This window comes from Agelaius phoeniceus, chromosome 3, assembly GCF_051311805.1.
Source record: "Agelaius phoeniceus isolate bAgePho1 chromosome 3, bAgePho1.hap1, whole genome shotgun sequence".
In the NCBI taxonomy this organism is placed as follows: Eukaryota; Metazoa; Chordata; class Aves; order Passeriformes; family Icteridae; genus Agelaius; species Agelaius phoeniceus.
Genome location: NC_135267.1, coordinates 10,655,273 through 10,799,451, shown reverse-complemented (window position 1 = coordinate 10,799,451; position 144,179 = coordinate 10,655,273). Strand labels below are relative to the sequence as shown.

General features: G+C 41.8%; 2 protein-coding genes across 3 annotated transcripts; one reads left to right on the top strand and one right to left on the bottom strand.

Annotated features, from left to right (window-relative positions):
• Positions 1 to 10,628: 10,628 nt before the first annotated feature.
• POU3F2 (POU class 3 homeobox 2) lies at positions 10,629 to 15,464 on the top strand. The gene has a single exon (XM_077174725.1). It carries the CDS (start codon positions 10,845 to 10,847, stop codon positions 12,150 to 12,152), a length of 1,308 nt encoding a protein of 435 aa, XP_077030840.1. The 5' UTR covers positions 10,629 to 10,844; the 3' UTR covers positions 12,153 to 15,464.
• Positions 15,465 to 33,613: 18,149 nt separating this feature from the next.
• FBXL4 (F-box and leucine rich repeat protein 4) lies at positions 33,614 to 90,090 on the bottom strand. Of its 2 annotated transcripts, none has more exons than XM_054629040.2 (9): positions 89,963 to 90,090; positions 83,891 to 84,062; positions 82,705 to 83,299; positions 73,745 to 74,090; positions 67,018 to 67,262; positions 58,607 to 58,820; positions 46,200 to 46,271; positions 45,196 to 45,508; positions 33,614 to 37,301 (listed from the first exon to the last, which is right to left on the bottom strand). In XM_054629040.2, the coding sequence occupies exons 3-9, from the start codon at positions 83,211 to 83,213 to the stop codon at positions 37,138 to 37,140; spliced, it is 1,863 nt and encodes a 620-aa protein (XP_054485015.1). In that variant the 5' UTR covers positions 83,214 to 83,299; positions 83,891 to 84,062; positions 89,963 to 90,090; the 3' UTR covers positions 33,614 to 37,137. The 2 variants fall into 2 exon arrangements, with proteins under 2 accessions (XP_054485015.1, XP_054485016.1); XM_054629041.2 differs by lacking the exon at positions 89,963 to 90,090 and adding an exon at positions 89,437 to 89,764.
• Between the last annotated feature and the right edge of the window lie 54,089 nt (positions 90,091 to 144,179).

The following is a 144,179-nucleotide window of genomic DNA, read 5'->3' as shown; positions in this document are numbered from 1 at the left end:
CTCACCTCTCTCGGTGTGCATAAGCAGGTTAACTCTTTACTCCTGTTTACTGCTGACTCTACCACAGGTGCACTCTCAGCTGGGGGCTCCCCACTGAGGAAACACCAACCATATGTCTGCACAGCAGAAAGTAGAGGGGGGAGATGTACAACCCAGCCTTCATGGTATGAAGGGTCTAGCAGGCAAAGGGAAGGGATCCAGGCTCATTTCTGCCCCCCAGCTCTCGTGCAGAGAGACTCCCATTTCAGCCACGGAGCTCTAGGCTCAGTTATCACCACTAATTTTTATGTGCTTGCATATCATCATGGGGGTTTAGGGATTTTTTTTTTAGAAATGTAACACTTCAGCAATCATCTGGGGTGATGGGCAAATCTTTTTTGTTGAAGGATCGACTGTTCAGTGTCACTTTAGTGGGAATATACAATTATTATGGTACATGAATTATTTGAGCTGTTCCCTGCGAAGACTGATAGCCTTTCATGGGCTGTGTGTGGGAGAGCAGAGAAATCCCTGCTGCTCCAAGGGGTGTCAGCACCCCCAGACAGCCAAGCAGAGCTGTGGAAGTGCAGCTGTCACGTCACCTGTAGCAGCGCCTGAGTCACGGTCCCTGCCCACCCTGCACTCAGAGCAAGGGAGTGATTTAGCTTGTTTCTAACCACTGGATTTACACAAATGTGAGAAAATAAGTTGGACTGAAAGATGCTTAAAATAAACTTTGAGCTGTCACTCACAGCAGAGAGAAAGGGGCATCCCAGCACATCCACATCTGCATTTTCAGGGAAGAAACAGTAATGTCAGCTGTAGTGTCCTCTCAATATGAAACTTGCAGACCAATTATTAGATTTTTATAACAAATAGGCTATTGCACTCCCACTGTGATAACTTGGTAACCAGAGGAGTGCCAGTGTGTTTTAGTTGAAGTCCACTACCACCCAGTCACTTCTGCCCTCTTCAACACTTTTTTCAGCTCTGTCACTGAAGCTGACAGGAGGATATGGAGGAACACACATCAGCTCGACCAGAGGCAGAAAAGTTCCTACAGAGTTAGTGGTTCTAAAGCTGGAAAGAGTGGCAAACAGTAGGAGCTCTGCAGGTTGCTACTTTTTTAGCTGATTGCCACAATATTCTTTTGTGTGGTTTCTGGATCTGCTTCTGTTAAATGTGTTTTTCAGCTGTTTCTGGTGGAGCTTCTCTTTCCTGGAGTGTGGATGTGTTGCTGAAGATGCTGTTCAAGTTTGCAGACTGCTTGTGTGCCACAAGCTAACTTTTACTGCCCTCAGTGCCTCTGGTCCCCTGTCTATCCAACTTTATTTGCCATCAAATTTAAGATAAAAGGTATTTGTTATTTATTGGAAAGATTAACTCCCTGGGGAATAATTACTTGTTTTTAGCATTGGTCTGACTGTATGGCCTAGGCTTCAGACATGAAGGAGAGGTGCTTCTGGAGAGCAGGACCAAAGAACAAGACAATTTACCCTTATCTCTTCCACAGCCTCCTCACCTACTCCATTTCTTGAAGCTGTTACTTAATAGCATTAAACATAAATGGTTATCAATCCAGTCCAGAAAGTGGGCAAGAGACATTAATAGACAAGAAATGGATGTTTTTGACAAATGCTGAAGCTCATGGAGGAGCAGTAACACTGCAATAACAGAAACTGAGTTTCAATTGAGTTGAAAAAGCAATTATCTGGTACTATAGAATGAAGTGAGAACAAGGAAACATTTTATAATGTTATGATTCCTGTTCTTAACAGTTTTTCGAGGTGGGTAGGGGGTTGCTATGACTTTTGCATTTAACCATGAATCTACCGAAGGCCACCTCAGCTCTGCTGCACAGTTGCTCTCCCAAAACAGCCTCTGGGTAGTAACGTTTGTCTCAGTCTGGCTTCCTCGGACTTTTCTTCGGGAGCTTTCCGGGAGGCTCAGCACAAAGGCAGACACAAGGAAGGACAGCCAGTATCCCACCACCAGGCCGGGGATGCTGCCAGGAGCACGGAGCCGACAGGGTCGCCTGCCCCCGGCATCCTCCGCCCCACGGGTGAGCACCCTGCCATACGCTCCCGCCTCTCCTTTTCCTCTTTCTTTTTTTTTCTTTTTTTTCCAATTTGTTTTTCCCCTGCAGAAGTCGAGGTTAAAGCCCTGAAACCCGAAGCCCTGAAACCGAGCTGCTTGGCCCCGCCGGTGGCACGGCCCCGCCACGCCCGCCCGTGTCCGCTCCGTGCCCGGGCGCCGTCGGGAGGGGCAGGGAGGAGGCAGCGGGGAGGGGACGGGGCGAGCACAGGCGGCTGCTGCTGCTGCTGCTGCTGCTGCTGCTGCTGCTGCTGCTGCTGCTGCTGCTGCTGCTGCCGCCTGGGGTGACCGTGACCCGTGGGCTGTGCGTGGGTGACCGCGGGGCTGGAGGGGTGAGGGAGCAGGGGAGAGAGAGGGGGTTTCTCACGGGCAGGAAAAGGCAGGATCCCGTGTGCCTGCGTGGAGAAGGAAGGGAGGGGGGGAGAACCGCTGAGGTTTTATCCTTGAGAGAAGCAATTAAACTGAAATTAGTTGCACTCATGAGCTGGGAAGATAGCCCCGTCCGTCTGTCCTTACTCCTCGGGCGGCCGGCGGGGGCAGCCCCTGGGGCCGCTCCCCAGAGCATCCCCGGGCGGCGGGCGAGGCGCTCCCGCACCCCCTCCCACACCCCCTCCGCACCCCCTCCGCACCCCCTTCCGCACCCCCTTCCGCATCCCCTCCCGCATCCCCTCCCGATCCCCTCCGCACCCGGCGCTCCCCGCCCCGCCCGGCCTCGCCTCGCCACCACATCCGGGGCGGTGGGTGAGGGAAATTCAAGTTGCAGAAGGGCTGACCCAGAGCTGCTCCCCGGCCCCGATCCCAGCCCGCGGCGAGCCCCCGGGATTCGGGAGGAGCGGGACGGGGCCCGGAGCTCTCGGTGAGGCCGCCGGCTGCCGGCCACCGAACAAGTCCGGTCTCCCCAGCCTGCATTTTAATCCTGAAATCTGGAAATGGAAATTGTTTGATGTATGAGGAGACGTTATCTAATTAGGGCGTAAGAAATTTAATCTTTCCAGCAGGCAGGTCATATAATTAATGTTAATTTAACGCTCAAATTCTCAGTCATTAATTTTTATTCTCTTAAATGTAGTTTGGCAGGGCCCCCTGATCCATGGCAATGGATTTTACTGAATGTAAGAGCACACTTGGTCTTCGGAGTGAATTACTGCAGCCCTTCCTATCCCAATAACAAGATCACATCATGTATGCATTATTAAGCCATGTAATTGAATGGTCCATAGTTTGCATATCAGACTATTAAAGTAATGTGTTTTGCTTTTCTTCCAACACGTAATGTTAAAGCCTTTGCGAATATTTGGTGATTCTGATAATTATCACCAAATTACTACAAATGTTCTCTTCATTAACGTGATTTCTCTCAAGCATTTTTTTAAAAAATGTCAATAATGCATTAAGTGGTAGCTTGTAAAGTGTTTTTTAAGTAAAACTTGTCAACTACAATTCGAAAATTAGAAAAGAAGAAAAGAAAAGAAAAGAAAAGAAAAGAAAAGAAAAGAAAAGAAAAGAAAAGAAAAGAAAAGAAAAGAAAAGAAAAGAAAAGAAAAGAAAAGAAAAGAAAAGAAAAGAAAAGAAAAGAAAAGAAAAGAAAAGAAAAGAGAAAGAAAGAAAGAAAGAAAGAAAGAAAGAAAGAAAGAAAGAAAGAAAGAGAAAGAAAGAAAGAAAGAAAGAAAGAAAGAAAGAAAGAAAGAAAGAAAGAAAGAAAGAAAGAAAGAAAGAAAGAAAGAAAGAAAGAAAGAAAGAAAGAAAGAAAGAAAGAAAGAAAGAAAGAAAGAAAGAAAGAAAGAAAGAAAGAAAGAAAGAAAGAAAGAAAGAAAGAAAGAAAGAAAGGGAGAGAATAAACAGTTGCACGGAAAGAAAACGATTCTCCTCTGAGATTGAAAAAGACGACTTCCCTTTTTTCCCTATTTCAGATAAGTGACTATACACCTAAGAAGTTTCACTTCATCGGGAGCAAAAGTGCATGCAATCTAAAGAACTGTCGATTGCAGATGATACAGAACAGATGGAGGAACAAAGTTGGAGCTTTTCCCTTTACAGGGAGTAGACGGGGACATAGGCAGACCGACAGAGAGCTTGATTTGAAAAGATACTGACCTCTCTCCTTCAGCTGCAATTTAACTTGTTCTGGAAAAAAAAAAAAAAAAAAAAAAAAAAAGAGAGAGAGAGCAAAAAACTCCCAAGTGAGACCTGCCTCCTCCCCTGTCGGCCTCCTGCCATCCCCGCCCCAAGTTCGCACTGTCATCTGAACAAACTGCTGCGCCGATCTCAGAAGGTGAATAATTCTCAATTAACTAAGTAACTAACTTTCTTTGTGCAATCTTGAGTCACTCACTTAACTAAATCTTAAGCCTTCGAGACCCTTCATTATTGCCTTCCCCCGCCACACTATTTTCAAAGTTCAATAGCAAGGCAACAAAAAACACTGCTGCAAAATAAGAGTCTCTTTTAAAATTAAAGAGCTGCTCATTTGCATCGGAAGAAGTTATTTTTTCCCCCTGCTTTGAATTATTTAGGCACAAAAGAAAAATAAAATAAAATAAAATAAAGGACACCCTACAAAGCCTCCCGCAGTCCGTGTCAGGATCAGTGTCACGGATGCTCTGCGGGATGCGAAGCCTCTGTGAGCAAGCGGGTAGGCGCTGGCTCAGGTGTGCTGTTGTGCTGTGCCACCCGGGGCATCCCGCCGCGGCGCCGGCAGCTTTCTGAGCCCGCCGGGCCGGGCCGGGCCGGGCCGGGCAGCGGAGGGTGCGCGGCGGCGGGCGCGGGGCGGGGCGGCTGCACCCGGGGCCGGGGCCGGGGCTGCGGAGGCTGCGGAGGCTGCGGGGGCTGCTCGCCCCGCCGGGAGCCCGGCTCGGCCCGCGGCCCGCTCTTATTTTGGTTGGGAGCGGGGAGCGCTACCGGCTGGAGCCGGGTGAGCGAAGGGAGGCGAACTGTGCTCCTCTGTTTGGTTTAGGGTCGGGTATTTTTTTTTCTTTCCCTCTCCCTCCTCTCTCTCTCCCCTTCCCTCCTCACTATAGCAACCAACGCCAGCCTGACAAAAATGCACCCTCTGTGGACAATGGGCCAGCCTTCCTGCTCGCCTCGCTCCTCTTCTTCCTCGCCAAGCGAAAGAAAGTTTCCAGCCCCCCCGGCCCGTTCTTGCCTCTCCTCCAGAGGCAGGCTCCCGTGCAAACCCCGCTCAGCCCCGCCGGGACTGTGCCGACCCCCACGTGGGAGGCTGAGAGCGGGGGGGACGCAGAAGTCGCCCCCCAGCCGGGGCCCCGATTCCCGCACCCGCCTTGACAAGGGGCTGGCAGAACGCCCCTGGGCCACCGCCAGCCCCGCGTCCGTGTGCGGGGCCGCAGCCGCGCTGCCCGCGGCCCCAGCGGGCTCAGCTCCCGCTCCCGGGCTCGCTTCTTCCCTGGCGAAAATCCCCATGCCCAGCCTGGAGCGCTCCGCACCGCTGCCGAGTGGGGCAGGGGCGGCCGAGAGCCCTCCAGGAAGGCGCTTCTCAGAGTGAGGAGCGGGAGTCGCGCCCAAAAGTGCCCCGAAAGCTGCAAGAGGGCAGGGAGGATCACGTCGCCCGGTGAAGCAGGCGCACCATTGATCTGGGCTCTTCCCGAGGATGTCTGCTTGTCTCCATCAGGCGTGAGCATTGACAAAACAAACAGAAAAGCGGCCGTTAGATTTGTCAGGGAAAGCTGGGCACTTTTTTTCTTTTTTTTTTTTCTTTTTTTTTTTTTCTCCTAAAATCTGTTGCTCTGTTTCGTCCTGCACAGCTCTCCGGACAGAGCAGGCTTTGCAAAGACCTTTGTGAAACCGCTTTCCCGAGCCAGAGAGGCTGAATCGCCTCTCCTCTCCTTCCAATTCACCTGCTTTTCACGCCAAAAGAAACGCCCTTCCAGCTCCAGCACGAGGCGGTCATTTCCCAGCCAGGCTTCTGAACACTAAATTGCAAACTCCGTTGCACCAATCGCATCTGGGTCTGTCTCCAAGAATTCAATAAACAAGCTGTATTAACTCCAACCAGAATTTATTTCGTAGACTGATGGAATTCGTCTTTTTTTTTCTTTTGCTTCTTCTGCTTCTTTTTCCCCCAAGGCCTCATATTCACCACTCAAAATTTAGCAGCCTGCCTTTGATAAATTACTCAAAGTAATCCCTGCAACAGCTAAGTCTGACTGGTTGACGTTGCGTTAGAAGTCTTCATAGCGGTATCTGTCTATAAAATATTCACTTGCGGACTACAAAGGGTGGATCATTTTTAATGACAAGATTCAGAACTGGAGGATGAAGGGAAAAGATTAATATCCGTGAATTCAAATAATTTAATTTCAAATACTGAACTTAGAACATTATATCCCACTAGTTTAAACACTGATGCAGATAAAATAGCAGATTCTCAGATGAATGAAGCGGCCAGAAGAATAGAGTTGTGGGGAATGTTGGAAATGAACGTTAATACAAACTTTACAGGAACTTTTTTTTTTTTTTTTTAATTCTACACCTTTCTACGTTCTGTCTTCTGGGATAATAAGTATTCTAGCAGGGCAAAAACGTACATGGTATTACACGTACACGTGTGTATATCTATATACGCAGGGAGGGAGTTTTTTTTCTCTAGAGATAGGTGGAGAAATCTATTTAGATAGAGGATTTTAATTTCAATGGATAATGTGAGCTTGTGCAATCAAAGTTATCAATTTCTGTCCTTTTTGTTTAGATTTCTTAGTTAAATGTGTTTGTTATATCTACCCCGAGGAGAAGCAACTTGAAAGTGTAGCTTTTGAGTCATCTTATAAATACATCCCTGAGGCTGCGGTTCTTGCCGCTTTAAGCAGTTTTCATTAAAGCAGCCAGCTGCCTCTTTGTGTAGATTGGATTTTTTTAAAGCAATCACTTGTGAAGCCCCGGCCTCAGTTTTGTCTCTCCGCAGGCCCTTAAAGTTGAAGTTTCATTCATGTCTTGGGTCTCTCTGCCGAATCAGACTCCTCGGAGCAACACTGGAAAGAGCCACACGAAAGCACAGGCTTGAATACCTCATAGAGAAAGGTTAAAAAGGAAGCAGAGATCAAAACAATCCCATCTCACAAAAGGTGCATTAAATGCGCCCCAGCAATAAGCACAAATCTTCCAAGTTGGCCTTTAAAGCGAGCACCAGGAGTCTCACGTTTATTGCACCCAGCAATTCTCTGAGCGACTCTCCACGTCTTTGCACTCCTGGAGCATTTCCTCCTAAAACAACATCTAATGGGTAGATAATAGAGACGCGGAAAGGAGGCGCGGGGATTTCTCCCCCTCCTCCTTTCCTTTCAGCTGCGTGAGTCTATCTCAAGGTTTGGAGAGCAGAGTTTAAAAAAAAAAAAAAAAAGCTTTTCACCTCTAAACACAACAGGCATATGCAAATACATATTCCCCACCCTACAGCCGCACGCACGCATCCAAAGGCGCAGAGGAGCGCGCGTTTGGGGAGCGTTCCCCCAGCCCCCCGAGCCGGGCAGGCTGACGAGCGGCGGCTGGAAGCCGAGGCTCGCTAGGAACGAGCCGTGCTCTTGTTTTGCTGCTGGAAATTCAGCTTTCTCTCCGGCACGCACGGAGTTGAAACACCAGGGAGTCCAACATCTCGTCAGCCGGAGCCCGCCGCGGCAGCTGGGGGCAGGTGGCGGGCAGGGGACCCCCAGGTGGGGAGATGGGGGGGCCGGCGGGGGGCGGCCAGAGGACTCCCGCAAGCCTCCCGCGTCCTTCTGGATGCACCTGATGTGTATGCAGCACCTCGCCTCCCAGCCAGGACTCAGCTCCAGTTAAGTGGCGCTCTATGTATTTTATAGCGAATATTCTCGAGTAGCTGCACTGCAATGAAGGAGATATCAAGGAGGCCTGTCAGTTCAAAGCTTTTGGGGTTGTTTGAAAATCTTCTTCACGTCAAAGTAAGCAGCCCTAGTATTTGAACAGCTGCTTTGAACAGTGAAAAGGGCTGAGCTGAATCAAAACACTGCAGTGTCTGCCCAAGACACCGCATCACCTTCAACCTGCTTTTATGCGAGCAGAGAAAAGGAAAGAAAGGCTGGTGAGACCTCTAATCCCGAGGGGTCAGCTCCGCCAGAAAGGGGCCACATGACTGTCTCTTTTACATCCCTAGCGGCCCGGACCCGAGCGGCGACCAGAGCCGGAGCCCGCGGCGGGCAGCGGCGAGGCGACAAGACCGGCGGTCGGGCGCTCGCTCCCCGCTCCCCGGCGCTCCTCTCCACGGGGGGAGATGGGAGCGGAGGATGCTTAAGGAGCGGTATTAATGACAGGGCTAACAATGATGGGGAGGACGAGGAGGTGGAGTCTGCGGCGGCTCTGAATGCACCGGCCGCGCTCCTCGCTGCTCCCAGCTGCGCCTCCGTGGGCGTGCGCTCCGCCGGGGAGGGGGCAGGAGGGACGGCGGGGGGCTCTGCCGGGGACAGCGGGTTTTGTCCGCCTCCTCAGGCCGCGGTGCTACTTCGGTAGCTGTGATTACCGCTAGCCCTGAGATGCGCCGCTGGGGCGGCGGGGGGAGCGGCACGCAGGACGGTGCCCGTCGTAGGCAGCACCTGCCCGAGGGCCGGGCGGGACAGAGAGGGCCGGGGAGGGAGGACAGGAAATGCACGACTGGGGCAGGCCCGGAGGGGTTTTCCCCCCTGCCAGAAAAGTGTTGGCTGGATCCCGCTGACCCCGTGTCCCATCTGCTGGTGGCGGCGAGGCGCGGGGAGCGCGGTGCCGTCGGCACCCCATGGGGACCAGCTGTCCGTGGGGCGGGCACACGCCGTGGGGCCGGGGCACAAGGGACCTGCCTCGGGCCACCACCGGGGTGGGTCCGTGCTCGGCGAGCACCGCACGCTGGAGGCGCCCGCGTGAAAACCTCGCTCTGAAAATGACGCGTGGCGTGGCCCCTCGTGTCTCGTCCACGCAAGAACTTTTTGCAGCGCAGCTGGAGGCGGGCTGGCGGGAAAGCCGCCCCCGGCGGAGCTTCGGCGGCCCCAGGAGCGGGGCGGGAGGGCTGGCCCGGGCGCGGAGAGTGGGGCGGCTCTCCCAGGACGGTCCCCGCGATGCCTTGGCAGAAGCCTGCTGCGGACTTGCCCTGTTGTTTTGTTTCAACTCACTGGTCTACACCTAATTGGGAGGAGAGAGACGAGAAAATGAGCATCAAATTATAAAATTCCTGGGTGCCCAGTTGTTTACACACGGGAAACAAAAGGCACAGCTTCACTTCAGAGACACTGACTTCCCTCTCCGCAACCCTCGCAGAAAAGGCAGTATTGTTCTTTCCTTCGCCTGCACCTCGAAGAAAGGGGGAAAAAAAAACCCCAAACCTTAGGAAGAATCTCCACTTTTTCATGGACAAAGTTTGCGCCCCCCTCCTCCTCTCCTCCTCCTCCTCGTCCCTCCCTCCCTTCCCCACCCCCCGGCAGAAGGAGCTCTTGATACGCCGCTAAACTAACGAAAGGAGGTAACTCTTGCTGCGCCCCTTGTCTCAGGGCACTGGATATCCTGTTTATGCTGCTGCTGTGTATATGTTTATGTGCAGGAGCCCATCCCCCCTCTCCTCCACACCCCCACGCAGAGGAATATTTCCAGGCAAGGAGCCTTTCCAGCGCTCACGTTAAACACGATGATTTATAAACAACTCGCAGAAGAAAGCTGTTTCTTGTTAGTAGTAATAAATTCCCCGGTCCGCCCTATTGTGTTATTTCGATGAAGATAGTGGGAGCCTGCGACGCGCACCTATCCCCGTGAGCAGTTTATTTTCGAGACAAAGCTATGGCTTTCAGCTCAAAAACGGGCAGCGAACTCTTTTCGCGTCGGCCAGCCCGGCGCTGCTCATTCCTAAGAAATCCGAATCCAGTTCCAGGGTCTCCTTCCTTCCTGTCCGGGCCGCAACTTCTTTTCTTTTCCCTATCCCCCTCTTTTTTCCCTATTTGTTTTCTCCTTTTCCCACCACCCTCTCATGCCCATCTTCCGCATCCATGCAGAGTCGCCAGCGCCGCTGAGGCGGTCCCGCAGGCACCCCGTCCCCACGGCACGGGATGAGAGGAACGAAACCACCTCCGCAGCGCCGAGGTGCGAAGCCCCGACATCCCCTGAGGAGCGGTGCGCCCCGGCGACCACCGGGTGCCGGGAGCGGCTCAGGGCCGGCGGACAGGCAGGGGGCCGCCCGCTCCCCGCCCCCGGGGGCGCGGCGCTCCCGGGCCGCTCCGGCGGGGCCGGCTGCGAGGCGGCGCTGAGAAAGTTGGGGGCGGTCAGGCGAGCACCCCTCGGCCCGCAGCGCCCACTCCGGGGCGCAGAGACGCGCGTCGAGGCGCGAGCAACAGGAGCCGGCGGGCGCCCGGGCAGCGGCAGCATCCTCCCGCCGGCCGTGCGGTGCGGGCCGGGCCGGGCCGGGCCGGGGCGGGGCGGGGCCGGCGGCGGCGCGCCCCTGCCCTCCGCTGCGCTCCCCCCGCCCCGCGGCCGCCGCTCCCCCGCGCCCCGTTCCCCCTCGGAGTTGGGTCGGAGCGGGGGCGGGCCGGGGGCGGGGCCGGGGCGGGGCGCGGCCGGCGGGGCGCGCCAATGGCGGGCGGCGGCGGCGGCGGTCGCCGGGAGCGGCGGTGTCCGTCAGGGCGCGGGGAGCCAATGGCGTGCGGCGGCGGGGCGGGGCGGCCGCGCGTGCCTTCGCAGTGGGCCCCGCCGCGCGGGCCGGGGGGGCGCGGGCGCCGCGCGGCGCCCGAGGCGAAAAAGTAGCTGTCAAATGCGCGGCGCCTTTAACCGGCGCGATCAGTGCGGCTCGGCGAGTCATGGCGACCGCAGCCTCCAACCACTACAGCCTGCTCGCCTCCGGCTCCCCCATGGTGCACGCCGAGCCGCCCGGCGGCATGCAGCCCGGCGGCGGCTACCGCGACGCCGGCGCCCTGGTGCAGGCGGACTACGCGCTGCAGAGCAACGGGCACCCGCTGAGCCACGCTCACCAGTGGATCGCGGCGCTGTCCCACGGCGGCCCCGGCGGTGGCGGCGGCGGCGGCGGCGGCGGGGGCGGCGGCGGCGGCGGCGGCGGCGAGGCGCCCTGGTCGGCGGGCGCGCTGGGCCAGCCCGACATCAAGCCGGCGGTGGTGCAGGCGGGCGGGCGCGGCGACGAGCTGCCGCCGCCGCCGCAGCACCCGCCGCCGGGGCGGGCGCCGCACCTGGTGCACCACGGCGGCGGCGGCGGAGGGCACCACGCGGCGGCGGCGGCGGCGGCGGCGGCAGCGGCGTGGCGGGCGGGCGGCGCGGCGCACCTGCCGCCCGGCATGGCCGCGGCCAACGGCGCGCAGGCGGGGCTGCTCTACTCGCAGCCGCCCGGCTTCACCGTCAACGGGATGCTGGGCGCCGGGCAGCCGGGGCTGCACCACCACGGCCTGCGCGACGCCCACGAAGAGCCGCCGCCGGGACCGCCGCACCACGGCCCCGAGCACCCGCCGCCGCCCCACGGCCCCCACCCCGGGGCGGCCGGGCCGGCACCGTCCGCCGCCGCCGCCGCGCCCCCCGGGCCGCCGCCGCACCACGACCCACACTCCGACGAGGACACGCCGACCTCGGACGACCTGGAGCAGTTCGCCAAGCAGTTCAAGCAGCGGCGCATCAAACTGGGATTTACCCAAGCGGACGTGGGGCTGGCGCTGGGCACCCTCTACGGCAACGTCTTCTCGCAGACCACCATCTGCCGCTTCGAGGCCCTGCAGCTCAGCTTCAAGAACATGTGCAAGCTGAAGCCTTTGTTGAACAAGTGGTTGGAGGAGGCGGACTCCTCCTCGGGCAGCCCCACCAGCATAGACAAGATCGCGGCGCAGGGCCGCAAGCGGAAAAAGCGCACCTCCATCGAGGTGAGCGTCAAGGGCGCGCTGGAGAGCCACTTCCTCAAGTGCCCCAAGCCCTCCGCCCAGGAGATCACCTCGCTCGCGGACAGCCTACAGCTGGAGAAGGAGGTGGTGAGAGTGTGGTTTTGTAACAGGAGACAGAAAGAGAAGCGCATGACTCCCCCGGGAGGGACGCTGCCGGGCGCCGAGGACGTGTACGGGGCCAGCAGGGACACGCCGCCGCACCACGGGGTGCAGACCCCCGTGCAGTGAACTCGCGGCGGGGGCGCCCGGCCCCTCCTCCTCCTCCTCCTCTCCTCCTCCTCCTCCTCTCCTTCCCCCAACTTTTGATTGTCCTTTTTTTTTCTTTTTTTTCTTTTTTTTTTTTTAATTTTATTTTCTCCTATCTTTAAAAAAAAGACAAAAAATCAAAAAAAGAAACAAACGCGAAAAAAAAGAGAAAAGAAAACAAAAAGCGAGCGAGCGAGAGGGCGAGCGCGAATCACAGCGGACAGACAGATAGACAGACAAAGCACCTGCACCACACCGTCCCTTAGACTGTAGGAGGTGTGATGCTGTATTTTGACCTTTCCAGGCGAGTGCCCGTGCACGGGAGTGGAGTGGGTACCGCGCACCGGCAGGCAGGCAGGCACCGGCAGGGCAGCGGCGGGCACCGGCAGGGCAGCGGCGGGCACCGGCAGGGCAGGCGCAGGGCGAAGCGGTTCGCACAAAACTCCCTCACTCGCTGGCCAAAACCGACGGCGCTGCCCTGCCGGGGAGGGGGCGGAGGAGAAAGGGGGGCACGGCCACCTCGGGTCCCCTCCGCAGCCCCCTCCCGCCACACAAAGGCAGATCGCATTGTGGAATGTCGCTCGGTGTTGGCACATGCTGCTGTGTTTATTTTCTGTGGATCCCCTGTATGAATATATGTAAAAAAAAAAAAAAAGAAAAAAAAAGGAAGAGAACTGAAAAGCTATCCCTTTTGATGTAGACAGTATTTAACCGTACCAATTTGCACTGCAAGAAAATCGAAGTTTACATAAACAAAATGTTTATTTTTTCTTTTTTCCCCCTTCCTTTCCGACCTTAATTTTGCAAATGACTTGCATTTTCCACAGTGAGCGTTAGTCAACCAGTGACCAGTCTACAATATGTTACTGTGTTTTAGCCTTTGCTTTATGTGTATATGTGAACTTTTGTTATAAACAAGTATTCTTAAATACGTGTAACGCTTATTTTCTCCTTTTACCATAGCAAAAAGAATTAGTATATGTGTGTGTATGTATACATGTGCACGCGTGCATAGGCATACATATATGCACATATAGATAATCTCTCTATATACACATATATATGCACCTCCAGCTTCCATTCTCCAGAGATGTGACTCTCGTAATTGTTTAATACATGCCTTCAATGGCAGGAGTCGAGTTTGGAGAAGGGAGAATAATGCAAATCAACAAAGTAAACTTCATTTTCAGGCAGTGTGTCCGGGGGTCGAGGCGCAACCAAAGGGGGAGGAAAAAAATATGTGCAACCCTTCCAGACCGTGTCAGTGCGGGCAAGCAAGGCCTGGTGTGGGGAAGGCGGAGAGGGAACAACATGTTTCCAGAGTTTTCTCGGAGAAAGTGGCATTTCCTTGAGGGGGAAAGGGAATTATTTAGCTCCCCCACCACCGCCCCCTCAGCGCCCTTTCCTTCCCCTCCTCCCCCCCGCGGCTCCCCTGCGTGCCTTTGGCAGCCCCGGTCTCGCCTCCCGGGCCGATATCAGCCTCTAAACTTTCTTTTATTGAGCAGTTTTATGTCAAGGCAGAGCCAGGGAGAGCCCGAGGAGCTGCTGGGCCCTGAGCTGAGGTGGGGGTCGGGTGCTTACACCTGCCTGTAAACACACGCTGCCCCCTCCTCTCCACAGAGACTGTGTGCATTTCTTTTTCGCTTTACTTTCCGTATTTATTTTCTTTTCTATTTGTATCCAGCCCCTCTCCCTTCCCATCCTCCCCTTGTCCTTTGGTCAGATTGTGGTATAATTTATTGAAGGAAAGGACCAGTTTTAACTTGGGCAGCCTTGTGTCTTTCACTGGGGAATGAAATGAAGTGGGAAAAAATGCCATTTTTCAATCCGTGTTTCTCACCCCCCCCTCCCTTCGCTAATAGTTTTAAAGTGCATTTCGTGACATTATCTTGATGAGAAATGGTTAACTTTCCAAAATAAAAAAAGAGAAAAACCCACGGGGACAAAAAGGAAAAAAAATGGAAAAAAAAAAGGAAAACAAAAAGCTCTGAAGGGAAGCAGAGGAGCGGGACCTCGGAGCAGCGCATGTATGTGCGTGTGTCTGCGTGCGTGTTTGTGTACTTATGCACACACACAGCTATGCATATACATTAGAGGGACTTTATGATAGTTATAAATTCATAAAGGGATCATTTAGTCAGCACAAACGGGTGCTATAGAGACAAAGCATTTTTATAATCTAAAAGTTTACTTAGTTGAGTGTTGGACAATTATGGAGAAAAAACAGTGAAGCATTCTCTCGCAGAACTCTCCTATAAATATTGCATTCAGTAGCTAAGGCTTTAGAATATGTTTCTCATTGTCTTTTAAAATGCCTGTGACACTGGGTTTTCTTTCCTTCTTTCTTTCTCCCTTTCTTGCTTGCTTTCTTTCTTCTTGGTAAGACAGATGATCATTTCTAAGAGGCACATGCATTAGCCTTTTTCCTGGTTTTCCAACAATTGTTAAAAAGATACGGGCACCAAGCTTTTCTCTTTCTTTTTTTTTTTTTTGTTTGGTTTTTTATTTTTTGTTTGTTTGTTTATGTGTTGAGCTGCTTGTTATTTAAAGTGTTGAGGACTAGCGCCTAGTGAAGTGAATCAGATCAGGGCAGATCCAGTGGTAAAGGGAGGAAATGAACTTTCAGACACTTATTAAAATGTGCGTAAGGTCAGACAACGGAGTTGAGAGGATGTTTGAGAAAGCCTCAAACTCCAAATAGGTTTACTAAAAAAAAAGCTACCAAGCAAACCTTACCACTATGTATATATGTTTAATATTTGTCCTTTGAAATGCAGAAATAGTTTCAATGTTTTCTTTGTCTATTTTTCTTTTTTTTTTTTTAATGCTACCCAGGGAAATATTTTCATATCATTTTTAAGTGGCCTGCCTCAATGTATATTTATTTCTTTTAAAGCAAACAGGTTCTGGAAACTGTTTTTCTGTAGCTTTAAATGAGTAGGTGAACAAAATCTATATGGGATGTAATTTTTTTTTGTTCAGTCTCTTTAAAAATACTTTGTTTTGGTACATTTGGATGTGCTTGTGGGGAAAAATAAAAACGCAGAGATCCTTATATATTTATGTTAAAGTAATATTTTATTATCTACATAAAACAGAAATGCACAATACCTTCATAGTTTCTTCTAATTATTGAAATATCGTTATTTTATTTTTAAAGATAGCACAGATTTGCATAGTTCTTAAGATCTGGAGGGAGAAGACCCCAGTACTTATACTGAGCTGAGTTCTGTGTAAAAGCACCGCCGTTCCTTTCTATTTCATGGAATTTTTGGAATAAATTTGATGCCTATACCGAGAGGTTCCATGCTTATAACTTTGAGGGTCTTGAAGGAGAGCCTCGGGAGCTGTGTTCATTGTGTCTCTCCGCAGATGAACCACAGCCGTGTGTGTTTTGGAGCATTGATTTCTGTGCGGGTAGGGCTGTCCTGCCTTTGATGCTGGTGGGGAGATCTCAAGTTTTTTGCATGCTCTGGCGGAAGGCAGGGGGGAGAAGAGGTTCGACTCTTCTCGGTCCCTTTTTATAATTTAACATCTGACTCCTTAAAAAAAAAAAAAAGAGAGAGAGAGAGAAAGAAAAAAAGCAAAACAAAAAGGCGGGGCTTAATGATGTGAGTACCGTTTGAAGGAGGAAGGAAGAGCGCGGCTGCCCAGCGGGGCTGCGCACCCTCGGGCCGGGCCGGGCCCGCGGCGATGGCCCCGGTGTCGCGTTCGGTGTCGGCGGCTCCGTGCGGTGACGGGCGGGTCGGTTTTCCCGGGGGGTCCCGGCTGGGGACCCGCGCGGCTGGCGCGCTGACAAGCGACATCCGAGTGCGCGGTGTTCCCACGCGGGCGGCGTGTTCAGGCCCTTCTGGGCTGGCTCGGGTTCCTAAGTGCGATATCCTGCCCCGCTCCCCCCCTCCCCTCCTTCGCGATAGTTTCTAGGCTTATTAGATTTAATCATCTTTTCTAACTTCTAGTCAATATTACACTCATGCCGAACAGATTCAGCTAAATGATCTTATCAATAGTTTCGAAGAGAAGTGACAGAAAGAAGAAGTGTTTTGTGACCGCAGACGTGCTGACGGGTAAAATGTTGAAGCTGGGTATGGATTTAAAAGTCCTTGGTCAATAGCCCGCGGAACGGGCTGCGGAAAGCGAGCAGCCTCTGCCCTCTGCAGGACACTCGGGTGGGCACCCGGGGAATATTTCGCCTTTGACGGCAGGGCCCCGCTCTCGGGGAGCGCTCCCGTCTCGGGTGGGCAGGAGGTGGCCTGCACGGACGGTGCCGGTCCCGGCGGGGCAGGCCGGAGCCGCGGGCATGGCCGGCTCCGCCGGTGGCGCGGCCGCTGCTCGGGGCAGGCCCGGCCGAGGCCCCGGGGCCGCTCCTCCGGGGCTCTTTGCCCGGAGACAGGCTGACCTTACGGGAGCGACTTCGCTCGTGCTTCCGGACTGGTTGTGGGGAGGCCGGCTGGTTCGGGGGTCATCCTTTTTCTCGCTTTCGATCTCTCTTTTAAGAGAAAGGAGAGGGGGAATGGAGCAGCCATAGGGTGCTCCTTCTTCAGATGGATGTCAGGGTGTGCGGTGGCTCCTCGGGCTCCCTCGCTCTCATTTCCAGGCAGGGACACTCTGTTGTAGGTCAGATGTCAACAACAAAAGCCCTGTTTCCTCGGTTCGCTCTCTCTCTGGGGGAGGCCGAAACTGGGAGGCGAGAGGAGAGTGTATACCTTCAAGTCTGTCAGTCCTGATTGTCATCCCCGGTGTCCCCAGCCCCGCAGGGGCCAGAGGCAGCAGTCGGTGCTGCCCAGCCCGGGGAGCTCCCGCCGCCGCCCAGCTGCGCCGCCTTTCTTGAGAGAGGGCAGTGGGGGGCCGGGGTTTGGAAAGAGAGAAGCGGAGGAAGGCGAAATCATCCTACAAATTCCCCCGGCTGCGGGGCAGGCCGGGAGGGTGTCCGGCCAGGCGTCGCTCTGGGGCTGGGCAGCCTGTGAGAGCCCCGCTGGGGGCAGAGGCCGCGCTGTCTCTCCGTCGGGCTTTGTTGGCGGCAGTTCGGGGCTCCCCCGTGTCCCTTCTCCAGGGCCCCGTCTCCCGAGCGCGCCTCGGGCCGTGGCCGGGCCGCGGGGGCAGCGGGGCGGGACGGTCCCGGCTGCCTGCGCCCTCCCGGCCTCTGCCCGCGGCCTCGGACCCGGCCCCGGCCTGGGGCTGCTCCCGCCCTCCGCTGATCCGATGGGGGAAAACCCTATAAACCCTGTTCCCAGGCTGCCTACCCCTGCCTGCCGGGTGCCCCGGGCCTCGGCGTTGTCCCAGGCCGCGTTGTTGGAGGTTTGGTGGCTCTTTGTTGCTGCGCCGTCGGTGAGCGGGACAGAGAGGTGACCCGGCCGGGGAAGGCTGGCGATGGCCTCCGGTGGGCGATGAGGCCCGGGGGAGAGCGATCACCGGCGGGCGGGAGAGCTGGGCTTAGTCCGGCCGTAGATACAGCATTGGGGAGGGCGGTGGGCATGGGGGGACCCCCAGGCCGAGCCTGAGCGGCGCCTTGCAGAGCAGGGAGTGGGGGCTGAGGAAAGAAGGAAACTGCCCGCGGCTTTTTGGCGGTGGACGGGGCAGTGACGGCCTTCTGCTGCGTCCAGAGCGGAGCCTGGGCGCTGGGCTCTGTCTTGGGAATCGTGGCTCTCCCGCCTCTCCTGCTCCTGCGGACGGGTGTCTGTTTATTGCGCGTTTCGGAAGGGACGCGACCTGGGCTGCCTCTCTGGCTTTAAATCTCGATGTGGAAAATATAAAAATCCAAATTTTCAGAGTTGCAGACGCTAAGTTGCTCTGTGCTCGGAGCATGACCGGGTTGCCGTCGGGGATGTAGGAGGGTGTTCCGCAGAAGCGAGTTTGCCTCTGGCTCGGACGGGCGGTGCTGGGGGAACGGGCACTTCTCCGGGGAAAATTAGTTAGAGCAAAGCCAAAGCGTGCTTTAGCAGAAAAGCAAAGACTTGTCTCCAGACCCGACTTCTCATCAAACTATAGACCAAACAAGTGGGCTCTCCGGCAGGCGAGTCCCAGCTGCAGTGCGTGGATTCTCACGCCGCAGTCGGCCTCGGCCCGTGGCCTGGTCCCAGCTCTGGGTCTCTTCCTTCGAAGCGTTTATCTCTCCCTACAAACTCCCTATGAATACCTCCGAAACTCGGCCAAGTGCCCCGAGTATGCCGGGATTTCACGCAGGGCCCTCGGGGCCGGGAAGGCCGCCCGTGCCGGCGCGGAGCCCCTTCCTTCCCCCGCAACCCCGGCCCGGAGCCAGCGCCGCCAGACCCGAGCACCCCCGCGGGACGCAGGCGTCGGACCCTGCCCGGCCGTCGGCGGGCAAAGAGAGAGAGGGATGGGGCAAGGACAGCGGCAGCAGAGCGGCCGAGGCTGTGCCCCGTTGCCGGGAGGAGCGGCGGGCCGGCGGCTCGGGCGGCTGGGGAGGGGGCGCCGGGACCCCTTCGCCCCAGGGAGGCCGCGGTTCTGGCCCGTGTCCGCCCGGCCCCGTCCGTGCCCCTGCCGGCCCGGAGCAGGAGCTCTGCCTCCCTGGGCCAGCGGGGATGCGGGGCCGGGGCCGCCCGGGGAGCCCCATCGCTGCTCCGGCAGGGCCGGGGCCGTGCGGGCCGTCCCAGCGCCGGGTCCGGCTCCCGCCCGGCTGCAGCTCGCCCGGCCGGCTCGCAAGGTCCCGCCCGGCCGGGCTGGGCTGAACCGCGCCGCGTGTCCCCGGGCCTGTCCGCACAGATATCGTTTTTAAGGATTAAAAAGAGAGCAGGCCGGTAGGAAGTTGGCGGCCGGTGTTTCTCCCCCTCCTCCTCGCACGGCGGTAAATCCTGGCAGGCAGAGGCAGCCTTGTAAAAGTGATGACGAGACCGCTCTCCCCCTCCTCTTCCCCGTCCCGTCTCCTCCCGTCCCGGGAGTTGTGAGAGGCGCTCGTCTAAAAGTTAGGACTTGTTTTTAGCCAGCCTGACTCATTCATTAATTCTCCTTCCCTCCTTGATTCATTCATGTCTACAGTCATTCATTGCCAAGTCCATGGAGGCATCAGCTCCTTGGTCAGTAGGGGAGACGTACAAACAAGGATGGTGCTATTTATTTCCCTCTGCCTGTGGATTTCTAAGACGTTCAAGCAGGCACAATCATTAAACTAATTTGTATTTGATTGTTTGGGCGGACGGGGGTGAATTTTATTGCACTAAGCATTCAAGCACGCACGCATCGCTGATTACCAGTATACATTAAATAAAGTTGTTTGTACACATTGTCTTACCACATATAGGCAGTCTTATTATTCTAATTACTCTAATTAGTGCATTGAAATGTTTTCTACTTGATTTGAGGAGACAGTGATTAGTTCTATTACTTCTTTTAACTCTTATTTCATGGAAAACTGTTGATGCATATTCCAATTACCTTGTTTTTCTCTTTAATATAGCGTGGGCCAAAATTATTATGAAATTATATTGTTAGCGGGTAGAAACATCCATCTATTTTCCCTTTCTAAAAGAACTTCAATTTTTTTGTATCCACCACCAAGAGACAGAACACCCCCAAAGCGTTCACAAGTAATTACCTCTAGCCAAAGCAGCAAGTTTCTTCTTTATGATTTCTTCTGCGAGTGCTTTAGTACTTTGTGGCTGTAGCATTAACCTTTATATTTTTTTTCCTAAAAAGAAAAAAATAAGAGTCTGACATATACTTCAAGCAAAGCTATTTCATAAGTTTTAAATTAAGGTTACTATTAATTGATAGGATCAGTTCATCAAACATGTTACTTCGATAGGGAATTGTAATTAAAACCTTAATCCCGTTTGAGACTTAGTTTTATCTTGAACACTTTCTTGAGGGATTTTTCCCCCCTTTTCCTTGGCGGTTGCCTCTTGAAGCACGGTGGGGGTGCAGAGTGGAACCCAGACCCCACCAGGGCAGGGAGGTTATTTCGTTATCGAAATACCATCTTCACTATTGAACCAATTGAGGTTTTGTGTCGAGTTTTGGGATGTGTGTGTGTTGGCCTTTTGTGTTGATGTGGCGGCCACTTAAACCCAGACGGTGACAAAGCGGGCGGCGGGGATGGAATCTCGCCTCCCTTTCACGTTACAGACAGGGAGACTGGCTATTTCTCGGTCATAAAAATACTGCCTTTTTTGTTAGCTTTTCCCCCCTCCTCTTCAGGTTAGTTTGTTAAATAAATACGAAGGGATGGGGGAAAAATAAAGAAGGGGTGGGGGAAGGAAAAAAAGGAAGAAACGCAAACCATCCCTTAAATTCTTGGAAGTCCAGGTCTGGAGGGAAATCTATGGAGTTACATAGGTAAATATTGGGCCTAGGCTGCTTATACTTTTAATATTTAAACTGGGATTATAGGGGATCTAAAGACGCCTTCCTAACCTTTGCCAATTGCCTGCGCGAGGAGAAATCCCGCAAGATGCACAAAGGGGCGAGACGGCTTCCCACCGCCTCTGGTAAACGACTGCGCCGCTGGTGTGGCTGGGGACCGACTTTCCCCCAGGGTCGGGGCTGACGGGGCACAGGCAGCGCTGGGGTTTGGAGGATGTTTGAAGCCGGGGTCCCGTTCCTGCTTCCCATGGGGCATCATCTCGCCCCGCTCCATGGGCCGGGCTCAGCGCCGGCAGCGCTCCGGTCCGGGGGAAGGCGCCACGGGCCGGGGCCGGGACTGGGGCCGGGATTGGGGCTGGGAACGGGGCCGGGATTGGGACCGGGATTGGGGCCGGGAGCGGGGCCGGGAGCGGGGCCAGGAGCGGGATTGGGGCCGCGCGTGGAGCGCGGGCGCCCCCCAGCGGCCGCCGCCGCCGCCGCGGGGGCTCCCCCGGGAAGGGCCGGGGCGCATCCCGCATCCCCCATCCCGCATCCCGCATCCCCCATCCCGCATCCCCCATCCCGCATCCCCCATCCCGCATCCCCCATCCCGCATCCCGCATCCCGCATCCCGCATCCCCCATCCCGCATCCCCCATCCCGCATCCTGCATCCCGCATCCCGCATCCCCCATCCCGCATCCCCCATCCCGCAACCCCCATCCCGCATCCCGCATCCCCCATCCCGCATCCTGCATCCCGCATCCCGCATCCCGCATCCCCCATCCCGCATCCCCCATCCCCCATCCCGCATCCCGCATCCCCCATCCCGCATCCCGCATCCCCCATCCCGCATCCCCCATCCCCCATCCCGCATCCCGCATCCCCCATCCCGCATCCCCCATCCCGCATCCCCCATCCCGCATCCTGCATCCCGCATCCCGCATCCCCCATCCCGCATCCCCCATCCCCCATCCCTCACCCCGCATCCCCCATCCCCCATCCCTCACCCCGCATCCCGCATTCCCCATCCCGCATCCCCCTTCCCGCATCCCCCTCCTCGCTCCCAGGGCCCGTGCTCTCCCTGAGCGCAGGGACGGTGGGGCCGGCCTCAGGGACACCGGTCGGAGAGGTCGCTGGAGCCCCTTGTGCCTCTGGGAGGGGGATGACAAACTCGTGAGTACGCTTGCTGTCTTTCCTTCCTTTCAAAAAAAAATTTTTGGTGGTTTGGTTTTGGTTGTTTGGGTTTTGTTTGTTTTTTTATTTGTTTTTATGTTTTGGGGCTCTTTCGTGTGTTGTTTTTTGTTGTTGTTTTTAAAATATACACACAGAAACATCTAAATCCCATGTTAAAAGTGTTGCTGGTCCTGTGGTCTGGATGGGACTTTAGAAAAACCCAGCAAAAACCACCACCCAGGAAATCCATGGTTTATTTGCAAGCCCCCGAAAACTGGAGAGATGCCATTTGCCACCCCTCCTCCTCCTGCTGGGGAGATGTGCAGAAAAATAGAGAAGGTGCAGTCCCTCAGACTGGCAATCCCTATTCCAGCTCAGGCATGCTGGATAACAGGACCAAGCTCTGTCATTTCCCCGTGGCACAGGAGCAGACCCATGCCTGGTCCCGTGGAGGGGGACACCCGTGGGGCCCGGCTGCTCTGACCACGCTGTGTGAGCGCGGTGTCGCTCCTGCTGCTGCTGCCCTCAGGCTCGCAGGAGGGTGCAACCCCAGTGCCAGGCATCCCACAGCCTCCAGGAGCTGTTCCCTGCCCTGCACATCCAGGCATCCCACAGGAGCTGTTCCCTGCCCTGCACATCCAGGCATCCCACAGGAGCTGTTCCCTGTCCCGCACATCCAGGCATCCCACAGGAGCTGTTCCCTGTCCTGCACATCCAGGCATCCCACAGGAGCTGTTCCCTGTCCTGCACATCCAGGCATCCCACAGAAGCTGTTCCCTGTCCCGCACATTCAGGCATTCCACAGGAGCTGTTCCCTGTCCCGCACATCCCTGGCAAGCGAGGGCACAGCTGGGGCAGCAGGACTGGGACGGGTCCCAGGGCCCTGAGCACACTCTGCCAGTGCCTTCCCTTCTTCTGGGAAGGCAGGGGGCTCAAACCCCACCATCTCACCAAATGGCTTCTGTTCTTGCAAACCACCCCACATGCCAGACCAGTGTCATCAAATGCCTCCAAAAAAACCACAAAAACCCCAAAACTCTCTTCCATTGGATGAACCCCTGAGGAACTGAGATCTGGGGACAGCCCTGGTCTCCTGCAGGGCCTTTCTCATGCTGGCTGGGTGCTCTCTTTTTTACGAGAGCCTCCCCAGGCCATCTGAGATCTGCCAGGAGCTGGGCTCTGGATTGGCCCACACCCCTGCCCGGCAGCACGGGCTGGTACGACCACACAGGTTTACATCTTGTGTTTATTTCAGTGCTGCTGGTTTGTAACTACCACTTGCCATGCTGTGTATGTAGGTGCTGAAAATGTTAAAATATTGTGAATATCAAGAACCCAAGACGTTCAGACATTCTGCTGCAGCAGACTTCATTGCACTGAAAACTGATAAGTGACATATCACGATCTCAGAGTCTCTTGTTAACTCAACAAGCAAATTGAGCTGAAACAAAACAAAACAAAACACCCAAGACAGATTAAGTTTTAGAAAGAAACAAGCATTCTGCACAGAGCTAATCACACTACAGGCAGCCAATACTGTAGCACTGAGCAGACATAGGAGAAAATAACCTGTTTTCCAGCTGAACATCAATGCTGGACTTGTTCAGATAACAGAAAGGAGATGCTGTGGGTACAGCAGGAATTGGAAAGGTAAGCTGTGGCTACATCTTCAACTACAGACCAAGTTTGTGTCTGTCCTACCTGTGGAGATAGCTCTGTTCACAGTAGGCAAAAAGCCATAAGGTCCAGCCTCCAAAAGGAACAGCTGCTTTTGTCCCAGGGACTCTTCCTAAACCAGCTGATAAGTAAGGATTGATTTATTTGCTCATAGGTCTGAGGAGCTGGAGAACATGGGCCTTTTGCATACTAATTTTGCAGACATGCTCAGTATATATATCATATCCCAAACCAGCAGTTTTAAATTTTGGGTGGAATCAAGGCCTTTAGCTTAAAGCAGTCTCTCATTTAATCATGCATATCTGCCTCTTTGGATTGGGCAAGAGAGAGGACAGACAACCCAGGCTGCCCACATGCCTTGTGTAGCCAGCCAAGAGAGGTGAGTGTTTCAGAGGACCTGCAGAGAGGCTCTCAGTCCATTTGGCTTTGGTCCTGCCTCCCCTCCAGCTGACCATTCAGAAATACAGGCCCAGCCACAGCAGGGGCCAGGCCACTTGAGGTTTTATATCCACAGATTCAATTTCACTCCCCTTCACTTCCCACAGGCTCTGCCCACAAGGCTGAAATCAATCTCCCTCTCCCCTGCCTGGCCCAGCACTGTGACTCTTGCCCTCCTGCCTCTACATCTCCAGTGAAAGGGCAGAAGGGGGCTCACCCCAAGAACACAGACATAACCCAGAAGCTAAGCCTCAGCTGCACCTTCAGTTAATTCCCCTTGGCCTGAATCCAAGGCTTCCCACATTCCAGCACTGCTCTACTGCCAGACTGGGACCTAGCTCTCACCAGAGGAAACAAGGCTAGCTGCTAGTCCCAAACACACAGCCTACATGGCCACAGGCAGGGGAAACCCCATCATTTACATGTGCTGAATGATTTCTAGTTAAGGTAAGATTCAGCAGCAAGCAGAGAGTCTGGGGTAAGGACACGCTGTGGAGTTTGCAGGAGACCTCAGAGGCAGTGGCTGCAGCAGCTGTGAGTGCTGTAAAACACAAATAACAGCCTCATTGAAATGTTACAATTCCAACCTGTTACCCGAAACAGAAGAGCATCCCAAGGGAATATGGACCATTTTCTCATATCTGTTTTGAGACAAGATACAGCATTGCTATTTCTCGGCCAGAGGGAACAGCCTCTGCCTTCCCTGGATAGATCCTGCTGTTGTGTGTGAACAGAGCCACAACAGATATGAATCATTCAGCAGCGGACAGAAAGATGCAAAAAGCTGGAATTCCCTCACTCTTCCAAATTTAAGCTCATTATTTTAGGAGACTTCTGGGGAAAAGTGTTTTTTGTAAGGGGACAGTGCTGTTCTGAGGAAAAAAGATATGCTAGGGAGCAAGGCAGTACATGAACTTCTTTGCAAAGAGACAGGAGACTGTATTGTTCACTTAGTCTCCTACAATATTTAAGGGAACTGAAAGATGTAAAAACTGCCTAAGGACTGTATATTTAGGAAAAGGCAAAAAGAGGGGTTGTAACCCCACCACCTCACAAAGGACTCTTTCCTATCAGGGCACAGACAGAACTGAATCATTAGCTGGACATCCTGAATCCGTGCCTCCTTTACAAAGATCTGCCACTTTGAGCAGAGGAGACACAGATGTGAAAGCCTCTGCACATTTTGGAGAGAAGCAGAACACCCATCGATCAATACTTTAACTTGAAAGCTGCCATAATTCTCTGAAAATACTGAATTATTTAAAAGTATAGATATATAAAAAAAAAAAAAAACAGAGCAGCATTGTAGATCTCTCAGTTTGATCAGTGCCCACAATAATTTGATCTTAAAAATTCTTTCTCTTAGCCAATTCAAAGATAGTGTTTTACTCTTGCATTACCTTTTTCTCCATGAGTGTCATTAGTAACAGACACAGTAAATACTACCTGGTGACACACAAATGGAAAATGAATCAGAACTGTTTTAAAACTCCTCCCCAGGTCCAGCAGCAGCCACAGCACGGATAAAAACAGTCCAGGGTGCCTGAAGGCTATGTCCCACCATTTTTCTTCCCTTCCACAATCATTTTAAAAAGAGAAGCATCTTATCCTCAGTACTAGGTAGGGGTTCTAGAAAAGATATCTGCTGGGGGAATGAAAGTTCCCCATACTTGATACAAGGCACTGTATCAAGTCTAACAATGAATGTTATGGGGGGAAAAAAATAGATATATGTTGAAAATAGCATGTCATCACCTTCAATGAACCCTCCCTGTGACAGATAATTTTGCAGACAAACCCTTTGCAATTACTAAGCAGAAGCAATGGCAAAAACACAATGAAGGTTTCTCTGAACAGAGATACCACACAGTAAGTTCTCTGAAGTTTATCCCAAACACAGTAATTTTCTAGATTCTTCTATGATAGGCCTTCTGTGCTGCAGTAATGTTAACATTTATTATTAGACACAGGTACTAGAAAAGATAACCTAAGTAGATTGCCAGTCACATCTTTCACATTCAGTGTAGTTTTTAAATACAGACAATTTAATGCTTATTATAAATATTTTTTAAAATATTTTGCCTGTGGTGCACTTTGAGCCCTGAGCTTGTAGCCAGTTAACAAGGCTAAATCTAAGGATGATTCATCCTTTTCACAAAGAAATTATGGAGACTGCATCACTGGCCTCCAGCTGCATTTAGAGACATACTGGCCTGAAGTTTGAACTGAAATTGTTTGTGCATTTGCATCCAGAGAGGTGGACATGACCTTGCTACAAAAATGCTGCTGCATTTATTTTACCTTCTGAAGATACTTGTCAGCTCAAAACTGCCTGGTGACAGCATCAGGGCATTTTTATTTCTAGCTCTAAAAAACTGTGAGGCAAAGCATTATGTTAAAATCTGTTTGTGATAATAAATGCCTACATTGTATATAATAACATTTGATTTTACCAGTGAATAAACAATTGCGGCATGCATGGTATCAGATCTGCAGTGTTCTGTTTAAATTTCAGTCAAGATTGCCAATTGCATTGCAAAGTAACAGACATAAGTTTGCATTTTTAATGTTTTCACAGAACACTAAACTTTCCTCCCTCTGTCTAGACATAAAGCAGGTAAAAGTGTGTGTGTGGAGAACCCATCACTCCTTAAGCTGCCCAAGTAATAATGCACATCTGCCAAACAATAATGTAAAGAAGTGTATTACAGGCTCTCAGGCATTAAAGTCTGCAAATCCTGACATATTTTGAAATCTGGCTTTATCTGTGTAGGTTTTCAAACTGTTTCCACTACCAGAAGTGCCCCATAGAGGAAAGATGGACTCCTGACACATTTCAGATATTTGTGTGAATTTTCAATACTGTGAAACAGGTACAATGAGAAACAGGGCCACCAGAAACAATGCCTGAAACTGTACTTTAGCAGGCATCAAAAGCTTTATTTTGTCCAAATGCACAGAAGCCAGGTCCAGTCTTGTTCATACACTTCTGGATAACTGTAAGCACCAGCAGCTCTAAGTTGATGCTAGAAGACAGTTTTAGCACATTTGAAATTACACTGGCCTGAGGCAAAGCTGTGATACAAAAGCAGAACCCTTCAGGAGGTGCTGGAGATTAAAAGTCTTATTACGAGTTTCTTTAGAGATGTTAGAAAACTCAAAGCTCTGTATCTGGTTAAGTTAATTGCCTTGAACAATTAGCACTATCAGGAGAACCTAACACTCAAAAAATTTGTCTAGAAGAAAATGGGCACTGATTAAATCAACATCAACTTTGGAACCTATAAAACCACTTTAGATAACTCATCAAAAGGAGGACAAACTCCTAGCAAAGCAGTTGCTCATTTTCAATTCAACATTTGGGTTGATCTTGACAAGTAGAGTCCAGCTGATCACCTGCCCCCTTCTGGTGCCCATATTCAAAGCTGCCTTAAGGCAGAGACCTTAACATTTTTGCTAAATTCAGAATTTACTTAAGCTCCACATTTAAAAGCAACTGTACCAGAGCGAACATAATTAAAGGGATTAAGAAATACCTTATGGTAACATAATTTGCACTAGACTAGGAAATTATTCTTGAAAGAAAGTCAACAATTATATTTTTCTTGGAGGTCTCTCTTGGTACATTGTAATCTCCATATTCTGCTTTATATCCCATCTGTCTACATACATCTGTTGTCTCTTGCTCTGTACCACAAACTGTTTCAGGCACTGAAGCATCTATTTTGTGTAATACACCTAGTTCCACGTGCTTTCATAGGACTAGGAGCTAACCATTAAACAATAATACACTTTTCTAATAATATTTTTTTTAAAAAGCTAGGTTACAAATTAATATCCAAAAAACAACCTGTTTCAAAATGAACAGTGATAAAAATATAACCAAACTGTTCCTTGGAATGCATCATATTGTGTTGTATTTTATTGGTTTTTAAAAGGAATGCATGAAAGGTCAATGAATGTAGACAAATAATTTATTTTTTATTTATTCATTATTTTATGTACATTTGGCATTTTGCAACACAGTCAAAGGGAAACAAGTGCAAAGCAAGATAAATATTATAGGCTGAATATATTTTAAACACATTTCTGTCATCTCTGAATTAGCAGACACTGACAACTCAGGGAGATCATTATTTTCAACTTCTTTATACTGGCAGTAATGGAGTAAACTGCAGAACATAGTATTATGATATTTTAAATGATCCAACACAGCAGAAGAAAAAAGGTTTAATTTCCTACATAGAAATCATTGGTTAACTTCTAAAGATAAGAAGATTTTATCTTTGAATTAGCAATATAAGGCATTAGATTTCTCCATAATAAATGAAATCCTTCATGAATACAGGGCTGACATCTCTGTTTTGTGTGTATGTGTGTATTCAAGTCAACCCATACTTCATACCCCAAAAGCATCAGTCAAATGAGGAGGAGCCAGGGATCCATGCCAGAGCTGTGTCTACAAATGCAGACACACGTAAAACCTTTGGGTTTACACACAGAAAGAAAGAAGACACAGTAGCCAAATCTGAAAAGAAGGAATACACCAATAACATTATCTTCCACTTACTCTCAGTCAAGCAGAACAAGATCAGAAGAAAAACCTTGTTTTGAAATGTAATCAAGTACTTGCCTAAGTACAAAAGAAAAGCATGAGTCTCAGAGAGGAATATTAAAAATAAATCTAGATGTTAAGGTAAACACCTTAACAAAACTAAAAGTGGATCAGCTAATTACTGAATAGGAACACAGAAAACAGGTTTGGGATCTAAGACTGCACATCCAGAAAGAGCTCTTGGAATACTGACCATATTTAGGACTGCAAAGGGGTGGATGTTAGCTTCATGGGCTAATGCAGCTTAAGATCAGGAAAACAGTCCTGAAAAACACATCAGAGAACTGCTGCCCCTCCCTCCAGCTCAGATTTGCTAACCACTGCCTTCACCATACTTAAACATGCTCTTATGAGCCCTTCTAATCTAAAACTTCCAATGTCTGTTTGGAAGGAAGGATCTTTTTTGGGGAATTTATTGAAGCCGTTTAGGACCTGAATGTTCTCATATGTTCACAGTAGCATTTTATACTTTAGGACTTGAGTCACCAGCATGAGGTGCAAATAAACAACCTCACGTTGGACATTTTTGTGGCACAGCACTGAGATGAACTATGTAAAAATTTAGAAGCTTTGGATCACAATCAAAAGTGGCTATCCTCATTTATGCTAATTTGAATTAAAGCATTTGCACAACCAAAATGCTCCCACCTGCTGCTTGTTATTCTTTTAATTGAAGCTAAATGCCCCCTTCCTTCTGCTTGCTTTAATAGCCAAATTGGGAGGGTAAAAAAAACCCCAAACAACCAAAAGGACAACTACTAGAAAACAAGCAGTTTTCTAGTTTTAACCAAGATATTTTGTAGGGAGCAATCAAATCCAGTTCAACTAACAGGGCAACGCAAGTGGTGGCCTTTGGTGGAAGCAAGTCAAGCTAGGGGACTAATAGAGAGCACCAAGGGTTAAGCAACCTCTTACTCTGAATCCACTCATGCTAGCTTCCAACAGAAGTTTTATTGGGTCTACACAGACCTCTGCTTCTCCAAAGGTCAATTGAAGACCTCAATTGAAGACTAATCTGATCCAAATTACCCTATAGAAGAACCTATCTACTCAGTGACAGGACCCTAGGAGAATAGTGTCCTAACTTTAGTATCTACTCAAGATATTTAAAATTCAATGATATAAATATCCTCCAGCTACAGAAAATGTGCTTAGAGGCAATTATCCCTTTTGTCCTTCTCAACTTGTTATTACAAAAAGGCATAACTTGCTTCTGGTGCTTACAGGCATAGCATGCACAGCACAGGTATTTACAGATAGTGTCTGGAACTATTCCCTCTATTGCTGCACTTCCACCTTTACAGAAATTAGTTTCTTTAAAAGGTAATGCAATAGGAGTTTCTCGTTACATTACTCAAACTCCTATTGCAGCAGAAAATGGAGTGTACTATTAAATCATAAATACAATGCAAGAATTTTGTTGCTGGTTATGTGACGGGGGGCAGGGAGAGAGACCTATTATGTTTAAATGAATCCAGGTGCTGGATTTAGGTATTTAAATGTGAAAGTCTGGAGATGTCCTTCCTTCTCATCTGCACATATGAATAAATGAGAGCAGGAAATTTCCCCAGGCAATTCACACACCTCACTTCCAGAGCTAGGCCAATCTCCACAACCCTCAACTCCACCATCTGCCTGGCAAGGACATGAATGCAAAATGCCACAAGATGCTGAAGAGCTGCAGTGGCTTTATGTTCATTAACAAAATCCAGAAAGATCACCATCACACAGATTTCACCATGACAGCTGAAGGGCACCTGTAATTGCCAGTATGCCAAAGTTAAATCAGAAAGTGCAAGGTCTCCCTGTGAACACATCAATTCTTGGTTATTCTAATTTACTTTTAGTAACAATTCCAAAATAACTTCAAGCATAGAGTAGCCATTAGTTTCCAAATCCTAACCAAGCCAGCTATTTTCTCTGTTAGTTTCAGAACAGTGGGTTTGTGCAAAAATCTGTGGCACTGCCTTAAAAGAAAAATCTAGAGAGACCAAGATCTGATAAAAGGGAATCCATCTCTGATGGTGAGCAGAGACAACAACTCCTTACGATGGTAAAATAGTAAACATTCAAAAGATGGGAACTCACCACAATTATACACAGTACCTCCCTAAAACACTCAGACATCTCACTCTTTTGTAAATTTGGTCCTCTTTTTCACCTGAATTCAAGTATTTGTGTTTGACACTATGAACAGGCAACTGCTATGCTCAGTTTCCAACAGAGTAAGCAGGAATAACTGTCACCTAAACCATGGCAATCCAAATTCAGTGTACGGTCTACATAAACAAATACTAAAGATTTGCAAACTAAACCATTCCTAGTGTATTATAGATGACTCAGTTTCTACCTAGAAACTACTGCCAGTGCCCAAGAATAGGGTTATTTTTCTTAGTCCTTGGTGTAACTTTCAGGCTTTGGAGTGACAATCACACTCACATAAAACAGTTGTGTGCTTTGTATGTTACAGAGCTGCATGTTGAAAACGTTACCAAAATTTTATTCCAGTTAAGAGGCATCTAGATTTTCCTGCTAACTTAAATGGAGAGATATGTTACTTCTCCTAAAATAACAAAAAAGGGAAATGTAAAAAATTCTTGGGTTTGTTCTCAACATGCCAAGTTCCTTATGACAGGTATTCTTTCTTTTCCCCTCTCCCCACCTTCTTCAGCAATCAGTACAATGAAGCAAAGAAACCAACCACAGGCATATCTCAGATGATAGAACAAAGAACAGATGAGGCTGGAAATGAACCTCTGGAGGTCATCTAGTCCAGCCTCCATCAGCTTAAGGAGGGCCACCCAGTCAGTGCCCAGGATGCTGAGTGTCCCCAATGGTGGAGACTCCCCAAGCTCTCTAGGCAGCCTGTGCCATAGAATGTGTCATCTTGTGTGCTTCAATTTGTGCACATGGCCTCTTGTCCTGTTCATGGGCATCACTGAGAAGAATCCGGCTCCCTCTTCTTCATTCTTTCCCTCCATCAGGTATTCCAATACATTGATCAGATTTCCCTTGAACCTTCTCCAGAGACTTCACCATTTTTACCCCCAAACTGCAGTTTGTCTCAGAAAAGGACCTGTTGCAGAAAATCTGAGCAATTACGTCTTACATGCATCTGTGTGTACATGCATGAAGTAGTTTCAATAAATAACAAAAAACATGAATTCACAGTGGTAGGCAAAGAAAAAATATTTTTATGTAGTTGATAAAAATGAAACAGACATTCTAACTTACTGCACAAACATGTACACGAAAGGTCAATATTAAGAGCATCTAAATGGTAAATTTTGATTTAGAAGTATGAGCATGTGATACTATGTGGACAGCTATGTTTCTGGGAAAGGTAGAGCTGAAGAGCTCATCTAGAGCAAGGCACTTACTTTCCTCACATCTATAAATAGCTCTGGCTACCCTTCCAGGAGTTTCCCTATAAATCTGAGTAAGTCTCCTTTTCTCTTTCCTCAACCTTCTTGACATTTACATTTCTTCAGAATCTAAGGAAAATGAGTTTTCAAATAGTTGAGGGTATTTTTATTCTTTTATTTTTATAAAAGGTGAACAAAACATGCAACAGAAAAACTTCATTCCTCACAATGGCTGCCCTTCAGTTTAGGACATCTGTCCTAACTCTGTGCCATTTACCATTCTTAGGTGAAAACAAGACAAGGAGAAACCAGAGCTATGTAACTCAAACAAAAGTATTTAGTCCATTAGCTGAAAAGGAAAATCCCACCACTACCTCCTATTACAGAGGCTCAATCTTCTTAATGAGACTCTTCCTGCTGATGCATTTCTCTGAAGCTCCTGAGGATCTGTAACATGCAGCACCCATTTCTCAGCCCTTCCAAACATCAGTTATCACAACTTGTCCTGTGCTGGTGACTTTTATTAAAGAACACCTTCTTGCACTTCATTATCAAGTCAGATATCTAGAAATCACAGAAATCATCATCTCAGTGAAGGACTAATGCCTTCATTTGGAAAAAAATGTTGACTGCATCTGACACAGCAAGTGCAGATGCATTAAACCAGGGATTTCTAGTCGAGTAATTTCCAAAGCTACAACTTACAGAATCACTGTAAAAGAGCAACAACGAACATGTAGATCTTCTACATAAAGTCGCTCCCATAGTCCTCATAATAAAATGCTCCATTTTATTTAGTTTTTGTAAATTTAGCAGTCCTGCTGATGTGACATGGGAAATATATCCCAAAAGATGCAATAAGTACACACAGTAAGAACCAGGACTCAGCACACAATTTTTGCAAATGCACAGTGGGTGACATTTCTGATGACAGTAGAGCAGTTAAACTACTCAGTCTTAATTATAGCAATATGAAAGATTATCAAAATAGTGGCAATACATTAATTATGTTTGCCTGTTCAAGCATTTACAGAACTATACATACAGCCAGTTAGGTACATGAGATTTTGGGAAAGGAAAAGAGGATGCATTTCCAAAAACCCAAACTGAAAAGCCAAATAAACTGATAACATAAAACAAATTATATACCACAGGTATTAGCAAGGGGCAGAAGCAGATCCTGGCATTAAGAAAACCCCGCAAGGTTTCCTCCTCAGAATTTCTTTTTTTTGTTTTTGCTTCTCTCTGGATGGAATTCGGAGGGTTTGAAAGTTTAAGGATGGATGTTGTTTCAGTCTTGTTTTTCAAGACAGGTAGTCCAGCACTGGATGGAATTAATCTCAGTTTAGTATCTAACCTGAGCTAAATCACAGCTTCCACAATCTCCAGAGAGGCTCTCTAGAACATGATTCATTCTACTTTCCTGAAATGTCTGCCTTAGGAGATTAATAACTCTCCAGAGGTGCCCAGATTCCTCCCTTGAAGTAGATGTCTAACTTTCAGAGAGCTAACATTCAGGGAGATGAATTCTACTCACTGTGTACCATGATTACTGGACATCTTATATCTGGGAAACTCAGCATAAGAGTTCTAAGGAAATACAAAGGTTTTGGTAGGTTTTGTTGTTTGTTCACTTGTGGTTTTTTGTCTGAAACTTGGGCCTCCAAGTACATGGGCGATTGTAAGGTCCAAATTCCCATGCAAAATTATGCAAGTCATGCTCACGAATGGACTTAATTAGGTGTGTAATTTAAAGAACAGAAACCCTTTCCATTTCATAGAGCTATGTAGCCAGACAGCTCAAAATTGTGAATGCAAGTAAGTATACTACTTATTGAATTAAAGCCTTGAAGAGTTAAGAAGACGCTTTAAATGGTAAAGTTATCATACTAGTTTTTGTGTTTTATTATTATATTTTATTGTCAAATTACCCAAGGAATTACATGTTTACCTACAGGCCATCCCACATCAATTTCATACAGAGGGTATGGAAGACCCCCTTTAGCTTAAAAACAGGAGCAGTTCAGAGTAAACCCCTTCTTTTGGACATGTTAGCCATGGTTTTTTTAACATTTGTTGCCAAAGCATATCTTTTACAAAGCTTCAGAAAGACAGATAACCAAACAACAGGATTAAAAAAAGGAATATCCTTAACAGCAGAATTTAGATAACATGACTGAGGGACAGTCTAGTGATGGAGATGAGACCCAACTCAAGAGTAATTAAATTCCTCCAGTGAAGGAATTGACATCATTCATTTTGGATTAAATGAAACTAGAACGTAAGTTTCCCTCTATGTGACTGCTTTGCAAGGAGACAGTCCACAGTAGTTATCAGACTTTGCATTCAGTCTTCATACCCTGTAACCCCTTTCATGAGCAGACAAACCAAAAGGCACTTTGGCAAAGCAACACTGGAAATTCAGCACATCTGTCCAGGCTTTTCCTGCTGCATGGTAGAGATGAACTCAGTCTCCAGGTAGAGTAGAGTAGTTGAAAGCAGAACTGCAATGAAACACCTTTTTTCTATTACACTCACTTTACAAAAGTAATTCCTACATGAAAAACTTTGAGATTTATACATATATGTTTATGTATGTACACATATCCAAAAGAATTCATATAGACACACAAAATGTGTGTGTATATATATAATTTATGCATACATATATATAAATAAATAGACACACTTAAGTATAAGATAGCAGAACTAAAGAGACAGTGGCCTATTCTTGCTTCTCTGTGACATACAGGGAAGGTCTAAGAGCAAGTTGTTTTCTTTATCCTACAAGTATTACAAATGTCAAGTCTGGTCTAACTTTGTTTTGCTGGAAGACTTCTTGGACTTATAAGGCCATAGCTAAAAGAGCTTCTTACTCTCTGATTGAAGGTTGAAGTCTACAACTATGGATGGAAGCCATTCCCAATCGCTTCTCTGCTCTTTGATTTAATTATATGTCAGTAATAGCCAAATTTTAAACAATCCAAATAAAAAGTCAACTTCAATTTTTCTTCCAAGTGACAATAGAGAAAAAAAAAATTTTCAAACAGAAGATGCAACACAAGAAAGAAAAAATCTTCCAGTGTGAACAAAATTTCAATTTAAACCTCCTTTACGCTACCTAAAAAGCAACAGAGAATGAAATTCTTTACACATATGTGATTACAAAAACACTTATTTGATTCACTGATGAGAAAAACTCTATTATCTACCAAGTTCACCAGTTTGAAGGCACAATGGCTATCACTTCACCCACATCCCACTCTGTTTACAGTGAAAAACAAACAAAATGAATCTCTGTAGGAAAAAAAGGAGATAAACACAGAACAACCCCTGAGAAGTGAAATTTTACAACAAATACATTTGTTTTGAACTCTGTTCTTTGTAAACTCCCATTATCTGTACCTGTGTTCTCATGTAACTAGAATAATAATGTTTAATAATTACAATGAAAAATATAGACTAAAAAAAGTTACAAGTTCACAGAAAAACAAATGAACCCAAACAAGATTGAGAGAAATGAGGTCTCACAGAGAATCATACGAAAGCTTCATCTTTCAATATGGAAAAAAAAAAAGTAAATCAATTTAAAGTTCTCTGACAATGCTCAGATTTCTAAAGAAGAAAAAAATGAAATGGCATAAACTAGGTGGAAATCCCATAGTGCCATCTGTGTGGAGGGAAAAAATCAAAAAGCCAACTGTGCATGCCCTTCTTTGGATCTGGAATTCCCCAGAGATTCAGCAAAATTTAAAAATCTGAAGAACTAGGTCTTTCAATAAAATCAGATAAATGTTCTGTAGCTGTTTCATGACATGGTTTCTAAAGTATTGGCACCAGCACAAAGAGTTCAAAGCAGTCATTCAGGAGTCACAGAGATTGTCAGATTTTTAATGATTTGCAGCAGTCCTCTAGTAGCAGTTGGTTATTTACTGCATGAACTGAAGTGTTCTTTGTCACTGATCTTCAGTACAATACTGTACTTCTCTCAGACAAAGTATTTTTCTTCTTATTCCTGTAGGTAATAAGTGCCATCAATACAAGAATAGCAGAATCAGTATCAAAAGACAGCCTATATTTTATGGTCCATATGCATCAACAATGGCTAAAAAGGTAAAATTCTAAACCAAAGCTGTACAGAGCAACATACTCTAGCAGTGGTATTCAAGGGAAAAAAAAGAGAAAAGCTTCATCCAAGAAAGTGCAAAAGGAAGAAACTTCCAGAAATTGTTCATCAACACAGTTTTCCTTCTCCAGAGGTTAAGCAGTCTTAAAGAGAGAGTGCAATAGTACTTTGAGCTACTCTCCTCTTGGAAAAACAAAACAAAACAAAAACCCAAACAAAAAAAAAATGCAGTAATAAGGTTTGGTAATTATAAAATCATGAAATTGTATTGCCCTTGTTTCAAACCCATTATATTTTCATTGCTGTTTTACTGAACAAAGATGCTTGTTTTTACACCTGACAGTAGATTTGATGCCAGTGAAAGGACAGTTGCTAACACATTACCCTAAGTTCTACTTTTCATGGTACTCTGCACAATAACCAGACGTATCACAAATAAAGTCTTGACCATGACAGAAATTTATAAAAGAAAACTACCCTGGAGTTTTCTACACATTACCAGTTACAACATTAAGTACTTGGCTTAAACTTTCTATCTCAATACCAAGAAGCAGCTGTCAATTTTATCTTTCATTTCTGCTCCAAGTTCAGGTGGTCCAGGTTCTTTCTTGCATTTATCTGTTGTGCTGCTTAGGCTGGACTGTAAAACATCACCACATCTATTTCAGGTGAAGGAAGGGAGAAAGCTGTATCAGATACAATTCACTGCCAAAACTCAAAGAAGACAAAGTGCCTTTTCTATCTGTTCTTATACACACTTAAACTGGTTTTCAAATAACTAATTATAGGCCAGATGATAAAATCTTATGCTGCAGGTCAAACTAGAATGCTACAATATCTGTGTATGTATATACAAATACATATGTATACATTTATATATACATACACAAATACATGAAAAGGAAGCACCCATATTTTCCTTACTGATAAATATTGAACTTCTGCTTTCACCTGGATATTAACATAGTGTATTGTGTATAACACCCTGTGAAGGGACATTTAAGAAGACATTCATTTGCTTCTCATTAAAGCCAGACATATGGCTAGTATTTAAAAACATGCACTGCCACCAACTAACAGAGCAAAATAATTCTTAGGTACAATATCAACTTAAAGAAACATAATACATTTAAATGTATTTTACCCATCTGTGTAGATAATTAATAGTTTCCACTATTTTATAGCAGATTTATATTCTCCTTAAAAAAAAATCAGCACAAATTTACAGGAAAACAACTCTGTCAAACAAGTTCCACAGCAGCATATGTAGGAAGTCACTGGGTGAAACTCTTTTTTATGAACACATTAGGAAAGTTGGCATTGAGTTCTAGCACAACTCTATTATCGATCTGTGAACAGAAGGACACATCGAGTAAAGAAAGATCTTTACAAGACTCCAGCAATTTTCTTAAAGATGCAGGGCTCACCATCCTCGTTCCTGTTCAAAAAAAAGAATTGTAAAGTTATCAAGAAAAGTGTAGGCTTTTAAGCTGTTAATACCATGTCATGAAAAAATGCTACTTCAACACAATTTTCATCTAGATTATTTAAATGAGTTTTCAAATTAAAAGCTTCCCAAAGAGCACATAGAACTTTTACCTTTAAAAAACCTAGTGCATTTTCTTAACTGTTCAAGTCACCATCATTTCCTACTGGGGGGCAACTTTACAGCTTCAAGGGGAATCTCTTACTAGAGAAGCCAGGTACCCAGAGCCACAAGCCCTCCCAGGGACCAGATGCTGGGCTTAGGCAGCAGCATGGAAGGCTATAGCCATGCTCTCCTGTTGAGCACACACACCATCAGCACAGCAGATGAGTGACTGGGGGTTATTCCAATTCCAAAGGCATCAGCAAGGCTCCCAGGGCTCCAGAGCAAGTGTGGGTATTACACACATGCAGGGGCAGTTATTCAAGAGACTGCTGATCATACATAATGTATGTATAAAACACACAAGTTAAATCCTGCCAAAAACAAGACCACAGTGACTGAACTCCCAAGTGTTACACAGGGTGTCAGCAAGCATAGGATTCAGTCAGATACCAAATAAATCTATGTTTATAAGCACAAATCCACACATCCATTACAGCTGATGGACATCCAGACAGCCCAGTCCAAGGTGCTTAGCACCTGGCTCACCTGACTGGGCTCTGGGGTGTGAGTCAGCTGTCTGGAGTACTCAGTGCCCCTTGGGGACCTTAGACCATGCAGGACATCCACACACAGCTGGCACACAGGACACTGGACCCAGAGGAGGAGATTCATGCCTTACAGGAAAGGCTGGAAGTTTGGCAGGTTACTCTAGGCAAGTGAACTGAGCCTGGGTGTCTACAGTGGGCTAAACTGCTCATCAAGCTTTCCCTCTAGAGAGTTTGTGTATCCAAGACTACTGCAGAAAACTGCTGGCAGACTTCAACTCACACAGCTCCATCTTCATCTAACTAGCACCCCAAAAAGCCACCTAGTTCAGGATCTTGTCTAGTGCCAGGGCCAATTATGTTCCCTACACTCCTTACCTCCCCTGCAAAAAAAGCAGCAGATTTTTTTAAAGTAGATTTTCACTGGTGAATCTTCTCAATTGCCAAAAATTATAATTTTAGGGTTTCTAAAGCTATCTTTCATGAATTCTACTACTTTTTTTTTAATTTCTTCATACTTACAGCCCCTTCACAAGTTCCACAGTTTAACTTCATAACGTAAAAAATAAAAAAAGAGAAATAACAAACAAAAAACTCCAGCCTATTAGCTGCAATAATTAAGGTGCAATTAAAGAAGCATGAGATCATTCCAATTCACTATTTCTAAATCATGCATACTCCCATGCACATCTCTTCTCTTCCCTCAAGGCCATCTGTTTTCTAGACTCCCTTGCATCTCAAAATGACCCCTGTTGTGTTGTTTCTGCACTAATTTAGTACTTTTGAAACTGGATTACCAGAACAATACAGTGCACTGAGCACACAGTCAGTAATTTTATAGTAAGTCTTATGGTGTTTTTTCCATTTCATGTCTAAATAACCCTTATTTTCTCTATTCCCACTAGAATTATGCTAGGCAATGAGCTGATGTTTTCCAAAAATTGTCCACAGGATCTCTTTCCTACAAAATAGAAGCTAATATAAATCCAGTCCCCTATATATTTAGTTGATGCTATTTTGCCTCATGTGACTACTTTGTACTTGATTCAATGTTTTCTTCCTGCTTTAACACCTGTTTAATAAGTATCACAAGATCATTCTGCCACTCTTCAGTGTTAAATTCTTCAGTTTAAGATTTTTCTACCCCGAATACCTGTGTGTTACTCGCTGGCATTATTCACCCCTCTGCCTGGATTACTCATAAGCAGATCAGAACAGACCCTTGGGGACCACAGTAGTGACATAATTTCACTGTGAAAAGAGATGATACATTCTTGTCCTCAGAAACACTCATAATCCAGGAAAAGACAGATAAATCTTTTCTCATAATCCAGGAAAAGATAGACAAAAGCAGCACAACCTTGGCTGAAGTTTTTGAAAATCCAATCTTCTATGGACTGGAGTAGTGCTCACATTCACCAAGAACTTCAAGGAAGTTTAAAGGATGAGAGGCAAACCCGATACTACCCTTGTTGGGATGCAGCTCTTCATCTAAATATGGTGATGCCCTCTGTATGTCCACTGACTGACTTTCTCAGGGTTGCCACTGGTTTACACAGAGAAAAAGATGATCTTACTGTTTTGTAGCTCCTAACCCAAGCCCTTTACAGAAGGCTGTGCCATGTTTGTAACCCTGCATTACTCTAGCACCGAGGCTGATTTAAGAGACAGATCACACACCAGAAATAAGATTTCCAGAGCCCTGTATTTGAGCTCATTCAGAATCACTGCATAAATACCATTTAGTCCTAACAATTTATTATTGTTCAATGTATTGATTTGTTAAAAGCTTTCTGTATTGGCATTCCAATTTAAGGCAGCTTTCCAAGCTAATCTCCTGGAAAGAATGGCTCTGATGTAGCAGCCTGCTCGATCCCCTCTGCCATGAACACCAAGGGACACACAACAGCTCTCCTGCAATAGCCTTGAACTGGGGTGAGCCTTACACCTGGACTATCTACCGAGCTCAGCCACCCCTGTGAACTTCTAACAGAGCTGAAATACAGTATCATTCACCTCTAGCCAGTGGTTCCTTAATACTTCATCCTGCCTTACTGTGATTGTGTTTCACTTTCTGGAGTTCATCTTCCTATTTTCATTCTCTGAATAGGATTCAATTTCAGAAAGACTCCAGATGGTTTCATTAGTCTCCAGTACTCTTCTGCACAAGCAAGGAGGTATCTGAATGTGGTCTCCAATTATCCAATGGCAGGCTCTCAGATTAGCTGCTTTGAGGCATTATTGAACATCACCCAAGGACAGTCTTTGCTATCATGCCCCCAAATTTTATCTCCTCTACAGAGACTAAACTTGTCATTACCACTGTGATTTTTAACTCCCTTACCATTACATAATCACCATCATCAGAACTGCCTGGTGGTTCATGCAACAGTCCCTGAAGATTTACACAGAAATTCTGTAACATGCTTTATTTATTCACTTCATTTGACCACACATTTTACCACAGTACCACTGTTCTACCATAAGGACCTGCTCTACCATTCCAAATGCAACTCTAGGAACAACACATTATGCTACTTATCTTTTTTTCACCAAGCCTTAAAATTGCTACTACATCAGCACCTTCATCTAAACCCAGCCTCATTTATGCATCACAGCTTTTATGCTTCAAGATCCAAACGTGTATTTCTACAAAAATTCTAGATTTAGATGCCTAGCCACAGATTTTTTTGTGTAGGATGTTCTTCATTCCTTCCTACCTGAACTTTGATAGTTCTCCTATCATTTCATCCAAGACTTTTAATAGATTTGCAACTAAGTAGGTCATCCTAAATTGCATGTTTTATTGCACCTGGGTTTTTTCCCCTCCTCAGACTTAAAATTTTATGCTAGGAAATACCTTTTTCTACAAGCAATCCAGTTGGGGTTTGGTTATTCACACCACAGGATAAATGCACATCATCTGTAGTCTTACTTTTGTTTATACAATGTACAGTTAGTTATGTATGTATCCTATAAGCCCATTCAAAAGCAGTTCAGAATTTTAATACAGCACATTTTCCTTTGCTTTTGAAAGACTGGCAATGTAGCCTGCTAGTTAATTACTTATATAGAGCATTTTTCTTCTAGAGTTTGGAGGCTTTTGGACCTTTATTATTTACTATAACTTCTCCTCCACAGACTAATCAGCCATTTTTCAGAATACATACATAACCGAAGCATTAAAATCTGCTATTTAATTTTGTTGCTCAGTCAATTCTCTGTTACCACACTTGTAAAAGGCACCTCTGAGTAATGATCTCTTTGCTCGAACAATTATGCTTATTAGCTGTAAATAATTTAATTGATATCCATCATATATCAAGGTCTTCAAACTCTATAGCTGTTTAGGAGACCTGTGCAGGACAGCTATAAAAACTGCAGAAGCCAAATTTCTAGAGCAAGAGACACTACTACACACCAAATAATATTTCAGAGTACCAACTCTTGAAAATAACTAGCACTCTTCCCTCAAATATTCTTTCTTACCTTTATTCCCCTAGACCAGCCAAATAGCCTTTTATTCTTTACATTTTATTCAATCTACTGCACACAACTCAAATCCAAAATTTTAATGTGCTACACATTTTCATGTTTGAATTGACTAACTATGTGTTGATGTTCTCAAGATAAAGCTGAAAACTTTGACAGCTGGCAAGGGGGTAGTTGGGTTTTCTGTTGCTCAGGAAGGTGTGGGAGGTGTTGGAATGTAGCTAGGAATACATGAATTTTGTGGTAACGAGGGTGTCTACTTTTCATTACTCTTTTTGTGCAGGACAGGGGCAGTTGGACCTTTTGGAAAGCAAGGTTAATACGATTTACTCTTCACCCTTGACAGCAACTGAGAACCCCACAGGAAGAGAACTCAGCAGCTGATGTGATGTGCAAGAAAAGCTTTTGACACTGTCAATTCAGGTTGCCATCTGACTTGTCACATTGTTCAATGCTGATCACAGTTTGAAGACTAGTTTTTTAACCACTGGTCTAGAGGTGTCCACTCAAATTTTGATAGCACTGGCTGATGTACTGCGTCACTAGAGAACCGTCAGATGATCAGAGCTGGATCATTCTGACAGAGGGTGGAAACATGCCATGTCACTCAGCAAAAAGATGTGGGCTGAGAAGGAAATGATACTTGTAAGCAGGCAGTTCAGGATGTAGTGGGTAAAAGAAAGCTCAGAACTAAAAGTTCAAGAGAAGCACATCCTCATGTATTCAGTGACACACACCACGCTTCCTTTTCCAAACTTATGATACAGCAGATATGGACAAGCCCATGATTTTTTTTAAACAGAAATTGACTTTCTATGTTTTACACAGCACAAACACAGCCTGACATCCAACAATGCTTTACATGGGCCAGTAAGTATATAGAGTCCTTGAAAACCAGCAATTTTCATCTTTCAGAGAGTCCTCTGACTCTCTAACAAGGAAATTACCAAACAATTATGGTAGAGGACAGATGGGTAGCAAGCCTCAGGACCCATCACCTTCAAACACCATCCAGGCTATATATATCATGTACATTTTTCATCCCTTACAGTTCAACAAGATTTCATTCAGAGGCTTAGACTACTCCATGCCTGAAGATATTGTGATGATAAATAACCTATAACTGAAACAAGAAGTTTTCTCTGTCAAGTTTATAAGTTCTAACAACTAAAGAGAGATACAAGTATAGTATCTTAAACACTGGTGTTTGCAGTGAAGGGAAGACATTCTGACCCTTACTTAGGTAAGTGCTTGTATGCAGGAAAAAACCTTGCTTTTACACAGCTTTGTTGAAGCAAAAGAAGTTCCCTTACAGCACACAGTGCTAACCCAGCAGCAATACCTCTACACCCTTCACAATGCACATGCAAGCCAGACGTTTCTTTACTTGGGAGATGACAAAGGATATAATGAGAGCACCTCTCATTCCTTCACATCACAGAGAAGACCCACTGTTCAAGGTTACTCTTGCAAAGCTGAGCTCTGACCTCTTACAGCTTCAGCCCTGTTGTCACACTTCTACTGAAGGACAAAAACATACTACACATTCATGCAGCTTAAAGTAGCAGGGTGGCCCTGTATCACATGCCCAAAGCAAGAGCACATTCAGAGATTTATGACTTCCTTGGTACTCCTGCACAGCGAGAGACTCGCTCTTTAGTTCATACAACAAAGACTTCTGCACTTACAGGGGAACACCTGGCAACTCTACCTCCAGATGACACAGTGTGGTTCTACTTGACAGCTCTTTCTTGTAACCATAGACTGTAGTGGTTACTACATTCAGACAAAAAAATTAACACAGTTTCCTTGCTGTTGCCAAAAAAACAGGGTACGTCCTTCCCATGCATAGTGAATATCACCTTGTACTGACTTGTTTACAGCAAAGGACAACCTTTTTTTCACCCTACCAAGTATTTCTCTGAAGGAAGAATGAAATAATTTTTTGCAGATTATTCATTTTGCAGGAAATTCTACTGGATATCCCCTAGAGGGGATTTATCTGAACACAACGTGCAATCTCACAGGAAAAGTTTGACTACAAATCCATCTGACTCAGAAATATTGGTAAGCACCAGGGAGCAGAACAAACTCCTTTTCCACTTTCACATTACTTTTCAAAAAAAAATCATTAGGATGTTCAACTGAATTAAAATCTGAATTCAAACACTAAAGCAAGCCTTCCCTGATGTCACACAGGCAACAGAAGTAACAGACTATCCATAAGTTCAACACAGCCAAACATTCTCTGGGGAGCCTCTGGTGCAGTAAGGTGGTCTGACCGATTGTGGGCAGACACGAGGCCATTGCAACAGAAGCACATGGAAGTGGGTGGTCAGGGGCAGCTAAGTGCTTCTTAGAGACTTAATTCCCTACACCATTCGGAAACTTCTCAGGTCTGAACAGGGCAGTGTGCCCCTGATAATTTAGCTGCAGAGCAGATTCTCTTAAAGATACACAAAACACAGTACCCTGGGGGGCATAAACATATCTACAACTTGAACTAGGTGGAGTTAAGGTTTTTTCTGTTCATATTGGTCACGTTGGTCAGAAGACAACTCTCTCAGTCAGGAGTGAGTAAAACTCTTCATCATTATAGAAGAGTGTACTGGAATGCCAATCTGAAGCCATATGGTAAATACTTTGAAATTATAAATGCTGATAAGAATAAATCCTTAAACTTGCTTGGAAAATTATTCATGTTGATGGCTCTCAGTTCTTTGCAGTATCCCTCTCAACCAAAATGTAATATTTTCATTACAATTATTAAACATTAGAAGTATACAGAGCAACTACTTTATTCCCTTTCATTTAAATCTTCCTTTTTCAGCCATCCTGTGAAACTAAGTTGGTAAAACTATGAAGAATTTTCTCCCACACTGATGTCACAAACATCTCTGCTGTCCTACATTATTATAAAAAGAAAACCTCATATGCCACCATAAAAGAATAAATTCAGCATCACGCAAAACTACACTTCTCAAAGTCCTTACTCAAGAGTTCAAAGTATATTTACTTTAGATCTCTAAAAATATTTTCAACTATGGAAACTGCAGAGGATTAGAAATTTCAGATTTGCTAAGCTTTTTGACCCCCCCATCACTTCCTTCCCACCTTACTAGAAAGTCTATTTAAGTTTTGTTTTTAATTACCCTTTCATCTTTAATAACTCAAATTCACTTACCGATAAAAGCGATGAAGAAATTCAGTATTGCATAGTACATAATATATATTATATAACATATAACAAATATTTACTGCACAAAAGCAAAATGTTTATTGATCACAAACTCATGAGATAAATACACTTTGTCACACTTCGCAGAAATAAAAATACAAACAAAAGCAGAAAGAATTATAAGAAATCTGATCTTCTGATAATCAAAAGAGAAAGGCTTCAGTTAAAAAAGCTGATGGTCATGAAAATAGAAATTAGTGGAAAAAAATCTTGCACTTAAATTCCAGTTTAAGCAATTCATACTCAGCAGTCAAAATACACAGCTGGTATAAATCTACTGGCTTCTGAGTCAGAAATCATGCAGTGAGCAAAACGTCTCTCCTTTTTTTCATGTGCTAAACCATAATTTTAAGAAATAATTATTTAGCAAATATGTCTGGAAGAAAGTTTTGTCTTAAGGACTCCTTTTTAGCTGAAAGGCTTTTGAGACCCGTAAAATAAAGCCAACGCTGGCCCCCTCTCTTACCCAATATATCCAGCTGCCGTAGGTGCGTGCAGTTGGCAGCGAGCTCCTCAATGTCTGTGTCACACACAGACCTGTTGGCTGTAAGGAAGAGCTTCTGCAGATTGGGGAGTTTGCGTGCAAGGTTTGTGAAGCAGCCTGTGCTGCTCTGGAGCGTAGGACACCAACCAAGGTCAAGTTCTTCCAAAAGCTGGCAGCCTGAGGCCAACTCCGCGATCCCGCTTTCCGTTATGTTTTTACATCTCCACAAATCCAGACTGCGAAGCTTTTTGCATTTTGCTCCCATCATGCTTGCTATAAGGTCATAGTCTTCAATCTGCAAGGAAAGCAGACGCTCCGTCATGTGCAGTGTCATTCAGAGGTGTTTCAAGGTTTGCTTCCTAACACACATAACACATCTGGCTCAAGCATTCGTCATTTCTAAAAATTGTTCATGGTATGGTACAGTGAGATCTACTTTTATAAGAGACAAAAATAAAATTAAATTCTTATAAACCCCAGACTCAGCTGTTTTTAAATTCACTTAATACTGAGGATCAAACCGCAGCAAAAGTTGTTTCTTTGAAGAAACTTTTCTTTTTGCACAGCTGTTTTCCCCTTTAAGGATGATTATAACAGCTTTTATGACCACAGGAAGTGCAACTACTGAAGAATGATTGAAGTACTCATTTCCATTTTAAGTTGATCAGTTACTGCATCTCCTTATGAAAGTCTTATTAATTACTTGTTAAGTGATTACACATACAGAGAATGCCCTAAAACTTAGAAAAAGGCTGAAGAACTCTGAGAAAGCCTACAAACCATTTTAGGCCTAACTAAACCAGTACATAACCCTTAAATATATGACAAAGTTGCATTCATCTTGGATTTTCCAAAAGAGTAGAGTCTAGTATAAACCTCACATTTAACACACGTTTGTGAAACAAACCCAGATTGGTTCCAAAGCGAGTGCACACACACAGACACACACAATCCCCCCACACATCCTGAATGGTCCAAGCACTCACCATGACACAGCTGCCCAGGCTGAGGTGCTGCAGCTCCGAGCAGAAGTTCAAAATACTGAGCAGGGCTGTTTGCTGCCACGGGGGAACACATCAGAAGGAAATACAGAAAGTGAAACAAAGAGAAGAGGTCAATTAGACATTAAAGGCTGTCACCACATTTCTTGAAATACAGCTCAAAACTCTTTTACAGGTGCCTCAAATGCCACTTAATGAGTCTCTGGGTACTTTACCCATTGATTGGCTTAAAGAAATGGTAATCGTTACAAACCTTTATGCAAGTCACTCTGGATGGGCTTGTGTGCTGCCCTGAAGATAGCCACACCCCACTGACCTATCTGCTCATCTCCCACAGGAGAGCCGGTGAAGAGTGCAGCAAGATCAAATAACAGGCAAGGCCAGCCTGCAAACACAGAGGGCTGGCCACACACCAGGAGAAGAGGGCAGGCTCTGACATTCTCCCATCAGCTGCAGCCTGATGGAGCTGCCAATAGAGCTGCACAGCACCAGGGCTGGGCTGGGGACTGGAATGTCAAAGGCGGCTCCGTGCTGACAAGGATGCTGACAGCCACTGAGCACTTGTCACTACTATCATGCTGACTGAAACAGATATAATGGGTATTTTACACTCCTGTTCCTGCCATTTAAGGTTGCCATTCTTTGCAGAAAGTACTGCACATTGCTCAACCTGAAACTGACTGCAACATCAGACGCACCTTACAAAAGTGCACAGCTGGCCTGTTCCACAAAGGAAACTTTTACAGATTTTTTTACCTGTGTTTCTAAGATACAAAAAAATCCTTCTGCACTGTCTGTAGACATATTTTGTTTTGTATTTGGAAACGCTCACAGTGTGAAAAAAAGAATATAAGCTGGGATTCACATCACAAATACCTGTGCATCATAATTAAAACAGCACTTCATTAGGACTTTGTGATCTATATGAGCTTTAAAACAGGACTAGGCTTCACAACACGTTAACAACAAAAATATGTGCATTTCTACAGGATATACAACAGTTTCTAATAGAAAAAAACAAGCAATATACAAATGACAAAGTAATCTACTGCTATTAAGTGTAATTACAACAAGAGCACTAGTCAACAATATTTGTATGCAGGGGTAGAATAATTTATAGTTTCTTTAAAGATAAATTTACTTGTTTTCAGAAAACTTATAGTTAAATGCTTTGGTTAGTTTCCCCTGTTACATTCTAATGGAACTTGGCAGAAATATATCACCAAGAAGAAACATCTGATTCCTGGAAAGACTGGCAGACACAGAACAGGGACATAGCATGGGGCATTCACAGAGACCATTTCAGACATTTAATTTAGGTGTCTCCAAGGAGCAATTATAAATACCCAACACTTGACATGCTGAATCTTGATTCTAGCTTGGCCTTCTAAGATTTGATTTCCCAAAGGCAGCCTAAAAGTAGATGCTAAGAGTAAGTCTTCCTCACATAGATCTTGGTAGAAGTCCTACAAAGTCATTGTCCCTTGCTTGCTTGACTTTCATTCACTTGTTAAAGGAAAAGGTAGCGAGGGAATGAAACACTAGCATTAAAAAGACATTATTTAAGAGGTTATTAAGAATATTTTAAGGTTGGTAAATGTGTAAATATCCAATTCATTTTAAATTGAGCAGTTAATAAGCAAATGGTTCATTTGGATCATGAAAGAGGAATAACAAATAACTCAAAGAGAATGAGACACTGTCTTTCTTATTCAACTCACTGAAAGTTATGAGCTTCAGAACCTACTCAGGTGCACAAATTAAAAGCAAAATCCTCAAATCCCTGTCTGCAAACCTTAAATATTTGAGCTAAAAAAAATCAGTCTCTAAGAGCACACAGAGCTCCAAACAAGGTTTCTGCAGATATTCAGATATCTCCATAGGAAAGCTGAATATATTGCTGCATTCCACCAAGTCTTTCAGTAATGGTTTCCAGATTGGAATTGAAACACTGGCCTGAAAGGATGGGAAACAGCAATCTCTTTCCTTACTTGACACAAACAGTACAAAAGTGAACAGTCACTCTGAACAGCTAGAAGGATGTGAGATCAATTCCACGCCTCTTCTGAGAGGGGTGAAATACAGAGGAGGACTAGTATTCATAGTTATCTTGATAGATAATTGAGCTCCATGTGTTAACTTCAACAGGAATATCATGGATCTCTCAGAGTACCTTTTTAGTCCCTCTCTTTTTTAAGACAGTCCTTCCTGTATTGCCATGCACTGAGGCTACATTTGCAAAGGTCTTTTCACAATCTATTACTTTAAACCATTATTTAAAAAACAAAACCAACTTTTTTTAAAAGCACTAGAAATTTGAATAATAGAAGGGAGCTTGGTAGAACACCATGTCATACCATCACAAATCATGCCAAGTCAAGCCCAAGAGTAAACAACCACATACTCAACATTCATTTCACTGGCTATATTAATTCCTCTTCTGGGGCTCACACATGCCCACACACAGCAAACCAGATTTCCTTCAGACGCAGTGTCTGTTCTTCTGTAACTGAGGTGGGCTTTGCATATGTCATGCAAGAAGAAAAAACTCATTGTGCATGCTTAGCTATGTCTCAGTCAGTTGAGAATCCAGGTGGCAAAAGACATGAAAATAGCAGGAGAGAATGGCAGCTCACAGAATCCATATGCACTCCATATAGGAGGACGATCATTGTAATAACCTGTCTGTGTCAAGCCATCTGTCAGTACAACAGCATGAGCGACACCACTCCTACTGCAGCAAAGGAGAACAGCAAGGCAGTCACCCCATCCTGGAGCTCTAACAGGCCAACTTTCCTGTGTTAGAGTGCTTCACAAGACAAGCCTGAACCTGGAGTCTAACTTCACTTTCTTGGCCAAGTAGAGACACTCAAATCAAAGACTATCCATCTAACAACATTCTTCAGCCTAGCAGCCAAGACATTTACAGTTTGGAGATTTTTGGAGTTTTCCCTGAAACAAAGGCAAAATTTAACTTTGTACCTGCTCCCTTTTAAAGGGATTGAGAGAGAGTGGATGATTACTGAAACCCACAAAAAAAGACTTTAGAAACAAACTTTAGATAAGATTTACTTTTGCTTAACGGAATCACGGCATCAGTGGCCTAAATTTCTTTTGCCATCCAAGGAAAACAAAACCTACCAAAATAATCAATATTTATAAGATGCCACAGACAACAGGAAAAGTTCAAAGCGAGTGAATAAAATGGTCTGCTCTATCCTCCATTCCCAGGAAAGAGGTTTTTAGATGAGGAAAACAGAGTGAAGAAGTTGTTTTCAGAAAGAAGACTGTGATGTCAAACTGATTGGAAGGATATGACAGTGCTGCTAAACACAATCTTACAGAGCATATTTCAGAAATATTTTAAGGCATAAGAGTCATAAACCTCAGAAAGAGGGAAGATGGCCTGCAGATTCTCTGAAATCTTTATATACAAGTACAACAAATGTCTCTCAGAAAGGACATCAACACAGCTGATCCTGGCTTGAACAGGAGATGAGATTACCATCTGAAATCCTACTTTTCTCCACACAGGACAGGTGACAGGTCTGTCCAAACATCAAAGTCCTTCCTCCACCCTGTAAGACACACCTGGATACACACAATAATATTTAGTGGGACACAGTTCTGTGCTATGTATACTTTCAAATAAATGGGTGGTATTGGACTAAATTGTATCCTACCTGTCTTAGTAAAGGCCTTGGCCATCACACAAGTTCTGACTTCAATGTTGAAAAAGTAATGCTGGTTTGAACAGACAACCCCAGCAGAAAAACCAAACACTGGTGTCAGAGCAATATACTTGGCAAGACTGAATCTTGCTTGGCTTTTTCCAGGATTTTTTTACATTCATGATCCAGCAGAAAACACAAATCATTTCTGATGTATGATGAAAGCATCTAACAGATAGCCTGAGCTCCAAGTCTGTTCAAACAGAAAACCCTTCTGTCTGTGGCAAATGTGACTCACCTGTGAAAGATGCACTTAGAACATTTAACTATTTACTCATTGCAGTTTCATTGTCAAGTAGTTAGAGATTTAAAAATATAAAAAGGATTAAAAAATACAAATGATGCACTATAATATGGCTATCACACAACAACTGCACTACTATGCCACAAGGCATGAAAATAAGTGCACCACAGTGTGACTCTGGAAGATTAAAGGAAGAGCTTAAGAAAAACAACATTTTGCTTTGGGTTAGAGAAGAAATAGTCTGCAGCTTTTAATTAACTTTCTATAGATAAATCTTGTAAGATACTTTTAAATTTGTAACTGTTTTACTCGAGACAAACAACAGGTTGTTTCTTCCTCTTCTCAGAAGAGCCATGTCTGACATAAATTGGGAATTCTTCCAGTCTCTCAATATAAAACAAGAGCCTAAGTCTTTTAAAATACTTTTATTCTTCTGCAATTGTTTCTTCAAATTTTTCAGTGACGTTATTGCTAAGACAAAGGAATCTAAAAATTATCTGTAGATAATTAAAGACTGCTTTCTCCCTTCCCTGGCTCACTACGTTTTTAATCAGAGTTACTAATTCTCCAGTTGACCTTTTTGTTGAAGAAGAAATTGAATTATATAGGATTTAATTTTGTATTTTTAACATTAAAAATCCAAGACACTAGTAGAAAATATTTCCTTCAATAGCCAACCCCACAATGCTGCCTCAATGAGGAGGGGTAAATGTAGTAAAGAGGAGGTAACTCCACAGGATGCTTTAAGTATTCTGTCTTCCTCAAAACTATCAAAGTCAATGAGTTTTGAATAAATTCCTTAAAATTATTTGAACCTGAGATACTGAAAGAAAAAAAACAAACCTGGAGAACTGTGAAGGCCAAGCCAATGAAATCTATGTCACTCTCAAGCCCACCAATCACATCCATAATTCTCAGAAGCTGATTCTTTAGTAGAACAATAAAAATATTCTTAGAACTGCACAGAAAGGCTCCTCTGTTCATGATCTGAGCAGAAGCTTACCTTTTGTCTCCAAAAGGTTTAAATTTACAGCAAGGGATGCTGGAATTGGCTGACTTACCCAGAGAAACACACAATTGTGGGAACAGATTAGAGTAAAACATCTCTAACTTCAGCACACACACCATGAGTGCTACTTACTGTAGCTAAATTCAAATGTATTTTCAAATAGTTGATGTATCAGTCTACCTTAAGCCAGTGAAATAGCATTCCACAGCCACCACACCTATAAAAGTTTTGGCATACTAGAACTACCTATAGTAAAAAACCCAACCAACCAAACAAGGAAGTCCTCAAAAGAAACCAATTCTATTTCAATCTGAGTGCCAGTACTGCTATAGATATTTGTAATTACAAACACCCTCCATACAAATGCAAAATACAATCTTGTTAAGACTGTCAAAAGCAATTAAAAATCTACAGAAATTCACAATTCTTATTTTTTCCTCCCTTTGGCATTATACAGCACTAAAAGAAAGCCAAAACTGAACTGTTTGGGTGAGGGGACTTTCTTGGCACAGTCTGTGAAAGAACTAAGTCAGAAATTACTTGGCACCTGCTATTCTACCACAACAATTAAAAACCTCATTGGATGTAAAGCCAGAATTCTGTAAACTTCTACTGAACCACGCCTTTTGGAAGGTACAACAGGGCAAACCAATATTGCCTGTAAGTAAAAAAAGGTCTACTTCAGGAATTTCCAGGTAGTGTACCTCTGCATCTAAAAACCTACAATCATGCTGCAGTAGTCCTCAAAAGCAATTTTTTTAACAGAAAGGAGAATGTAATACATGAATAATGCAGAAAACCAAATGTAGGATAATGGTGAAACACAACTTTCATCTAAATCTGCTCCAACAAAGAAATTGTGCAATATGATTTTCCCTCCCATTTTCCGCCACACTCACAGTATTTCAAAGCATCAAGATAATTTCAGTTCCAGACTTCTTGGTCTATGATATTTCAAAACAATTATGCTAAAGATACGAGGTACTGTGAGTGGTTTATAGAGAGGAGATGTATGCTAATAAACATGTGAGAGTCAGTGGTTTAACCAGATGAAATAACTACAAAATTAATTTTAGATAATTATAAAGTAATTATAATTACAAAGTAATACAAAGTCTTAGTTTTCAGAAAAAGTTTTCATACCTGCTGGTTGCCCAGAAAGCACTCATTTTCAGACTGCTTCTAAGAGTTTTGAGTTCTGAGTATAAATACCTATACTCAGTAGCTTATTTTTTACAGAAAAAACCCACATCTGGGGATCATACACAAACATTCAATAATACACAAAATACATAACACACTATGTCTTGTTTGATCTAGAGGTCTACAGAGCTATTCAAGTTGTTCACCTTCTATTGGTCTATTTTTCATTATAGGTTAATTTTCAGCTAAATAAAATGTTACAGAAAATGTCAGGGAATCATATGTTACATTTGAACTAAATGGTGGCCCAATTTGTTTAATGCTTAAGTCCTTCAGTTCCCTGAGCTATTTCATGAGGAAACAAATAGAAGAGGTCACCTCACCCTTTACACTGTTGTTTTTGTGGCCTTTTGGAAGAACAAGATGATGCCCATGTAGTCCCAGAGAGAGAGAGATATCCCCTGCAAGTATCCAATCACTTTGTGGCCAGAAATGATTATACCTCCTAAACAACCTTAGACAATCCTTTCCTCAAATTTTCCAGATGAAAAAAGGTTGAGCTTTGTAACAAACTGAACTTCCTGCAACTTAAAAAAGGATGTTAAGTTATGTACAGTATTTCAAGTCCTTACACACACCCCTATGTAGAGTATCCTATATAGTATCACACATCAGAGAACCTCAGTCAAGATTCTTTATATCTATCCTCACCCCACAGCTACAAAATGAGTAAGTTGCTACTACACAAATTTTATTGACAGAAGAAGTGTAGCATACAGAAACCTTCCAACTGGCCATGGTCAGAGATCAGGAACACAAAGCTCCCAGGTTAAATTCCCAATTAGTGTCATCAGCACTCTGAGAATCACAGAAGAGCTAAGCATGGGAAGGAACTTCTGGAAACTGTTTAGCTCAGACCACCTGGATCCAGCTCAGCTGGCATCTCCAAACCAACTGAAAAATGCTGGCAAGAGATGTGGGACCCAGTCCCTTCCCAGGATGAGGCCCCCACCCTGTCCTTAAATACCACAATCACCAGGGTAATGAGTAATGCCCTCTGCCATTAATGCAGACAATTTTCTTTCATAGATTCCAAATAAACATGGCAGCAAATCATTTTCCTCCATACTAGAAGCTGGCATTAGAACAGGAATTCTATTCTCCCCCAGGTATCTATCAGCTATCACCCTGGATGATACAACATGGAAAGAAACATGATGAAAAGGGAGACAATTGAAATGTATTCATTAAAAATCTGCTGCCCATATCTCCCTAATGCACATGGGTTATAGGACCATTTCTGAGATATCATTTTTAAGACTGTGATAAAACTTCTGTCTCCAAAACTTTATGACACATTTCAAAACACTGATGCAATATGGACACTCCTAAGTGTGAGGCAAGAGAAGAACAAGGTGGAATGAGCCTCATTAACAAGTGCAGGTGCAGCCTCTCAAAAGTCAGAACAACCTGGCTCTTCAGAAACAGACCCAGTATCATTTGCAAGCTGGCATTCAGAATATCCAGGGGCACCTTTCTGTTCTCTACACCTACTTGGCAGTGCCAGGGGCACAGCAGGGACTGGGACACAGCAACACAGCAATTACTGAATTAATTCAATGAAAGTAATACTCTCTGCAGTTAATTAAATTACTGTATTTTGATTTTGCTGTATTTGGTCAAATTATGTCCTCCCTTATGTCTGCAAATCTGTTTTACACATTCTTCTTCCCCCTCACTTCACATTACAGGCCCAAACAACCAAATTCCACACTGTGAGCCTGACATGAAATGAAAAAGCACCATCAAGGCCCTTGTATCACATGATTGTCACTGACTCAACTTGATTCCAAGAATCCACATTCCAGCTAGAGCCTTTCACCTTTTTTTTTCCACTATTTGCTTGCAACTCTTCATCCTAAAGATTCATACCCAAGCCAATGGAACTTTGCCCAAACTGAAACAATAAACTCTAAACAATAGCTCTCAAAAGTATGATGTGACCCATAATAGGGTATTTCTGAAAACACTGTTGGACATTTTTATGGAACCATTAAATGTTATATTGCTCATAGTATAAGAAAATAAGAGTTATTACATTCACTACTATGATTCTTCTGCTTCTTTTTGGCATCCAGGATTTCCAGTGTCCTCTCTTGCAGCTACCCAAGTTCCAAATTTGCTTTTGGTCAAAATTATCAGAGATAAAATCTATAAATACAACACTTGCTTTAAAATGTGTGAAAAAAAAAGTCCTTTGTCCATTGTAATTAGATTTGAATTTAGTTCATTTTGTATCTCAAATATAATCGCAATACAATCTTTACTTTTTTTTTTCTTTACACATTAGAAAGATGTCAGAATATCATGCAATATGAAATATATCATCTTACATTAAAATTTACACCCATCAGTAAGAAGACTGACAAGTTCTCCTACTGTAATTGTGGCTTTGGTTTCTTTAAAAATACATTTTTGGCTGCATTATTTATATGGACTAAATACTTCACAATAAGCATTCAATTAAGATAATATTCATGCTCAAGGATAAAGATGTGCATTGCCAATTACTGTATACAGTAATACATTGTTCATTGTATTCTTCAAAAGTAGCAAGGCCAACAAGTGCTTAAGTTATGCTGTGAATACACTCAACAAATAAACATTAAGCAGTTATGTATCAGTAAATACTAATTCCATCAGCACAAAAATCCCACAAGTATAACAGTGGTGTTGAGTACAAAGAAATTACATTTATAAAAAGTTGAGATCAGTTTCTTAAAGCAAGACACAAATTATTCAAGCATATACATAATCAAACAACCTTTAAGAATCTCTAATGAACTTAAAGCACTGGAAAAATGAGCCACATTTGGTGGGGAGGAGGATAGCCATACAGGACACATTTTTTAGTAATTGAAAAGTTACTGAAAGTCACTGGACTTTCTTTCTTCTAACAGAAATGTTGAAATCATTCAAAGGTATTGGAAGCCTCAATTCAGAGGTGAGAAAACAATTTTCTACACAGAACTTCACACTCAATATGTCAAGGAAATAACATTACTTGTGGCCTTAAGAATCATCAGGGTTAAGATCAAAGACTACAACATTCTCCAGAGGGTACAGCAATGTTCCAAAGCAGCAGTACACTAAGTAGCAAAACACCAGCCTTGCCCATTTCACTAAAAACATACACTTAAAAACTGCAGCTTTTGATTACAGAAACAATGGCAACATTTTTAAATACAAAACCTATTCAAAGCAAACAGCTAAAGTGAGAAGAAACTGTAATTACAATTGCTCAGACAACATAACATTACTAAATTTATTGAGTTTCCATTGCCCTCAAAATCTATGCACTTCAAAAAAATCATTAATAGTAGTCAGTGTTTCAGCAGAGTGTTTCCTTAGAATTTATTTGTTAGTGTCACAGTAATCATATACCTGGGAAAAGTACAACAAATACTTTAAATTTAGATGTTGAAAGAACTTTTTTCCTCTTTTTTAGTGTTAAAATGCAGAAAAGGAAAAGGCTACAGTAGGACTTAGACTGCAAGAAAATCCTGGATCTGGGCAGGTACTTGGGAGTGTGTATGGGAGAAATACAATTTATTTTATTAAAATATTAATTCTGTATTTTTATTAAGCATAATAATGCAAAACCAGAAACAGCATTATTATATGCTGACCAATAGGATGGAAAATCTTCATCTCTTCCTGTGTTATTTAATCACATGTCCAAATCCACAACCAAGAGAAAAAATTGTACTATTTACCCAGATGTGCTCTAACACATGAAAATTTTGTAGTTTATTTTGCTCATTGCTTGGTTTAGGAAAAAAAGCAAGCCCCTGAATTATTTAGGAAAACTATCTAAATGAAATGAACTGATTTTTCTTTTGGATTCTTCTTCTTGGATTTTGAAACAGAACTTTAACAGAGCACTGTATCAGCTCTGTTCTTATCACCTTCTTATTTTCTCATAATAAACACATACTTGTTATCAGTTTGCATTTTTTCCTTAGTGGATTCACAGCCTCAGATTCTTTTCACTGAGCAGATCCAGTTGGCAACAATACAATGCCAAGTTCTTGGTTAATCATTAGCATTGTTCCTCTGTTTGCTCCTCAGAAGCTCCAACAACGAGGACAGGAGCAGAAATTTCACAAAAATCAAGAATCCTAACAGTTCTTTGACAAGTTTCAGAGAAGTCTCAATCACTTGACATCATGCTTGATCTATCTATCCTTTTTTGCATATAGCCATCACTTACTAACAAGATTTCTGTACCAGCTGAAAAGTACAGAAGGAGTGGCAGCCTATTTTGTACAGATAACCAAAGGTTTGCACTAAGAGAAGCTCATATTGAGAAAGATAATGTTATTTCTAAAAATCTGTGACTTTTGTAGTTCTAATGCTCTAATTCAAGTCCTATGCCACATCTTCATTCTTTCCCTTCTATTTTTTGACCTGTGATGCACAATGTATACTGTTAAGTGGCTTTATATTAACAATAACACCCAAGCATCATCTCAAATTTACCTATTTAAATTTCCAGAAATTTCTCTTCCACTGTTTATTAGGAACACTGCCTTTTGTTCAAACATACATATAAAATGGAAGCACAATCTTGTATAAACTTGATTATGAATGAATGTTCTTGTCAGCTACAAGCAGAGGCATGTCCATACACATGAAAGGGAGAAGTGAATCTTCACAATGTAAGGGCTTCAACGTCAGGAAATATTTACCCACATTCAGCTTAATTTCAAGCTCTGCTCAGCAAAGCAATAGCAGAGGAATGAGTTACCAATCACCTCAGAGTACATTTCATCTGCTGCACTATTACAATCATGAAGTCTCAAACTTCAGAAGTTACCTGAGTAGAATCAAGAAGATTCTGATCAATCAACAGTAAAAAAAAATAAAATTATAAAATCACTACCTCTGATACAATGATCTTTCCTGGATCTGAAAAAGCTTTGTGAATTAGAGCCAATAGTCAAAATGAAATAAAAAGGTTTACCCAAGATTAACAAAAAGACTAGTATTGTAGAAACAGAACAGATACACCCAAGGCACCAATACAGCTCTATTCAAAAAATGCAGGGCTCACCAATTTTCTTTGTGGTTTGAAGAAAATAATACTTGCTTCAATACAGAGAGCAGCCACCACAAAGTCCTGGTGACTGCACAGCCCACAGTAAGCATCACTCAACACCAGGCAGATCACCCTTCAATCTGCCTTGTGTTACCCACTCCATTACAGACACCTGGCTGGAACTTGGGCACAAACAGACTTAGGATTCACCAAATAAAGGACAACAAGACCCAACTAACTCTAATATGTGTGTCAGGTGCTTATGAATGCAATATTGTAATCTTAACTCCAGATGTCCCTTGCACATCTGGTTGACAGAATCTACTGTTCCAACTTCATTCCCTTCATCACACCACAGATTAACACCCCACACAATCCAGAGTCACAGCCTGACTTCTGTGCACCAAAAGCACAAACACAAGTAACACACACAACCAAATCCTTCTTAAAATGTTAAATCTAGAATTAGAAGCTAGGAAAAAAGCCTGCAGAGACATGGGTTTGCCCCCATTCTGGCACAGCTTTTGCAACACAAAAGTAGAACAGCTCCCAGGTAAACCATGCTGGCAAGGTTGTAACACCTAAGCAATGTAGCTACTGAGAGAGAATGGAATTTTTCTGATTCAAACTGCTAAGTTTATAAGGATACAATATTTGTAAAATGTAGCAAACTACAACAGACTTCTCAGCTACTTGTAGCACACAAACCCATTCCATCTTAGAGAGGAAATGTGTTGCAGCAAGCAGTAACAACTCTGATTTGGGCAAGTAACTGTATAAAGAGGTAATTTTTAGACTGTAAATGAAAAGTTTTATGAAAAACTTGTGTTCTCTGTCTCGATTACTGCTAATATACAAAGACTGTAGGAATCTAGAAATTTGTAATTTTAAAAATGTGTAATTTTACCACATTGCTTAAAACAGGTGGTGACAAGTCACCAACCTACCATGAAAGTTAAAACATGCAGGCCAAAAGCTATTCTGAAAATAAAAAACCATCCTAAGGTTTTTGAAACTACCTTTGGATTTCCTGAATTTAGCTCTGAATTGACACTCAAAATACTAATTTACTTCTTCATTATTGGGAAAAAAAAACCAACCCCCAAACCAGCTTTATCAGGATTGGAAATACTTATTGCAAAGGTTGAAAATAGCTGCTCCTACCTCCACTTTCGTTCTGTAGAGAATGAGACGCTTTAGGCTGCCCACTTTGGCAATGTGGTTGAAAGCCTGAGGTGGGATTTTATCACATGATGAGAGATTTAACTCCTGAAGATTTGGACACATTTCAGTGATGACCTCCAAGCACGTTTCATTGAGGAAATGGCCGCAAGACAACTCAAGACGTACTAGTTCAGAGCCACAGACTTTCAGGAACCTGTAAAAGAAGCCCATGTTTGAAGTGAAAAATTAACATACTTTCAGGTGAGAGTCTGAATACTGTCAAAACCTCAACCATGCAAACCAGGAAATAATTCCTTTCAACAAAGAAAAGACAAAAGTCTTGATAATTCTGTTTTGATTTAGGCAGTTAGAACATGCTTTGTTATTAACTCTGAGATAATGGAGCAAAGTAAAACACTGATCATATTTGAAATGTTTTAAAACAGCTGAAAGCCAATTTTGACAACGGCCTGCAAGTTTACACCAATAATTTCATATTTATCTCAGAAAGATCTGCAAATATAAAAATTAGGTTAAACAAATACTTTTAAACTGATTATCTATTCAGAATTGCTTTAAGACTTCCAGGCAAATCAATACCTGCTAGCTGTTCTAGAATACAAATTCCTAAGGAATATATGGAATATATTACTTTCATTGGAATTATAAAAAATTAATATATCATATGAGAAAAGACCCAAAATGTAGAAACTTTGATGGTCTCTATATTTTGCTTTCCTGTCAGAGATCTTGTGTCAGAATCTCAAGCTCTTTTATCTCTAATCCGAGTTTTAACCAAAATGACACAAACTTAGTCCCTTTTCATTTCAAAGATAACCTTCAAACTGTAAATTAACCACTAGGCTTGTACGCTTGATATTTAATAAGATTAAAAAGCCCACACAATTGCCATGCTTATATTTTGATAGTTCCTCCAGTAGAAAAACTAGTGTCTTAAACTACAGGTTGTAATGAGTTTCCCATGTTATTTCCTAGAATAATGGATCTACATGTGAAAGAGCATGAATTAGTTTCTCTTAATAAATATTCTGATCTGTTCTCTTACCAGTTCTATCCTACAAAAACATTCAGGCAGACAAAAGCAGCTTCAGGTTCTGACACTTCCACCATGAAGTCAATATTACTTCTTGGGTTTAACTGATGGAATAAAAATGCCAGACCGACACAAGGCTCCTGCTTGCACAAAAACTCCTATTGCTGCAAGGAAAGAGTTATTATCCTTCCCAAGCATTTGTTCATGCTGAAGCTTAGTATGAAATTGCTGCTGGTCTTAGAAGACACATTCAGGGAGGCATTCCTTAATGACACCCCAAGCCCAAGACTTGAAATCCATCTTTCGAGATCCAAGTTTTCAAGCTGCCTCCTTTCCTTATTTTTTCATTACTCACTCAAGTCATACTTGCTGTTCATTATCACCTTTCTTTATTCCTTTCACCTTGCATATTACATGACCTTAGTGTGATTACATAGATCCTATGTAATACAGAGGGAAAAGGAGATTCCAGGATGGCATCTCCATCCCTGGAATGGAGTCACCTGAAAAGAGTCACCTGAAACCTTGACTGACCTGATCTAGCGTTGGGGACACTGGCACTTCAAGTGGGAGCTTGGAGTAGACGACCTTCAGAGGTCCCTAACATCCAACATTTCTATGAGCCTAAGCAAACAGAAACAAAGAGAGGGTCTGAGACACTCAGGAAGGGGAGACATAAGCCTCAGAGCCACAGGAGTTCTGCCATGGATGGTCTGCAAGTCTACTCCTCCACTGGTTTTTTCTAACTCTGCAGTCTCTATTTAGGCTCTATTTTAGCTTTTAAAGTCAGACTTTAATAAAACACCAAGCAGTTTCCATAGTGGATACAGTGAATGCACAGAGACTGGTAAGCCTTCCTGTGGCAATGTCAGAGCTGAAATGACACGACAATTCACAAGAATTAACATCAGGTATTTAAACATTTAAGTGCTATTTTAGATTAGCAATAGAGTTCAACACTATTATGGAGAAATGCAGGATGGAAATCCCCTGGAAATCAGAGTAGAGATATATGGATACATTGCTGATTACCAATTAGCCAATTCCTCTATTTAATGAGTGCTTTAACAATACATTCACACAGCTTCTTTCATCAACAAATTATCAGGTTTGTTTGAATGATGGTATTTTCCATAAAACTTTGTCAGTCACCACTTATTATACCTCTAGCTTTTAATTTGTTAACAAATAAATATTTTATGAATTACTCCATTACAATAATGGATGTTAGTTTAACTGCCATATAATTTAACAGGGCTTGGCTGTTATAAATGTTAGCAGAGATCAATGCTTTTCTCCTTCTAGGACTATTAAAAGTTAACATTACCAGGTCAGGGAAACACTCAGTTAACCCCCTAGACAAGGAGAAGAACTCCAGGCTCACCAGCTGGAGGAATTATTATCCTCATAACATTTTATTTAAACTCATTACACTTGAAACACTCAGACAGAGACCAAACACAGTGACAGCAACAAGCACTGTCCTTCATGGCTTTGCTGCCTTGTTGGAAAAGGTTATTTAGGAGACATGAAACAGAAACAAAAGGGGGATAAGGTACATGCAGCAGCAGGGTACAAGAATGAGTGGACATGCATGTAGGAAAGAGAGGAACAGGAACAGAAGGAGGAATCTGAGGAAGTCAACAAGCAGCACAGGGCAGAGAACACTGGGCAGAAATGCACAGTTCTGTGGGGACATCTGATCTTTGTTTGAATTAAACAGACTGCTCAGGATAGAGGTTTTTGGGCTGTCTTTCCACATGGATCTCCATGCAGAGCCATATGGCAAGGTTCTCATACTTTCAAAACAAATGTGGCATGGTCTTCATACTTCTGAGACTTAACAGTATCCGAGTGACTGGCTTCATTGAGCTAATCTGAAAACAAACACCCAAAAAAGCACCTTCTACCCAAATCAAAATTTCTTCACATTTTTTCACATACCCCTCCTTTAATCACTGAGGATTGACTGGTTCCTGTTCTCAGTCTCTCCTCTGTTCTGCAGTCATCCATCCCTTTAGTTTTGTTTTTATTATCAATATTTTATACACACCATTTCTGAAGCAATTTCTCTTCATCCCTTCATGTTTGCTATAAAATATGACTGAACAGCCTAGGATAATGTGAACATGCACATTTCTTCTGCTAGACAGTGCATTGGGCCTTTCCCTTGAAGTTTATACTAACATTATACAGCAGCATTTCAGGCCTTTTGGTTCAGTTTTGTTTCTTTCTGGTTTTTGGAGGGTGGAGAGGGGCCCTGTTTTGTCATTTGTTTGGGGTTTTTTTCCTGGGGGGAGGGGATTGTTGTTGGACATAAAAAAAGGAATCCCACTTTCCTTCACCTTCTGCCTATTCTCAAGAACTACTGCTTATTTTTAACCCCCTACTTGCTTTTGGGAAGTAAGTTTAGTGAAGTTTTCCTGAAACATCAGATATATCTATTAGCAGGCAGGATGATATTTGCTCATGGTTAAACCCATCATGATCACAGGGTTACTTAGCCCACTAACGATTTCCAGTCTTGTAATTCATGTGTACATCATAAACATATCTCATGATCCAAAATTCAAACCCAGGGTAAAAGAGATAGTATTCTTCAATGTCAGAATGTAACACCTCCCAAACAAAATTCTCAAAATACCTTTAGACATGTGCTTATGCAGGTACTGAACACATCACATTTCCTCCAATGCTTTCTGGTGGATCTAGAACCTATAATTCACTCTTGACTTAATGATCCTCCCTTACTCTATATGTCCCAGTACAAAATTACTGAAAACTCCACAAAAAGTAGGATCAGTAGTAGTCCTGCTCTCTTTCATCTACTTATGCTCCCTAAATGCAGTTAGCTACATATTTTACATTCCTTTAGTGCAATTAACACAACAGTTTTCTATTATGCTGATTTTACCAAATCTTTTTACAGTTAAAATCTTCACTACTGATTTTATACTCATTGACATATATTTGAATTTGGTATCCAAGAGAGAGAGTGGAAAAGGGAAGCAACTTCCATTTGTGAACAACACAGCGTTGTACAGAATCCTTTTCCTTTTCTTTCTTTCCCTTGTAGTGTTACCTTACATTAGCATCCATGTTAGGGATGTTACATCTGTTACTTGACAGATACAATACTGCCCCATTTGCCAGGCCTTCCTTGGTATAAGCCTCCTAGAATCAGTATTTCATAAAACAGCCATTTATGTCTGCTTCAAGCCAACCACATGCTCCCTCCAGCTACTCAGGTCTCCTGTTTCCAGAGCCTGCTAGCAGACAAGCAAAATGTCAAAACTCACCTGGATTTTATTCTTCCTCATTTCACTTCCAAGATCTTGAGAACCCCTCTTTCTTACTTAGTTCTATCTGTATGATTACTTGCACAAGCTCACAGAGGACTTTCTGCCTTACAATTACAGTTTTGCATTTAATAAAATGCTTTGTAGAATTCAATTTTAATATCCTTCTTAAAGACCTGTTCATATATTTTTAAATTCACAGTGATGCATTTCCTTTCAAGAGTGCCACGTTACATGACAGCAGCAGCATCTAGCACAGGTAATTGTAACTAAAGTGTTAAGGTTGCTATGACTGCAGAACAACTGGGTACACAGAGGTGTAGGAGAAGGAAGAAGAACAAATGGCATCACAAAGGCTGGAACAGAGTTGTGTTTTGGTGGAAGTCAGATTAGCAGGTCACTGACACCCTTGAACATGTGTGCAGACAGTTTCTCAGGGCACACAGATTAGGAGATGAAGGATAGGAGCAGCACAGGATGGTGAAACCACATGCCAGACAAATTGATTTGGACACACATCTTGGTTTCTCTTGGCACATGCAAGTATTCATGCTTAAGAGTGAGACTTTGTAAGGTAATTTGGTTTTAAAATTAAGTCACTTTCCCTTCCTCTAGCTATTCTAATTGGTACAATGTTATTTTCTATTCTAGCATGTATTACAATTTCTTTTTGGTAAGTAAATCCTAAAACATGGCATGTAAGTAGTATCAAGTAGGAATATCAAGTATCCAATCTTGTGCTTTTCTCAACACAGATAAACTATATCAAGAAAAACCTGCAAAAAAAATGTTGTAACTTTCTCTCAGCCAACCCTAGTTTTACTAAAAGCTTCTGGAAATTAAAGCAAGAGACAGACCTGATTGTTAAATAGAGAATCCCTGTAAAGTCACATGTTACTCCCATTTTCTATGACTGTTTGGTGCATATTTCAGTAATTTCTCTGACCCTCCTTCTAGTTTGACTTCTAGCAAAGCCTCACCAAATTAAATATTGTCAGAACACACTTCTACTAAAGGCAGTGAAAGCCTTCAATCATCAACAACAACAAAACTGTTAAAGAAATATTCCTGGATGTGCTTGCCATGTAAATACTGCATCACTAACCTGAAAATAAAACACTATTAATTCATTTTCACAGTGTAAAATGTCAGATGTAAATAAAAATCCTAATTCCTCAGATATTTAAAGCAAAAGAGTTTAAACAAGTTAATGACATTATCAGTGATCCAAGGAAATCTGCATGCAGAACTCAGTTTTTAAACTGTCATTGTCCTTGAGCTGTTTAAACCTCAGAGCATTTATCCAGCATCTCAATATTTACTACTCCTCCAATCAACTCCCCTCACTCTTCCTATATAGGTCCTACCCTCCCTCACTGATATTTCCCCCTGGCATGAAGAGATGCACCAGACTCTAAAGCCAAGAGAAATGCAGAGCTGCTTATGTAATGCTTGCTGTGAAATCTTTGCTTATTCCCTGTCAATTTTACATTTCAGGCTCCTGAGACTGCTCACAGACTCCTTTCACTTTTTTGTACACTTTTAGTTCAATCTAATTTAAAGTTTAGTTAATTTATATTATATGCTGAAATGAAAAATTTATGATAGTAATTTTTAGCCCTAAGGAGTAGATGTTATCAATAAGTTAAAATACCTTCAGCTTTGCCTCAGGATGTTCATATGCCTGAAGCATTCTGTCTTCTCATGATAATACAGTATTTGCTCCAGTCACATTTCCTAAAATTACTTTTAACTTCTTTTCACTCTAATACATTTCTGAAGAAAATATGTATTTCTTAGTATTTTCAATCATTTCATGCATATATGAACATTTTAAAATGACAAATTTATACAAGCTACTACTTATAAGACTGTTGTAAGAAACAACAGATAAAAACATTTTTGAAAGATATTTTCCAAAATAAGATTTAAGCCAGAATAGCACTTAAACATACCCTGACTTGTAGAAACCATAACTTAAACTGTACTACTGTAAGAATTAAACCAACTCTACCAGTTTTGAATTCAACACTGACAACTGTAACTCCAAATGCTGAGAAAAATGCAAAAATATATGTATCCTGGTTTTGGACAAAAGGAAAAATGGTGAAAAGCAAGTCTTGTTCTAATGAATCTCCTCTATTAGTAGATACCTTCATAGCAAATGAGCAGCAAATCTTCCTCTCCTGGAGGCCAGCAAATTTGACAAACGTGCTGATGAAGACCATCAAAAGAAAAACTTAGGTTGGGGATTTTACTAGAAAAGGCTTTTACAGAAGAAAGGGTTGCAAAATCATTTCTTTAACAGAAAAAAGTTTAAAGCCAAACCTAGTTACAGTGCAGAAACTTTGTTTCACAAGGGAAAATGATAAGCACAGTTTAGACATGCAAATTATTTAACTTATAACTTTGCTTCTAAAATTTACGATTGAACTGCACCTCCCATTCCCAGACTGCATCCATCTCTTCCAAGAAACACTATTTCCTACAGCTAATTTCAGAATTGCAACAATGTCAAATTTTTATTCCCATTTGTTATAAATAAATATAATTCCTTATAAGAAACAGAAAACATTTACTCACAGATTATTTATAGACAGATAATGAATATTTATTATTTAAAAACACTGTGTACACATATATGTTACTAGTAATTCAGCACTGAAGAAAAAAAACTTAGTAATAGTAAAGTAATTTTTAACTAAGTAGAAGTCAGAAATGCCAGTTTCTGACTGGTAAGGTTTATAAGTCTCTGAATCTAGCAATAATTTCTTACAATACTACAAAGACTTTTCGCAGTACTGTATACTAAAAAAAACAATAAATCGTGGAAATGAAAAAAGTTGCCACAAAGATTCACATATGTTAAGTTTTCAAAAGATAGACTAAATAGCTAAGCATCAGAAAGCAGGCACTTCATGATTTCAGAGCTGAATTCCCAATTAAAGTTTGCATATTTATCCTCTGCATAAAGTATCTAACACAAAATCCAAATTTAGGAGAAATTTTTGTACCAAATTCAACAACTAGCCGATGTGTATTTTCTTTCCCTACCAATAAGCACAAAAGAGGCATAGGATTCTTGGATTATACTGGAGGGTCTGGAAAAACAGAAGAGACACTCCCATTTTGTCATCTTGACAAAATATTTCTTCAATATATTTTACTTCCTCAGGTAAGGAACTTAGGCACGAAAGGAAAGAAAATGTCTGCATACTTGAGTTAACCTTTTTAATTCAGAAAATAAATGAGAGTTAAGACAACTTTTTCAGATATATTAAACATTTCTGTTTCTTATCAGTCAATTTCTGCTTTCACCTGCCATTGCTGATTACCCCTTAGTTGAAGCAACAACTTTTGCTTAAATGAAATGCATTGATAGAAGCTGTTTAACTAATGCAAATGAGCAAAGAAGCAAGAAATGATATCTTAAGAAAGCAGAGAACATGGCTGTTATACAGAGAAGAATCCCTGCAAATTTGCTATTTTAATGACCTACACCACAGTCATATTTTCAGCTCATTGGAATATGCACATGCAACCCCCCTGTTTTCCAACAGGGCTAATGTTTTAAATCACTTTTATGAAAATATTTGCATTTACATTGGACTCCAGTGATTACTTGGCTCATACCATGTGAGCATGCAATCAGTTTATTACTGCAGCCATTCTAATACCGTCCTACTGATGACTCATCTGTACAAAGAACAACCACAAACATTTTCCTTGCAAGATGGATTTTTGATAGCTCAGTTCTAGCAGAGTGGTTCAGAAGCCCAGAAGAAAGCAAAACACTGCTCCCCCTGGAAGAAGCCTTTCCATCACAAGCAGCTTGGAACATGCAGACTCTTCAGACTGCTATGGACTTCTGCTGCTATATTTAGTATCTCCTACTGTTTTAGCTGTTCCTTTTTTCTACATCATAACAACCACACCCTTTACAGTAAATCCAATACATTTTTTGCCTTTTAATAAAGTTTCAAATACTTAGTGAAGCTACCGTGCAGCAGCTCTGCAAACAGAGCTTGTCAAAACATTTCTGTACATTTGACACTGACCTGCTAAATCCAGAAACAGAGATGGCTCCCCTGTTTCCAGTCCAAGATAAATTCAGCCACTGGATGAGTGTGCAGCGAGACTGTAGGTGCTCCAGGGATGTGTCATTAATCCTTGCCCAGTAAGGTTGTAAACTGAGATGAATGTACTGTAGAGGGTCACAGCAATGTTGATACAGTAGCTTACAAGTTTGTGCTAGTCTACACAGGTCTGGTACTGTAAGGTGACTCAAAATCAACTGGATGAGCTATATTAAAAACAGGGAAAAAAAAGTCACAGATGGTCATATAGCACTTAAAACATTAAGGGAAAACTGCAAAGGAATAAGAAAATGCGTTCTAACTTCAAGGAAAGTAAAGCCTTTTACTCAAAAGTAACTTCTCAAATAAATCAATTAACTATTAACTGGAACTCCACTGCCTTCTCAATTTGACAACAAGCTAAACAAGAAAGGAAAAAGCAGATCAGCATATGAAAGCGACAGGAAGCTTTCAAATCAAAACCCATGCTAATTTAAACAGTGATATATACGTAAACACTATGTTTATATATTTCCTTTCACTAAGTCTGCTCTTTCATTGAGCAGAACACAGAACTGGCATCCTCCTTCTTCTCTGTATTTGGTTTTTAAGACGGGAGATATTTGCAAAGTACATGGAAAAACTATACCATGTCCCAGTTTCCTCACACCCTAAACCAATTTCAGATTTATTGTTCTTCTCACTGCTTTAAAAATCAGTGTTTTGTCTTCTATCTTAGGTTCTCTCCTCTGGACTATGCAACCGGATAAAAAATTCAGCATAATCGGATCTCCTTTTACGATCTCCCCCTTGCTGTAATACTTTGAGAGCATTTTTGTTCCACACCAGAGTAAAATCTGAACAGCAAAACCCCTTTTTAACTGTATCAGTTGAATCATCTCAGCTTCAGAATAGTCACCAACCTTTCTGACTAGCATCACTGTAACAGTTTTTGTAATAACTTATGTCACACTCAGAAACTAAGAAATATCCCTCCTCTCTGTTTTCCTTTCCAAGGAATGATCAACACAGACATAAATACTCTCTTTAGGAAATAAAAACGCCCGACAAAATAAAGAAATCTCCTTTAGCTTAGGAACTGAGAGAAAATGCACTTGAGAAATGAAATCTAAAAACTAATGTTTACTTTACCACAGCTGTCTCTAGCAGATGTAAGTACCTGCACTCAAGTTATATAACTTAAATTGGCTGTTATCAAGCAGAGTGGGAAACAGTAACTCACCAAAATGAATCAGTGTAAATTAAAAAAACTACAACTCACAAATCAACTCTAAAGGAAGAGAATCCTGTCCTTTCAAAATACCTATGTTTCATTTTGATGTCTTAGAAGGATTCATAAGACAAATCCGCCAAAAATCAGAATAAAATCTGTGACGTAAAATGAAAATGGAGCTTTTTGTGAGATCCAAACAGATTGTACTTCCAATGCATCACTTTATTATGCAGCTACTTTCCACCTCCCCTCCTCCCCCCTTCATTTTTGGAACAACAAAACAATTCAACTTCCTGCAAAATGGAAAATGTTACTTCCTACTCAGCTCCAGATTTAGTATTTAGATTTCCAACAAGATCTACGTATCTTAAAACATTTTAGTTTAACTCCAATGCAAAAATACAGTGTTTGATGTACTCCAGTTTCTTTCATACTCGGTTTCAAGCCTCTCCTCTTCTCCTTGCTTCTCCTTTTCCCTAAAAACAGCCCAGGCTTTTGTCTCTGCAGGTCTCTGGAACTCAGATTGATGCAGAGGACCAGCACAGACATTTCAATGTAACAGCATATATAAAAATATATATGCACATATAATAACTGCAGTTACATTATAATCAGCTAAGTTTGCACCCAACTGACATTTAGGAACCTGTTAACATTTTGAAACCTAAAATATCCAAAATAACTAGGAGCTTAAGACATAATCCCAAGTTAATATCTTGATTTTTGCAAAATTTCAGCTAATCCACACTATGTCAGTCAGCTAAATATCTATTTTATTAATGCCTTTTCCCTCAGATTTTTCTTCCATGGTTTCTAAATCTGAAAGGTCAGCAGAGGCTGCACAATTAGCAGACAATTAATGTGACATAATACCTGATAAAAGCAAAGTAATACAAACTTCATTCAATGAGAAAAAAGCTGTTTTGTAACTTCTGAGCAATACAGAGAGTGGTGAATGAAACTATAAATGACTGAACAATGTCCATTTACACTAACTGATGACTTCAATGAGTATTTTGTAACACAAAGGATGTCTTTCCACACCTGAGATGAAATTGCCCATGTCTCAATCAAAAAAATCTATCTTTATTTTTTACTGAAATTGCGCTACTTCGTAATATATGGAATGAAAATATACAGTGAAATGTCACTCCTATGATATTATGTTATAAAGTGCTTTTTCCTGGCTTTTGATTAAACAAAACGAACAGGTTCAAAACGTACAGGCTAATAACCATTAATCACCATTAGCCTGGAGTCTGGTGTCTGTCAGGAACACACTTTTTGTGTCTGTGTACCCTAGCATAAAGTACAATTTGATATCATAATGAGTATGTGACATGATGTACTGTACTGTGCTACGCTGTGTTCGTGGTGATTCCAAGAATGCTACAGAAATGAGTACCTGCTTTGAAAGCTAATCTCATAATATAGTTTCTCACAAACAACAGTTTTTACTGTGAAAATTTATGACAATCATTATTATTTCACACTTTCTTATAAATCAATCAGTAAAAACAAAGTTTATCGGAAAAAAACCAGAAAGAAAACAAAATATATTTTATACAACACTGATTGCCTTTTTAGGCTATGATGGACTAAGAGTACAAGAGGACTTCCTCTCCCATTTCCAGGGAAAATATGGCACATGTTAGCTTTAAACCAGGTGTATTTTTTTAACTACCTAATAAAAAATATCTTAAAAAAAAAAAAAAAAAAAAAGAGCTTCTCACCAACTACAAAGTTTGCCTGTAAGCCCACACAGAATTTCCACTCCCCAGTACAGGGGGCAAAACTTTACTAATGGTGTAGTTTCTAATAATACTAATAATACTTACTGAACCAGAAGCTTCTCTGATTTTTTAAGCTTTTTTGTTGAAAAACAGCAAGCAACAACCAACCACTTGTACTTATAAAATACTTTCTCTTGCTAGAGCACAATAATGCCCAACTAGGTTTTGTCAGAAAAGAATGTCTGGATGCTGGTCAAACCTACAATACTTGTACTTTCTATGAATTTCCTTTTTCAGTTCTTCCACATGAAGATGAAATGGTTTTCCAATAAAAAAATACACTGGCCTATGCAAACCACTCATTCAGATACAGACAATTGAACAACCTGCAATTCTTTGACTCTTGCAACTAGAGATGCTACAGCTTAGAATCCATTTAATTAGAACTGATATTAAAACATGCTCAGGTAAAGGACAAAGGATATGTGCACAAAGATACAAAGAGAGAAGACATGAAGAAGATGGTATTTCAGGGCCTTTGACATTTCTCAGCATAGTTTAAGAAAAGACACAACCCTGGTTCCACACAGTACAACTTGCACCAGCAAACACACACACATTTATTAGTGCATGTGAACACCAGCAGACATGAACAGCTCATAAAGCTTGTAGGCAGGTTTTGGAAAAACCAGCTTCAAGGAATGACAAAGATGTCATTTATATCCTTCTATACAAAAATTTTTACCAAAAAAAAAAATATTTTGGACTGGAGCATGCAGAGTCTTCTGACTCTCCTCTCTGGAGAAAAATAAGCTGGGTTTTTAGTGGCCAGCACATCTTGGTGAGTCTCAAACTGCACAACATAGATGCTGTGGCAGGTGTTCCTCAGCTTTCCTAAAATCTTTGAATTTGGTCAGGCCTTCAGACTTCAAGTATTCCTGCAAAGCCAACTAAGACTAAGGCCTTACTCCTTCCACTTTACAAGCAGCACAAGATGGTCAATGATCTGGGAAGGGAGACAAGCCTCTCCTATAAAATCCTTCCTCAATTTTAGGGTAGTTCTGGAGAAGAGATCACAGATAGTACAAGTACTCCACAGTTAATTAACAGCTGGTTAACACCATCCAAGGTTAGGGAAGGAAAATTCTCTCACTAGGTCATCTAAAAATTTACAGTTTCTTCTACAGAAGTCTGTGCCCCCGGAAGCTGAGAATTTTCTGGGTTTTTTTTTTAGACAGGAGCAATCCTAAAACGCCTTTGGAGTTTATACTGCAGCAAACCATTCCAAATGCCATTTTGAGGAACAACATATCCTATGAAAGGATGGTCTATGGAAGTTTCAGAAATACAAAGGCAAAAACAAAAGGCTGGAGGAACTGCTGCCTACTTAGCAAAACCCACTCAGCTTGCATTATCTTGTGAATTACAGAGCATAGTATGAAAAAGCTTCAAACAGCTCAAATAAGGAACAGGCACGTTTATGAAAACTTAGGGCAGTTACATATTGACAATCAATACAGACCTACAGAAAAGGTACAATTTTTCATGGAATGCATCAATCAAAACTGGAAGGAGTCAGCAATTGCCTTCCTTCTCCCACAGTTTGAACACTTCCCCTGAGAAGCTGACATTTGTCAGTCTTAAATAGAGCATGCAGAGTACTGCTTCCATATCCAATGTGATAAAAATGGTCAGACCACCAAGTACAACATTTTTGTTGCTCCAATGCCCAAACCTTACAGCTGGACTTGAAAGTAGGAAACTGGGATTTCTGCTGTCACAAAACCAGTACAGAAATAGTCTTTTATAGCTTTCTGATGAATATTCCACCCATATTTTCAGTTTCTTTAAACCAAGGCAGAAGAAAAAAAGATGCTCTTGGTATTGACAGACCATATAAATTTATTCATGAAACCAAACATGTTAAAAAATGGATAAAAGAGAAATCTGGTAGACAAAAAGGAGAGCAGAAAAACAAAATAAAGTACATGGAGACAGAAGTTCATAGGCTCAACAAGACTATAGAAATACTTCCTAAGTTAAAATTTTAATATGTGTAATCAACCATTTATGGTTTGATTCAATGATCTTGGAGGTCTTTTGCAACCTTCATGATTCTATGATCATGTGGGAAAGAAAAGAGATGAATCAATCTCTCTGATATTTTAGTATATTGCAAATCAATTTATCCAGCCTTTTCAACAAGAAAAATTCCTACATTTAAATGAAGTTTTATCTACAATTAATTTCCTTGAATTACTAAAACCAACATGTTTTCAAACTTTCAAACAATTATGCAAAGCACTTTCTTTACTTCAGTACTGCCATGCAAGCATCAACAGTAAAATATATTAAACACCATGTGTACTCTGGGGAAAAAAACAAACAACCAAACACCACTAGAGCTAACTCATGATAAAAATAGTTTCCTTATTTATTATTCCACTGCATCAACAAAAAAAGAACCTCAAACCAAACTCAAGAGGTTTGGTTTCAAGAGAAGTTTCAAGAGAAGGCAGTAAGAGTTGTTACATTCTCTTCCTTTCTCTTCCCTCTTTACAAGCACAGCAAACTTCTGCAGGCTACCAGGGGACATGGTCACCCAAGCACAGCCTTCATTTGTCAAATTGGGGTACTTAGAGTCAAAAGATATGGTAAGACTGAAATACTATTTGATTAGATCAGGCATTTCTGCAAGCACCCTTCACTCCATGGCAGCACACCTCACCCTCCCTTTCAAAAGCGAGTCTGGTTCAAGCCACAAGCACTCTGAGCATTTGCTGAGTTACCACTGAATGAACACTTGTGCCTCTGCCAGACTGCAGCAGGAGCAATCTTGTCTCTGCCCAAGTCTGACCAGCAAGTAAAGGCTCCTCTCCACGATGTGCCAACAGTTTATTTCAGGAGAGGTGAAGATAATTGTTTCATCTCTCAATTCTTACTCCAATCAGGGTACAGCTGTACCCCCCTGAGAATTGCCTGGCCTGCACATGGTATTCAGCAATCATACTCCACAATTTCATTACACTGGAAATTAGAGAAAAGAAAATACTCATCTACAGACTCTGAGCACACTTGCAACCATCATGCTATCAGGGGATCTGAAAGGAGCTAATTCACAACTGTTTTCTGTGCTAATGACAGAATAAGAAGTAGCAAGCATAAAAAGAAGACAGTGTGCTGAAGTCCAGCCATAACATATTTTACCTGCACGACAATTCAAAACTTAGCTGGATGGAAAAAGCTCATTTAATAATAATATAAAAATATTATGGCACTTTCAAGAACAAAGCTCTCTAAGTTTTGTAAGAGAGAAAACAGGAAAAAGAACTTTTAGCCTATTGCAAACTCTTTCCACTTCCAGATGTTGACTGAATCTTTTCATATCTCTTCTGTGTATTTTCTTTGTCAAGTATAAGGACTAAAAACCTACTGGAAAACTGCTAAAAGCTTTTAAGTTCAAGAGCTGGAAATTCAAGGCTAGAGTATCTGGTGTAAAAACTGTGTGTGAGTGCAAAGATCTTTGAGAAGTAAGAGTGCAATAACTATGAAAATACTTAACATCCACCCATGGAAGCAGACAGACTTACAGAATTCAGGCATACCTATACAGTAAATGCAGGAGATTCACAAGGAATGCAAGGAACTGAGAAAAAACAACAATCCTGACCAACACTCTGTAAAGCACCTTTGCACTCTTAATGATCAAGACAATTATTGAGGGTAAACACGCTTTTCTTACCTCATAAGGCAGTTTATCAAAATATCCATTAGTTGGCCATTCCCTGAGGGTAACAATGCTGAACTGTTTATTTAGGGCGTCCATTCCACAGGCAAACTTTTCTTCATCCTCATCTTCATCTATATCATTCATATCAATCATTGAAGTCTTAAGTGAAAGCACAGGCCTCTCTTTCACACCATGTAGTACTACTGCATCCAGTTCAGTGTAATAGTCCAGAAGAGAGCTGTTCACTTCCAGTCGGATCAAGTTTGTGGGAAAGTTGATCTGTTTGATGCAAGGTGTGAACTGCCGAGCCTGAGGACCATTCACCTTTGTAGGTGCCTCAGACCAAAGTACTTCCCATCTGGGAAAAAAAAAAGACACACATACATTACAGGAATTAAAATCAAAGTTACTAAAGCAATTGCTGAGCACAGTAAGAGGGCAATATCATCTGTCAGAAGTATTTAACAAGCAAGAAAAAGGCTGAAAAGATGATTTATGATACTTACATTTTCCCTAGATTTGATAAATATCCTATGGATAAATTTAATTCCTGTTAAACTCCCACTAATTCATGACCTTGGCATATTTTCTCCACTGAATAACAAAAGCTGTAGACTCACAGTCACTTGTGACTGTTAGTGCTATCTGTGACCAAGTTTATCTAGCAACTCACAGGTAAGGTAATGAAACAAATGGATTGCTGATGTCTTCACAATGATGGCATGTTAATGTAAGTACACAAGGAACACTCTTGCCATGTAACCCAAAGAGAGTCATCTGACCTCTTACTTCCTACAAAATAAAAGAAAAAGGCCCCACCACTCAAGAGTCTTTAATATCAAGCCTGTCCAAACTACAGTATTACAAATTACTAAAAAAAAATAAATTTTACTGTGTTTATCTGCCTAGGCAAGCAAAATGTTCCTTTTAGTAGTAATTCACTGAAAAATTAGCAAAGAAAGTAGAAATTTCAAGTCATTTTTGAAAGGGTCCTTTGCAAAAGATGCCAGAATTTTTGAACTGTGAACTGAAAAGCCTTTCTCCTCTTTGGTCCAGTGACAGACAAAAGAAGTTCAAGGCATATACAGAACTACCATACATAGTATGGTACATACCTTACTTTCACACACAGACCACCTATCTCCTCCACCAAGTGACAGGGAAACCTGCTGCCAACTGAGTAGCCTGGAGGAACCAAGTCTTACATTCCTTGGATTTTCAGCACTCCCAAACCCCAACTTCAAGGATTTCTCTCAGACTTCTTGTCCTATTACATGAATCTCAGAAGCATTCTAGATAGAGTTCTTACTTCAGTATTGGCTCCCCAGTACCTCAGCATCTTGGCTTCCCCTACCAGACACCACTACTTTGAACTTACAACAGAAACAAATGCTTTAACTTTTTCCATCGTAACAGAAAGTGAAAAAAATGCAGGGATTTTCATTAAAACACTGCACACAGCATAAGTAAGGTTAAGAAGTTTGATATTTGGGAAAAAAAAGGAAAAAAGAGAAATCCACATTGGCCATAGCTTCCATTTCACAATGAACATTTTCAGGTATGCACAGATAAATTTTCTTATCCTACATCATGCTGCTCTCCAAGTACCTTATAATAGAATGGGAGACTTGCAGAACTCTTACGCCCAAAGGAAAAAAAAAAGCAAAACCGAAATGAACTAAAACCAAACATACAAGAGTAGTGAGCACATGGCACATCAAAGTACTAACACAGGAGAGTGGACAGCTCTACCCTAAAATTAACAGTTTTCATAAGACAGACATAGTATTAAGAAAAGATGTCATGAATTTACAGAATGAATGTCTACTCATGGCAAAGTAACAGCTGTAGTCCCACTGTCACATCCTCTCACATAGGTCGATTCTCTAAGCAAATACTCAGTGCTGGCAAGGCACATGACCTTCCTTGAGCACACCCAGATCACCATCTGACATTTTGCTTAGACACTTCCATCCACCCACTCAAAGTATCCTTAGGGAAACTCAAAGGCTATTTTTTCACTAACCTAACACATATTGGACCATCAACTTCTAGCAGAATGGGTCTGTTATTGACTTCTCCTTTTGGACTCTGGAGAGAGGATTATCTAGCAGCAGCAGAGCTCTTGAAAAAAATAATGTATCTGGAGATCTGGGCTCATCAAATTGCAGTGCAATAACCAGCTCCAGCAGGCAGTAGCTAGTTCTCAGTCTTTGTAGTAAACTAGAGAAAATGGAAGACACTTAGCATGATTTCACAATCTTGTGAAGCTCACATTGCATACCAAATGCTGATGAACAACAAAACCAGTGACAATTTTCCACTGTCCTTGTCATCCTGTTTACTTCTCATCAACAGCCCACCAATCTAACTTCAAAGAAGTTAGCTTTTGGTTTGTCTGGAAAAACCTCAAGTTTATCAGGTTGATTTGATGATGTTCTCTGCCTTGGTGGCACTACAAACAAGAGCAGGCAATAGCAGCTGCTCTGAGTCAGGGCTGGCAAATCTTTCCCATGTGTAGGCATGGTAAACCCTTCCCATGCTCTTACCCCATTACTACAGGTGGAAGTGATCTCTTCCTCTGGGATCACCACTGTGACACTTAAAGAGGCTGCAGGTAATCAGAATGGGAGTGAAGAATTCACATCGGGATAAAAAAGTCTAAATTTCCAAGAGGCTTCAGGAAGAATTTCATTTTTCTGTTCTGGAATATTCTTTTCTTATGATAATCCACCTAAAAATCTTTCACAAGAAAGGCATTTTGACAGTCAGTCCTGGTCTGAGGATCAAAATCAGTTTCCCTAGGAAGGTCACCTGCATCTGTTTCAAGCTTACAATGTTCAATAAACTATTTAACCCAAAACAAAGAGAAACAGAATCCCAATAAATACCTTTAAAGAGTCAAAGGATTTCTGCCTGCCCCACACCCTGAGTTAATTAAGTAGCTCTCAAAAAATCAAGTAGAATCAAATGAATTCAGGTAGTACATTGTCCTCCAGTCTTGCAGATATACAGTAACAGCTGATCAAAGATGTCACACTGAGAATGCTTTGATTAGAAGGTCTCATCAGCAATGTGCTAGAAAGCCTCAGTGTTTCCAGCAAGGCGTGCCAGGCAAAGCCTGAATAAGAGTCAGCAACATCTGTATTTTCTCTAGTAACTGAAGAAAAGGACAACATTAAGTGAGTTTCTCCATTCAGCCATGGACTCAGTTTTCCCATTAAATTTCTCTCTGTCCCATGAAGACAGACAGGAACTCCATTTTCTCTGATACTAAAGACTCCATAGACCTATGTGGTAAAGGAAAAAAATAAATCCATCCTTCTTCCTTTACCATGAAGAAAAATACAGTCTAGTGATTTCTAGACTGAGAATCATACTTGGAAGGTCTGTGTCAAATGACAGCAAATGTTAAATGATATTTAAAGCTTGCCTAATTTTTTGTTGACCTAATGTTGTTGGAAAGGTTTTTAATGGTGAAGATGATGCCTGAGCAGACCTGGTTACTTCTGAAGAAATATATGTAATAAGAGAGTCTTTGAAAAGGGGGCTTCTAGGAAAAGTAATCAGATTTCTCCCCAGCAGTACAAGATTAAACTTTGCTTGCAATTGCTGAGGTTTCTTGTATTGTCAAATCAAGATAGGTGCAGAAAGTAAAAAAAGCACTACAAGCAATCCAATAAATGCCTTGCCTCAAGAAACTAATAGCTGAGTTAAAAGCAAATAGAAGGGAGAGTTCCAGATAGACCAACAAGGAGAACACAAGGAATCTCAGAGAATATAACCACACCTTTGATGAAAATGCAACTTGTGCAACAATTATAATCACATGCTGCTCTTAGCCAAGCAACTGCACAGCAGAAATCTGTAGATTACCTAGCAGAAAACATCTCCTGCCTGCAAACATGCCAGGGATGCTTCAGCACACTAGTTCAAACCAACCTGGAAAGTGTACCCCTGACCTCAGCTGTGAGCTCATAAACACAAAGGGCAGGGGAGACTGGCAAGATCATGAGCACAATTTAAGAATCATTCAGATTAAGCTGATAAGCAGAGTTCAAAGCAGTCTAATTATCACAAGAAAATATGAAGAAAATTTTCATTTCTACCAAGAGTTTAATTCTGAAATACCAGAGACAGCAGACAGGACTCCAAGAATGGTGAGGACATTTAAAACAGCAAAAGATACTTCAAGTAACTGCGCTGTTTACATGAGCTTTTTAGGAGCTTCTCAAAAATGACTGTATTCCATAAACTCAGAATTCATTTTTCTATGACAGGCATTGAAACAAGAAAAAGCTGTTTGCCTGAAGATGTCAAAACAAGTTTTAAGTAAGGATGCAAATGTCTAGAACTTGTGTGTTACACATAGGTGAGATACAGGCCTGAAGGTTCCTTCTCACACTCGAATGTGTTGATGGTATCAGCAGTGTTTTGGGTGTTCTCATCTGAGATTCTCAGGGAATAAAAGGTAGAGTGAAAGAACCATCTGAATGCCACTCTCTACAAGTAAGAACTCATGATGTTTTACATTCAGTGCACTGCCTTTCTGGTTTCACTCCCTTTTTTAAAGGGGGTAGGGGGGGGCAGAGAGAGAGGTTCCATAAAACATTTTGATCCCTGTCCAGGCTGCTTAAATACAATAAATTTCCCATTGGAAGGAGAGGGAGCCTTTTATTTTGTCCATCTTCATTAGCTTGCTGCTCTGGTTTGTAGCAGCTTCTGTCTCTACAGGCTTTAAGACTTTCAGAAACAGAAAGAAACTTTGCATACAGCAAATTCAGTTAAGCTTGGAAATACTGAGCCATGCTTAATTTTCTAGTAAAATTCTAAACAACATGAAATTAAGCAAATTAAATAGAAATAAAAAACAGAAATACACAAGGCAGAATGGAAGTGGTCCCAGACAAATGATCATGGTATCTCATCCGTGAGAAAAAAACTAGTAAGTGTCACACCTTATCTGTAGCAAACAAGAAAAAAATAATCACAAGATAATCTCTAATTATTGAACAAGCAATCATTGCATTGCAGGAAGTACATATGCTATGAAATTTTACCCCAAGTACAGCCACAGATTCCAGACTTGTTAGGAATCTCTGATTTTGAGCCTTCAGAAAAGCACATGAATGTACAGTATCAGTATAACACATATATGACATAAAAGCAACAGTCAAATAAAATTTTAGAAGACCACAACAGGAGAATAGGGACCACTTTTTTGTTTCATATTACAAGCTTAAAAACCTAAGTTATTTTTATAAAAGGAAAAAGTTGGAAAAGTTCTGAAACAATTATTTTTGACTTTCCCATTTAAACAAAGACTATCAACAACTATTAAAAATGTATCAAAAGGGCTAACACTGAAGAAGCCACAAGGGAATCATCAACAGTAAGCCTTCTGGGTAAAAAAGGAGGAAAATAAACAGGAAAAAAACCCATTTTTCTCATCACAGAGGCTAGCTAAAATTTACCCATCAATCTAATGCACTATGAAAAACAAAGAAAACACTCTTGGTTGGGTTCAGCTTATGCTGCATTTTTCCCCACCACATGTGTGCAGAGCTCTGTTTCTTCCACTGGTTGAAGCTTGGTGACAACTCAGCATTGTCACCAAACCCTACAAACACAGAATGTGCACTACTGTACAAAGTCCCAGGGCCACACTAGTAAAATAATCATAACACAACACAATCAAAAATAGAGATTGGTTTCTTCACCACATAAAAACTGAGACTTTATGTTACAACATGTCCCTAATCTCAGACTAATATTTTTTTCTTGGGTTTTCTGCCCTTGGTTAATTCACATAACAAATCTATGCATGGAATGTTAGTATAGCTTAAGGAATTACCCACACTTCTCACTAGTCAAGATATGAGAGTCACAAATGAAAAGCACAAAAGGTTTCCATGTGTTAGAACAGCAGTTCCTCCGACACTGATGATTTTTAAAAATTGTTTTATGTAGAGAAAAGTGATGTAATGCCTTTTGTGTTTGAAGCAGTGAAAGATATGAGAGGACAGAGAATCCTCCAGTTGCTGGATGCCAGTTAAACCATAATGAAAAAAACGTCAAACTGTCATGTTCTAAGCATGAGGATTACTTAGAAACAATTGCAAACCCTCTGAGAAGTAAATGCTTATTCCCATTCCATGAAGATCTGACCCCCACCTCTAAAGACACTGAAAAAGCTCACCTGAGACAGCATCATATAAAGCTGCAATAGCAGTGCTCAGTGCACCAGCACCAAAGGAACACGACCAAAGAGCATCTTCTGAACACCTGCATGAGCTGTTCTTTCATGCAACTGAAGCAAAAAGTGAGTAATACATTGACCAAGTATGTGGGTGCTAGCAATTTTTTAATAAAAATATGTAAAATTCTCTTGAGCAAGAACTGTGATACACTAGCTCCTCATAAAGAGACTTGTAGCCTAGAAGCTTTTGTACTCAACAAAGCTTCAACTTCACTGACAGTTTGGCCTTCTTTGTATATCAAGTAGGAGCTGGTGAAAGAGAACTTTCCTAATGACCTGCCCTTTCTACACTGGTGTTCAGAAACATGCACAGTGTCAGCTGATAAAACCAAGCAGCACTGTAAAGTTTCATTGGTAATAACTCAAGTATCAAAAAACAAAGTATCAAAATAGTCAGAAGAGGAAAACAAAGTTCTAAGTGCCTTTTGAGTAAGTAGGTCATGGCCTTTTTTAACAGAAGAAAATAGTATGGCAGTGCTTCAAGACTAAAACATCAGTTAAACAAGGAATCACCTGAGATTACAGCAGCATTCCATCTTCAAAAACAAGAATTCTTAGTTGATATCTCAGAGAATTTTTGGAAGTAAAAACAAGAGATCAAGAACAGAAGCAGAAAAGAGGCAGCACTCTTGCAACTCTTCAGATTCCTCTCACAAAGGTGAGCAAATGAACAGAGAAAAAATATTGTGTCCCTCATGTGGAGAAAGGGTTCCTTCATCTTCCCTTCATGACACCATACATAAGACATGGCCTTCTTAAGAAAAAAAGAGACAAACCAAATGTTCAGCTCCAAACACACAAGTCCTGCAGAGCAAAGGTAAGCAAACAGAAAAAAAGCATCCCTCTAACACTTGTCTAGCATCAAGACTAACAATTATTGAAGAGGCAGCACAGACTACTCCTTTCAAGGATGCCTGAGACAATCTTTTTCCAACCAGAAATGTTAACCTATGCAGGCAGGACAGGGGGCATTCTTGCCTACAAATTAAAAAGCAAGATTGTACAGAAACGTCATCTTTTGTTATGAAGGACATCTGAGCTCTCACTCTGACCACACCTCAAGAGAAGTCATAAAGCACATAACCTAAGTTTTATATTAGTATTTTCACTTTCGTCTCCCTTTAGCTCTCTGTACAATTTTCTCTTTTTTTTGTGTACCTAATTAAACAGGTCCTTCAGTTAACTATTTTTGAGCTTTCCTCCCATCTGTGTTTCACCATAAAGAAATAAGATCTACATCACAAAATAAAAAAGTAAAATGGAAGTTCACAGAGTAATTGCCCAGAAGTCATTTCACATTAGGCTCTGAATTTCAAAGTCTAAAGCTGCCTTCACCACATACCAGTCTGGAAATAAGTTCTGTATTACAGTGCCAAAAGCACTCATACTTCTAAAGTTAGGTGGCCTGTTATTATTACTTTGACCTATCACTGTTCTTTGAATTCAGATGTTTACTTTAGAGCTATACAACATATCATATTCTCATTAGACTGTAAAACAAGCAACTGCACTTAACCAGAGCAGATGACAGAAGCATACAAAATATATTAACTGGGAATTTTGAATATAAACCATGACACCTGATTTTCCAAAGTTTTTGAATGAACATCAATGGCCCGGTATTAGAAAGCAAGGGATAGTAAGTTAGACCTAAAAACATACTTTTTAGTGGCATCTGTAAAAGGTAAGTCAGTAAAAAAATCACCCAGCATCCACACTAGCACTGCTTATACCACCAAAGTGTGTAGCATATATTATACCATAGCAATATAGTATTTGCTGGCATACTAATCTTTACAGGACAAATTTTGTTTAGTATTTCTTCTATCAGCTCTCCCTTCCTTTCTATCTTTGGTATGATTTAATCTCTTTTTGATATGGAATACTTCAATTGCATATCCTGACAGCTTTTCCCAATGCTTTTCCCCACTAGATGGTTTGACCTGTTCACTTTCTCCTTCCATTCCTATTTCCTCACCTCCTCACTAAGAGCTTCTCACCTCACACACAGTGTTTTTCTTTACTATCTTACCATTCCCCAGATTACCACACTCCTGATCCTGCAACTGGAATTTCATTAGGACTTCCCAATGTAAGGAAAACCAACAGGATCATATCTGCTTCTTTTAGATGAAGTGAGTGTAAAAACAAGTTCAGCTCACCACCCTTTGACCATACCAAAAATAAAATCAGACAAATGGTATCACCTTTTGTCTGACTATTCTGTGCTTCTGGTTTCAGCTTCATTTCCATATGAATAGTTACAGCGCCTAATTGTACTATACATTCAACCTAAAGCATGCAGAGAAGAAAGAGCCCATGGCTACTTGAAGCAGGATGATACAGCAGCCATGAATCCTCAACCTCTTTTACACAATTTTCTCTTCCTACTGAAGGAAGACTCAGACCTACCACTTCAGAAGTAGGGTTTTATACAGATATAGTAATCATTGCCCATAAAAATTCCAACATCAAAACTATCATTACACAAATTAAAGTTGATATTAGGAGCTGCATTAATTCCTAAAAAATGTATACATCTCTAAAGTTGCTATCAAAATGAGACACCACAGTTTTAAAAACATGAAGAAATAAAGAAAATTTTAGTCAGTCAGAATCAAAACTGATAAATATTAGGAAGCAAAGTTCACTAGACAGCCCTATTTGTAGCATTTAACATCTCACAGGAAAGCATAAAGAAGAAAAAAATTACCTTACTTCAGCTGGTGGATTTTGTGAGTAAGGATTTGCAGAGCATGCCAAAATCCTGACTACAGCTCCAGGATGATAGGTTTCCAGAATGTGCACTGCAGTGGGATAAACTGGTTCTTCAAAAGCAAGTTCCACATAGTCCTGGCTACAGAAGGTGGATGGGGTCCTCTTGAAAGGCAGCCGAGCGCTCGGGCAGCGATCCCACCAGGTCCCGTAAGTTCGAAAGACAGCGGTCTGGGTGAAGTCACCAGAACTAGGGTACACGTTGGGAATCCCTGCTAAATTCCACATGGTATAGGACATGCTGTTCTCACTGCCATAGTGAGAGCTGAAATCCAACACTTCTTTGGCATACTGAACTATCTCAACGTTGATAGGTAAGGCGCGGGTGTTCGATTCAATAGCCCTCCGACTGTTCATCTCTCCTCTCGTCGCTGTCCTAGCCCGGCGCCGAAGGCACATGTAGTAAAACATGCTCAGAACTGTTAACATGGGAAACACTGGTGGCATCTAGATAGGTCTTAGGAAGGTGCAAAAAGTCAGGAGTCCTTTGTAAGTTGCATTAACTGCCTGTGGTGTTTTGGAAAAGAGCTGAGCTGATAAAACAGAATGAATAAACACCGTGAGCAGATACAGGATTCTTAGAAAGCAAATTGTGCTGTTTTGAATATTGTCTTAAACAAAGTACTGCTACTGAAATATTAATAAATTATTGTATTCTATTGTAAGACAATTGTTTAGTTGGAAGCTACTAAGCGTTGCTTCTCATTTACTTTTTACCTTACTTGACATTTATTTTTTGTTTAAAAAAAAGAGAAGACTATGAACAAACATCAGCCAAAACCAGCCCTCAAGCAACAAAAGAACTAATGGTCAAAATAAGCATTATCTTTAGGGATTTATCACAAGAAAAGAAAATTGCAGTGACTCAGGGAAATTAATTCAAGTATGAAATTAAATTTGGCCCATGCTGTAAACAACTGTGAAAGCATATCTGAAGATACACCTTCCCATTGTGAAGACACCATTCTTAAAACCATTGTGAATGGTTTTACTTTCTTAAAAGAAGAGTAAATGATCTTAAGAGTGAAAAGAAGGAGCTTTTGGGCTGGTAATCTAAACTTAACCCACTGCTTCCTCTATCAGAGCACTAATCTGAAACAGAGCCACAAAAATACTGCCTTTACCGTTTGAAGCTGTCCATGACAGCACACACCAACAACAGAAGGGTCATCAGCCTCCTGAAGGATGCTCAGAATTCACTAACAACATCATCTTCCTTTAAACCATGCAACAAATGAGGTCTTCAAAAGAGTCCTGCCATCAGAAGCAGAAGTCCCCATAGAAAGCATTTTAATTCTGACAAGAGAAAATATTTTCATTAAGGTAGCAATTCAGTTAAACACAAAATGTACTAGATCTGCATACTTTAAAAACCCGACACAAAATATATACAATTAATTAAGAATATCAATGTCTTTTACACGGACGACACCAACACAAGTAAAACAATCAAATAAGCAGGTTTAGCAATTAGAAAAAGCTAAATTAAAGGTAAGCTACTTTAACTACTTTACTAAAGTTTTCTGTTTACAGCAGTGAAGAAGCATTTATAGCTGAATGTTCTCTACAGGACACAGGAGGGCTGTATCATATTCCCTACTAATAAAGATCCTCTTACATATGCCTGTCCCATATTTGGCAGCTGCTCCATACCTGCGTGATGTAAACTGTGAGTTTTACCAACACACAACGAAATGTGCAGTGTATTCTCTGATTTCTGCTGGCACTACACGACACACTAGGGTTATGAATTCACAAACTGTTTCTCACAAACTGGCCTTCTCATTAACTTGTCCACCAGCTTTACCAAGAGAGAATAGGGAGTATTGCCTGTAACCCATTAGAGGCCAAACAGGGATGACTAAGCATGACTCCAAATAGAATAAATGTTTCTTCAACTGCCCCTGTGGGAATTGCCGCTTAGTTTACCTCAGGATACACACTGTGGTAATCTCTGAACCAACAGATGTGACCCTTCTATTGCAGAAGACACCTCAAGTAACAACAAACACGATGCTTCACACTGCCAGGCAGACAAACCACGTATTTAATGTTTGCAGTGGGTACAAGTGAGACCCTACTACAGCGTTTCTGGGAGCATAAGTTTTAAAGTAGGGTAAATTACTAAACAAATGGAAACTTTTTAAAGTCTCTACACAGACCTACAGTATGTTTTTTAGGTCAGTTGCTTGCTCCCATACTCACAAACACACAGAAATGTACAAACAGCTCGTTTTAGCATAACTGTTTCCAGCAAGAAGGCACTTGTGATAACAGATAAGGAGAGGCTGCACTATTTGCCCATTTTACTCCGCACAGAAAGTTTACTAAAGAAGTGCTCAATTCTCACTTTCTTGCTTTCTACTATTATTGGCCTTTTGTTTAGTTTCACATGTTGATGTAGCTGTCCAGGACATAAATGACTCCTGATACTCAGTGCAGAAGGGAATGCATAAAACAATATGCCAGATTTACTTCAGGCTCCCCTGAAACACGAATGTCACATTTCCCACAAACAACCTAAGCCACCTTTCAGAAAAGACACTGGGAAAAAAAATAGCACAACCCTGAATCTTTCCTCCTTAAAAGAAAAAAAAAAAAAAAAAAAAAAAAGAAGAAGAAGAAACAACTCCAAACCAAAAATAGTTATTATTTTATTTTTTCAAAGCAGAGATGCTTTGATGTAAGATGTAAGTAAAGATTACAAATACATTCTCCTCCTGGATTTTCCCCCTCTTAAAAAGAAAGATCTATTTAAAGAATATGCCAACAGACATTAAACTTCAACAAATGTTCTGCTATCAAGCCCTGAAATCATGGCTAGATCAGCATATACACCACCTTCAAACTCAAAATTTTCATTATTAAGAAAAATACGGCATTACAGATCTCAATTTTAAGAATCATTCAGCTGTGGTACTTGAAGATCAGTGAGAATCACTTATCCCACATATGCAACCTACACAACCTGATCTCTGCACTGCAAACTCCAGGCTTCCTCTGGCCACAGCCTGCAGTTCTTGTGGCACTGCAAAACCCAGCTGTGCTCCTTATCTAAGCTTGTCCAAGAGCAGCAAAACCATCCAACAGTTCAGGGCTGTACATCAGCTAGCTGGCCAGTTTAAGCCAGGTCTAAGAGAGGAAATAACCTGAAATCATGCTGCAGATTTTCCATTAGCAGTAATGTTCATTTGGGTCATTCTCCCTCTAGCAACTTAATAATTTCATAAAACCTGTAAAAATTTGAAATCCTTGACACTGACACAACTTCATCAATTTTGGCTGGCATTGGTCAACAGGTCAAAAGTATATAAGTAGGAAGAGAAAGCTTTCATGTAAACTTACTAGTCTAAACAACAGAAGTGGAGGCAAATGAAAGAGTTAAAAACAATATAAGATATAGTAGCTTATAACAAGAAAGAAAAAACCACTGTAAAAGAAGGATTAAATAACCATTAGGACTACAATACAAATAGGAATTCTTCTTCTGGCACTTTAAAAGAAGCATTAGGAATTGTGCAGCCTTAAAAAGACAAATGAAAAATTGCTTCAGAGGTTAAAGGATAATAAGCTAGTGAAAGAATTACATTAAATACAGATCAGTAGGGGCAGATGATACAAAGAGATTTTTTCAGGAACAACTAGAAGTCAAGCTGATTTCTAATTAACAGGATTTAACTTTGCAAAAAAATATAAAAATGCAGACTCAGGTCTATGCAAAGCATCAAGATAAACAGCTCTGGAGCTCATGTACATGCAAAGTTTATGTCAAAAGCTCCCCCTTCCCTCAAATTGCTTGATTATTTTAAAGAGATCCACTTAGGCCCATGTAACTATGCCTTTTGATCTCTGGCTGGGTCTTTGGCCTGTTGTATATTATTAATTTTTTTTTGGTACAGACATAATTATGCTAAACTAAAGTCTAATAAAGGTTTCTTGTGTGTCTTTTTATCCTCCCCCCAAGCAGCAGCCTTCTACATCTTTAGTTTCTTTTATATGTATTTTTTTTTCCTGGCAATACCACTAAATAGACTGAAATAGTGCTATGGAACACCAGAACCAGTTTCCAGCCTGATCTCCCCAAACCATCTTGGTGAGTGCTGGCTTGAAGGGGGAGCAAGACTGCACAGGCCACAAGTCAGACGAGCTCAAAAGACTACCAAAATGTAATCTCTGCTTTTACAGACAGGACTCCAGAAAACCACTTTGGACTAGACTTGGAATAAAATTTTTTTAAGAGATATTTTCTTTCAAAATACATTCAAGTCCATCACATCATTTACAATTTCTCCTACCCAGACTATTATTTAATTTATAACTATTTCAATTATATGGGCAAGCTACCTTTTTCTAACTCTTCTTTTCTTCCTGCTATACATACAGAAAGGCTTCTAAGACTGTAAGTCACTATTTCCTTCTTCCAAGCACAGAAAACCTTGGCAAAGTAAAACATCTTACAGCTTCTGTACAGATCTCATGGGAAAAGGCACTAATTAAGCTAAAGCATTCAAAAGCACTAGATCTCTTCACTCTATTTTGCCTTTTTACAGGCAGTTTTTGTATACAAATCTATTTTCAAGCTTTGAAGCAACCCATCCAATTAATGACTCCTGTACTTGAAAACACAGCATGAAGCTGAGTCAGGGCAGGTTTAGGTGGGTATGAGGAGAATGTTTTTCACTCAGAGATGTTTTTCACTCCTGGGCACTGGAGCAGGCTCTCCAGAGAAGTGGTAACAGCACCAGTCCTGTGTGAGTTCAAGAAGGATTTGGACAATGCTCTCAGGCACAGAGTGTGACTGCTGGAGTGTCCTGTGCAGGGTCAGGAGGTGCACTCAATGATCCTGAGGGGTCCCTTCCAACTCAGGATATTCTATGATTCTACCTGTTCATTTTGGTTAGTTTGGCAAACACAACTCCTCAACAGCCACAATTTTACCCCATACAAGCAGAAAGTAGAGCTATTCACCAACCAGACTGCTGAGAAAAGGTGGGAAGTACACAGAAAAATAGTTGAGATTTCAAAGGGCTGTGAAATGAAGGATGTCTGTGAAAACATAACAAGTAACAGATACTAGATTTAGGGAAAAAAAAATATGGCACATTTTATCCCTGAGCCATCCCTGGAAAAGCACACGATAGGAAAGAGTTTGTACTATTTCAAGAGAAGCAAATGTTGTAGATGCTAGTCATGCATACACCAGGTTTGATTTTTAAAGCCAGTGAAGTAATAATTCCTGTTTACACCAGCTTTGCTAATCTCACATTTGGGAGCAGTGAGCAGTTCTTCTTCATTTGACTATAAAAGAAACAGCAACATTGACAAATTACAAAGAATGTATAAATGACAAAAACAAGGGCTCATATGATCTCTGAAGAAAGATTAATGCAATTTAATACGTGTGTCTTAGATAAAAGACAGTAAATGGGAAATCTCTTAATTATCTTTGAACACTAATGCACAGAGGGAATACTGGATCCTCACATTACAGTCTAAAACAGAGTACTTATACCACAGGTTAGCATCTCTTGCTGTTAATTACCAAGATTATACCAACATCTACACTCAACTTGCTGAAACTAGAAGTTATTATTAATTAAAAATTAATAAGCTATTACAGTATACTTTAAACTCAGGCCCCATTTGCTGTGTTTCTTCCCATAATATATTCTGGCACTAAAATAAGCCACTTCACACACACTTCTAACTAATAATTCTACTGTTTGAAAAAAAATTGCAATATATGACAATTTTAGCTATCTAAAATCTTACATTGCCTTCATGAGCACCAAAACAGGCAAAATCCAAGAATTTCTGGTTACTTCACTGACTGCATTCCTGCTAGGACCAGACTCATGATGTGGTTCAGCACAGAGATACAATGGAGACAAAAGTTCCTTTGGCACCTATTACACATCCAAAGTGGCCACCCTGTCTTATGGAGGCAGCTTTCTCAGATAACAGAAATTGTTTCTCAACATGAGTAAATCACCAGGTAGCCCTTCCTATTAACAGCCTAAAGTTACCAGCATTATGCCACTTCATTCTGACCAACAACCCTTCCAGCTGTGGTGAAACTCTCCCCTCCGTGTAAATAAAAAAATTGAAATTCCCCATACTACTTTTAAAAAGAAATTTGTGTGCATTTGTCTTTTCACTTTTCTCTTGAGATATCATACTGCCTCTCCATGCAGTATGATACTGATACTCTTATACTCTGTACAACATTCACTTGTTGGTCAGCGGCTTCCTCACTGCACGGATCACAGCTTTCAGGCCAGTTGGTACCATAGCTTTTAGGTAGTTGGTACCTCCCACTGTCACAGAATTAATGAATCAATTGGGTTAGAAAAGGCCTCCGAGATCATCAAGTTCAACCCAGACCTAAAAGCACCATGTCACCCAGACCATTGCACTAAGTGCCATGTTTCCTTAAGAACCTGCAAGGACAGTGACTCCATCACCTCCCTGGACAGCCCATTCCAGTGTCTAGCCACCCCTTTGGTGGACAAATTCTTCCTCATATCCAACTTAATTCTCCCCTGGCACAGCTTAAACTGTGTTCTCTCGTCCTAATCATGTCCGTTCACATCCAATTGATGTCCATTTGTCAGCCTGCACTGGTAGCAAATAACAATCCACAAGAAGTGAAGCACCCCAAAGTACACACCTAAAAAATAAAATAAAATAGTATCGCTAGTTCAGCTCCTATCCTGCTTTCTGTCGCGTTGTGATCGGGGTGAAGCCGTGTAAGTGTGGAACACTGCAGAGACCGAGCAGCGGCGGAGGACCCGCAGGGGAGAGGAGCAGAACCTGTGCCCAGCCGTGCCCGCTTTGTCTGGTCCCAGCACTGTTCCTCCCGGACTCCCTGCTCCATCCCATCCCTACCCCTTCCCACTCCTCGGGCGCTCCCTTCCCCGGGGGGGACAGCTCCCGCCGAGGCCTAGGGACAGCGGACGGGACTGCCCGGTGCCGCCGATGCCTTCCGCGTCCCCTCCCCGACAGCAGCACCGGCCCGGCCCGGCCCGGCCCGGCCCGGCCCCGCCAGCAAGCCCTGGACGGGCGGACGGGGAGCGGACACCCGCGGCCGCCCGCCCCCGCCGCGCAGGGCCGGCCCCGCACCGGGGCTGCTGCAGGGCCCGGCGCTGCGGCCCCCCCGCGCCCGCCCGGCAGCGCCGCCGCCGCCGCCACCCTACCCCGTCCGGAGGGCGGAGCTGCCCGGGCCGCCGGAGCCGCCGCCGCGCCGGGCGCCGCCGGAAGCAGCGCGCACGGAGGGCGGCGGGGGCGGGAACCGGGGGAAGCGGCGCGGCGGGGGCGGGGCCGGCGGCTGCGCCTGCCCGAGCCCCGGCGTGGGGCGGGCCCGGCGAGCGGCGGCTCGGAGGGTTTGCTGTGGGATAGGAGAATGCTGGAATGACAGGGGTTGGGAGGGCCCTCAAAGATCATCTGGCCCCAGCCCCACTGCCGTGCGTAGGGACCCCCAGACCAGGGGGTTCCAACTAGACCCCCAACTAGACCAGGTTGCTCAAAGCTCCATCCAACCTGGCCTTGAACAGTGCCAGGGATGGGGCATCCGCGGCTTCTCTGGGCAACCTGTTCCAGTGTCTCACCGTCCTCACAGTTAAGAATTTCTTCCCGATGTCTAACATAAATTTCCCTTCTTTCAGTTTGTACCCATTACTCCTTGTCCTATTACAACAAGGACAGATGCTGAGTCTCAGCAGCTTCCCTGTCAGCCCCTTCAGATACTGGAAGGTTGCCATGAGGTCTTCACAAAACCATCTCTTTTCCAGACTGAACAGCCCCAACTTGCTCAGCATTCATAGGGGAGATGCTCTAGTCTGGACTTGCTTCAAAACTTTCATGTCATCCTTACGCTGGGCACACCATAATTGTACACAGTACTACAGGTGGGATCTCACCAGAACAGGGGGTGAAACACCTCCCTGACCCTGTTGGCCACACTGCTTTTGATGCAGCCCAGGATTCCATTGGTTTTCTGGACTATGAGTGCACACTGCTGGCTCGTGTTGAGTTTTTCATCAGCCATCACACCTTTCTCCACAGTGCGGCCCTCAGTCCAACATGTAGGTGTGTCTGGGATTGCCACAATCCAGGTGCAGGACTTCGCACTTTGCTTTGTTGAACCTCATGAGATTCACACCAGCCCACCTCTCAAGTGTGTCAGGTCCCTCTGGAGGGCATCCCTTCCCTCCAGGATGTTGAATTATTGGATGTTGTGCTTTGTGACTCAGGCCCACTCTGCTGTGTGCCTTGTTACCTCTGCAGACATGAAGGCCATGGTGAGGTAGGTGCTGTGAGCCCACTCGCTCAGGATGAGCCCTGGCTTGATTTCTCACAGAAAACCAGGCAGTGTGTCTTGCCCTAGCCCCAGGCCAGCTGGGTTATGCTTTCAATGTCATGTTTGAATTCCTAGCATGTCATAAGGGCAGCCCTGTTTTTAATTGATCTTGACGAGTACCTACTCCAGCACACTGTGGTGCCTCTTGGTGTATTGCAAAGGAAGTGTCATATAATTTAATTTGGTGCACAAGTGCTTTCTCTCCCAACCACCTCTTCCAGTCAGACCTTCTGCAATAATCACTAAAATTGCTGTTACTCCATCTGGTCTCCTCAGGTTTCCAGCAAGGCTCCACGCTAGATGGTACCTGGGATTGTTCAGATGCAGTAGAAAATAGAGTTGCTGACTTTTACTAGGTGGTCAAATATAATTCTAAAAGTCCAGAAAATATGCAAATAGTTGCTATGTAAGGTGCTTTTTGTATAATGCTTTAATATAAATTCTATGCATTTATAATAAATTTCAAATATAGAAATCTATAAGTTTAATATAGAATGCATTTTGGTTGCTAACTGCAGTGGCAGACAAGCCACCACACAACCCTGATTTCCACAAGGGACATGCCAGGATGACCAGCTTCTAGGTGATTCATACACCTGCATGCACCTGTGCACACATACAGAAATGCACACGTACACACATGTTTTATGTGCCTCAGACACCACTGAACTATTTAAAAATAATTCAAGCCCCAAATTTTAAGGCTCTGCTTCCATGGAAGAGGAAGCTAGACTCTTCAGGTTTCAGTGACAGCAATGTAGAGTGCCTTTTGGCATCATTTATGCCTCACCTCAATCCTACAATCAGATGCAAGCTACAAGAGTATTTATAAAGGTACTTTCAATAACCACCTTCCCAGGGAGTGTCCAACTCAAAGTTTGAATGTTTAATACAAAATAAAACTGGAAACAAGAATATGAATGTTTGGTGAGTCAGAAAATAGGTTAGGCATGAAAAGAAATTTTTGTAGTTTATTTTATTTATGTTATTGCTTTCATTTTAGGTTTTGTACCTCTCATGCTATCCTCCCTTTTCAAATTAGGTGAAGAAAGAGAAAATACTTGGAACACACCATTTATCTAACTCATTTAATTGGTTAATTTAACAAATTATCTAACCCCTTCTATTAGCATTCAATCACCTAAGAAGAGTAATGCAAAAGTTTCTGTCTATTGTCAGCTTTAAAGAGAAAGCAAGCAAGAGACATCTGTGCAGAGGTCTGTGTTTGGCCAAATCATTCCTGTCCTTTGTTTGTTTTAATGTTGTGTGGAGGTTGAATTCTGTATCATTGCAAAAGCTAGAAAAGTTTTTCTCTCAGTCCACTCATCTGCCAGCTCACAGAGGCTGGAACAGATTGCTCTTAAATTTAGCATTGTCAAAGTTCTGCGTTTGCTCTGGTCTGCTGGGCTTATTCTATATAAATCACAGGGAGACCTGGATACCTCCAGGTGATCCAACATATCCCCTTCACTCCTATGATGGGTGCCTAAGGGACATGGAAGTTGTCACTGTTTGGAAGTACATCTCTCTTCACTTCACATAGACCATCCTCAAGTTTTCAGACAGAAAATAAGGATGTGCTATGTGTGAACACATCCGTAACAAGCTAGAGAAATTACAAAACCAACTCCATCATTATTCACAGAAGCTGCTCAATGGCATGTAGCATTTTAAAACTGCAGAAAGGCTAGTATGTATTGAAGGGGATAGGGGGCATTGGGTGACAGTGTCCTTTTTGTCTAGGCTGCTGTCTCAAAGTCATGCTATGTGCATTCAAGATGTGCTCCAAATTACTGTCAAATTGTCATTCCACAGCCTTTGCAAAAATCAATTGATGATCTGCTTTTATTCAACAGTTATCCACATCTGGAGCTGACAGATAATTTCCAGTGAGCTATGGCACATAAACACTTTATACATATTTCTATATCCACATCAGCAGTAAAACTAGGTGTAGAATACATCCCAGAAACAGTCCACTGTGTTGAAAGGAAATACACTGGTAAAGCAGTACAGGAAACCTTCTGTTTGTAACATAAGAGTGAGACTTGGCTTCTCTGTGTTAATCAAACTTTGTAATCACCAAATTCATGTTTTAACAGCATCCTGCTTCTTCTTCAGGTTTTTCTCATTGTTATAACCAGTGGTATGTCTTGCTCATGAGGGGAAATCTTAACTGAAGTCAGTAGGAATACTGTTATTTCAAAAATAGCCATAGAGCATGGAAAGGCCATGTAGGTGGTATGGATAAAAAGTTATGTCTGTGTGTATACCAAAGGTACATAAAGGAGTGATATGACTGGTGACATTTCATGACTTTTGGCTCCCAAGACAGGTGACTAGGCCTCGAGTCCACAGTCAGGTACTTCAACTCATCCCAAGGCACCATTTTGATGACCAATTAAAATGTCCAGAGAGAAACTTTCCACAGGAGGAGGTAAAGATACCACACACCTATTGGTCTTTGGAGGTCAAAGGCTCATTTACATTCTGCACTCACAAAAGATGTCCAGATCCACTTTTCCAAGCAAAGCAGTTGTTGGAAAAGCACATGTAGCAGAGGGATTTATAGTGAGAACAAAGAATCTGCTGATGGAGCAGTGAGGCTTACCTGAGCCTTGTGCAAACACTTAGAAGACAACTCCCAGGGGAAACAGGGTAACACTTTAGTTAAGTTTGCAAACAAGGGAGGTCTGTTTTTGCTGCTTCTAACATATTTATTGAGAAAACGTTTTGTAAGTAAACAATTCATGCAGGAAACTAGCTGACTTTTAAGTCACCAGGTCCTGCTCCCAGCAGGGAGCTGATCTGAATTTTGTTATCACTTTGCAAAGCCTTGTATATTAAAGTGTTAAACTGAACCCTAAAAATAATGAAATCATTTTAATCAGTGAGTTATTTTTAATACAACAAACTTAGCCAAGTGCTAACTGCAAAGCAGCACTGAGTGCGTATGCATAACACCATTGCCACTGGTGTGAATTGTTCTTTCTGGCTTCCTCTGCATCCCAGGATATTAACCCAGCATGGGAAACATCTCACTGCCTTTTGGAGCAGCATTACTGCTTTTTGATATGTGAAATTACATATATTCTTTGAAATGGAAGAGAAAGTATACTAAGTCAATGAGACTGAGTAAGTTTGTAGGTGTTCCCATGAGCCAGGCCTAACAATTCTTTGGCTGATATGTTAGCTGCAACTCTTTTTTCAAAAGAAATTTTTTTTATTCCCTGTGGGGTTTTTTCCATGCAACAATATTTTGTGTACCATTCTCTCTTTCTCTGCTATATTATTTGAAAATGCTGTATTGTGTAGTTGATCATATTTACTGCATTTTATCTTTATTTTCTTGTATTTATCAAAAGATAAAAGAGAAGATGTGCCACAGTACAAGTATGTGCTTAAATTTTATATGCTATTAAACAACTGCTGTGTTTCATTTGTGTCTCGCTGCTGCTTGTTACTAGTTCTTGGTAGATCACATTGAATTTAGGCTATAGATTTATTGAGCAAGGCTGATGTCTTGCTTTGTCTCCCATAAAGTCCCTAGTATACATGATTTTATATATTTATAAATTATATGACAGTAACAGATTCAGCATTTGAATGGTTAAGCACTGCCCTTACTGTGTAAATACTCCACATGATATGTAATTAAGCTTTAAGAAAAAAGCATAAAGAGTGAGAAAATCCTGATTTATCAAAATACAGTATTACCTGGACATATCATGGTTAAGCATCTTTCTTTTTTCCTTTTTGTCTTTCTGCAGAAATATGAGCAGTAATCCTAAAGCTGAAAAGGATGTGCTGACTGAAGTCTTTATGAGATTTTTTAATGAGGATTAGGGAATCTGAGATAGCAAAATCTACTGTATACAAGGGGGTTGTTGTGCAAGAATCTTCAGACAAGTTTTAGACCAAAATCCTTTGTCAGCAACAGTAGGATCCAGTAAGGATAATATGCTAATTTTAACCAGCCATAGGCTTCATATAGGGATCTAAAGAGACAGAGATAGATACAATCTTATTAAGCTTTTGTGTTGACACTGCACAGCTTGTTCCTGCATTCAATTGAAATTTAAGAGCAGGGCTGTAAAACTTATACAACATTTTAGGAAGATATACAGTAATGTTGAAACCTGAATAACAATTGAAAGAATGAGTAGGAAATTCCCTTAGCCCTTGGGCTACCACCATTTTTCTCTTCCAGCAGACAAGTAAATGCTCTAGGTGTCTACGCCATAAAAAATTTTCCCAGAGGCAATTCTGGCAAAGCACCTACTTTCTTCAAACCAGACTTGCTGCTTTAACCTTCTGAATGTCAAATTTCTAAAAGTAAGTGCTCCTGGTGCACTGCTGGCTGTTTCTACTCTAGGCTTTCCTTGCAGCCTGCTAGCAGTGCAGAGAGGTATCACAGGCAGGTACACTCAAGGAACAGGGACAATTGATTCCTTCCTTATAACAAGAGAGCTGTAAGGTACATTTAAACAATGTCTTATTGTAATTTCACAATGAAAAGAAAGTTCTAACAATTAGAAGGACAATTAGTGTTTTATCAGACCTATGATATTGATTTGTAATTGTTAATCAGCTCAAGTATCATTTATCATGCTAGTAATTTTTCTTTAGAAATTTATCAGTGATTTAATATTTTAATGTATAATGGCTGTATGAACTGTCTGGAAGCAAGGAGCAAAGGATGGGTAGTTTTGAGATAGATGTGTATAATGTCCACACTGCATTTTTCAGCACAAAAACCAGGGGAATAGATACAGCTGCAGTGCAGTACTTCAGTGTTTGCACATCTGAGTCATATTGATCTCAATAGAGATATGTCATTTAGCCTCACAAAAAGACATTGTCGTCCTCTCATCAAACATCACATCACTATTTTAAACTCTCTACAATCCATTCATATGACCAGAGATATTTTTATAGGTCAGCTGTGTTTCATGGCAAAAAAACAGTGGTTCATCCACTGCTGCCACATTTCACAATGGCATGATCAGTCAAATCAGAACTCAGCAGAGCTGAAGGGTTACAGATGCTAGACAGGAAGATGATTCCACCAAGGAATCTCAAAAAGCATTGAAAAGAAACCTGGAAAGCATTGAAAAGTACTGTAAAATTCCTATTGCTGTTCAGATTGGATCAATGTTAGCATTGTTATCAGCAGCATTGAGTGCAGAAGCTGGAGGTGGTTCTTTGCAATGTCTTAAGCTTCTGATATGATACATCAGATGGGCAAAAGTTTTCTTTCAGAAAGAGCATGTGCATCCACAGATGCAGAAAAGCTGCTTTCAGCCATGTAAATATGCCAACAGTAAAACCATATGCTTGTTTAGTATCTTTCTCCATTGCTAGGGATACCACATGTATGAAAAGTAAAACTGATGGATCAAAAGACAATAAAAGAAAAGGGGTATATAAAAGTTAAGGTTATGGTTCTTGCTGTGTTTTATTAAAAAAAGAGAGAGAAGGAAATATACAAAGCATTTTGAAAAGCTTATTTTGTGATGGAACGGTTCAGAATATATATATATTAGAATTCAGCATCCTATTTTGTTGCCTTCTTTTAAAACAAAATTATCCCTGAATTTTCGTGAAGGAAAGTCTGAAAGGTCCAAACATATGCAAGCTTTAAAAAGTCATGGGAAATCTACTGCAGCTTGGGCAGTTAATGACCTAATGACCTCTTGGTTAACCTAATGAGTCCTCTTCAACAAGCAAGGGCACAAGAAAGGAAGCTATCTTCTCAAAGAGATAAGGTCAATTTGCCAGCAGAAATTATCCTCCTCTCAGAGTTGAGGACAAATGGTTTCCGGTTGTCCATCCGAGCTTGTCATTCAAGCATCTTTCCAGACTGTAGAGAAAACTAGGGAAATGCATTGAGAAAGAGGGCTCATATTGCTAGGGCAGGTGTGTAAATCTGGCAAGAAGTCTCTAGTTCTGATCTTTGTCCTTTTTGTCTTGAGCAGATAATGTGTAAGTAAAGAAAGTGACACTTCCCTAAATACATAAGCTTTTAGCAGCCAGTTTCAGGAAAGACTTAATGAGCTTCAGCTTTTAACTAGAAGCTTGTATCCACCTTCTTTCCCTGCTATACCAACAGCTAAAACATATGCTGTGTATGTGTGCTTGTAAATTCCATATGTGCAGACACACACACTCAGGAAACACTTCTGATCTCTTTAATTTGTGCAAGTCCCTTAAGTGTGGATATGGTACAAGTACAAAATAGCACAGTGCACAGCCAAATGTCTGACCCAAGTGTTCTCTGCTTAATAATGAACTTGCTACAGCAACAGAAACAACTGGACTAAGTTGCTTCTGAAGTATGCACAGGTACCATGTTGGCATTCAAATGACCAGAATATAAAAGCTGTGGGTGGGTCTGGGGTTTTTCCATTCTTGGCTAATAATTATACTGGAATTTTCTTTAGCAGGCTGGATACTCTATTTCCATCTTACAGCTGGTTAGAAACAAGCAAGCTGTTAGTTACAAGTAAATTGGGTTAGTTTATTTAGCTATCTCCTTCTGTTTTGCAACCTTCTAGCTTTTGAAATTGTCATATTTTCTTGCAAGAATTTGGCTGGTTTCCCTAATTGATAAAGTAGGTTTTCATGATCTAGGTCATATTTATAAATAGAGGGTTAATGGGAGGCAATATCAAGCAAGATGATGTTATATTAGTACACAGAGGAATTGTAATGGGCAGAACATCTACATGTAAGTTCTCCATTACCAGGAAGAAATACAGGAAGAAATACAGGAAAATGGGAGTTAATTCTAGCTGATCCCAAACAAGAAGAACCAGGCATTATTTTAAAATAATTCCTTTTCTGCATCCACACATCATGATTGCTTTGGAGAGGTCTTATAGCATAATGGGAGATGCTGGTTCCTAGCTATAAAATTACCAGCACTGAGAAACTTCAAGACCACAGGTATATTCAGGCTGAGTCAAACACAGCAGGATCACACACTGTTAAACCTGCATGGTCTCTGATTTTATAAGCTGTGGGTTGATTCCTGGTGTGTTAATGAAGACCTAGGCACAGTTTTCTTGATCAATGTAAGGCTTATAACTTGTTGCTTAAGAAGTAAAGAAAGGTTTCATTTTTTGAGCTGTTGCATCTGATATCTCAATTATTCATCCTGGGAATTAATGTACAACTAGCATGAATTCGTGCTCTCATGGAAATCGATGGTTATGTTGATTTGGAGGCAAGTGTTGAAAGAATTCTGAGTAATGAAAAGGCTGATAATAATATCTTTGTATTGGACACAACTCAGACTGTGTAAGGAACAATTTTTTAAATGTAGAAATATCTTCACAGTTTGTTTTATTTGTTCCATTGTCCCTTCAGTTTCAGGCTATTAGGTACATGTGCCAATGACTTCCCCTAATTATTCCATAATATTCCATACCATTCAATAATTTTTTACTACAAGTATATATAAAAGAATTGGCCTGCTTCTGTATTGATCTTTACACTTTGAAGTGACTGGAGTATAATGGAGTTAACCCATTATAAAGTAGTATAAGGAAGATCTTAGTTAGGTCAGTTTTTCCTGGAGGTTTTTCCTCCAGCATATCATGAGATTTGTCAGTGAGTTACTGGTAATGCAATTAATTAGTTTATCCAGAAACAAGGTAACAGTGTGCAGTTGCTAAGAACACTGGAATAAGTTTTTCAGGGCAGAGTGATTTTATTCTTAGTTTTTAAATAGAGCAAGTTTCCCAAGAAGGCTGGTATTTGTTTTGAATCTGTTGGTTTGGGGTGTTTTTTAATCTGTTGATCTCTCTGTTCCTGAATCAAAAGCTTTCCTTACTGTTTGGAGGACATAGCTAGGGGTCACCAGTCCAAGCATGAAGCTGCAATGACATCTGCAGCTCCTGCATGGGTTTGGGATTTACAGAAAACTGTATATGTGAGAGCAGCCCACTCACCTCCACACAGGGGACACCAAGTTATTTGGAATAACCAGCAAAATTAAACAGGGTTGGGTTTTTTTTGCTGCCTGCTGTTAACTTCCAGTACTCATTAATGAAAGATATTTATCATTGTTTATGACTTTTTTTCCCTATTTTATTATTATAACCCTTTAGACTGTGTTGTCCTGTCCCTCGCTTCCTGATGATCACTTATTCTGGGCACATAGTTCTGAAGGTGGCATTGTTATTGACTGAACCTACTAACTGCTTGAGAAAATGTTGATTACTTCACATTCCTGAAAATTAATCCTGAAACCTTCCTGAACTATATTAATCAACTCCTTTAACTTTTTCTCCAGTGGAGAAGGTGGAGGCCAGCAGTGTCATCCAAGAGCAGGTGCTCCTCCCTGCCTCATTAGCACCTTGCCTTCTTCAGTTGCAAAATCCTCAAACTCAAGAGGGCTATTTATAGCTTTTACAAAGCTCCCTTGGCCTGTCCTGTGTCTGCAGCTAACCATTTGTCTGCCTCTTCCATGGTGTTAAATCAGCCCCTTGTGACAGCACCCTCAAGATGTGCAGAAGCAACGACTCTGGGATGTCATGGCAGGTCTGAAGGAAATGGATGGCAGCTGGAATGGGGGACCAATGGGAGCATTTAAACACACCAGCTTCTGAGAGACTGAGTCAGAAATCAGGAGGATGAGAATGATCAAAGGGCAACATGAAGGCACAGGAGAAGGGAGGAGCAGGGACTCCCATGAATAAGAACTGGATGTATCCCAAGACAGGAGGATAATGTCAAAATGCCTACAAAGCAGATGCTGGTAACAAATTACATTTAATTTTTTAATATATGTATCCAGAATGTATTATGATCAGAGTAAGAGAGGGCACTTAGCCCTAATAATAGAAGCCATGCTAGAAAAAAAAAAGGGAATATTTTCTTCCCTGCATTTGCAATAATTATCTTCTGACAGTTATCCTTGCACAATGTCTCAAAATCAAATACTACTGTTGCATTGTGATGAGCTAGAATCTTTGCAGTCCTCTGTCTGCAAGGTAAATCTCAACAGCTGTCCTTGTGGTTTCAGGACATCTATGGATGATTTTTCTTTCCATAAGCAAGGCACCAGGCCAACCTACCTCCATACACATGGAATACTGAGAATAAGAATCAGTATTTCAGGTTGGAATGAAAAATCCTGTGTTTCTAATGACCGTAGTGATAACCACAATGACAAGTGCTTTTTTATGACATTAAAAAGTAGGAACCTTTAAATGTTGATAGCAGAGGTGTGCAGTGCAAGTTAATTTTCAGCATGTTGGAATGTGTCTGTACATCCTCCTGCTTACAGTAATAGCTGTGCACACACGTGGAAATCAAATGCTCTAGGTAATAACACCCAGGTTGGCTGCAGCCAGCTGAGTGACCTTACATATCTATCACTTATCTATGTATGCAGATGCTCCCCCATCACAAAGGAGGATTAATGATGTTACTTCAGAGAGCTAATGAGAGAATGAACCACTTAATGTTTGATTCACAAGAGCTGTAAAGCATTATATAGACAGTGTTTGTTTTTAATTCCTCCCTCTATCATTCTGGCTAATAGGTAGTATTTTTCATATTCATGCCATTATTAAAATCACATTCTATTTCCTAGATAATCCAAAGCATCTTTCAGATACTCTTTTTCTTGCTTCTTTTCCACAGAGCATTTCTCTTTCAGACTACCTGGGTTGCAGAATCTCAGTTTAACAATATGCATTGGTTAGAAGATACAGGTGGGTAGGATCATGTGTGTGTCCCCTTCCCCCCTTCCCCCAAGAGTCACAACCAAAGGACTTTATTCTCCTCTTAAAATACCTAATGATCTCTGATTTTTCTTCAGTTTCAGGATCTCATTATTAAGATCCAGTTTACTCTTCTGGATGGAAAATGTTTAAAGGATCTGACTTGGAATTTTTCCTCCCAATTCTATAAAGCTGAAAGAGGTTGTTCTCAAACAGTGTATGTCCACATCTGGATGGAGCATACAGGCTTTGCCATCTGGTTCTTGCACCAGCTAACAAACATGAAAAGACATAATCTGCAAATGATATGAAGCATCATGAGTCGTTTCCTTCTTATTTAATACCAGGGGACTTGGGATTTTGCAAATATTTTTATACCACCTGTATAAAAATTGGTTTGTATTCAAAAATGGCAGATCACCTGTGCTTGTTAAAATAAAAGGTAGCAGCAATTACACACAGCAATTACACACAATTCTTATTTGTGATACAAATAAGAATTCTGATCTATGTTCTTCTGCTTCTTTTTTATTTTCATTTTTTCCAGTAAAATTTCTCGTTGTCAAACCCATACATTCATTGAACAAATCAGGCTATGTCCTGTCCTATTACAAGCATAAGTGTTCTAGGAACACAGTTTAAGGATGAGGCAGGTCCCATTTAGAACTCCCAAATGGCTCTTGTATTTCCTTTAAGACAAAAAACAATAAATCACTCTTTCATTTCCTTCTGTTACAGGCTATTAGCCTTGCCAATGTGAGATGCTTTCTTAAAGCAACTGAGACAGCAGTTCATTTGAAGCCTGCATTAAAAATATCTTTCCACACTACTCTCTTTCCAGTCCACCCAGTTAGAGAGTTTCTTTTTACATCTGACCTTCCATCTGGAATCAGAGCATTCTGAAAAATCAGTTCTCCCTCTTCCAGGGGTTAAATTTCTGCTAACAAATATGGACTATTTGATATGAAAACCATTATTGTTTGATATGTCAAATAAAACATTTGTCAATCAAAAGTCTTTAAGCACTGGGCTGTGTGACATTTACTCTTTTATAAACCGACAAAGTCCCTGGTGGCATGCCTTTCTTCCTCTCATTTAAATAGTGGTAGAAGAACAAATCACACTTCAGGGCAAGTTGATAACTGCCAGTCACGATTTCTGCCTTGTTTACTATAATGAGCAGGGTAATAAATGCATCTGACCATTTCAGCTGGCATTTGCATAGATGAATGATTTGTCCAGTCAGTCGCTCTCCAGTGATTTGGGCCTTTTTGTCAGCACAAAGAGCATTCAGTCTCCCTGGAATTTACAGCAGCCAAGCTCTCATTAGCAAACATCCTTTACCATGAATGATTCAAATAATTACCACTGAAATAATAAACTGTTTCACAAAAACATTTTATTTGATGGCTCCAAACATCAACTTTTCTGAATTGTTGACATTCAAATAAGCCAGAGAGCTTTATTGTTGAGCAGCAATGATCCCCTTGTAAAAGGGTGGGCATTGTTTTACCTCCAGCAGACCTTTAAACTTGGCCAGATATCAAATGTGTCCCTCAAACAGGCAGCCAACGTGCTGGGTAATTGGAGGGCACGTACCAGATGGAGCTATAGTAAAACTGTATGTTCAGGCTCCCAACTAATTTTCACTAGATTTACTAAGGATATTGTGAGTGTAAAATTCCAGACTAATTAGCAGCAAGTTATCTCTTTGCTTCTACAGGAGTTTTGTAATTATTAAATGGGTCTGCTTGCACTGAGTGCTCAGTTCTGAGTTCTCTTCTGTAATGGTATTCTAGTGCATAATTAAGTGTTATTTGATATAGTTTTGGAGTTCAATCAAATGAGCAAGCAACAATTATATCCCATTATGATCTCCTCTAGTGCCTGACAGTGGGAATGATGTCACTGTATTTCCAAACCCATAGCATGAGGCAAAAGGAATTTCCTGCTATCATTCTCCCTTAGCCTTTTAGCATGCATAATTAGGAAAGTTTTATTAGTTAATTTAGAGTAAGGCCATTTACTACAGCTTTTCATAGGCTGCAGGAATGTATTCAGTTTTCATTGCAGCATTGTTTGTATGGGTATGTGCATGAAATTATTATCTTAATATCAAGAGAACGGGATTCAATTGCACATTTTATGCTTCTCTTAACTGTAAGAAAACAAAATAGAACAACAGAAGGGGGAAATATTTTACTCATTCTAGCACATTCTTCATTGCATGATTTCACTTTCACATTATGGTCAGGTAGGTAACAGTAATTTCAAACAGCCTAATACCTGAGACCTTGATATTCAGAAATAGAATAACTGAGCCCTGATTTTCATTTACAGGCCCTTTATATTCCTCTGGCAAGATAAATTTCTTCTGCTGCCAAGGAGAGGTAGAGAGCTCTTAAAATATGTGAAAGTCAGGCCAGTAAAATTAAATACATTAGAACACATGACTGTTATTTGCAAGCCATAAAGCATACTCCCTAAGATATAATGTCTAATAATTGTCCTGAGTCAGGAAGGCAAATATTTAGAACTCAACTTTTCATACTTAGGTATTTGCAATAGGATGAACAAAATCTGCCTCATTTTTATTCACCCAAAGGTAATTGCCCATTACAACGTCCACATTTGGGACTATATAGTCTATAAAGCATCAAGCTTTGTGAGCTGAACCCAAGTGAGCAAAGTTACTTAGATAAATTGAACACCATCTTTGAGCTTTCCAAATTTGTCCATAGGCATTTCTTCTTCATCCAGCCAAGAGCATTCAAGTTCAGTCTCGTTCAGTTATTTTTTATTTCCACCTGCTGCTTCTCTAATCTAGTTAGTACCTAGTTTAAATAGACTATTTCTCATCCTTCTTTTTGACTTTTCAGGTGCAACATCAGAAGGAAATCAAGAGATCCCTTAATAATTCATTTTTGATGGATATATAGGGGGTTTTTGCCTAAATTTCGGTTCCATTTTGGTGTTGATGGAGCTAAGGAACAGACAGAATTGGCTGGAGCCATTTACAGATGACCAAGTGTGAAGAATATTTTCTATACATTCTGATAGTCTCACGTTCTTTTAGACTGAGAGGAGCTTACTCTCTTGCAATGAAGAAGAGTAAACAGTTAAAAGCACTGCTGCTTTCCAGAGCAGTCCACTGAACATGTCAGCAGGAGGAGAACCTGCATGTTTGTATTTAACTCACAGTTTGCTCGCTGTAGTTCTTTGGTAGTAAATTGTTCATGCTGTTACCATCCTGCCAGTGAGGCACAGAGAATGTTCTGCTTCTGTCACCACCAAGCTAGACTTCAAAGTTGAGTTAATTAATGATCTATTCAATCTCAAACTGCAAACATCTCAGACATCACCACAATTTAAACAGCAGTAAAAAAAAATGTCCTGTTTCAATGAGAGAAAAAAACTCCAGAATTTAAAGTGGGATTCAGCTCCAGATATAGGTGTGTAGGAGGCAGCTGTGTAAGCTCTCATCTGAGTGAGTTGAGACCTCGTTAATTCTGTCAGAGGACATGGAGAAAAAAGTCAAGTCTCTGTTGACTGTAAAGAGTAGAACTCCACAGGTTACAAAGGGAGATGAGTTGTCTTGTTCACTGGTAGAGATCTCCATGTGGACACCTGAGTCTCAGTTTGGTTACTTAAATATAGACACTTTGTGTTATTTTAAATATTCTGTGGAATCTAAGTCATCTGCACAGGGCTATGAGCAATTTCCACACCTCTGGAACAGCAGCTGGAGGCTTAGTGCAAGCAAAATACCACTAAAACTCACGTCTGCCACTCTAAATAAAGTATCTTAATCCTTCCTCAGGTCTACAAATCCATAAACACTGAAAATTCTAGCTTTGACAAAACTGGAGCACCCTGAGTAGAGTTGTTTTTAGACAGAGTAGCAGAACAGGTGCCTGTCTAATGCTGCACACTGCTGCTGGCAGGAAAATAGCATACAAAGGACCATTTACATAATACTCAGCTTCTTGGGAGCATAATGCCTTCCTCACATCTTCCCAGTCAGCCTCCACTGCTGCTCCCATTTCTACCTGCTAGCAGAGTAAAAGGCATGGTCCCAGTACAAAAACTGCTTACAGGAAGAGGTTCTATTTTATTTTTCTAGTTCACTTTGTTGTGCTTATGTAGAGGGATAGAATATAAGAAAATAAAGATAGTGTAGAAAGTAATCTTACCCCTAAGGAGTTGCAGCTGGGCCAATTATCAAAGATAAGGGACAGGCCTGACTTTAACAGGCCACAGCTGTAAGCAATGAGAAGAAGATGCTATAAAAGAGTGGGTGCCTGGTTGAGAGGAGAACTGGGGTCAGTTGGCTGCTTTGTGAAGAAGAAAGAGTTGGTGCTCTGAGGAACTGCCCATGAGAAACACTGAGAAGGTATGAAACTTTTGTGATGAGGAGACCACAGTATGGAATGCCTGCAATAAAATGACAATATGCTTAGACTAGCAACATGATTTAACTCATCAAGGCATTACAACTCCTTTTAATTGTCAAGTGCAGCTGCAGTTTATTAGTAAAATATTTTTTAAATTTCTCATGTGTTTTTCTTTCTAATTAGGAGATTTCCTACACTATGTCTGACTGTTGTTCACTTTTACAGCAGACAAACATAGTAATATTAAGCAAGCCTGAAAAATACCTCCCTTTTTTAATCCACTGCTGTGACAAGGTTTTAACTGGTAAATCTAAAGCTCTAAACACAGAAGACTTTCTGTAAATGTGCAGCTATATTATCTGGAGCAAAATTGACAAATTAAAAATGGACTTGCGAACTACCCAAAAGCTGTCAATCTGGAAGTGCTGGTTTCTTGGGTTTAATTCAGACCATTTCAAGTCATATTTCAGTGAAGCAGACCCTAAATTTATCATGAGTAGATATCAAATAATTTTCTGTCACATGTAAAAAATTGTTCTGAATATGGAAATGTTACATAACAAAATGCCTACCAAAAATTTTATGATTTCTCAAATGGAAATAAATATCAATTTATTTTAAGCCATTTCCTATCCTTTTAATTTACTGGTGAGGTTCTTCTTGAGAAGAACCAGTTACACAGCAAAAGTAAACTTTTCATTAGAACTATCACGTATTACAATATTCCCAGTTTCAGACAGGCAAACAAACTTAATTAACAAAATTAGTTTTCAGTGATATCTGGGGTAAGTTAGGAGTTTAATATGATATACATGGTTCATACTGCAGTTAATGCTAGAATGACTTAAGGTATAAAGTATTGCACAGAATGTGAAGGATTTCAAGGTAATGCAACTTTAGAGTTATGCTATAATACAGTTAGCCCATTGTATTACACCTTAGTCTATGTCTGGCTGTTTGTACTGGATGTTCATCCTTTTATCATTGTGGTCTTTTCCTGAACACCCTGGCCCTTCTTTGGCAGTATATTTAGGAACTGTCAGAGATAGGAGTACACTAAAGTACATTGGGTGACTCAGTTTGGTGAGACCGTTCTCTACTTGAACTCTTTGGCAAAGCTTCAATGAGACCTGAGGGGAAAAAAAAAAGACATTTCTCATAAGAAGCAAACTTCCATCTTCCAGGATGGATGCCTTCACAAATGATGTGTTCATAACCAGAGGCAAATGCTCAGCTTGCTATCGTCACATAAACAAGCACCAGGGTGCTATGATCTGGGCAACAATAAGATGCTAAAAACCTGATTTTTTTTTTGTGGGTAAGTCACAACAAGTGACCATTTATGAAGTCTGTTCTCAAACCTCATGACTCTGAAGTCTGTGTTCTTTTTGTATGCAGATTTACTGCTGAAGAACTTTAAAAAAAAGGCTCAACAGGCCCTGAACCATAAATAAATCCCAGCTACTGAATTTTCTTCTAAGTCATGTCCTCTGAAAAACTGTCTGACTCCTCCAGAGGTGAGTCATTTGGCCTGAAATCTCCTTGTCAGTGAGCCAGATCCTGCCTTCTTTTATGTCCCTCCTGTAACGATCCCTGGCAATTCCCCAGTGTAGAAAGAGTAAATCAGCCCCATGGCTGTGCCTTTGCCACAGGGCAAGTGTTCTCAGAGGCCCTGCTGAAGAGCTTTACAGCTTCCTTGCTTCCATGCAGTCCAGGCCTTGCTAGGATGCTAAGCCAGTTTTCTAGTGCTGCAGAATCTACATTTCCTACATTTGTACTGCTCTTATGTCTGTGCCATATAGTCTCAGATGAACAAATGTGGTGAAGAGAAGGAGATGGTGGCTCATGAGTGGGAGAAAATGTATTTAATGTGCAAACTGTGCATAGTGGCACAGACCATAGCCAGTACACAAGGTTGTCAAAGCAGAACAGCTACAGATGGCAGGGAGTGGAAGAGCCCCCATGGCACCCCGATTAACCAAAATTAAGTAGGTAACAAAATCACAATATTTTTTTTGTTTTTGTTCTAGTCCAAATACCCAATACTTCCACATCAGCTTCTACAGCCATTAACCTGACTCTGGAGTTGCAGAACTACTGGAAAATAAAAAAGGAACTGTGCAAAAGGCTTAATATAGAGATATTATACCTTATCCTTTAGCTCTATAACAACTGAAAATGCAGCCTGTTGAGCCTGCAGAGCCCTCCATCCTCAGAAACCTAAGTGTTTCCAGGGAATCCTCCCTATCCAGCACCAAAATTATAGCTGCTGTACAGCTGTTTTGCAGTGGTAAGAGTGATGCTCTGCCTTTCTGGGACACAGCACTGTGGGCACAAATAGAGCTTCTTCCCTTTCCCTCTCATCTGCCCTCTTTCCAGGAGAGCAGCAGCTGCTGGACTTTCCCTTGAAACCTTCCCCCTGCACTGAGCATCTACGCTGCACATTCCCTAAGCTTGATTTAATTTTTGCTGGAGACAGCAAGGAGTTAAACTCCCACTGTACTAAATCAAACTGTACAAAAAGGATGTGACACCCACATATCCCAAACTTTCAGATGCCAAGCATATTTTCTTGAATGAAAGCTCTTTTGGTATTTTTCATTGGAGGAGGGAAAATGCATTTCAGAAGAATCAAAACCAACAAAGAGATTACAGATAGCAAATATAACACTGCACGTATTATGATGGATAAGTACAGTAAACATGGATGGCTAATTAAGGGAATTCTTGAGAATGCCTTGAAACAGGATTGCTGTATACATTTCTGATGAGCCATCCATTAAAGGCATCACATTCAGGAAGTATAATGGAAAGTCTTGTTCTTCCTACCAGAACTACTTTATCAAAAAGCTAAACTCATTTTTATTATTTACTGAGCTCACAGTAGTGCTTAGAGTTTCCAGGTGTTAATCTAGCTGCTTAACAAATCTTGCTAAAGACAGCTGCTGACTCAGATTTCTCAGGGAGAAAAGCAGAAGGAAATACTCCTCTCATCTCTTTCCAGATCATCCACCTGGGTTTCTTCAGGGCCAAGTAGCATCTCTGCAGATCTTAGATATGGTCATTACTTCCTCCATGTATTTCTTCATTTTGAACTAGTGGATTAATATGAAACTTGTGCTGCAGCTCACTAGAGCAGAGTTTTTACAAAACTGAGTGCAAAATCTTCCATCCTGCCTTTCAGGAACAAACCTGAAGGTGAATCCAACCAGGAAGAGCCTTGTCTGTGAAGATTTGCCAGCAGTGACCCCAAGCAAAGCCAACAGTGGGAAGGCAATTTGGAGGGTGCATAACTGGGGCCCTTCTTTGCTCTTCATTCCTTCAGTAGTACAGTTTGACTCCTACAGAAATAAGAGAATTTGCTGGGACAGAGCAGAAACTGAAGCTGCAGGTCCTGAATCTCAACCCTGTTAATGCGTCCACTGGAAAATCTCTTCTTCACTTCATCTAAAACCCACCATCCATTATATATATTAAAAAACCCAAGCAAACCACAAAAACAACAGTTCTAGTTTCTTATTTAGTGCTCTCAAAGGGATAAAACTCTTTCCCCCTTGCTGCTGGGACCACACTCAGCTCCCCACTCCTGTCTTCCAGAGTTACAGCTGAAAATCTGTGCACAGAACGGATTCACTAAAGGTAAATTATGCTTGGCCAGCCTGCTCATTAGAAAAGAGTAAAATGTCACTAGCAGAATCTAAAGCATTCTGAGAATCAGCATTCCTACTGTAAGTAGGAAACATTCCTACTAACAGAACAACTTTTAGAATTTTATCTGGTCTGCTTCTAGCTTCTTTGAATCTAATGAGTATAAGGGCCATCTAGCCCAAGATGGTTTTTTCAGCAGATTGGAGGGCAGATGGCTACAAAAAAGTATGAGGATATAGAAAACACGTAGTGATATTTCCCAAAAATACTCTCCTAGCAACCACAAATTGTCATCTCACAGGCTTTCTGAACCAGAGAGAGAGTTTGGTTTTTCGCAGCCATTGGTGGATTTCTCTTCCATGAATGGCTCTGAAATAGAAGCAAGAACAAGCCAGAGACACCACTACATTTACTTATCTAAATGCAGGGGTCAATAGAATAAAAGTATCATGAAACAAAATTCAGCTTTTTTTGTCTTAATGCAGAATGCACTGTTTTTCATGCTGATGGTACCACAGTACATAGTCAGCTGAAAATTTAAGTATGTTTTATTAATCTCCATAATGTGAATACACCAGAGGAATCATGCTCTAGCAGTATAAATTACAAGAGTCTTCATGAAGTCAGTGAGTTTCCCTGCATAAACCACAGGAAAATTTGGCTCACCATAGTTTCCCCTGCTTGAGATTCTCTTGCTAAACAAGGCTGTTAAGAAATATTGCATGTATTCTTGAGTTGCAGATAAAATTATGGAGGTTTGTGAAGAGAAATTGCTCAAAAAACATCAAAGAAAAAGAACTGCATGCTCTATGTTGTAATTAAAGGAGTTAAAGAGTATCTTGGATAGCCCTGTATGATGTTTGATAGTACAATTTTATTCTCTTTAGGAAAGTTTGCTGTCCAGCTTTATCAGGCTCCACAAAATTTCAGTATGATATTTTAAAATCTATCTAAAACAGCAAGAAGACAGATATTTGCAACACCATGAATATAAATGCAAGCCATTTAAAATATATCTAAGCGAGCAATCCAGTAACAATCTGATCATGCAGGAGAAAAACAGATAATCTGAATTTGTCTACATCCATGTCTCTCTCTCTAAATATCTATCTATGCATACTCATAAATATTTCATCTGGATCTAGCTTGAATTTGGATTCAGCTCCTAACCTAGATGGGCAGAGTTCACAAATTGCCTGTTGAGTGATCCTGCTTTGTTTTGTAAGTGTGTAAGGATGTGATTCTCACAGGCGATAGTGACTCAAAAATCCTCAAAGAAAAACTCCAGGAGGACAATATCTTTTCTTCTGATTAGCCAAACACCTTAGATTCTTGCTGCAAGGTGCATTATGGAAGGTAGTGAATTCACTGCTCAATTTCATATTAGAGGGACTGAAGTGAGGACTTGGTTTCTAAGTAGCTTTTTCTATTGACCTTTGCAGCTGACCACCCAGGGCACTCAGTTGTAACGCTGTTGAGCACCTATGGAATGTTTGTTCTGTGCTTGGGAAGATTTTTCTTAAATCAGGAGCAGTATGAATAAGATATTTTTATCCCCAAAGAGGTTTGGGGTGGTTTTGTAATACCTGAAAATTAAGCACACCTGTGACATTTTTTATTTGCTTATATAAAATTAGTTTTCATTGGTATGAAATACAGAACAAAGAACCACATATCTTTAGCTCATCTTTTCTATAAAGTTCTTCTTTTAAAAAATTTTATGCTGCAGCATGCATGTTTGCATATCTGGATTCAGGAAAGACAATGGTTTTGCCCATGAAAAGAATTTTAGGGTGAAGATCACTGGTTTTCTATATTCTGTCCATTCTAAACTTGCTTTGGCTGAGAAGAAACACTTGAATTTCTTTCTAAAAGGTAAATTTTCAGGTAGATGTTAGATCTTGAAAGCAAGAACTTGGCAATAACTCTCTGCTCAAACATAGTCATAGCATTGCTACTGTGATGTCAAAGAAAACCTTTCAGCCCTACAGGACCAGCCTGGCTTGAGCTGTCAGCACCTGCAGTGCTGCCCCCCAACACATTGCCTTGGCTGAGCCAACAATTTTTTTCTGAAGATTTCCACCGGATCTATTTTTATACATCACCTAGATGTGTAGCACTAAGCAAAAGTATAAATATCTGGAAAAATTAACTCAAATCTCAATTGTGTCCTCATAAAGCTTCACAGAGAAAAGCACTTGAAAAAAAAAATTGCCCAGTTGTCTTTTTATAGACCAATTTTTAATGAACTTTTTTCTCTTCTTACACTTTAAATCAATTGAAAACAGACTGTGTGAAATGTACCTCCTGTTACATAGTAGTACCAAGCTCTGGAGTAGCTGAAATGACAGCATGCATGGGTAGCTGCAGCACAGAGAACTCCAGGCAAATGCTCACACAACACAAATTTCACAAATTCGGGTCCCGATTCAGCAAAGTCCCTAAAACATGAGCATAATATTAAGAGTACAAATAGTCCCAGTGAAGCCAGTGGAATGATGTTGCCTCTAGTTCAGGGCTGTATGCTGAGGCACATGTGCACAAACAAAGCCATAGAAACCCCCATCTATCTCTCAAACAGCCGCCGCTGACAGCTGCTGAACGCGGACGAGTGTGCCCGGTGCCACTGCGGCTTCTGCCGGCGTTATTGCTTGTGTCACCCCGGCGTGAGGCCAAGGGAGCACTGGCAGCTGCTCTCGAGGGCCAGAGGAGACTGTAATGAACAGGAGGGAAGCAGGCAGAAGGGCCACATGGAGCTGTAAGGAGCAATGAGAGAGATGTGTTGGCTGCAATAAATCCCCTCGCTGGAGCCATAAAACTTGGATTTTTCTGTTAATAGGGCTCTGAGTTCCTCTGTAATGTCATCAGGAAAAAATTACAGCATTTGAGATGAGGACAAGGAAGCATCTTCAAGGTTTAGGCTGATTCAAACAAATTTGACCAGACTGTTTCTTCATTAAGACAATATACTCTGAAATGCATCAGACTATACTGATTTCAGTATTCTGTTCCCTCAAAAGCATACAGTCTCTTCCTAAGCTCGCCTACATACACTAAGAGAGGAGGACTGGAACAAAGATCTATCATAGTAATCTCTGAAGAGACACCTGATATGGGGTTGTAATTCACCACAGCATGGAGCAGTTAGCCATGTGCCTCTAGCATCACTGACCCCTTAGGGAAGAATTAGATAAGGCTGCCAGGGCCTCTGCATCTGACTCAATCTAATCTGAAGACTGTAGATATATGTCTTGAATGTATAGTGTGAAGAAACTCCACCCATGCTGCATTACCCTTGTTTTCAAAGGAACTGAGGTCAACGTTGTCATGTTTTGTGATTGCATGTGCACCCACACCCTCTCTTCACACCGTGGCACCATCAGGACGTAAGAACCATCAGAACTTTGGCTGGTTCTGACCAAATTTGGCAGAGGGGCAATAGGCCCAAAGACACAAGCTCCTGTGGTTCTGTGAAGGAAGCAGCTGCCCAAGGGAGGGAGATCCACCTGAAAGAGGCAGGAGTGTGTGTTCATCCCTTCTTCAATATGGAGAATTATGGAAACCTCAGCTGTGACAGAGGCTTGCTCAGTGCAAGTCCCTCAGTAGCAGAGACACCCACCAGTCTGTAGGAAGCCAAGCTCCTGCAGTCCTACTGACCAGGAAGCCACCAGAAAGCTTCCAAAGAGAAGAGCAAGGCACTGGCTGGAAGATAACCATACTTATCAACTGATTTAATATATTTCTACTGTTAAAATCTTAGCACTTGTCACAGTTTTAACTTTCTAAGGTAGGTCCTGGGCCCCACCTGGCAGTGCTGCTCAGCCTGCCCACTGTACAGCTGGGGGAAGATAAAAGCAAGCATATTCTGCACATCAAGCTGGTTCAGTTCCAGTGCAGAGCGTGGACCTGCCTGAGTGCAAGTGGAGCTGTCAGCTCATACAGGCTTCACTGTCAAGGGCTGTGTCATCTGTCAGTGTCGGTTCCAGCTCACTGTACCACATAGAGGCGATGCACCGGTGCCTTCCAATTGATAACACGCTGCCAGAAGCATGTTACTTTCTCATCTGTCTTCTTGTAGCTGTCAAAACTGGAATCCATTAATTAGTTTGTTGTTGTGAATTTTATTTGTTCTGAGGACATGTAAATTTCAAAATAAGACATGGAAAAAAAGAAAAAAAAAGCAACCAACAAACCAGGAGGAAGGTGCCAATGGGGGGTTCACAAACCCTAAGTGGCAGCTATTATGAAGGGTAAGTGCTGGCTACAAGAGCCCCATCTAAGTGGGTATAATGATGTGGCTAGTTTCACCACATTGCTTTTAATGAGACTGAGCTGCTTACAGGGGGCGAGGTGTAGTGACAGCTAAGGAGAGGCAAGAAAGCAAGGCACAAACCAGGAAAGTCAGCTGGGTTAAGAAGATTCTGCTTATTGTTTGTGTGAGGGGTTTTTCATAATTTACATTGTGGAGGGAAGGTTTGACTGAGCTTCATTTCCCTCTATTTTACATCTCATGAAAGACATACTGTGATTTCAGAATGAGATTTTGCCAGCTCTGTGTGTTAAAAATGAGATGCTAGCACTTGAGTGCACAATGCCATCTCTAAGCAGAGCAGCAGTTCCACTGAAATTTCAAATATTGAATAAGTTTATTTTTATTTTACACAGGTGTTTTTGTCCACTCTCACCTTTTCATGGTGTCAGCAAAGAGACTCAAGGTAAAAGTTTCAGAGGCTCCCCAAGTGAGTCTTCAAAAGTGAGTCTGCATGACTGGAGAATCAGTGGGACCTTAGTACAGCTAGGTGTGGTGTAGCAATGAAATGGCAGCACACGAGCACAGCCTCACCACAGGCATCAGGAGAGCTTGGGAGCTCCCTCACAGGCACATAGGCACACCAGGCAGAGGCAGACTCAGGCAGATGCTGCTGCTGCCTGAGCTGAAGCAGCCACCAGGATTTTCCAAGCCATTGCTGCCACATGCTCTCTTGTTTCTAAGCTCAGTCACTTTCAAATTTGTAATCAAGCTCATGCACTACTTAGTATTTCTAAAGTTCCCATCATAAGGAATACCACACACTAGCTAACTTCAACTTGGCTGTCTGTCTTTCTACAAAACCCTACAAGGTAAACTACCTATAGGAAACCATGTATTAAATGTTTTGGTACTCTAATTCCCTCTACTCGAAGGGCAATTTGCTAATGCTGTGACTAGACATGATTTGTTTTAACATTTTCTTTAAAGAAATGACAAAATACTTTCCTAGATTCTGTCCTCAAAATAGCTGCTTCTCTCTGAGAAATCAAGATATCTCCTTCTTTTTGTCCCAAATTATGCCAACCAAGGGCATATAAATATATTGGCCCAGCATAAAAGGTGGGACTATATATTAACAGATAAGACAAACCTGCTTCCAGGAAATCAGATCCTTTCTTTGCTTTTGCAGTGGTTACAGAAAAGGAAATGAAGTCCAAATTTGCAATTCAACAAGGTTACTTGGGTGTCAATAAAATACCTTTCATCAACGCTTTATGGCCATTGTACTTGGATATCTTCATTTGCATGCATTTGCCTCATGTGGCAATGCTCACTTTCCTAGGTATGTGTTCATCTTTTTTAATATCCATTGAAAATTTGGCTCAGAATCAGCTCTTTAGTGGTTTAAGTTCATCCGCTCACACAGGTAATCCATGAAAGAACAGGTATTTTAAATGCTCCTCAGAGAAATAAATTGCTGCTTTATGTGTGGTTTGGGTGGTTTAGGTACTCCCATAAAGAAAAATAAATACTGTTTATGATCACTGGTTATATACTTGTATATCTGAAATGCTGAAATCTCACAGCCTGGATGATGATCTCAATGTTATATGCAGGAATGAAGTGTTTGAACTTTGTCAGAGCTGTTGCTGTTGCCTCTGCCTTCAAAGCCACCCAAATCTGGCCAGAACAGCAGATTGCACACAGTCAGACTCGGAGCTGGAAGAAAAAAAGCTAAAAACTAAATATTTGCACTGTGCCAGGAGGAAAGGGACACCCAAATGCAGCCTCCCTGGTTCTGCTCTTTGCTTCTGCACTCAGGGGTGTCAGTGCTCCCCTTCTCACCTGCACACTTGGAAGACAAGGAAAGTGCCCACCTGCCCATCTCTTCCAGCTGAGCTCCAGCAGGCTGGCAGGCAGGGTCCTTCCCAGGCTATTCATCTGCTTGGAAAATGGACTTAGAAAAAGCAGGAAGCTGCATCCTCCTGGCTGGGGGACAAGAGTTACCCCTCTGGGTGGGAAGAAAGCACCAAGGAGCTATGAGGAAGTGAGCACCAAAATGCCTCCCTGGAGGGCTGCCTAGACTTGGCCTGTTATGAGCAGCTACATTTTTATGCACTGCAGTGATGATGTGGGGCCCCCGAATTGCAGGTGCTCGTAAAAATAAGCAACAGCTACTGTGGATATTTATTGCCTTATTTTGGGAATCTTATCTCTCAAGTAGTAGCAAACAGAGTCATTTGAATACAGTTGCTGGCTGAGATGCACATGAAATCAGAAGTATTTGTTGGACAGAGCCTTTTTAATGTTCATGGCACTACAGGATTTTCTGGAGAGGGATGGGACAGAGGTGCACTTGAGGAGTGGCTGGCGAGCAGCAGCCACCTGCAGGGTGCTTTGATGGGAGCCCCCAGTGCTGGCAGACAAGACCCAGAGCTGTGAGGCTGCTTCTTCACCCCTCATGCCCCAGAGGCACAAGGGCAGGACATCTTCTTACCTATGGGTCTTGTAGGGGTCCTGGAGTCCATGGCCATCTTTGTCCAGAGTCAGTGTCAAGCTTTGCCTCTGTGTGAAATGGAAGGTTTTTAAGAGAGGCCTCTTCAGTGGGGTTTGTCCTGGGACATTGTGCAAGATGGAAATGATAGCATTTACTGCTAGATTAGAGATAATCTCTTCATGGTCAAGTTGTATGGCATAGGTCAGCTATCAATGATATAACTGATTGTTCTGTGGTAGAAGGTGGAAACTAGATTGCCCTAAAACAGCCTCACCTCACTTCCCCCAGGAATAGAGAGGCATATACCCCCAGCTGGTAGTTTATAATAAAGTCCTTCAGGAGTACATTTGCCTATGAATACTTAAAGGAAGCTTCTGCTTTCTGCAGTGGATAGAAATTCATACTTTTATTCACACTTTTTTCTTAATGACCTTCTGCCATAAGAGCAATTTGCTTAGTCCACTCCAGGTGATTTTGCATGATTTGCAAATCTAATTTTTATCTCCACGTCTCACATTTGAAAATTTTTTGCCACCATATTAATTTAACATTTTTATCTTTTACCTACCCAGACAGCTCATCGTGACCTTTAAATTCACTTACAAAGGATAACCCATTGGTTAATCTGGACCAATTGGCCTCAGTTACAGGCTTGGTGACAAATCATTATTTCTACTCCAGCTCTTTAATTGGCCAGAATGCTCTTTTTTATCAGATATATTAGCTGTCAGAAGTGTCTGCTAGCCTTTGCGTACTTCCTGGATGGTGTCCAGGTCATTAAAGCAACATCTTCTGTTCAAGTCTGGAATATTTATCCTGTGCCAAAATCCTAACTTTCTCCCTGCTTTTAATTAATTAAAGCCTGAAGAATGCTAGATGGGTCATTCTACAGGCAAGCCTTTTGAAATGGGAAAACTGATACAAAATGTTTCATGCTCCTTTTTCTTTTACTCGTTCAGCAGTTTTGCTTCACAAATCACAATTTTATACTATTTAAATTTCATCTGGTTGAAGTACTTTACTTTTATTTCTGCTGAATTATTTTGCATGACAATAAGGCTGGCACAGTTTCATGGGCAAAGAGGGAACAGCAGGAGCCGAAGGGGCTGTAACCCCCAGCATATGATGGGAGAGCAGCATCCCTCTCCATAGTCATTCCCCCCTGCATAAAGGGATGAAGTCTCACCAGGAATGAATCCTCTGAGAATCAGAACCAGCTTTTGAGGGAAGAGAGCACTCCACAACTCTGGCCAGCTCTCACAAACCTCTCCACAGCTGCCTGCAGGGAGCAGCCAGACAGCTGAATCTCAGCTCCCCTGTGATGCTGTGCCTGATACAGCTCTGCAAGGTGCTCAGGCTCTACCTGCACAGCTAGAATACATGACCCACTGCCTTTCTGTATTTAATGTCTAACAGAGATGCTGGTAACATTAACAGGCCTTCATCCCTTGCACTCCCAGAGCAGTAACATCAAGACTTTGATTGCCTTGGTACCATAAATATTGTATTCACCAGCCAAGGAGAGCTGGTTAAAATAAACCTTTACAGTGAACATTTATTTATTATTTTATACCACTGTGTTTACTGCCATTCATAGTTTGTATTCTCTGTCAGTGACTCACCACAGAACAAAGGACTTCTTGAAAGGAGATGTGGTTAAGTGTGGTGATTTCTTCATTTCTAGGTAGTAAAATATTGTTCCTTGAAGACACATCTTGTAATAGCTCTTGATATTTTCTTTATGCTAGTCTTCAACATAAAAATCCAAAGTCATGCCTATGATAAAAATGGATTGACACTCTTCAAAATGTCAAAAGTTTATTCCAGTTTTGTCACTGTTATGTGAATTTGAAAATAGACCTACCTCGGTGAAGATCTGTTTTGTTACAAATATTTCTTGCAGCTTCATGTTCTTCCAGCTGTAATATTAACACTCTGGAGTGTAAGGCTGGTGTCTAAAGGTATGCCAAATGGAGATGTTATTTGAATGACAAATGATGGAAAATTATTGTAAAGTTTCTATTTTTGCTTCATGTTTTTGGCTTATAGAGCAAAAGCAATGTATTTTAAAAGGTTTTGGGGGGGGTGGTTTTTTGTTATTGTTGTTGTTGTTTTTACTGGGTCTCTGCTTTCTGTGTATGTTCATTTTCATATTTATTTCTTATTTGGATTTGGATAATCTTTGAATAGTTGAAGAACGTTTCTGGGAGAGCAGTGTTCCTGCTTTGCTGATCCCTTTGCAGGGATCAGACTTCACTATTGTTTGGATTTTTTCCACAAAAAAAAAAAAAAAGCAATGTTTTTCAGGCAAAACAACAACCCTTAAGTAAAGTCATGGGGGCCACATGACCTGAACGAGGCAGAAGGGCTCCACTAGACGTGCTCCCTATTGAAACCTGCAGTGTCACCTATCAGCAAGCTCTTCAATCTCCAGCATACAGTATGTTTAAATGCTGTGTAAATACAGCTTCTGCACTTCCATTTATCTTTGTCTCGCCTCTGCCGTGGCGCTGCCAAACAATGCTGGGAGCAGCGGGGAGGGGGAGCCGGAGGCCGGGACGGGAGCGCGCCTGCCCGCGGGCCGATGGAAGCGCTCGGAGGCGGGCGCGGCGCCGCTGATGGGCGCGGGTGCTGCGGCTCACGGAGCGCGGCTCCCGCCGCCTGCCAGAGGCTGCGCGCATTTTCAAGCCCACCGGGGGTTTGTAAGGTGAGGGCTCGCGTTTGCCAGGGGTCAGGAGATGCGGTTGCATAGAGCCCATTCAGGAGGAGGCCCTTGACGCGCGTTTATTCTTAAGGAAGGATTTTGCTGTAGCTCAAAATGAGCTGTGTCTCGGCCATGCCTTGGATTTTTCTCCCCTACGTTATAGTAAATGTGAGTCTCTCAGAATTGCCTTTCCTTTTGGCATCTAAACCTGATGCACAGGCTTTTGCTGAATGCTATGAATTCTACCTTTTTTAAAATTCTATGTCCGTTCTGTTTTCTGATTTTTTATCAATAAACAGTTTACTTAATGAGACTATTTCAAAGGTGGCAAGATCAGACTTTAAAAATTAGTATTGCAAAAATTAAGCTTGTGTTTGAAATGTGAACATGCACTCCTGAGGAGAGTCTTATAAGCTAGGAAAAAATCAAAATATTTGTTTTTGGACCAAAATACCAATGTGAATAACATTTAGAAAATACAACACTATATAGAAAATAAAGGATGCCAGATCCAGGAAAAAATATTAAAATGCCTCATAATTGCTGAGTTACTTGGTTTGCTTCACACAGTTCCTTATGTACATTGGGTGGGCAAGGAGAAATTAAACTTGGGCTGTTGTTTAATTTTGAATTCATAGCTTTATAGTCCTTCATGTATTCTCTTTGGAAGTAAAATAGGTATAACATGAATACTCTAGCTCAGTGGTACCCAAAATCCAAATAGAGAATGAATAAAAAAGAAAATTAAGAAGTCTCAAGGAAATCCCCATGTCAACATACTTAACAATTCCATTTCATAAAACCAGCCTTGTATATTAGAGGATGTGTATTAATTACACTTTTAAAAGGCTTTGCATGAGAATATTCAGAATAACTGCAAAAAGCAAATCTTGTGCAGAAAAGTCACTCATCCTGCCAAATATGAAGGCACCACTCCAGAGCATTTGCATTAGAAAGTTCCTCAAATAAATTATTTTTTTTAACATTGGAAGACAGTCATTCTACTAACCTGTCCTCAGAATCAGCTGAGTCATTTTTAATTGAATTCTTTTAGATCAGCCATCCTGAAATAAGCCACTGAATGAAAAAATCTCCATTCACATGGTTGGAGCTTGTCAGCTGAAAACAGAACGCCCATAGAGAGGATCAGTGTACCCTAAGCATAGCAGGAGCTTATCCTGTTATGAGCACGTGGGGTACAACACCATTCAGGCATCATCTCCAAAAAGGCTTTCTTCCAGAAGCTGAGGAACAGTACTTGCAATGGCAGCACCTTTGCTTTCCAAGGAGCTGAACACAGTGCTATATCTCTGAAACACGTGGAGGACTATGGCTCAAAATGTCCATTTTAGCACCAAATCTGGAACTCAGGTTTTGGCTCAAACTGAGTTATTCATTATTTTCACTGCACAAGCTAATCAGAAATTAAATTGAGGAGACTCTCATAGGCAATTATGAACTATCTTCTAACTTATCTTCTTGCAGAGAAGGGGAATAAACCTTCAGTGAAAGCAAGATTAAACTAGGTTTAATTTTAAGCCAAGTCCACAATAATTTACTCTTCAGCTTGTCAGCTGAACTGCTAAGTTCTATGTAATTTACTAGTACTGCAACCTCTCAGGATATGTAGATGCACTGTGCAGGGTATTCCAGCATTTGGTATAAAACAGTCTCTGGATAAACCGAGCACTAAGAGTCGGAATGGCAGCAGCATTTGTCAGTGCCAAGCTCAGTGTCTACAGCCTCCTCAACATTGTTAGCTGTTGAGCTCTTGGCTTGTTTGGCTGATTTTTAAACATGTTCAGCCTATGAACTCTTCTGGATGTCAAACTGCAGCTGATGATCTGCTGCTTGGAATTGGAAACATTTGGTGGGATTTTACAGGGACCTGATGTAAGTACCATGGAAATCAGGTGCAAGCCACTGCCTTTGCCAAGAAAACTGCTTTAAAGCTTATTGTAAGTCAGAAGCGGGGGATGTAATCCAGGGGCAATCTTTGTCCATTTCTCTGTTTGTCATGTCTGATCTGTATTAATATTCATCCTAACCCGACCCCAGTGGGAAATTACTATGCATTTGTTCTAAATCGGTCAAAACTCCTGAACCAGCCATATGGTGTGAATCCCTGTTTGTCTGGTAGCGCCGAGCCTATCTTTCACAGCCCTGATGCACATACAAAACTGTCTGCTTTCACTGCTTCATAGCAGTGTTGTAAATATAACTGAACTTGTGAAAGAAACAAGGTGTTAATTGATGGTGTACATATTCGTCCTCTTAAACGTCTGCTCCTAAACTACTTTTCACGGTTTCTAAGGAAACCCTTATTCCTTAAAATGGCCAAGGTTCTTGCTCATAATATAGTTTCAAATCTTAATTATCTAAAGCACTTTTTGCTGTGAGGGGAAAGGTGTAGATATGGCCCATCTGTATATTCAACAGTTACTTTGAACTTGGAGGAAGGGAAGATTTTTGTCAGCACTGACTGTAGGAAACCATCAATTCTCACATTATGGGAAATGTGATACCGTATTTTCAACTCCAGCTCCTGACTTTCTCAATTAAGACAGTGTGAGACATGCCAGAAGAAAGGGACCGTGTGTCTGATCATGTGCAGGAAGTTGAAAACAGTTTTCTGTGGTTGCTTCACTCGTTGTACCTGTTCATTTTATCTGACTGTGCCGAGATGGATTGGCATCCCATAAAGGAAAGGTCACTGCCAACAACCACAGTGCCTGACCTTCCTTACCTTCTCATTGCTTTTCTTCCCCACTGCATCCCACCAGCCAGACTGCAGCACAGGTATCAAACTCAAGTGACCACATCTGGAGACCAGCTGTCTGTCAATGCATCCCTGGGCAATGGATCCTCCTGGATTTTTTCCCCAGCCTACAGCACACTAACTTACTAAATTCCCTTGGATCATGTTCTTTTTCTGCAAGAGAAATTGCTGTGTTGGTCCAAACAAGATTAAGGTTTCTAAATCAGGGCATGTGTCTATTATGCTATGTTTGATTTACATTTAAAAGGTATACAGCTACCTCTGTAACTCACAGAATGCAACCACTGTAGCAAAAGCCACATAAAAAAATCCCCAGATCTGAACAGACCTGGTAGGATACCTGAACATCAGGTGTGAGTCATGTGTCTGCTGTCTTACACTCTACAGTGCAGCTATCTGCCCCCCTTGAAACACTGCATATCCTCAGCTGCTTGGACGTGTGCTGATCCCTTCCCTTAGCAGAGGCAAAGGAGGGGATATTCAGGAAAGCTCAGAAGTGACCATTCCTGTCATATCAATCCTTCTCACAAAGCTGTATGACATAGCCTAAGAATCATCTCTTTATTTGCTTTTAAGCAAGTAAAGCTTCAGAAAAAAAAAAAATTGACGATATGTGATTTTATATTTCCAAATCATTACTGAAAAAACAAACTTCTTGGTCTGCCAAATCCTTGGCTCTGATAATGCCCTGAAGCTTCCCAGGGCCTTACAAGGATGAGCAATGTTCTCTGGCCCTCAAAATCCTCACACTTCCAAGGCATAAAATGAAGTGTCCTATATTTCTGAGGCACAGAATCCAACTGGCATTGTTTTATTACCCCCATGCACTGCTAGTCCTTCCCAATTCATTTTTAGATGGGATTGCATTTTCCCCCAGAAAGAAAAGGGCATTGCCTGGACTGTATTGTAACATCTGAGTCACTGCCAAAGAAGATTACTAAACCATGTGGCTAGAGCTGCCCAATTGCAGGTGGACAACTTGTTGTTGTTATCAAATAACTCTCCATCAGTCCTGTCTTTCAGCCACTCAACAACTGCCTTAGTAGAAATTACTGAACACATTTTCACTGCCATAAAAATTGGCCAGGGCTATATTTCTGGATTCCAAGAAAGCTTCTGACAGCCAACCATGATACTTTATGTAATAAGTTGTCAGCACACCGTGTATCACCTAACGCTGTCACTTGGCTGAGGTCAAAGCTGTCAAATTGCCAACAAAATATTGTTACTAGAAGCACTAAATCTTCTTTTCAGCCTAGTCCTGTTGGGGTCCATCAGGCATAGTCCTTGTCCTGTTATTGTTTATGCTGTGTTTAAATGACCTACCACATGAATATGCATGAAAAACAAAGCTTACGTATATGTAGACAACATTGCCAGCAGATGCTGCAGTCACATTTCAAAAAGATCTGTGAACCACCAGGGAAGGACCACTCATGGTCTGCTTATGGTTTTACAAGCACATGTATAAAATGTTCCACATCACCATCATGATCAAAGCTTAGACATAGAGCTTCTCTGTTATGCGTGCAGTTTGCATTTATGTTGTACATTAAACTGACATCTGAGTTACAGGTGACCCTTTGACTATAAAAAAAAGATGAATTTTGGAAAACTCATGCAACCCTGGAGTGAGAGGCCAAGAGACAAGAGAGATACCTGAGAGGGGGATTTGGCTGGGATGCAGATGTGAGCTGCCCCAATGCAGCTGATCTCTGGAGGCTTCTTCTTTCCTTTCTTCTGGGTTGTGGTGTAACAACTGCTCAGCAGATCCTAGAGGTGGAGAAATGATGGAATGAGAAGAAAGAGCCTATAGTCAGGACAAGATCTCTATCGAGGGTGTGGGACCATAATGACTGAATTGTGGGTGTGATGCTCACACTGCAAGGATGGCTTTGGAGAACGGAAACAATTTTGTCTCTGCTATATAAAAAGAAGACTTGAAGGGACAAAAGCAGTGCATTGTCTTCTATTTCCTCAAATATCTTTAGTCAGCCTTGTAAAAACACAGCCTTCCTAAAGCACTGCATACAAACAAATAGTTTCAAAAGCACGGAGGTGTTTTAAGGATGTGCACATGTCCATCATGGCCAATACATGCTGCAGAGTGCAAAACAATATTGGGCTGTCTTGTCTGTGTGGCAGCAAGTGGAGGGAGGTCAGCACCACTGTCAGTGTGATTTCTTCTTGACCCCTGAAACATCTGTGAAACTTTACATTGATGAAACCCCTTTACCATTAGTGGGAGTAATTCTCTTTATATTGGAATGAGCAAGAACTGAGCCAGGCCCTTGGAAAAAGTACAGCAGTGAGACATTCTTACATATCATAATGAGGTATCATATGATACCTCATTAGATAGAGATAAAGACTGAGGAGACCTCAGCAAGGCATTACAGTACTTAAAGGGAGCTTATAAAAAAGAGAGAGCCACTTTTTACATGGGAGATAGTGATAGGACAACAGGGACCAGTTAAACCAAAAGAGCAGAGATTTGTATTAAATGATGTAAAGAAATTCTTCCAGTGAGGCACTTGAAAAGGTTGTCCAGACAAGTTGTAAATGCCCCATCCCTGGAAGGGCTCAAGGCCAGGCTGAATGGGGTTTTGCACAACCTGGTCTAATGGGTGGCAGAGGTTGGAAACTTTAGGGTCTCTTCAAACCCAAGCCATTCTGTGATTTGGTGAACCAGAGATTCAGACCAGGAATTTCAAAAGTAACCTATGAGCTGGGGCTCCTCAGTTCCTAGATGCTTCGTGTAAGTCTTAGTTTCCCTAATGCTGAGAATTAACAATGTCTAAAGCTTAAGATATCAACATTCCATGCAGAAAGGCTGCTCTAGCCTAAAAAGCACCTTTGCAAATGGGATTGCTCAGTGCATCACCTTACACCAGCCCTTGCAGAAATATCTCCACCTGTTTGCATTCCTTGTCACAGCAGCTGTATCTGTACTGCTGAATTAAATGGAGGACCTGTTCTCTGGCTCTCTGGCTCAGACAGGCACAGCCTTTCCAGCTGCACATCACTAGGCTCTGGCTCCCATGGGCTCTGCAGGATGCTCCCACAGGCCTGGGATATAAATGTGACATTCTGGCTTTGTCATTGCTGTATTTGGCGCTGAATCACGAGGGTTGCAGACCATGACAGTGATGTTTTCCTAGCAGGAACCCCAGGCACTCTGCTGCAACTGCATGGGAAGAGGCATTGAAGAGAGCATCCTGGATGCCTGCAGGACAGCAGCAGCAGAACCTGGTGTGCCCTCATGGACTGTGCCAGCTGCATCCTGGTGTTCCTGAGGGAGGGAAGCCGGCACATCTCAAGACCACTGCGAGGTGTGAGCTCAGAGCTAATGGCTAAGCAGCCTGGACAGCCTGCAGTCAGGCTTGCTCCCAGCCCTGTGTAATTTAGCAGCACAGGCACAGCCTGTTACAACTTGATTTTTGCTTTGAGAGCAAGTGCCAGGCTCATCCATGGGGTGTAATGTGTGACTGTGGCTCCTGGATCACTCTGCCAGTGCAATCCAGGCGTGACACAGCCTGCAGTCTCCTACACTGCTGCCCTTCACTTTCTGGGAGCCCAGCCTGACACTTGTGGTAATTTGTGCCTAGTCCTGTGTTGCTTGAGAGATTAACAAAAGGATGAAATCATTTTATTTGGCAGCTTTATGTAGGACTGGGAGGAAAAAACCCCAAACTTGAGTCCCTTGTTTCCCTTTAATATAAAGCAACTGTTAGGAGCATTTACAGATCTATACATTTAGGTTCTCATTGCTTTGGTTAATGATTTGATTTAAATGGCAGCAAAGGTTCTACCAACTCTGCACTATTGATTATGTGGTCAATAACTGGATACAATTGTTATGCCAAAATGCATTCTTATATTAATGCTGATGTGAAGACATTTCAAAATATAAAGCAGCAGTGGATATGTTGTGACTCAGAGCAGAGAATCAAAGTCACAGCATGGGATGGCAATAAAGAAAAGAACACAGTAATGAGGAGAAAAGTCTAAGAGAGGAAAAAAGGCAACACTTGACAGACCCTTTGCAAGTTAGAAAACAAGCAGTTCTGAGAGCTGCATTGTTAATGAGGCCTAGTTTACTATGAAACTGTGTCCTATATTCCTGTTCCACTCCTCCCCACCAACCATCCCAAATCCTCACCACATTCCCCATGGCTTCGATGGCCTCCCACAGCATCTTCCCCCCATGCCCTTGTCCTCTCCCAGCACTGTCACCTCTCTGTCATCCCCCACATGTCCCAAGTGATAGCACGTGCCCTGGCCTGTCCCAAGGGATGAGGGTGCCTCTGTCTGGCCAGCGATGCCCTCGTGCTTGGCCAGCTGGCAGCCAACCCCGCAGATATCTGCTGGGCTCAGGCTCCTGCCACTGAGCTCCTCCCGGAGGAAATCTCCAGCACAGCATTGCCTTGGATCCTTCTTTCTTTTGCAGATGCTGCTTTTCACAGTTTCTGATAAAACGGCATATCTGAGAGCTACAGTCTGTAAAACTTGTTTACATCAATCATCAGTGGATTAAAGAAGTTATGAGGAATGGGATTGGATAAAATGAGGGATTGAGTCTTAGGAAGTAAAGGTTTAAGTCTTTTTTTTCTCCCTTGCAAAACAGGGAAACTTTGTCAGAATTCCTCTCCTGTATCTACTTTTCCAAATGAGAGCTACAACAAACAGCTCTGATCAAAATCTCAGTTACAGCCTCTTTCAAAAGCTCATTTTCCCTTTTAAGAGATAGTCAGGTTAGCTACTTTTCAGCATTACATAAAGTCCACATAAATATGACCAACAACTAAAACAGCCTCCGTTTCCTCAGCCATCAGTATGCCATGGAAAAAATAATGCTGACCTCTGAAAAAACTGCAGCTGCATGTTCAGCTCAGCCTGAGCTTTGGCTCATAGCCATATTCCTCATTTGAACTGGGACTTGTGGAGTCATGAGGCTCCCACTCCTTCGTCCCGGGGTGTCTGGGGATAGCTGACGCAGATATTACACAAGAAGTAATCAAGAGGTTTCAGTGTTCACAGCAACCCAGGATTCTGCACAGGACTGCTTGATGGCATAATTAAAGGTCTAATTCAGAAACCAGAATTAAAGTTCATCTGCTGCTTTTAAGCTTTTTCCCTGCTTTTGGACCTTTATTTTTTCTTCATTAGTAATATTCTAAGAGACCACCTATGGATGTTTTTTTATTTCTTTAAAATTACTGAAATAGATCTAGTCTGCCACATACATAGATCTGTTAGTGCCAGGAGGTACAATCTGGGATGAAACTTTCTGTCTCATTTAATGTAAAATTTCCTGAGTCATATGGATAAATTTCCTGAGTTGTATGGATAAAACTTGGACACTAGCAGTGACAAGCATCTCTCTGGCAGCTTATTGGAAAGATTTCCATACAACTCCAATAGACATTGAGAAAAGCAAAGTGTGATTTATATACTCCTACACTAGGCATTCCCACGGAACCACAAGGCTGTGATCACAACACATTATTAAATGCAGAGAACATGACAAAACCAGGACATTTTATAAAAACCCTTACCATTTTTTCAAATCACAGCTAATTTCCACCAGCTGACAGGAAGCCCATTTTGTTCTTCTACACATCCTCTTTCTCGAAAATGTCGTTTATGTTTGTTTTGACAAGTTTGGTCTCATTTTAAAAAAGCATTACGTTTTTTAAAGTTTAAAATATGCCAAAGCCAACCACCTTTCCAAATAAATGGATAAATAAGTAATTACAGAACTGAGAAATTGCTGACAGTTGCAAAGGAAGAGGTAAAGAGTAACAAATCAGGAGCAGGTGAGAAGGTGAAATGGTTATATGGTCCTAACTGCAGGCCTTGAACAGAGTTGTGTTTATGAACAAGTTCAGCATACACAGGGGTGACACATTTAGGGTAATTATGGCCATATGGCAAGAGTGTGGAACTGCCAGGAGTGACAGTGTGACTAAACCATGCCTGTGTATGTGACCACCTCACTGACTCCATGACCATCCATCCATCTCTCCTGAAGCTCTTGAGATGTTCCAAACCTCCAAATGGATAAAAGCTTTTCTTCTAAACTAATTTGCTAGATCATTTCTTTTGTATTTCCTGCTCAAGCAGGACAGATGCTTTATATCACTGGGAAGGAAACCTCTCCTTCCCAAAGATGTAGAGGTTACCAGAGTCACAGAGGAGGCTGAGGCTCCCTTTGAGCCTGGGAAGAATGTGAGAGAATGGACTTTCAATGCAGTACAATTCTATGGGTTAAAATCTATTGTAGGCTATTTCAAGAAGCTTTTATGGCTTCTTCTGGGTTTTGGATCCATATTTACTTCCTTACTGGCAAAAATATGGTTCAAGGTTATGGATCCATATTGAAGTTTAATAGTTACTTCAATATCAGAAATATTTGTTTCACTTGTATCTCCCAATGTCATAGAAGTTCAAATACTGCTGCAGCAATATTTTAAGGGAGAAAACTGAGTTAAAAATTTGAGGCCAATAGGTCAAATATTCTATCATTTAAAAAAAGAGGAAGGAAGCTGAGCATCTATTTCTTAAAAGATATTCAGAAGACCACCAGATCTTAGGCAGAAATTTTCTTTTTAGAAGATGTGTGTTTTAAAAATGCAAAAGAAGAATCTTAATCAAAGAAAGTTCACTTCATTCCCTTCCCCCACTTTAGAAAGAAAATAAAATATGAAAATTCAAATTGAAGAGTGTATCTGTGAGACACTGGAAGATGCTACCCAAGGGTGTTCACTGCAGAGAGGAGGATAGCTGTATTAAAATGAATAATTTTGTGGGGAAAGGATAGAGAGTTGTTGCTGTAAGAAAAAAATCTTTTTGATTGACATGAGAAATTGCTGCCACATGAAACAGTTCATCTTCTTTGAAGGGCTCTTTTGTCAGTGAGGTCAGGTCAAAGAGGTTTGAAAGGTCCTCATCAAAGGAAGTTGCCCTTCTAGGCCCAGTGCATTCCCTTGCTGGAGTAGTCTTGGCTTCAGGAACTGTATGGAGATGTGGGAAGCCGGGGGATGGCAGCTGCATAGCTAAGCAACCAGGGCTGGCTGAGCCATGAATCAACACTGTCACCTGCTGTGGGCAGGAGAATCTCCTTGTCCTCCAGGCTGGTGGAGAGCTGCTGCACAGGGGCGAGTGCTGGTCTGACCACAGCACTGTCCTGCTCAGCTTGTGTTTGGAAATACAGAGCAGGAGGGGTCCCTGTGCTCACCACCCTGTGCCCCAGAGTTTGGCTTTGCAGCTGAAACAGCAATGTGAGCCCCTTCCCACCTTTCCTGTCTCAGTGCTATTCCTTGGATACCCTCCCTTATCTGCGAGCAAGAGAGTCCAAGTTTTTCCGCTCGGTGAAGGAGCACTGTCCCTGGGGAGGGCACAACACCTCTTTGCAATAAGAAGGAGGAACAAGCATTAAATTCTAGCCCTAACCCTCTAGTCCAACATGCCTGTGTCACCTCTCTGCCCTGATGTCACTCAGCCACTAGTAGTTTTGTAGGTGTCCCTCACCACCCCACTCGATGACAGAGATGTTAAATAACCAAACCCAGGACCGGGGTGTAGGGCCTCAGACCTAACATAGCCAGTCACTGTTCTGCACTGGGCTCAGCCAAACCAAGCCAGTGCTTCAGCCTGAGCGTCCCATCCTTCACTTTCACCCTGCTCCCACAGCTCCAGTGGGACCTGGTGTCTCCCTGCAGAAAGAGAGTGCAGGAATTAGCATCTCATTGAGATGAGAGATGCAGCTCCCGCCTCTGCCAGCAATGTGCAGAGCCCAGCCCTTGTAAAGGTCAGTTCATTTTTTAAATTTTTTTTTTCAGAGTAATTTTCAGAAAGGCTCAAAAATTTGGGGGTTTCTGTTTGTTCTCTGAAAGGAAGTTGCCCTTGTGATATAATCGTGTGACTCCAGGCTCCGCTTCCTTAAGTAGGAATTTCAGATGCTCAGTGCCTTAAAGCCTCACTCAGCTGATTGCAGGCAGTTTTCCCCGCTGCTTGCTCAGCTCACATCTCAAGCTACGTGAAAAATCACCTCTGTTGATTAGGACAGGGCTTTCCTTCCTGATTGCATTGCCCTGTTTATTGTCATTGAATTCTTGAATCAGGAGGATGTTTTGTTTGTTTCTCAAATTTTAATTGCTGTATGACTTTCCTCTTCTTTGCTAACCTGCTCTTATGTTTTAGCAAACAGTTCCAGAGGTAATTGCTGAATTTATATATTCATGGAAATCCAGCAGATATGTACGATAATAGCACAATTTGATATTTATGAAGTGCCACTTTTCTATAAAGGTAGAATTTCAGTTAATTATCACCGGCCTGTTTATTAACACTTGGAAATGGAAAAATAATGAATGGGCACATCATTTATTCATTAAAATGCTGCTGATGAGTTGCCCCATTCATAAATTAGTCTTGCATTTCACTCCAGCATAGCGCTGCCTGTGCTGGTGGGTTTTGAAGGTCAATTGTACTTTAACCCATGGCTTCCTGCAAAGGGGGAATCTGTCACCTTGGACTGTGATCACAGTGACTCTTGTCAACCAAACAGAGTCATTCTGTGAGCAGTTTGGCTGGCAGAGAGTGGAGGAAAAGGGGGAGAGCTGCAGCTAGCTGCACTGCTCAGGACATAATTCTCTTCCACTTGGAAGCAGTGCATCTGTCTCCATCAGACAGCTAGGATTGATACACTGGGCTGGGAAGGCACTGCTGTGGACATTCTGATTTGTCTTCTGAAATCAGTGCCCTTCCCTCCCACAGACAAAATCCAAGCTGTTCTTGGGGAGAGTGCCACTTTGCTGTTGTCCCTCTAATGAGAAATCCCACCCCTCTGAGTGGCAGAACTATGTGGGCAGTGAATTTTGATATAGGTGCAGGTGAAATTCAGAGCAAGTATCTGAATATTTTGGGCCAACTTTTACCCTTTTTATTTGGGAAGCACCTCTTCCATCCCTGGGAGGAGTGTGTGAGGGCATGCAGAGCCCTGTGGAAGAGGAGGGACCGCAGGAGCAGAGCTGAGACAGAGAGGCTGGGCAGAGGACACCTCTTCACTGCTGTTTGCTATTCAGGGCAGCATTGAGAAGGTGTTACACTAGAATTAGATCTAGTAAAGAGACTTTTTCCTGAACTGCTACAGTCATTAAAATTATCAAAGACTTCTTTCCAGTATAATTTTAGCCCTGGGGTCAGTATAAAATTGTGTATTTCATTCTGCCCATCCTCAGGCCGGACGTTGCCTGGTGCAGTTGAGGAACCACAGATAACTGCTGCCCTGGGGGCAGCTGGACATTTCTGCAAAGTTTACTGGATGCCTTTGTGCAGGAGTGCCACTGAAATGTCAGCTGTTATGAGTGCAACCACTCTGCCAGATGTGCTAAACATGACAAAGATGAGAAAGTAGGTGCTGAAATATTCTGTGATGGTTAAGTGGAGAAAATGTCTTTGAAGCCATCTCGAGCTGATGCCCATTTCCAATAGGTTTGGAGTAATCCACAACACAGCTGGAGCTTTAGAGAGACCTGAGGTGTGAAATGACACAATGAATAGCTAATAGTGGCTGCTTCCTGGACAAAATACCTGCCAATATCAAAAGCAAAGCAAGCACTTCTGGCTCTGGGCTCTGCTACTAGCAGAAAGCAGCTCTGTCTTCTGAGAAAAAACAACCTGCATTGCTAAGAGAAGCAAAGTTAATGCAGTTTAGCAGAGTAGCTCCAGGTCTGGAGATCAGCCTCCCTCCCACGTGTCTGGGTCAAGCTCTGCTAGCAGGCCCAAGATGTCCAGCTCCTCTGAGTGTGGTCAGCAGTGGTGTTGGCTGGGTGCTCCTGTGCCACTAAGGTGTTTTTACAGGATTCTATTCCGTTCCAATAGCATGATCCCTACTTGCTCAGCTAAGGAGGGGTAAAAGACTTGTTTTAGGATGACAGCAAGGCAAAAGAATGATCCCAAAGGGCCACAGAAGGACAGATGTGGTTATCTAAACATGAAGCCACCTATCAGCAAGGTGCATTTTCTGAAAAACAGGCCCACAGTGACCTGGAGTGGGACCAAGATCTCTCGAGTGTTCATGATGCACAGAGCTGTCCAGAGAAGAGTCCAGGCTGCTAACACTGGTTGCCAAGACTATATATTGGCTTATTTTTCCAGTGGCATGTTTGAAAACAAGAATGCAAGAATCAAGTTGAGGGTGGGTTTTTTTTAGCTGTCTTTAAAAATGCATAAAGTTTTGCTTCAAGTGTCACTGTTGGAGTTTTACTATTATGCTAACAATCCAGGCTACCCGCTGAATGCAACAGGCTACAGGCTTCATTTGGGGATTTTGCCTACTGTGAGCATTTTTTCGTTTCTTTTAAAATAAAATACCATTCTAAAGAGCCCACCTTTCAGAGTTTCTTTCATATTTTTTTAAATAAAAGGAAGTTTAGAGAAATTATCTCTGCATTCATACATGTTGCTTATGAAGTCAAAGAAAAGTATTTCTCCATTGTTTTTTCCCTCATCAGCTACAATTAAAATGCAAAGCTCAGCCAAACTTTTGCCCAGTTCAAGGTACACTGCATTCTTTTAAGCACTGTGTTTCTTCATGAAATAGCCAACTTAATTTTAAAATACATGTCAAATAAAATGACTAGCAAGGACAAACTAAAGTTAACATTTGACTTTTTCTTTTGAAGTACAACTCATTTTCTTGCAAAAGTACAGCATCAGTTCCTGCAAAGCAGTTCTTTTGTTATTGATTGGAGAGATATAATATATAAAGCTGCTGCCTGTAACACTCTACAATAATTAAAAGTACTTAATCATGCAGCTTGGAGATTTATTTTAAAAGCACAAAATATGTTCCTTATTGTGATTCACAGGAATTTACTGGTCTAATTTCTTTAGAGACCAGCAGGAATATATATTGACTCTGGTTTATTTATAAACCAGCTATTTAAATTACCAAGTTATTTACATCGTTATTGTCTCCATCATTTAGTCACCATTTGCAAAGATTTCACATTGCTCTTAATTTGGCACTCCCTAGTGCTGATAGTACTTATGGGAGAGGATTATTTAGGAGGTAGTCAAGCAAACCATCTTGGTATGGGTGATCTCCTTCTTGCCCCAGACAGGTTTGTTCTCTTGGTGACCTTCTTTGAAAGGAGATGACATGCAGAACTGCACCCTGGAGGGTGTTGCAGCTACTTATCATCTCAGTACCAGAAGGAAATAAGGCAAATTGCGAGGACACGTAGATCCAGGAGGTTGGGTTGCCCTCAAGGTCTGTATTAAAAAACCTCTGGCCAGATGTTTATAACATTACCCAGCTGTAAGTTGTTCTGTTGGGGAGGACAGAGAGCACCCAGGGAGGGGCATGGTGACTGAAGTCCCCTGAGATCCTGATTTGATTCTGAGATTACATGAAGGAAAGAGCAGACTTAGTCCACCAAAAATATATGTAAAACATCAAGGCCACAAGGCTCTGAATTTACTGTAAGACTATCTGAGGAAAACAGTTATTAAAGGAATATTTCATTCCTGATGGTGAGGACACTACCTACTCTTTATTTTCATTCCTAGCAGCATTTTTTTGTCAAAGCCTAAAACACACAGAACACTACTTATTTTCACAGCACTCGCTCTCCCTTTCTTCTTTTCTTTTCTTTTCTTTTCTTTTCTTTTCTTTTCTTTTCTTTTCTTTTCTTTTCTTTTCTTTTCTTTTCTTTTCTTTTCTTTTCTTTTCTTTTCTTTTCTTTTCTTTTCTTTTCTTTTCTTTTCTTTTCTTTTCTTTTTTCTTTTCTCCCTTAAAGTCTGTGTGTAGAGAATTGATAACAGCAGCTATTATTTAACGTGTGGCTTTTATCCTGTGGCTGAAGGACCTCCCTGGATGTCTCCAGTCGAGAGACAACTGTTGAGCAGACCGTGTTGGAGAGCAACCCCAGTGGCCCTGTGGGGAGGAGGGCAGCAGGAGCCTCCCACTTTCGGAGGCTGTGGGGGGAGAGGGTGAAGTGCCCTGGGGAGCCAGGCAGCCCCTGCACGGCGGCAGAGCTGCCAGGGCTGGCGGGGCCGGGAGGTGCCATCTGACATCGCGCCAAAAGCCTTTCAGAGCAGATGAAAGGGACTGCAACTCGAGTGTTTGCACTGGGCTCTGCTTTCAGTCCGCTTTAGGATGATTGTCTCCAGGGTGAGCTTGGAGAGGCAACTCGTGCTTTAGCTTGGGTTGACCTCAGCACTGCAGGGACTGGGAGCTGCGTGCAATTATACGGCTCAGTTTTCATTTCCAACAGAAGAAAAACGAATGGATTCAAAACACCCAAGCAGAAAAAACCCCCCACAGATGTTTGCAAGCAATGAGGTTTATTCCCTTCTAGATGATCCAAGAAGGAGTCTCAGACGGAAGGAAAAGCACCATGAACACCTCACCATCCACATGCAAGAGCTGCTTCAGGGCAAAGTTGTCCAAATGTCACCTTAAAAACACGGCTTGGTGTGGTGCCCAACCAAGGTGTTCACCAGTCATAGTAACTGCCATCCCATGTTTTGTTGTGGCTGCTGCTGTGATGAAAAAGCCAACAACAACAAATAAACTCTCTGAGATAATGGGTCTCTTCCACAAGGAGATGATTGCTTCTTTCTTAAAACACAAATTGCTGAAGTGCACTCTGCTTTGCTGCCTTGTATTTCTAAACATTCCACATAAGGGATGAATTCCTCCCCTTACACAATGCAGGCAGATTCAGAGCACATTTTGGAATAAGTAGAATTTTAATTTTTTTTTCATCAGTCTTTGGATCATGGCATTGGATTTTTTATATTCAGAACAGTTTTAAGGGAGCTGAAAGAGGTTCAAAGGTACGGGTCTTTTCTCAAGCCAAGAGATGTTGATCCAGAAATTTTACAACACTGTACTTTCTCTCAAGATATCCAAAATGCCATGAATTATGTATCCAACCTTGAAATGTTGTTAAAAATATAATAGAAAGTCACACATTGTGCATATTTAAGTTTTTACAATACTTACACTTCATAGTTTTGAGCCAGATTTCTTCCCCTCTGTGACATTTGTCCACACTGAGAACTGAGTCTAAAATATGCTTAAGGGCAATTCAAAGTTGTTTGGAATTTTTCTGATTCAAAGCCTTTACTTACTGTGCAAGCTGCCAAAAATCCAAACAGTTTAAAAACACTGGGCACCTCATTTTCAGTTTTTCTCAGCAGTCATCCCATTTATTTCTTTGGAGCTTTAATATTCTTGCAGGTTTTATTTAATTTTCACATCGTGCATTTCAAGTTCATTTCTGTGGAGTGCCTTTAATAGATATTGTTTTAATTCCCAGCATCCAGATCTTCATCGTTATTTATTGTTAATGTTTCCTCTTGGACTAAACCCAAGAAACTGAAGAACTTGGCTCCAGAATATGGCAGACACATAGAGGGAATGCTCTGACAAGTGAATTTGGGATTTAATTGGCTTGTACCACTAGATGCTGGATTTGAAATGTATTGACAGAAAAGGACTGAAAGAGAAGCCTTGAACAGTACAAGCATTATTACCCTGATAAAATGGAGAGCAAAATGAGTAGTGACATTCCTTTTTCTGGTTGTTATTTGCCACCCAGCCTCCCCCAAACCAGCAGGGAAGCTGCTCTTCAGTAAATCTTCAGCTGGTGTAAAGCAATTTCCTTTTCCAGTCAGGGCAGGTATATCCTTTTTTGCCACCCGTGCATGTTTGCTGCTGCATTTGCAAAGGAAAAACAGATAGTAAGATGAATATTAGAACTGCATCTGGCAACAAAAGAAAGTCTCCAGACCAGAATCTGACTGATCTGAAAAAGAGTTACATAACAGGTTCATTTCAACCTACACGGACAGTAGATACAGCCATTCACTTACAGATAGGACAGAGGATAATATCTCCCCATTCTCTGAACTCCATAAACTGAACTCTGTGGAGAGATAAAAAAAAGGTTAAAAAAAAACCCAAAACCCAAACAAAAAAAAAGAACCCAGACACATTAGGGGAAATTCCAGAAGAATCTGCTCAGAGCACCAGTTGCAGTCAAGGATTCTGGTATTCATCCATCTTCCCTCTTAAAACCTTTCATTATCAATAATAAAGATAATTCAACTATGGGTAGATCCTATTTTACACTGAGAAGGGCTAACTATAGTCAAGGGCAAGTCATGAAAAAAAAACCTATTCTGAATTTTCAAATTGTGAGAAAAGGAGACCTTGTGTCACACTAAAAAGAAACCTTCATTCGCATAGGTATTGAAATCCTGACCTTCCCTGCTCTGAACCACATCACTCAGAAGGGAGGATGGAAGGAGCCAGAGAGGGGCAGAAAATGAGAGGTACAGATTGCCTTATGTCATCAATTTGTGCATTGTAAATGAAATTAGAATACATACTTTTATGACACTAAGTGCTAATTCTTCAGATCTTAATTGATGCAGGGGGTGGATTTACTTGATTAATAACAGTAAAACCCAAACCAGCAGAGATTTCTGCTTAAAAGGAGCTTGCATGTTATGGTCTGTAAAGGAACCTGAGAACTGCAAAACTAAATACACTACTATATTTCTCAGAAGAGATAAGTTTATTCCTACACGGAATGTATTTAATTATTACCAAGTCCATTTTCTCTGAAACTCTCAGTTTCAATAACCTTTCACAGTGAAACAATATCTACATTAAGGAGTCCTAATCCCATGTGTGTTCTGGTGCAGCAAAAGCAAGTGCTACAAACATCTCTCGGATTTAGCAAATTACTTATTTGCTCTCCCCCTTCTAAGTCAAATTTTGTGCAGCATTTCTGAGAAAGATATTTCTTGTCACTTGGATTAGTATAGGTGTACACAGCAGATTGCCTTTGTCAAATATCAGGTATCTTAAAAAGCAACTTTTACTTCTACAGGGAGTATTTGTCAGTCTGCTTTGCAAGAGCATTCTGATTCACTTACACATTGCTAGAAGCATCCAGACCACCTGCTACTGCTGTTTATTATTGGAGTGGGTTTTTAGTCCTTCTTCTGGCTCTCCATACAGGTAACACAGTATGTATGCAATTCAATTGTGATTACACAACAGAATGGGCTAAAACTCAGCTGATTTGGAGATATTTTGTTTGGTGGCTGGTGAGGCAAGAGAGGAGGGTGCTGGTTTGTAGGGCTTTTTTATCCTGCAGGCATCAGCCAGTGCAGCAGATGGATCAGTCCTTAAGGAGAGACCCTTCCTAAATCCTACTGTTGTCTAGGTGTCAGTGGGAAAATAACAGGGTCCTGTCATGCTTAGAGTTTATGATTATATTAGGGAGGAACATAATAAATGTTTTCATCTCTTTGAAATTGCATATCCTTAACTCTGTGTGTGAGTGCAATAAATGCAAGTCTGTTCCTGCAACACCCTTCCCATGGGCTTTAACATATGTGCAATTTTAGCACAAACCTGGGTCCATAAAATCACATTCACTAATCAGTTTCACTAATTACCTGCACATTGCATCACAAATGAGATCCTGACGCTCCTTCAGGACAAAGTAAAGGTGCAAGTGCACAGGGATAGTGCAAGTCTCCCTCTGCTTCCCACACCAACAAACCTCACCTTCACAGCCCTGGGAAGGGGCTGTGTGTGCCAGTCACTGCTCTGGTGAGTCAACAAGCAGCAGTGCTGGTCCAGCCTTCAGCCTTTGTAATGAAGACATTTTCTCCTGAAACAGGACAAAATTTATTTTAAGCAGAATTCTAAATAGTCTTTAACTTATAAAGTCATGTTGTGCCAGGGACAGATTTGAACCAGTAACCTACATAGAAAAAGCCTTTATATCATGTGCTTTTTCCCTTAGCAAATAAGTCACCTACAGCCCAAACATTGGTCCTTGGATTTAAAAATACTTTGCTGCATATTTATAATCTCCTTTTTGTATATTTATGTCTCTAATATTTGTAAATTCTTATTATGCATCCCTCTCCCACTCTTAATCATCACCTAGCAAAGATAACTAGCTATCTTTCCCCTTGTAAATGAATTCACTCCATGCCCCTAATTATTTTTGTAAGTCTCGTTGCTCCTGTAAGACAGAATCTTATGATTAAGGAAGTGCCTCAAATGAATTCATTTTTCCTGAATTATGTCTGCAACAAAATCCTTCTGAAAGGGTCTGAGACTTTACTTCAGGTGCTGGTTTACTGTATATTCTATTTCAGCTTCTAGAGACATTTTTATTCTCATTTTCATAGCTAAGTTGCCTTTTGCCATTCCTGATAGTTCTGTTTCATTGTCATTTCTTCCTACTTTATCTGCTTTTCAGAATATATGTATTTATGGATAATTTTTCATTAGTAGGTTTTTTTTAAATCCAAGTTAAATATATGTCACAATATATGTTACACCTGCTCACTAATTTTTAGACTGGGAGGGCTTTGAGCAGCCTGGTCTGGTAAAAGGTGCCCCTGCCCATGGCAGGGAGTTGGAACCAAATGATCTTTAGGGTCCCTTCCAACCCAAACTATTCTAGGAATTCTGTGATTTTTTGTGTATTTGTGTCAGACAGAAAAAGCCCTCTAGAAGAAAGTATTTGTTCACCTCCCCAGCTGTATTTTGCACCTTGATGGGTTAAAACTTACACAGGTGGCAAGAATCACTCATGTACCTGACTCAACTTCAGCCCCTCTTATGGCTGAAGTTTTGCAAAGGGTTTGCTGTCCCAGGCAGGCCAAATATTATTTTCCCTAAAACTTCACTTTGCCACTCACCACTATTCATCCCAGTCTTCTTCCACAAAGCAGCATGACATGTTTTCCAATTCATGGACAGATCCAGGAGCTCCAGTCCCATTTCCATCTGTTGCACTCTATTTGTTGCTTCAATGAAAGGCCTGACAGAGACTGCAGGCCTGAGGAACAACTGGCATTCGAAACCAAACATTTTTAGATAAAGATTGAAGGAAAAGTGACGAAGGAAACACAGACAGGAGTAAGAAAGAACAAAAGATAAAAGATTATGACAAGTGAGAAACATAGAGATGGCACCGATTTCATGATTTAAATTTATTTTAAAGCCATTCAATTGTCATTTACACAGATAATTACTGGCAACTGCAAGAGAAATATTTACAGGAATTTTGATGCTCATCTGTTACAGTAATATGAAAGAGCATTGATCCAAACCTGCTATCCTGCTTCAACAGATTCGATCCAAACCTCTTATATCACATCAGCCTGGAAATTTAAATTGCAATAGGGTCAATTATATTCATCAGCTCTTGCTTTGGCTTCTCAGAGGGACTTGGGGTTTATGAGATACTGAGAACCCATGTGAAAAGCAGTAACAGTCCTATGGTACCTTCTCCTTTATATGTCTGCTCAGAGTCATCTTTATTTCACTGTGCATTGTACTCTCCCATTCAAGTCTGTATTACTTTTTTCTTGTAAAACCATAAGAAAAGGTTATGACTTCATCAAAACATTTACCTCATCAAACAGCCATACTGTTGATTCCCTCCTTGGTAGAGCATTTTCTGTAAAAAGCAAACAGAATCCCATCAACATTTTTCGACAAGTAAAAATGAAAACATATTAAGCTTTTTAGAAGGCTTATGGTAACTCTGCTTGTTCTTTGGTGACACAGTAACAGCAAAAAATACTGACATCTGAACTGCAAATGGTGTGCTTCCTAATGCTTACCAAGGAGCCTGTTCTTTCCTACCCTTAAAAATATACTATTCAGTGAATTTAAGCCATTTGAGTGCATGCCACATTGATTCTTCCAAAAGCAATGTGTTATGTATATATGTCCAATGTATATATGTCCAAAACTAGTTAAAAAGTTCACTAAAAGACAACCTTTTAATTTAAATTTCCTCATAGCTATAGACCAGAAAGAAAAGTAAGAGAACCATTACCACCCGTGTAATCTTCAAATAAAATAAGACTTTTTAAATAAAAAATGGTTACAAATTAATGGTTTTTTCAATTTTTTTTCACCCAGCCTGTGAGCTGGATGCATGCTCAGCTACAGGATGTGCACAGTGTAAACAGGTAAAAGAACAATCAACAAGAAGTCCGTAGCAAGGACTATTACATACAGAAGAGGTTTCAATTAGTCAGAGTTTTAATGGGATGGAGAAGAGAATCAAAAATTGGTAATGAGGGAGGTATTAAACTATATTAGAGACAATCCCTTGATCCCCATTGTGAGAAAATACAAGAGAGAGATTAGGCTGAGCAATAACAGAAGGAAACTATGAGGAAAACAAGGAAATGACAGTTATGGAATTTACTCAAAATACTTGCAAACACACAGTTGAGACCAATCCTGCATATTCTATGGCTAGAGGAGCAGAGATGCATATTTCATCTTTGATAGCTACCTGCCACACACCAGAACTAAAACAAGCATTTTTCAGAGAGCCTGATAATCCCCATACTCAATTTATGTGGATTAGATGAAATTTCCTCTTTCTTTTCAGCAATTTTGGCAGACCACTGTACATTACCAAGGGCTGCCATTATCTTCCTCTGAACACCAGCAAAATGGTTTGTAATTTTATCTCAGTATTACCAAAGAAACCTGTAATCTCTAGCTACGTTATTTTAAATAATGCAGCCCAGCAATCACATCAACAAGCAGAATCCTCACCAATTAGGAAGATTTTATCGGAAGGAAAACAACATTATTTATTTTCTATCACTTGCCTTCAAAATAAAATCACCCAGGCACCTTAAGAATGTAAACAAAAAGTGTAAATTCTTTTTCCCCCACAGAGGAAACACATTGGATAGATACAAAAAGCCCTGTACTAAAAGTAATTCATTTTGGTAGAACTGGTGTAACTGGCAGTGTGTTCAGCACAGTCAATATGTTGCAATCTGTCATTACACACTGGACTCCTATCAAAATGCCCTCTAATAACTGGGCATCTAGATAGATATTTACTAGATTTAATCTCCTTCTCTAGTAGGGGTTTGGAATGCAACGAATTTGGTAAACATTTCTAAACAAGGCTATTGACTGGTATTAGTTGCAGCAGCAAACCCTGCAACCCAGGTATTTTTCATTTTATCTGTAAGCATCAACTTTTTACTAATTTCCAGTTTCCATTACAAAACTGTATGGTAATTCAAATTAACCTATTCTGGTCACCTTCTGAGAGATTTTTCCAGGGTCCTAATGGGCAAAGGATCACAATGCCAAGCGGGGTAGGCATTTATGGGAAGATCAGTGTATTACATAGCAGTCCATCAATATTAGCTACTCAGATCAATACTTTTTAAAAAACAGTAAGTTAAAAAGTTATTAGAAATAAGCTTTTTCAGATGTGAACATTTTAGCCTCAACAGCAAAAATAATGCTTTATATGGGTTATAGCAGTAAACCAAAAATAGGACTGAGCTGTTATCTCATGATGTTGCATAATGAGCTCTGTGAACTAATGAATCCTAAATCATTTCAGGGCCAGTCTTATTTTCACTGACACAGAGAATTCCTGTGTGTGTGTGTGTATGTGTGTGTGTATTTATGTGTGTGTGTGTATGTGCCCATGTCATTATAAATTGTGCTTATTATTTCTGCTCACCACCTTAATGATGGAGCCACTTCAGCATTTCAACACAGTCAGCAAGAACACTCACTCAGAAAACTGGAGGGAGGTTTTTTTATGGGCATTCATATCCTTCTTGCTAGAATTATACTTGTACAAATATATATTTCACTGACCTTTCCCTCACTTAACATTAGTGTGATGTTTTCATTTCCACAGGTGACCTGCAGGGACTGAGGATAATTTTTACTTTCCTCACCATACAGTTTGGCTTCTGGCAGGCTTTTTTCTACTTTACTCTGAATCAGCTTATACTGCTTATAGCTGTACAAAATACTGGGTGTTTTGGATGCATCCATTACCTGAGTGCTTTGGTGCTCCACATCACATTGGCAGGGACTTGAGAAAAGCAGGGAGCCAACTTGTCCATGGCACATAAGAGTGATCCACATCTTAGAGTTGCTGAGATGCTTCCCTGTAATTCCCTCACTGTTGTGAGACTTCAGATAAAGGTTCTGCCTTTCAGTATCACAGGTCTCTTCTGGTCCTTTGCAGCTTTTTTGAATCTTGTATTAAATTGCTTGAAAGGGTTGCATGACTGGCAGCTCTCGGGGCACATGAATGAGGTGCTCTGCTCACCCATCCTCCTGGGCACAATTGTGTCACCTTGCTGCTTATCACTGGGCACAAGACTTGTTAACCTGTGCAGCCTTTCTTTGCAAGCAGTAAGTGGGAGCACAAGAGAATTGTTTGCAAATTCAAGATAATTGCACTGAAAATATCTCAACCCCAGGTGTTTGCAAACTACCAAGCATTTTCTTCATAAGCTGCTTTGGGCTGGAAAATCCTATAAAATTACGAGGTCTTGTTAGTATACTTTCCTTACCATTCTTCTTTGGGTAGGAGTGTGGGTTTGGCTAATGATTTCCTTGGAAAGCAGCTGTACTAATAACGAGATGTACACACTCAGGCTGGGACCCTTCTCGGTCACTGTGATTGCTCCCCCCTAGCCAAGGCATTTTGTAAAATATGGTAATTAACGCAGCATCTTCAGACAGCCTAAATTTATTGCGATTTATATGTTCAGGAGTCTTGGTAAAAGGCCAGTGCTGGCATTTCTTTAACTAATAATTATTGTGTTTTATTGTTGTTGTTCTCTAACACATTAATGAGCAAGGACCCAGCTTTATTAGAATTCACTTGGCCCCACTGTTCCATGCATATTTATTATGCGAGAGAATAGGATTCTCTTCCTCTAGCCTTCACTAATTTAAAAGAAGATATCCTCAATGAAATGTATTCAAATATTTTGACATTTTGCTTCACCTCACTTACAGAGCAGAAATTGTTTCTGACAGTTATTATACAGTACGGGAATCCTGCTGTTTCACTCTGCTGAAGCGCAGGTTGAAAAGACACAGCAATTGCATTTTGTTCAAAGAGTGATTCTCTGGCCTAGAAATAGCAACACTGTCAGCTGTGATTCACTGGAAGTTTAGATAATATCCACTCTGTACCTCTCCACCAAGAACATGGAATAGGTTTTTTTCCTCTTCTTCTACTTAAAACAGAAGAAAAATGAATCAAAATCTTGGATTGGAAGGGAAATTTAGTGCCTCCAACTTTGGGATCTAAAGTAGAGGGATGTGTAGATTTTGAAATGTAAGTGGAAACTGGAAGAAATAGGAGTGGGAATTTTTGCCTTCTTTCAGATGCTTTCAGTTCTGTGTTGTAAACAGAACTATTTACAAGACAAATTAAAAGAGATAACAAATATAAATACCCAAGTATTTTCAAAGATTTTAAATTACCAAAATAATTATAGGCAGCACCTGCCTGATTATTCTTTTGTATCATGCTTCCAGTCATGTAACATGTGTGGCAATATCTTTTTTAAGCACAGTAACATCATATATAAAGCACAATGGCAAATTTCTTAGCTAATGCTCCCAAAATTGCCTTGTAATGTGAAAACCTCAGCCTTTTTTCGTTCCATTTTAGAATGCATATTGGTGCTGTTTTGAATACAAATAGGTTTATGAAAGAATTTTGCCTTTAGATCTATGCAATCAACTCTGAGCAGAGTTAAGAAGTTGTAGTAGCATATTTAACACTTTAATTGAGCCCAAAGTTTCACAAGGGTTGTTTATTCGATTGCAAGTAGATGAGCACTTAGAGAATCTAAAGCAGGGGGAAGATGGAAAAATACAAGAAAAAAAACTGTGAAAGGCTCTCCCACATGCTTTGCTGCTCCCCTTATTGTTCATGTTATGGAGATCCTATATCAGAACTGAGGGTTGTCTTTTCAGAACAAGAAAGAGGAAGCCGAATGCTCAGTGAAAAGAAATTACAATAGTGGTATTTAATACAGTTCTTTAAGATTTCAGAAACTGAGTTTCTGTCAAAACCACAGAATATTGCAGAAGGGGGTAGGAGACAGTGATAAAGGGCTCGTTCTTGTAAAAGGGGATTGTTCAGCTGTAATCTCTGTTCATGCTCCTGTCGTATCATGGGAGAATCTGACTATTACATTGATGAGAAAATAATGAATGTAATATCTGAGAAAATCACAGGACTTGAGTTACTTACTAACTTTTCCATGAAAAAAAAAAAAAAGCCTCCCATACAGAGACAGACATGATTAACTGGAGTGAAATAATGAGAGCAGCTGCAGGATGTGGCCCTCCCAGTCCTGGAGGTGCAAGTCTGGACTGTCAGATGCAATGAGCTGCAAGGCGTGCGAGCTCGGATCACACCCTGGTCTATTAAGGCGAGCGAATGGAAGCTGTAAATCAGATTTCAGTTCCTGCCACTTTGTCAGGGGGCTGGAGGAAATAGGACACATGTGAAGGGCTCCCAGAAGGCCTGGAAGGGAGCAACACGCTGCCACTCTCTTCTGCCAGTCTCTCAGGCATGAGGCACGCTCACCCTTACAGAGCTGTGCAGACACGGGCGGGCACAGCCAGAGCCTGCTGGGGGAATCACCCACTAAGGAACCACCCCAGTTTAGGCATGGCATCACTGACTGTCCAGAGTGTCTGTTCTCCCCTCATCAGAGCCACATCCAGCCCTCCTCCAGGCACAGCAGATTTCTCAGTGTCCCCACCTCATGTTAAAGCTCTTCCTCACAAAACATGAGCCTGTCCACATTCCTGACCAGGTCCAGCTCCTGGCCCCCACCATCCCTCAAGAAATGATCTTCTTGGACACCTTGTCCTGCAGAAAAAGTCATCACACACACAGACATAACAGAGTGTCAAAGCCTGGGATAAATGGGTTGATCTTAATTGGACCTCTGCTTCCACATCGTGCTCCTAGAGAATCACACTTTGTAGATGGCAAAATCTCTCAGGGAACCGTTGCTGGAAGAGCAGGGTGTCTTCTGGAATCATGATTTCATAATTTCATAGTCAAAAAAAAAATTGTCTTGCCTTTGCTCGCCCTATTTATGTGAAATGTCAGCTGATATTTATGTAACTCTATGTGCCAGTTTGTGCAGTGGGTG

What these genes read in the sequence shown, in the direction of transcription:
- POU3F2 (XM_077174725.1), top strand. Translation starts at nt 10,845, where the DNA reads ATGGCGACCGCAGCCTCCAACCACTACAGCCTGCTCGCCTCCGGCTCC.
- FBXL4 (XM_054629040.2), bottom strand. Translation starts at nt 83,213, where the DNA reads ATGCCACCAGTGTTTCCCATGTTAACAGTTCTGAGCATGTTTTACTAC. An exon ending in TTGATAAACTGCCTTATGAG is followed by an intron (nt 67,263 to 73,744) that starts GTAAGAAAAGCG and finishes TTTTTAATATAG; the next exon opens with CTCATCCAGTTGATTTTGAG. An exon ending in TCTACAGAACGAAAGTGGAG is followed by an intron (nt 46,272 to 58,606) that starts GTAGGAGCAGCT and finishes CCCCCGTGGCAG; the next exon opens with CAAACAGCCCTGCTCAGTAT.